The sequence below is a fragment of the Myodes glareolus genome, chromosome 14 (assembly GCF_982192425.1).
Source record: "Myodes glareolus chromosome 14, mMyoGla1.1, whole genome shotgun sequence".
NCBI lineage: Eukaryota > Metazoa > Chordata > Mammalia > Rodentia > Cricetidae > Myodes > Myodes glareolus.
This window is the reverse complement of record NC_142039.1, coordinates 71,587,339-71,730,402: the sequence shown is the minus strand read 5'-3', so window position 1 is coordinate 71,730,402 and position 143,064 is coordinate 71,587,339. Positions and strand designations below refer to the sequence as shown.

At 48.6% G+C, this 143,064-nt stretch overlaps 2 protein-coding genes across 5 annotated transcripts; both read left to right on the top strand.

The window, feature by feature from the left end:
* Nucleotides 1-31,797: 31,797 nt before the first annotated feature.
* Nucleotides 31,798-38,759, top strand: Tifab (TIFA inhibitor). The gene is made up of 2 exons (XM_048447723.3): nt 31,798-31,955; nt 33,824-38,759. Exon 2 carries the CDS (start codon nt 33,834-33,836, stop codon nt 34,407-34,409), a length of 576 nt encoding a protein of 191 aa, XP_048303680.1. The 5' UTR covers nt 31,798-31,955; nt 33,824-33,833; the 3' UTR covers nt 34,410-38,759.
* Nucleotides 38,760-72,609: 33,850 nt separating this feature from the next.
* Nucleotides 72,610-138,854, top strand: Macroh2a1 (macroH2A.1 histone). 4 transcript variants are annotated; one of them, XM_087896626.1, is made up of 9 exons: nt 72,610-72,767; nt 82,875-83,079; nt 109,833-109,939; nt 110,273-110,470; nt 117,093-117,203; nt 123,317-123,407; nt 127,413-127,502; nt 129,554-129,728; nt 138,096-138,854. In XM_087896626.1, the coding sequence occupies exons 2-9, from the start codon at nt 82,908-82,910 to the stop codon at nt 138,259-138,261; spliced, it is 1,110 nt and encodes a 369-aa protein (XP_087752752.1). In that variant the 5' UTR covers nt 72,610-72,767; nt 82,875-82,907; the 3' UTR covers nt 138,262-138,854. The 4 variants fall into 4 exon arrangements, with proteins under 4 accessions (XP_087752752.1, XP_087752749.1, XP_087752753.1 ...); XM_087896623.1 differs by lacking the exon at nt 123,317-123,407 and adding an exon at nt 121,670-121,769; XM_087896627.1 differs by having other exon boundaries at nt 72,611-72,767; nt 117,096-117,203.
* The last annotated feature ends 4,210 nt before the right edge of the window (nt 138,855-143,064 follow it).

Here is a 143,064-nt window from a genome sequence, read left to right as displayed (position 1 = left end):
TTGTCCAGTGAAGAACTAGGGAGGCCATCGGCCATCATGGGAAGCATGTGGGACAGGGCCTGCCACATAGCAAGGGACTTTGTGCCCATGCTGCTCAGCCCTCAGCACAGGCAGGGTGGGCAGGCTTATCACAGAGGCCTCTGGGTAGCCACTGAATGCAAAGCCGGCTGTTGGTGGTCTTTTATGGATAGGTGCCTAACTAGACTGCCTCCTTTGATTAGTCAATATTGGGGTTCTCCACCTGAGTCACAGCCCCAAAATTACAGCTTGTTGGAGGCCTTGGCCCGACCCCTCGTGTCTCTCTTCCACTTGTCACAGGTCCTTCTGTGAGTAGGCTTCCCTGTGCTTCAGTCTCATCTGTCAAATGGACATAGCAGCCTTTCTCATGATGGTTACATATACACCATTGGGAAGCTTAACCCAGGGCCAGGTCCCACGGTAAAGGCTCGGTCAATGCCAGCTATCACCTGCACGGCCATTCTTCTCTGCTGCTGTTTGTCCAACCTGCTGAGAACCCTGGTGCGAAGTGACCCTCCTGGTGCAGACCCCAAACAAGAACTGGAGAATTAGAACCTCTCTGGCATCCTCCTAGAAGACGAAGACAAGAGCATCAGAAACCTGTTGCTTTCCTCTAGTATTTTCCCCACCTCATCTCCACCCTCCCACCCCAACCCCACCATTGTCTTCTCACAGGAGTATGGGGTGATAATGGTGCCTCTCCTAATAACTCTACTCAATGAGAAAGCTGGTGTTCACCTGTGGCCCCACTCCCACCCCTTACCTTTGGGGCTACCCAGGGCCAGGATGCTCACACAGAGCAAAGAGATGGCTGTTGCCTTGGGGAAGGGAAAGCTCTCAAGAGCAGGCCACTGATCTCAAAGGGAAATAATGGGATTTTCTGGGATTCACACTGATCCCCACAGGAGAAAGGCCTCTGTTTGCCTCTTCTAAGCCGCCAAACAAGGAACTAAAGCCTCTTTCAGGCTGGAGTCCTTTCTGAATCCTTATTATCCCCGGGGGCACCGGAGAGCAGCCCCAGTGCCTGGCCCACTGTGCAGAGAGCTTTCCTCTGGCACTGGCCTCCCTGGTTTTCTAGGGACCCACAAGCCAGGGGACCACAGGCACTGGCAACTGACCCACAGTTCTTCACTGTAGTCTAAGAGGCCTGTGCTCTCCACCTGCCGGGAGATGTGCTTCCCACCCAGGGACTAGACCAGGGATGACTGTGAGGGTGACAGCAGCCACGGTAGTCAGCACAGACAGGCACGGACCACAATGGTCTGTTCTGGAGCAGCACAGCGAAGCAGACCCAGCTTTCCTCTCCATCTGGAGATCTGGGGATCTGCTGGCAAAACCAGGCCAGTACCTGAAGAGCTGACCACCCCTCCAGGCTCCAAGTGACTGCACCTCACCTGTCACTCACTACCTCCAGCTGTCCTGCTCAGAGCCACACTCCAGATCCAGCTGTCATCCACTAAGGCCCCACTTCCAGAACCTCACAGACACACCAATACTTATACGTGCATCTAAGCTTGCCTTATGCTATAAGGCCCAGTTCTTCAGTCCCCTCTCATTCCCATTGCTCTCTCCACCCCTGATCAACTCCCCCAAATCAAGAGACTGATCCCATCCTCCCCTCACCCCTACCTCTCTCCCCACATGTGTCCTCAGCCCAGCAATCCAAGAGGTTTCCTTCCCTTCCCCACTGTAATTCAGCTTTAACTTCCTAACAAACCAAGGGCTCCCCACCGCCCCCTCCCAGGGGATAAAGCAGAATTCTTTCTGGAGATGTACCAGGCTAAGAGCTGCGACTTATCCCTCCTCCATGAGTCAGTTCTCAGCAGTACCCCACACTCATAACTTGCTCACACGCATGCATATGCATGCAGGCATGCTTCTGTACTGCAGCCCTTTGTTCTGCTAACAGCCCCTCAGTCCAGTTTTTCCCTCCTCTATGAATTTTAAAAATATTTTTACATTTATTTAATCTATTTTATGTGTATGAATGTTTTGCCTACATGTATGTATGTGTACCGTGTGTGTATATGATACCCCCAAGAAGGCCAGAAAAGGATATCAAATACCCTGGAACTGGAGTCACGGATAATTGTGAGCCACCCTGTGGGTGCTGGGAATTGAACCTGGGTCCTCTGCAAGAGCAACAAGTACTTTTAACTTCTGAGTGATCCCTCAAGGCCCCTATCTATCCTCTTATTGTTTTGCTTTTTTTGATAATTATTAGTTTTGTTTTATGTGTGAGTGTTTTGCCTGCCGATATGTATGTCTGTATACATACAACACGTAGGGTGGTGCCTTTGGGAGTCAGACACTGGAATCCTTGGAACTGGAGTTAAGTATGTCTGTGAACCACTGTGTGGGTGATGGGAGTCAAACCCAAGTTCTCTGCAAGAACAGCAAGGGCTCTTGAACAAGTGAATCATCTGTCCAGCCCCACCCATCCATCTTAAAAGAGATCTAGGGTAGCTGGATGTTGTGGCACACGCCTTTAATCTCAGCACTCAGGAGGCAAATGTATGCAGATCTTTGTGAGTTTGAGTACAGTCTGGTTTGAGTCCCAAGGCCAGCCAGGTCTACACAGTGAGACCCTGCCTCAAAATAAACAACAACAACAACAAAATCTCCATAAAACCACCACCACCACTTCTACCATCACCACCTTCACCACCACCTCCACCAATACCACCACCCCCATCACCCCAACTCCCACCAATACCACGACTCTCACCCCCCCCCACCACCTCCACCAATACTACTACTCCCCGCCCCCCACCACATCACCACAACCACCACCACCACCACCATCACCACCACCAACCACCTTGTGAGTCCCACGGCCAGCCATAGGTAGCCAGATCATCCAGGAAACCTCCCCAGTTACCACCCCCACCTGTGTTAGTGTGCTGGGTGTCTGTGGGAGGGGCTGCTGACAGTCTCTGCTCTCAAGGAGACAGAATTGCCCATTGGGCAAATGGCCAAGAGAAGAACTACCCTGCTGGGTCTCGATTGTGGCTCCTCTCTGACCAATGCAGTACAAATAAAAGGATCTACTTGCGGTAGCTTCCAGGAAGTTCCTGCAGAGGACCACATCATGTCTGCTGTCTCGTCCCAACCCCTCTTTCACCCTGCCATGTGCAACAGTGCTGCCAGTTTAGATGATGAGGAAAAAGCCACAGATTCGGAACGGATGAGACCTGGCTCCTATGGGTCTCATGGAAAAGAGAGGCTATGTTTCGTATGTTAAGAAATTCTGCAGAAAACAATCAAACTGTACCCCAAACCAGGCTTGTTTGGGGGGGTTGTTGCCGTTGTTGCTCCAAATAGTGTCATTCCCTCGTTCTCTCTCTGTACCCTAGGTATAATTTTTAACTGAGCCTATCACACTGTGTCATGTTACTTTTAGTGGGTCCGCTTCTCTGGGTGACTGAGAGCTACCCAAGGGACTGTCTAAGTCATCCCTGTGTCCAAAGAGCCTGGCATTTCATAATGGGTGGAGGAATGATTAAATATATGGTAATTTTAATTTTTATTTAATGAAAAATATATGGCACATAGAAGATTGATGTATGGATGGGAATTTTGCATACAGTTCTTAGACATTGATAGACCAGCCAGGTCCTACACACTGGTCTTGCTTTCTGGCATGCAGACACTATGTCTGGTACCTTCAGACACAAATATCATTCCCTGCCCAAGACCATCCCACACATGCCTACGACCTCACTCACTCTGTCAGGACTGTGAGGTCTGGGACACTCTCAGGGTACATTGATTCTCCCAGGATACCATGCATTGGCTGCAGATGCTGCTAATGAAAGCTTGGGAACTGCTTCCTGGTGACATCTGAAGGCCAAGCGGAACTACTAAGAAAAAGAAGAAAATCGAAGCCCTGTGGGGATGACCTTCAACCAAGGGAAGACAGAGTCGGACAATGCATTCTTCTCCCTTCCTCCTCTGGACTGCAACGCTCTCGCAGCCTCTGCCGAAATCTTGCAGAGTTAGCATCCAGCTGAGCTGGTGACCACGCAGGACACGTCTAATGCTCTCCCCACCTCCATCTCCCTCCTCACCTGTCTCCACCCTTTTCCCCTTGCTCCTGCCTTCCTGGGATTAAACACTCAGTGCAATCTTAGTTAGTACTTGCGCGTCTGTACCTCTCTTTTCTAAGGCAACACCAAGTTTATCTTGCTTGGTAGGTGAGCAGTCTCCTGTGGTCAGGGCACAGGGGAGAGATGTGATGCAAGACTGGTCACGGCAGGGTGCAGGAGGCAGATCATGCGTGTGTTTTGAAAAGCCATCCCCATTCCACACCCGCACAGGCCCTTGCATTTGAATGCTGGAGGAAGTGTGTCACTTGGGTAGACTTTGAGGGTTTGCAGCCTGACCTCATGTCCTCCTCTCTCATTGCTTCCTGTGTTCAGATGAAACCTCTCTGCTTTTCCACTCCAGGGCAGCCTCACTGTAGTGAAGGAGCAGCGGGCTGTCGTACTTTCTCCTGCATGATAGATAGGCTAGCTCCCCTGAAAAACTGTAAACTCAGATAAACACCTTCCTCCTCCAGCTGCCTTTGGTCATGGTGGTTCATCAGAGCAACGGAAAGGACACTAACACAGTACGCCTCCCTTTGACGTTATTTGGATACAAGAGGAACATAAAAGCCACGCAACCAAATCCCGAGTATTTTGAAATGGTGCAAGTTTTCACACCAACTCAGAAGCCAGAAACAGCTGGAGCTGCACAACTACTGTGGCTGTTGTTTCCATTTGACATAGTATGGCGACCTCACACTGAGAACTGGGAGTCAATTCTCGTGGCTCTTCAGACGGGTGAGCCAGGTGAGTGGCTTGGTCTCGTTCCTATTCCTGCCCTGTGGCTCACATGTGCTAGGTGGTTACCTCGAGCAACGCACAGTGCAGGGTCAATCAGCATTCATCATTGCTGCCACTGTGTGCAAGCATCCGGGGAGGAAAGCCAGCGCACCTTTTGCTGAATGCTCTCTGTGCCAGCTCTGAACTCCCTGCGGTCAGCAAGTCAATTGTTAACTCCCTTGCCCATCAATAAACCAAGAAAGAACAGTTGCATAAACTGTCACAAGGACACAAGACCAGTTGCACACCTCTGGCAACCCCAGTGGGGAGGTGGTCCCAGAGTTACTCTAACCACCCAGGGAATGTGCTTGACAGGGGGCAGAAGAACCCCACAGGCTTCCATGGTACACAGGTGTTGGTAGATAACTGAATATGCTAAAAAATGAGCAGTCCTTTAGTCCACCATATAGCTTCTGAGAAAATATCCTAAGATGTGCCCTCCTGTGAACACACACACACACTCACTGCCTTTGATTCCGGTCCATCTTTGGGGTAATCTATACTTTCTCTTTGCTGAGTTGTTTAGTAGCTAGGCTGTGAACGGGGGTGTGTGAGCAGAAGGGTCACAGGAAGTAGGTGGCTCTTGATCGTCAGGATGAAGCAGAAGGGTCCAGAGACTGGGTCAGTATCTTGCAAACCCACTGGAGCAGGTGTTGCCTGGTGGCTGGTGGGCAGGAGGAGGCAATTGGAGAAGCTTGGGCCCTGGCCCACCTGCCTGTCACAAGGGGCAGCACTCTGCCGATGACACCCTCACCCTCAATTCAGTGCTAATCAGCTTAGGAAGACTCCAGAAGGGCAAGGCTCTCACTCTCTGCAGCAGCAAATTCACACTTCAATTAAAAGACAGGCAACCCAGACCTGACATCCACACCCCTCCACCCAGAGAGTTAATTAAGACTGGAGGAAATGGAAGGGGAGAAGGTGACCTTGGGAGGTCCCACCTTGAACTGACCACTGTGGTCAACCTAGTGTTTCCAGCTCAGTCTGGAACTCAAGACCACAGAATCTTATGTAGCCTAGGTTGGTCTCAAGCTCACTATGTAGCTAAGGCTGGCCTTAGACTCCGGATTCCCCTGCCTCTACCATCAAGTGCTGGGATTATAGGTGTGCAGCATCACCATGCCTGGCTCAGGCTCAGACTCTGCCCTTTGACACATTCTGAGGCTGGGTCTGTTGCCGAAGAGTGTTGAGCACAACTGCTTGGTAGGCTATGAAAACAATGCAGGGGTGAAACCAGCAAATGCAGGGATGAAACTGACCAGTGGTCAAACAATGATGTCAAGATAGGAATTATGGGAGGGCATCCCAGGGGATAAAGGGAGTAGGACTTTGAATCTTTTGCTTTAATTATGTGTGTGCATGCTGGGTTGAAGTTGAAATGTGTGTGTGTGTGTGCAAGTGCACACACATTTATGTGTTGGTTTGTTTATTTACCGAAGGACTCAATTAAAACAAAAAAGTTTAAGATAAGCCCTTCCCCTCCCCACTGACCACTCTTCAGAACAAAGAGGTGTCGCTGTCTGCCACAGAGCTGCATAGGCAGATGTGCCCAGTCAGGGCCATGTAGCTGTTACTCCCAGTCACGGCTCTAAAGCCCCCCAAACTGGAAGCCTGTGTCCCCCAAGCCCATCACAGACAGGTTAAAGGGTGTTGGGTGAGGCTTGTAGAGTGACAGGAATGGCCTAGCTGGGGTACATTGGGAAGAGGGAATGCGAGAGACCAGTTGTGACTTCTGCACAGGTCAAGCCTCCAAGCTAGTCCCCAACCGGCGTCAGAGCCTGGGAGCAAAAAGTACTCGATACCACACACCTTCCTAGGACTCAGGGCCTGCTGAGAAGAAAGGGGAGTGCGTCCAGGACGGGCCTTAGCCAGCAGGAGGTAGAGCAGAGGGGCATTCAGGGCAGGGCGGGGCAGCCAGAGGGCTGCCTTCTTCAGTGCCAAATTCCCTAAGCCCTGCAAGCCCAGCCATTCCTGCCCTCTGTGTCTTGGAAATCCCTTTGAGCTGGAGAGGGCACATGGGGGTCAGAGAGTGATGAGCTCTGGCCCCAGCACCGTTTGAAATCTTGGGCCAGGGGCGAGGCCTTCGAGGTGGGGTCGCCACCTCCAGGGCAGCGGCGTCCTCCGGCCGGTTGCTAGGGCCCCTCTTCGGAGGCATCAGGTTATAGGGCCGCGTGGAGCAGCCCATCTGCCGGCTCACTTCTCACTTTCCCCCCTAAGGCTGCCTGTGACCCGGCTCCCCAGGCTCTGGCCCGGGTGTAAAAGTGGCGGGGGGCCTTTATTCCCACTGAGCCCCTTCTCAGCAGCTCGGCCGGCCAAACTGCTCTTGGATTACATTTTGATGAGTTTTCAATTTAGGCTCCACAGACAAGGGAGGGGAGGGGCGGGGGCGAGGGCGGGGGCGGGGCGGGCGGAATAAATGCAACAGATGGGCCCAATTGTACTGCCTAGGCAAATGAAGGAAGACATCTGTAGCTCCCGAATACTGGTGGTCTGAAACGCAATTAGCCCTCTGTGAAAGGGGCCCCTCGCAGCCCCCTCGGCCAATCCCCTCCGAGGCACTGCTCACGTTACAATGGCCTTGACCACAATCCATTGAGCAGAAAAAGGAAAAAAGAAAAGAAAAGAAAAGAAAGAAAGATTAATCCAGGAGTTGCTGGGCGGTGGGGCTGCGAGTGGGTTGCTAGGTGGTAAGGGAAGGGGACTTGATTTCTGCGTTTTCACGGTTTCCTTCTGCGAGTACTCACCCTAAGTTCTTTGGGAAGGCAAGGAGAGCGGGAGTATCTGATTTTTTCTTTTCCTCTTAATGAGGCGCTGTGGCCCCACCTCTCCAGGAGTTCTTAATCTGCAAATGGTTCAGAAACCTCCATTTTCTACTGTCCTGTTTGGAAAATAATGGATGAAGACACCAGCCTCCCACAGTTGGAACTGGGAGACCTGCCCCATGTCTTCAAGGACCTGGGTCCAAAGTTCTGCTGTCGTGACCCCAGAAGAGAAGGGTTTGGGTCTTCCTGTAGACAGACGTACTTAGGACTAGATCTAGCAGATCTAGGAGGCAACCCTGCAGAATAGCACGGACTGTCCACCGGAGACCAGCGCACCTTTAAATTGCCACCTGGCTTTGTGTATCTCCCCCCCCCCACCCCCAGGCTGACCGTCTGATTTGGGAGATAAACGAAGCCCACGTCCTGGCCACCCTTCTGGAGTTTCAGCTGCTCATGTCCTGTCAGGGCCATCAGATGACCCAAAGCTCCCCGGCCTGTGTCACAGAGGTCACTCCAAGGATGTGATTCTCTGGCCCAGGGCCTTCTTCGGGAAGAATCTCTGTCAGTTAAGAACCAAGGGGGCACTGGCCCATTGTTTATTTTAGCAGGAAAGAAACATATACAGCATAACATTTACCATGTTAACTTTTAAATATAATTTTTTTTAAAAAAAAAACTTACTCATTTTTATCTTATGTGTATGAGTGTTTTTCCTGCCCGGGTATAAGTGCAATCTGTGCATGAAGCCAACAGAGAACACTGGAGCTGGAGATGGAGTCACACATATCTGTGAGTGGCTTTTAGTTTTATTTTCAATCATTAAATTCTGTGACTGGTTTGTTTTGCTTAGTACAATGTCCTCAAGACACATCCATGTTGTAGCAGAAACCAGAAGTTTCCTCCCTTGTAAGGCCAAATAATGTTTATTTGTATGTGTGAGCCACATTTTGTATCCATTTACCGGTCGATGGACAATTGAGTTGTGTCTCCCTTGAAGAAGGCTGCTGTGTCGTGAACATGGGTACACATATACCTCTTCCGGCTTCTGCTTTTAGGTTTTTGTTTTGTTTTAATATACTCAAAAATGACTTGCTAGATAGTATGGTAATTCTGTACTTACTTTTGATATATTTAAATGTATTTATTTGTATGTGTATATGAGTGTTTTGCCTGCATCTAAATATGTTACATGAGTACAGTTCCTGCAGAGGCCAATAGAGACCCTTGTATCCCCTGGAGCTAGAGTTACAGATGGTTGTGAGCCACCGAGCAGCCTAATTACTAAGGATCTTTCCTGCCCTCCATCCCTTCGTTCCTTCGTTCCTTCCTTTCTTCTTTTTTTCTTTTCTGAATGAAGCATCAGTTCAGTTCCAGGCAGGTGGCTTTTAAACACAATATTGATGATACTGTCTACCAGCCCTAGAAAATGGATGCTTTTTTTTCCTCTTGGACTCAGCTGGTGTTTTTTTAAAAAAATATTTATTTATTTGTTATGTATACAATATTCTGTGTGTATGCCTGCAGGCCAGAAGAGGGCACCAGACCCCATTACAGATGGTTGTGAGCCACCATGTGGTTGCTGGGAATTGAACTCAGGACCTTTGGAAGAGCAGGCAATGCTCTTAACCTCTGAGCCATCTCTCCAGCGCTCAGCTGGTGTTTTGATTGCTACTGATTTAACATGTTCTGAGCCCTGGGCCTTCCATGAACCTGGGTAGTTACTGAGCTGATTTGTGGTTCACATGCCATGTGACTGGGTTATATCTGCCTTGAGCCTTGCTCACTCCACACTTTCCCTCCCACAGTCTAAGAGGGCTCTGACGTTTCTCTGTAGCTTTGGAGTCTGTCCTGGAACTTGCTCTGTAGACCAGGCTGGCCTTGAACTCACAGAGATCCACCGGTCTCTGCCTCCTGAGTGCTGGGATTAAAGGTGTGCACCACCACTGTCAGGCCCAAACCGCTTTTCTTATTGCTAGTGTTTTCATGATTATTAATTTGTGTTTAGACAAAGCAGCAGACACTTGGACTTAAGTTTTTCAAGTTTCGTTGGTCAAATGTTCCAAGGTTTGGGAGTGTCTGAATTAGTGAGCACCTGGTGCCACTTTATCAATCAAAGTCAAAATGGATTGTTTGTGCTTGGAACCTGTGATGACAGAGGCCCTTTCTAAAGTGGCAGCTACCTCTGTTGTGATCTTTTTGTATACTATGAAGATGTGCCGTTTGAGTTGGTTTGATAACGAGCTGATTAACCAATAGCTAGGCAGGATTTCCAGGCACAGGGGATGCTGGGAATAGGAAGGGCAGAGTTACTGGTCAGACATGGAGGAAACAGGAAAGCAGGATAGGCAGTACGTAGATAAGGTAAACAAGCCGCAGGGCAGCACATAGATTGATAGAAATGGGTTAATTTAAATTATAAGAGCTAGCTAAAAACAAGCCTAAACGATCAGCTGAGCATAATTAATAAGTCTCCCGGTTGTGATTTAGGAGTTAGCTGGCACAACAGAGAAAGACTTGCTACAACCTCCCCACCCCAGATCCTGACCTGATCTGATTCCCAGCAATGCATGAGGCTGTGTCATCTCTCTGAGACTCCATTGCCTCATCCCAACTGCCTTTCTGGCCCTGGGAATGGAATAAAACTTTGGAGTCAGGAACAGGCATTGGGGTAGAGAAGAGAAAGCTGTAGGCACCTCATGAGCTAAGGAATATTGGGAGCCCAAAGGAGGCAAAAGCATTGCTTCATTGCTTCCTCTTTGCATCTTCCTAGGTCTAAGCCAGTGCCTTGGAGGAAGATCGTGAAAACCCCACAGATGAATGCTACCTCTGAGCATCTTGGCATAGGTTGAGAAAGCCACATCTAGGCCTCTGCTGTGAGCAGACATGCCATCTTCTACTTACCAACCTCACCCACTCCCCAACCAGGCTAAGTTCTCTCTGAGCAGTGATGTGCCCAACCTGACCATTATCAGACGTCCTGATCCAATGGTGTTGGCTGATGAGACTAACATGCTAGAGGCCAGTAGGCCTTACCCAAGGCCATGCGTGTGAGTCCAATGCTACAAAAACCTCTAGGATTTGTTCTAATTAAACCACACAGAAGCAGCAGCCAGTCTTTGCTAACATCTGGGACTGGCTAAGGAAAATGAACTGTAACCTGCCCATTGCATCCCATCCTCCACAAATGGATGCAGCCATTGCAGTTCCCATCCCCCAACTTGGGTCCTGCCACCCAGCTCCCAAATAAATACATGGAGACTTATTCTTACTGATGAATGCCTGGCCTTAGCTTGACTTGTTACTAGATAGCTTTTCTAACTTAAATTATCCTGTTTCTCTTTAATTGTGTTTTGCCTCTGGGCTTTTTACTTTCCTTTGTTCTATATATCTTTCTTTATTCTTGCTCTGTGACTGGCTTTGTGGCTGGGTGGCTGGCCCTAGCATTCTCCTCCTCTTCTCCTTCTCTTCTCACTCCTCACTTTTCTCATCTCAAGCATAGATTTCTCCTCCTATTTATTCTCTCTGCCCGCCAGCCCTGCCTATCCCTCTCCTGCCTGGCTATTGACCGTTTGGCTCTTTATTAGACCAATCAGGAGTTTTAGGCAGGCAAAGTAACACAGCCTCACAGAGTTAAACAAATGCAACATAAAAGAATGTTACACAGGTTTGCATCATTAAATGAATAATCCACAGCATAAACGAATGTAACATATCTTAAACTAATATTCCACAACATCTTGTGTTCTCATTGTGGGAGTCCTTTCCCACCTGGTTAGACCCAGGGTCCACCCCTAGCTACAGGCGGCATGGCAGACTCACGGTTGCCCATCACCAACCTTTGGGAATGGTTCCGCAGTACTTGGAGAGAATAACCCCATAAGCAGGTTTAGCCAATGTATAATCTGTACCTCGGGGCTTGGGGACCACTTTAAAGTATAGCCCTTAATTTGAAAATTTAGCCACCTAGACAGACCAGAAGGACAGTCAGCACCCTTGTGTGCACCCATGCTTCCTCCACACCCAGACTCTCTATGTCCCTGGCTATCCGACAGCTTTTATTTACTGTGTAGACCAGCCTGCCCTTGATCACAGAGAGTCACCTGCCTCTGCCTTCACGGTGCTGGGCTTAAAGGAGTGCAGCACCATGCCTGGCAAACATATTTATATTACTGAGTCCATGCTGTGAGCCGTGCTTGGTTCTAGGTAAGAATGGAGGCCAGACAAGGCCAGACAAGGCCAGACAAGGCCAGGCCACTTGCTTTCATAGCATGCTCAGTCAGCAAACAAATACCTCATGTGGCTCAGGCACTGATGCCAAGAAAGGAGGAAATACAAAGCAGTGAGCGGGAGACTCCTGGTTGTCAGTGGAACCATCATGTGGATGCCAAGAAAGGAAGAAGCAGAAGGCAGTGAGCGGCAGAGACTCCTGGTTCTCCCTGTCCGTGTGAATAGACCCAGGAACCTGAGAGTCATGTTTCTCGACTCCCTGAGTTAGGCACAGCGCTGGGACCAATAGAGGCCAATGGGCTGTGAGTTGAAGCGGTCTACTCATCTTGTCCATCTCTTTGCTGGTCTGAGCCCCGCTAGCCACCCCCTCTCTTCTTTCATGGTGACCTACAATGCTCAGAAGATTGGCTCATCATTCAGCCCAGCTCCTGGGGGTGGGGAGCAGGGGCAGCAAGCTCAGCTCTCCGCTAACCACAGTGGACATGCCCCAGGAGCAAGAAAATGGCACCAGCAGTTGGGGTTCTTACAGCTGCTCAGCCCGCCCATCTCGGTTACTATGTGTTAAAAGCCAGCACACAAAGTAACTGATTTTATTACAGCATTTTCGCTCCCATTCGTCATCCTACCGTGTCTTTACTTCTCTCCCTTTCTGTCCTCTTACTTCCCTTTGGATGGCTTCTCTCTTCCCTCAAGGGATCCTCCCCTTCGCTCTTATGGCACGTGTATTTCATGACTCCCTCCCTGCCCTTGAGATCTCTCTCTCAGCTCTCATGCTCAGGGGGACTCCTCTCTGCTTCCATGACCTCATATATAGACAGAGATGAACAGGTACAGACAGACAGACAGACAGATAGAATTTAAACTTTACATGTGAGATTCTTTCTGAGTCTGGCTTATTTCACATAACATACCCTGCCAACATCAAGATTTCATTTTTCTTTGAAGCTAAAATACTTCTACTGTACTAGATATAGTGGTACACACCTTTAATCCCAGCACTCTGAAGGCCGAGGCAGATCTCTGTGAGTTTAAGGCCAGCTTGGTTTACACAGTGAGTTCTAGGATGCTTAACGAGACTAACATAGTGAGAATTTGTCTTTAAAAATATTATCCCCCATCATGTGGACAGCTCATGTGTATGAAAGCATGCTAAGGGGCTCGTCAAAGGCTTTCAAATGTTTTGGTCTCTTACAAGTTATTGAGAACCTGGAAAGTTCTGTATGTGGCTTAGGTTGATCAATATTTGCCTTTTTAAAAGTCAAAAGAAAAATATTCCTATCTTTTAAACAATAGTAATGATGAGTTTGGAGAGTTGGCTTAGTGACTAAGAGCACTGGTTGCTCTTCCAGAGGACCTGGCTTCAATTCCCAGCACATGCAGGGCCCTTCACAGCTGCCAGTAAGTCTGGTCTCAGAGGCTCTGATGCCCTCTTTTGACCTCCTTGAACACCATGTGAATACGATGCAAACATACACACTCGCAAAACACCTAGACACATAAAATAATTAAAAAAAAAAACAGGGCTGAAAAGATGACTCAGGGGTTAAGGATCCAGGCTGCTCTTCCAGAAAACCTGGATTTAATTCCCAGCACCCACTGGGCAGCTTACAATTGTCTGTAGCTCTGGCTCTAGGTTGCCTAGTGTCCTTTTCTGGCCTCTGTGGGCATCGGGTATGGACTTGACACATATACATACATGCAGGCCAAACACTCATATGCATGGGATCGTACAAATTAATTTAAACTCCCTGAAATAAAACAAAAACAGACAAACAAAAATAATGACTTTTCTGTGATACTTCGTAAGCAGTTGGCTGTATCAAGATGAAACTAATTATCTCCTGATTGATAGATAGTTCTGTGTGTTGGTGGTTGGGGCTCAAAAGAACTAGCAGAATCTGAGAGTATTTCAATCTCTCTAAAGAAGATGATGTTTACCAATGTATTATGAGAAAGCCCCTAACAAAGAAGGTAAGCAGCCCAGGACCAAAGCTCCCAAGATTCATGGACATGTTACTCCATGTGTTCTTGCAACACAAAAGCCGACATATTGCTCTGAAGAAAGAACACACTAAGAAAAATGAGGAGGAGGCTGCAGAATATGTTAAACTTTGTTGTCCAAGAGATTGAAGAAAGTCAAAGAAAATGCTAGGAACAGATTGCCAAGGGATGTAGGTCTTCCTATATCTCCAGAATCTGGTCAAACATAAGTCTTTAAGAGTGACAGGTGTCAGCTAGGCGGTGGTGGTGCATGCCTTTAATTCCAGCACTCATAAGGTAGAAACAGGCAGATCCCAGTGAGTTTGGGGCCAGCCTAGTCTACAAAGTGAGTTCCAGGACAGCCAGGACTACTACACAGAGAAACCCTATCTTGGAGAGGGGGAAGAGTGACAGGTGTCAGGGCTGTGGTGGCCTTTAATCCCAGCACTCAGGAGGTAAAGGTAGGCCATTCTCTGTGAGTTCAAGGCCACCCTGGTCTACAGAGACAGTTCCAGGACAGCCAAGGCTACACAAAGAAATCTTGTCTCAAAAGACAAAGAAACAAAACAAAATGAGAGGTAATGATCAAACCTTGGCGGGGGGGGGACAATAATAACCACATTGTATATGAACATCTAGCATTTTTGCTTGTTTGTTTTTTGTTTTTGTTTTTTCAAGATAGAGTTTCTCTGTGTTGCTTATCTTGGAACTCACTTTGTAGACCAGGCTGGTGTCAAACTCACAGAGATCTGCCTGCCTTTGCCTCCCCAGTGCTAGGATTACAAGTGTGTGCCACCACCATGCCCTGCAAAATCTAGCATTTTTGTAAGACATAACCATGATTTTCAAAGCAGTAAATGAGTAAGGAATGACGCTGCATTGTATTTTCGCAAGTCTCTTTAGCCTAATGTTTACAGTTGTTTGATAAAGCGAAGCATGAAGTCCACATCTTTAAATTCAGGCTGCTCTGGGGGAGATGAAACACATGCAAATGCAGTGCCACACAGAGGTGTAGACAGAAAAGGGGAGTCTACAGATATCAGAAGGGAGTCTCTGGGTCGACCAGTTGTCCTTGGAGGATACTTTGAGAACCACAGGGTTAGGGAGTACCAAGAGTCTTGAGATTGCTCTGCTCAGAAGCAGAGTGAACTGTGAACTGTGAACTGGATGGATCAAAGCAGCTGGGCTGGCAAGTTGAAGTCACCGTCCTTGTTGAGTTAGGGCCTGGCTCGGAGAGTCTGCTAAGGCAGACAAAGACTCTGAGGGGCCAGCGCTGGCTTGTTCCTACAGCTAATATGAGGTGAAGCTGAACTCAAGGCTAGTCAGACTTTTGACACCAGTTGTCTGCCCTGTTCACTTAGGCATGTAGGGTAACTGTCACCTTAATCCCATTATACCATACACCTATTGGTTTCTGAGGCCTGGATCTAAAGGTGGCCACCCTCTGATCAGTCCAGAGTGTCTGCAGAGAGGAAAGCATGGATGGAGACTGAAGCCTGTGCAAAGACATCCGAGCTTCAGGTCTGAGGTCTTTGGAAGGAGCTAAGCTGTGTGCATTGGGCCTGGTACCCTTCATAGTCACCAAGGGCCCTTGGTGCCAAAAGCAGGGAAAAGAGAGAATTGTCCCTTCCTTGTAAGTAGCTAAAAGTCAGAATAGACATAATAAATCAGAATCCATTCCCCTTACCAACATGTAACAAAATGCCAGGCATTTTCTCCCAACCTGCTTCACTTAGGCACCATCTTTATTTAACGTGCTCGGCATTGGCGAGTAAGTTGCAGATTGCCTGATCCTCAGCCTTAAATACTCTAGTGTGCATCCCTAGGAGGACAGTCTCTAGTATAACTCAAGCACAGAGATCAAAATGGGGAAATTTAACACTCATTGGTGTCCGGTATATAGCTGGATTTCTCTAGCTGGCCCAATCTTGTCCTTGGCAGTATTTCCCCCACCCCCAACCAGCATCTCTGAACTTCTGCGACTGTGGGTGTCTTCATTTCTGTTTAAGGGGAGACCTAGAGCCCAGTGGATCTTATGGACCCTGCATGGAGCTGACTTTTAGGCAAGTAACTGCTGAGAGACAAGACTCAGAAGATTCTTGGGGTCTTGGTAAAGATCTACCAACCTCAGTTTGCCACAAGGGTGAAAGGCAGTGGACATTAAAATGTGGGAATTGGAAGACTGGGGTTTGGGGTAATCCCCTCAGGTCCAGAAACTTTTGCTGCCAGAAATGAATAGTCCCCATCCAAGACACATCTGATTCCCCTCAGCTGGACTCCACATGGAAAATGCTATTCAAAGGTTGGTTTTGTTTGTTTGTTTTTAAAAGAGGGTCTAACGTAGCCCAGGCTCACCCCCAAACTCATCATATAGCTAAGGATAACCTTGGACTCCTGATTCTCCTATCTCCCACTTCCAAGTTTTGTAATTATAGGTGTACATGCCTGGCTCTAGTGGGGGAATTTTAAAGTTAGGTGTCATGTATCATTGCCTTAGAATTCAAAGAACAGCCCATCACAGGGCTTGATGGAGCACCTTGCTTTTATTTCTTTATTTATTGCACTGTCCTGGCTCCCAGGACTTTGGATAAACTCTGTAGAATACCAACTCTCCCTTAGTCTGGACTAGAAGGTAAGCAGTCTCTTAGGTTGCTAACTGCTTTCAACGTCTCAGGAGGGGCAAGGCCAGCATGTGCTGAATGCCTTTTGGCCAGTCCTTGTAGCCTCCCTCTCTGAGTATTCGCCGGGATCTCCCCTCTTGGGATCCAGGGTCCACAGAGCAGAGCCCTGACTTCCCTGCCAGCCCCCATCACAACCCTGCCCCAGTTTGCCCCTCCCTCCTGCCACATTTCCAGGGACAAGCAGATGCCGTGGAGTCTTGATGGACAGTTTGGCGTTCAGGGCAGGCTGTGTTCAGCTTGGGAACAGTGTGTGCAAGTGTAGCTCTTGTTTCCAGGGCACACCTCACTCTTCACGCACTTCTAATGAGGCGGCGAGGACACCACACACACAAGCTGCCGCACTGCGAACTGCTGCGGCCTTCCAACAAGAACGGACTTGAAGGCTGTATTTTTATAAGGAAGAAATGACATAAGCGTCCTTCTTTGTTATTTAAATTTCATGAAAATCAACTATAGAAGGTGTGTAATTGAGCACAGAATAGGGCCCAGAATATATTCTGAAATAATGGGAACCCTTTATAGGTTATATAGGGAAAAAAGTCAAAGAAAGGCAAGGTCTCTGTAGCAAATAATGAACTATTTGAAGGAAGGGAGAGGGAAGAAGGGAGGGGAGGAAAGGGGGGATATGGTCAGGCATGGCTAGAAGAGTTTTTGAGGGGATGATTGTTTTTGTTTTGCTTTGATTTGTGTGTTTTTCGTTTGTTTGTTTGTTTAAAACATTTAAGACAGTGTCTCACTCTGTAACCCAGCCTGACCTGGACCGCAATATGTGTAGCCCAAGATAGCCCTGAACTTGTGAAATTCCTCCTGTCTCAAGTTCCCAAATGCAGGAATGACAGACACGAGGCACCGCATCCTACTAGGAGCTAGTTTTATGAGGGATTGCCTTGGAGTAGGTTGCAGGCCCTACAGGGTGATTTAAATTCAAACTCGAGCTGCATATAGTTCTTTATCTGGAAGCCAAGGCCAAGTCAATGGACCTGGTAACCCTTCCACTCTGACAAATAGACAGTCTGTGAATGAGGACAGAAAAAGCTACAGGCCTAGGTGCCTCTCCACCCACCCTAACATCTGTACTCTAAGCCCCGTGATCCGAAAGGCCATGAGCCTTAGCAACTAGGCTTCGGAGCTGGTCTGGAGGCCTGACCCAAGTGGCCTTGGGGATGGGAGGGCCTGCAACCAGGAAGGATTCACTATAGAAGCCTTCTCTGATTAAACGTTCCCAACAAAACCACAGCATGTTCCTTCTACAACACGGGGTGTGGCCCTGGCCTCCCTTAAGTTCCGAAGCTCTTGTGCCAACAGCACAGCTTCTCTGAGCCTGTCACTCCGTCATGATTGAATCCTCATCTCTTCTCTTTCCAGTGGGGAAAATACCATCTCCTGAAAGAGCTGAGGTGAGAGTGATCTAGACACACTCACAGTGCCTGCCCAATAAAGTGCCAGTCGGCTGACGGGTACTGCAGCCAAGGATACCTTTCCTTTGCATCTGTCAGTCCAAGTTCCACCAGTACCTGCCTGGGACCCTAACAATGACCAGTGGCATCTGCTCTCCAGGAAGCCCCCATTCACTTCTTTGTTGTTGGTTTTTGATAAAGTATAACTGGATCTCGATATGTAGGCTAGGCCGACCTGGAACTCAATATGCAGACCAGGCTGGCCCCGAACTCATAGAGCCTGCTTCTGCCTCCTGAGTGTAGGATCATAAGTGTGGACACCACACCCGGCCCTCACTAGCTTCCTGAGCACCACCTGAGCACTTGGTGATGATTGGTTCCTAATCCTCTTCTAGACCCTTCTCTAGGGAGGCCACTTGACTAGGGCTCCTCCAGCCCCAATCCTTGGTCCTTCTGTCCTACTAACTCTGACATTGAACACCAATGGCCCTGCCTGTCTTCTGCACTGGCCTGGGAATGCTGAAGAGACACTCACACCTCGCCCTGGCACTCAGCACTGAGTCAGAGCTGAGAGCAGAGGGGAAGGAGCATCAGTCCGGGGGATGAGGCCAGCTCGCCATCTACTGGCAGTTTTGTGGATCAGCAGGAAAGAACTTGCTGCTGGAAGTCATCAAACATCAATCCCTTAGACCAGTGCTTCTCAAAGTGTGGGTCGCGATCCCAAGAAAGAGTATATCAGATACTAACATTATGATTCTTAGCAGTAGCACAATTACAGCTACAAAGTAGCAATGCAAATAATTTCATGGTTTGGGTTCACAACAAGAGGAACTGTATTAAAAGGTCACAGCATTAGTAAGCTTGAAAACCACTGAGTTAGATTCTTCACGGAACTCCACATCCCAGTCACCCCACTGCCTAGAAACTACCAACAAATGTTGCTGACCCCTTGGGAAAAGAGATACGATGTATCGATGTATTGAGGATATGCAGGAAAAGGATTCTTTTGCTCTTGAGAGAGTTGAGGCGGGATTCCATACTTGTCATACTGCAGCACTATGACAAGCAGGCATTGGCGGCAGACAGACCTGGTGCCAATCACAGTCCTGCCACTCACTGCTGTGTGACCCAGGACACACGTTTCCCTTTTAGCTTTGGCTTCCCCAATCCGTAAAGCAAGCCCATAATAGTACCTAACCTACAAAACTGAAAATACAATCACTGTTTTTTGGTGCCCACACAGCATGGGAGCCAGCTTCCTTCTACCCACTCGGGCTCAGCTCCTTTTATCCAGCCCCACTCCAGAATGTTCCCGCTCTGCCAGCTGTTACCCCAGCTCTCCAATCCTGCTGTCCTCTCCTGCTGACTCTTGGCTCATGATTCTCTTACCTTTTCTCAACTGACCCCTCTCGTCACCTCTAACAAGATTCCTCAGGTCCCCTGCTTCCAGACCTGTTCACTTCAAATGTGGGCAACATTAACACCCCAAACACACACAGAGGACCATACCTGATTGAAATAAGAGGGGGGAGGACAGAGCCTTTTGGGCCCCCAGATCAACTTCTGGGCACAACCAGAGTTCACGGTCCTAGGATGCCCATTATCTGCTGAGCAATGCAGGGAGAAGCTTCTCTGACCACGTTTCAAGGCAGCAATAATCTATATGCATAAACAAATATTTCGAAGGAAGTTTGTCAAGTCCATTTGGCAAGACAAGAGTAATAAGTTCCCACCTAGAGCCCATGACACCCTGAGCCATTGCATTTGACCAAGATTACAGGATTAGACATGACATCTCTACTGTGGAGTAGGCCTTGAACCAAACTACAAAGTGCTTGGTTAACCCCGTATCTGCATTGCTACTCTTGCCCAAGTGGGCACATCTGGTCAGAGGTCAGTATTGTAGCATGCAGGCTACCACAGCAGCCTGCACAGCAGCCTCTGGCACTATGGTAGATAGCCGCCACTTTCCGGAGCAGTCACAGTTACTTTCTCTTTATTCTGACTCTGGAGTGAGTGACGTTTTCAGCTATGGTGCCCTGCCAACCAGGTGTGATGGGAAACCAGACAGCTTGGCTTTTTCCAGGTAAAGTCAAACTGCCCCTCCAGTTATTTCCCCCTTTTCAAAGACCAGAGACCAGTCCTGCTCTCAAAGATGTCTCCAACAGAAGCTACAATCAAATGACAGTATTTTCGTTGTTTCTTGTCTGGGATCTTTCTCTAAGCCCTTTGCCCATTTGAAACCTATGGCTGTTCACAATAACAGCACTGTCTAGAAAAGGGAAAAATTAGGAAAGTCACAGGACCTCCCCCACCCTACATAGCAGACGTCTGCATATAGATTCGAACCCAGGTACCTGGCTCCTTAAAACTCAGAGCAGGAGCACTGTCCCAGAATCTTCTTGCTACCTAAGATCCAAAGGCCATCGCCTTCAAATCTCTCCTGCATCTTCACATGGCCTTTTCCATGCATGTGAAATGTCTTTCCAAATTCTTATCTTAATAATAACTGTGAATGCCCTCAGCGGGAGATCATTTCTCTAACTATGCCTAACTGTATGTAAGATTTAGAGATTAGAGGAAAACTTGATTCTCTGAGATAGGTTTGTCCATAATGTGTATGGCTGTGTTGGGGTGAGAGGCACACAGGCTACAAGAAGGAAGGTCAAATCAAGGGTAACGTTTGTCAGGTCTTGGTGTTGGTGTCTTAGCTAGGATCTCCACATTTCCAGGCAGGCCAATGGCTTACACTAAACGCATGGAGAGGCCCACCAAGAACAGACAGCCCAGGAACTGCATTTAAAGGTGTTGGAAGTATTCCATGGTCTGGGCAAACATGCCAACAGGAAGGCTTCCTCCAGGAGGCGGAGCCCCCCAATGCTCTGAGCCATGCCTAGAGCCACTGGCGCTCTCCAAGATGAGTCTGCACAGCAGAGAGACCCCCGGTGGAGCTTGTGCTTACTACACTCTGGCCCCGGTGGCCATCAGCAGGTGAGAGGCAGGCAGCAAAAGGCCAGCAGCTGTAGATGGTTTTGAAGTAAGCCTTCAGTACTGAGGCAGTAGTGGTGCTTGGGGTCAATAGCAACCTAAAGAAATCAGCCATGTCCCTGAGTGAGCCACCGGGGTACAGCTTCGCCGGGCTGGTTGGGTGATTTATAGCTCAGGAGGTCTGTGGTCCCCGGGAGCTTCTGGAAAAGCGCTTGGAGAGTTAGCTCGGCGGGCAGGATTTCTCATTTTCTCCTCAGGTCCTCGCTTCAGTGATCTAGCTCCCCTCTGGGGCCGAGGGAGGAGGAAAACACTTTTTATATTATGTTCGTGGCCATGTGGAAAAGACATATTTGCCATAACACTGGGTTCAGAGCGAAGATACACATTCGTAAAGCACACGTGAAGAGCATCATACCGAAGGCCAGGAGGCATTTGCTGTCATGGCGTGGGCTAGTCTTCTGAAATATACAGGCGAAAGAAAGCAAAGCATTATGGATGAGAGCCCAGTTGGGAAATAAGAACCGCTGCTCTTAAGGACACTGACACCACATTGAGAGCCAGACAATGCCCAGGGCTGAGGAGGGGGCACCAGAACAGGGAGCCAGGTCTGCTTGGCTGTGACTGAGTCCCCGGATGGCTGCACATGACAGAGTGCCCGCAGCTAGAGCCGGGATGAGGGAGGCTAGTCTCTCTTGGTTTGGGTCTCAGACACTGTGAACTATGTGGTGCTGAAGAGGTGTCTTCCAGAGGACCTGGGTTCAGTTCCCAACATCCACATAGCAGCTCACAGTCATATTTAGCTCCAGTTTCAGAGGATCAGATGCCCTCTATGGTTTCCCCTGGTAATGCATACATGTAGTACACAGACATGTATGCCGGCAAAACACCCATACACACAAAAGAAAGATCTTTTTAAAAAAGAACTGAATGTATATATGCCAGCACACTCTTGCTAGTGGGTCCTGGCTACACCTTAAGATGTAAGATTCCTAGCAAGACAGCAGGGGAAGGAAATGCAACTGAGTGATGAAGGTGAACATCTGTGCCAACCAGTTCAGTGAGAGACCCTGTCTCAAAAAACACAGTGGAGAGTGATCAAGAAAAACACTTAACACCAATCTCTGACTTCTAACCACACAAATAGATGTACGCCCACAGGCACATATATGCACACCCACCAGAACACAGACACACTTACCACTCACATGGAAATTAAAACTCATTTTTCATGAAGACGAATGGATGAGCAAAATTGGTAACTGCACACAAGGGAAGGCCATAACAATACATTCATATTTGGTATACGAAGGACATAACATTGAGAAAGCAAACTGCAGAACAGAGAACATATTTGCAAAGTACAGCTCTGACAAAGGGCCAGGACCCAAGAGAGGTGTTAAGAGCCAAGAACCATGATAGAGGCAAAAACTACAAAGCGCCAACGGACTTTGAGTTGCTGTTTCCCCAGAGATGTTCACGGAAGCGGCTAACACACGCGAAAGGATGTAGAGCATCACTCATCACTAGAGAATCGCAAACCAAAGACACAATCACCCCTTAGCTATCAAAAATAGAAAGTGCCAGTTTTCTCTGAGGATGTAGAGGGACCACAGTCTAATGACACAGTCTGGGGATGAGAATGTGAATTAGTTCCATGACTGTGGAGAACAGCATGACAATTCTTAAGAAATTGAAGAACAAAATGTAAGCCACAGATTCTGCTTCTTAATATGCATGTGTCACTTCTATTGTTATGGTGACCAACCGACCTGCGAGAACAACTTGGAGCTTAGGATATGTGTTGGTGTGGTCCATGGCGGCTTGACCTGTGAGCTCCAGTGGAGCTTTGTACTAGTGGAAACATGTGGCGGAGAGTATGACAGCAAAGAGCCAGGTCAAGACGCTTCGGTGACCTACTTCCTCCTAACCACCTGGAGACTGGGTGGCGGGGGGTAGGGACACTTCATTGTCAAGCACTAACAGATGCATACCCAAATCATTAAAGGCAAGAACTCAGACATATATGCATTTCCCTGCCCCACCATGTACATATCAACATGGAACCACAATATCCAAGATGGGAGCAACCCAAGCATTCACTGGCAGATAAATGGATGAGCAAAATCGGTAACCGCATACAAGGGAATGCTATTCAACCGTAAAAGGAATGAAATTCTGATACAGGCTACAGAACAGGTATACATTAAGGACACTATGCCAAGTGAAATAAGCCAATCACAGAAAGATGAATTTGTATGATTCCGATTCTTTGAAGTTCATCTAGAGTAGTCAAACTTGTGGAGATAGAAAGCAAGAAGGTGTTACCAAAGGATGGAGGAGAAGGAAATGGGAAGCTGTGTTTAATGAGTTTGGAAAACATTCTGGAGATGGTAAATGCACCAGTTTAAACATACTTAGTAAACTGGTTGGTTTTAATTGTCATCTTGACACAATATAGGATCACAGAAGAGCTGGTCTCGGTGAGGGATTGTCTAGCTTATGTTCATTGCTGTGAGAAGATCTGGCCCACTGTGTGTGACACCATTCCCTGAGCTCGGGTCCTGAACTGCATAGGTGTGGGCAAAAATGTATTGTGCATGTATGCATTTTTTCTCTCTTCTGGTCTCTAGACGTGCTGTGACTGGTTGCTTTGAGTTGCTGCCTTGACTTCCCTTTTGTGAAGGATGACACTTTGACACTGTGAGCCAAAAAAACCCCGCCCCCCCAAGCCGCTTTTGTAGGGGTTTATCCCACAACTGAAACAAAAGTAGGACAGTACCACAAATGGTTAAAATAACCTAAAATGACCATGTGTGGATAATTACAATATTTACAAGAGGCTGTCTCTTCCGTCTTCCTGCTTTTAGATCAATACAATGCTTTAAGGAACATTAAACTACATTTCCATAGAATGGATATTTTTTATGGCACATTTAAAATTTGCCTTCGAAGTTTCACAATTTTTAGATACTCTTTATTCTCACATAAATATGGTTTATCATAAATTATGATATTTGTGCTGGGCTTTCATCTCGTCTGAAAACAGAAAGCTCATGTGTGATCACGTATCACATTGTGAGGTCAGAGATGCACGCTTTTAAGAGAGGTGTATGTGTGTGTGTGTGCACACACGTGCAACCTCGGTTCTCACTCCTCAGGTGCAGCTCTCTTTTCTGTTTTTTTGTTTTTGAGACAGGTTCTCTCATTGGCCTGAATCTTACCAAGTAGGTTGCCACCGTTGGCAAGTGAGCCCCAGGAATCCAACTGTCTCAGCCTCTCCAGTACTACAATTATAAGTATGTACCACTAGGCCCAGCTTACTTTGTGTGGCTGCTGGGGGTTGAACTCCGGACCATAGACTTTTGCAGCAAGCACTTTGTCAACTGAGCTATCTCCCTTACATTCTGATATGGAATTATTAACCAAAAAAGAAGGAGACCCCTTCCTACTCCTTTACGCCAACAGAACTAACGAAGATGTTGGGGATGAGGTGAGGAAGGCTGTGCAGAAGCAATTTATTTCTATTCTAAAGTTGAGGAAACTAAGACTGGGTGGGGGGCAATGTCGTGGCATTTCAAGTGTATTTTAATAAATAAAGACTGCCTGAAGATCTGAGAGTAAAACAGTCCCACTGGTCAGCCTTACAGACCAGATTATGGTAACACACACCTTTAATCCCAGTAGCCACCCTAGTTGCTATAGAAATCAGGTGGTGCATGCCTTTAATCCCGGCCCTAGAGAGGAAAATAGATAGCGGGGAGACAGCTCTCGGACAGTCTCATTCTAATATTCCGGGAGGCAGGATCTCTATTTCAGACTGAGGTAGAGGTAAGAGCCAGTGACTGGCTGTTTTGCTTTTCGGATCTTCAGGTCGAACCCCATTTTCTGACCCTGAGTTTTTATTAATCGTGCATCAGGCCAAGTCCATGGTGGTTGTGGCACTCTGTCCTCCAGGCTTGGTCCTCACCATCCTGAAAGCAGAGCAGATGTACTTACCCACAAGAGATCCTCACAGGATGGGGCCTGTCAAGCTTTCCTTGTGTCTGAGATTGCGGTCCCTCTCCCTCCGCTACACCTCCAACCCCCTCAGTCTAACCCAGCGGACCCAGCTGCAAGGTTTTGGAGGCACTAAGAGTATATAGGAATGGAAAGTTAGTCAGAGGGGAACACTTCTGCACAGATTTTGGGATGTCATCACCCATAGTGGGTGGGAAATTTGGGGATCATCCCCACTCCTGTAAGTAAGTAGATCTAATAAGTCCATTGGCCAACCAACCTGGATTTAGCTGGAGCTGTTCTTTGGTCTGTCATGGGTGCCCTATCCAGGATGAGGAGCTGCTCATTCACACCTTGACAGGGAAGGCCATGCAGCGATGGCAGAGCAGAGCCTAGCTTCCCAGGCAGCAGTGTGTGAAATGCAACCACCACTGCGATGGTGTTAGGGGCCCGTGGGAGGTGACGAGAGGCTGAGTAGATGGCTTGGTGAGGAAGGCGCTTGTGGTGCAGGTGTCAGGAACTGAAGACCCGGGGTTGAATTCTTAGCATCTGTGTCAATCCTGGGTGGGCGAGGTGGACCACCTGCAATTTCAGTCCTTAGAAGCAGAGATGAAGGGTGCCAAGGGAAGTGACTAGTTAGATTAGATCATTTGGCAAGTTCTGTGTTCAAGTGACAGGCCTGACTCAGTATTCAAGGTAGAGGATAATTAAGGAAGGCATCTCACATCAACCTTTGACCCCCCAAAGCATGTGCATGGAGACACGCACGTGTATCTATGCGCATGAATGTGCAAACACACATGTGTGCACACCCTACACATGTACACATGTAAAAAAGAGAAATAAGATTATGAGGGGCCTGTCGTCCTGAATGGACTAATGGTTACCAGAGCATGGGACAGATACCTCAGGAGTCGTTTTTGATAAAAGGATGATGAAGTGTGGCCCTCATCCTGGGTCTGGCATGCTCACCTGCCCACCCATGTGAGGACAGAGCGTAAATAGCCTACCAGATTCACCATCAGACTACTAGACTTCAAGTCTTCTGAACCGTGAGCCAAATACTTTCCCATTCATTATACATTGCTTAGCACACAATACCCCTGTGTAGGTTCCCTTTTTGCTCTATGGTCCTTTGGTCATCAGGGTGCTGTAGGTAAAGGAAGAGGAGATGGCATGGAACCCAGGGCATTGGGAAGCCTCCTCCTCCATGTCCCTGTTCTCAGGCAGCCTGAGAGACGACCAGTGCATCCTATGGACACGGGGAGTCAAAACATGTGAATTAATGGTGCCTTAAGGGAACCAGCTCTGTATGATCTGGTCTCTCCCCCAGGTCGTGGTTCCAGTCATTGTTGAATTTATCATTAAGTAGAATTTTGTAAATTAAAAATAGGAAGGGCAATGAAATTGTTTTAATAATGAATCCTGGAATAGGGGAAGAAGTGTGGACCAGAATAGCAGCAGCTTCCTCTTCCTACTAGCTCTGATCCTCAGGTGAAGACCAGCCAGTCTCTGCAAGGAGGCCCAGTGTTTGCATCTGGAAGTGGGAAGGGCCACCCTGCTCGTGCTCCACTTCCCATCAGGATTTAGGCCAAGGGACAGCAGAGCTGTTCCAACCTGTGTGAGCCCCACCCAGTCCATGAGAGCTTGCCCCTTGGGTTGACACGGAGTCCAGGAGTTAGGGGTAAAGATTTGGAGATCAGATCTGGGTTTGAGAGACAGTATGTATAGACGATCCAGAGTAAGAGGCCTCCTTAGCTCTGCCTCAGTTTCTCATTCATAACAAAGATAAATGAATAGTGGGCCTTGTCTCTACTGGGAGGATTGAGCCAAGACATAGTATTTAGGAAGGAATCAGATGTTTTAGTATTTTGAAATTCAAATATTCCATGATTTCTGTTCAGGGCAAGGCAGAGTCAGCTACAGAACAGGAACCCACCCCCACAACCGCCTTCCCACCAGGCCTCACCCCACATCCAGCAATGCACCAACTCCTCATTATCACACAGACCCAGGCACATACATCTCCTCCAGGAGGTCTTCCTGGCGGCTGCTTGTTTGAATGATGAGTCTCCCACAGCTCATCATCTTAATCCCTACAGCAATGACAGGCATTGACCCCTGAGGGTGTGACCTCATCAATGGGTCAGTCTAGGGATGAGCTCATATCCAACTGGGTTATCAGGCGGTGGGGTCCAGTTGGAGGAAGCAGTAGAAGGTGGACATGTCTTTGAAGAGAATACCTTACCCTTAGCTCTTCCTCCCTCCCCCCACCTCCTTCCTTCTACCACACCCTTCCATCGTGGTCCTGGCCATTCTGCCTTGCCCCAGACCCAAAGCAATGGAGGCAGGCTACCACAGGTTGAAATGTAACGAAACTACCAAAACAGGCCTTCCTATTTTTTTCTTTCATGTATTTGATGACAGAAGCAGAAGGCTCCCCCGCCTTGGGGGTCACAGTCACAGTGAGTCACAAACACTCACCCTTCCTGAGAGTTGGCAGGGGCAGGAAGTGTTGTCTCAACCATAGAGAACCATGCTCAGCTCCAGGAGGGTGTGGTCAGGGCCAAGCTTGGCTATATCTTCTCCCAGGCTCCCCTCAATGGGAAGATCATCTCACTCCATCTTACAAGACAACTGTTCCCTATGTCCTCCCTTCTGCGTCTCTGACCACTGCCCCATGTAGCCTGTCATATCTCTACACTCTCTGCAGTCTGAGTGGGGCCCCCCTTGACACCTGGCGTCAAACAAACCAGGCTCTCTCACTGTATTGATTATTTTTTGTCAATGCAACACTGAACTAGAGTCACCCGGAAAGAAGGGCCCTTCAATGAAGAATTGCCTCTGATTAGATTGGCCTGTAGGCAGGCCTGTGGGTGTAATTTAACTTTCTTTTCGGATCACCAGCTCATGGATAATGACACGGGCTTATTATTAATTATGAACGCTTGGCCTTAGCTGAGGCTTTTTTCTAACTATTTCTTATAACTTAAATTAACTCATATTTTTAAAATCTATATTCTGTGACGTAGCTTGTTACCTCACCCCAGTACTGCGTGTCCTATTCTCCCTCTGTGTCTCTCTGGTGACTCTGCCTTTCTTCTCAGAGTTTTCTCTCTGCCTGGAAATCCCACCTATATCTCCTGCCTAGCTATTGGTCGTTCAGCTTTTTATTACACCAATCACAACAGTGCATCTTCACACAGTGTACACATATTCCAGAATGTGTGGGAGCATTTTCTTGGCTAATGATTGATGTGGGAGGGCTTGCCCAGCCTAATTCTGCAGTGCCATCCCTGGGCAGGTGGTCCTAGGTTGTAGCTGAGTAAGCCTTGGAGAGCAAGCCAGGCTGTGGCGTTCCTCATTGCCCATGCTTCAATTCCTGCCTTGAGTTCCCACCCCGACTTCCCTTGGCGACGGACTGCCACTTGGAAAAGTAAGCTGAAACAAACCATTCCCTTCCCCAATCTAGTTTTGTCGGGGTCTCATTACAGCAAACAAAGCCAGATTAGGGCATTCACCATCAGAAGGGTGGCTCTCCTAGGAATTTTGTCTCTTCTCCTTCTTCAGCTTTGAAAAGCGGGTCAAGGGTACTGTCACAGATTCTCAAGGCAAGACACATCAAAGCATCCAAGTCGGTTGGGGAGCCCGAAGCAGGCATCCTTAGCTGAGTGGCTAGCTGGCCAGGCAGATAAATTCTAGAGAATACCTGGATGCAAGATACAGTCCAGGAGCCTCACAGACTAAGCTCTAGCATGGCCTGCTGCTGTCCATGCATATGACCTTGAGCAAGCCACCTGACTGCTTCAGCCTCAGTTTCCGCATCTATAAGATGGGTAGCAGGGACCCATTCTGCCTCAAAGGGTCAGAGACTTTCTAGCATGCTGTATTTAGCTCATTTTGATTAAAATGGAACTCAGGTGATGCTCCTACATGGTGGATATTTCACTCCTAAACTATCCTGTTTTGATCTCAAACTGGAGCTTTTTGGGAATGTAAGCTTTATGTATGTCAGGCTCTCCTGAGAGCCCCTCCTCTGGGGTACATTCCGGGTCTTCAGCTAAGGGCTCTGCTAAGGCTGAGTTAGCAGATCTCGCCGTGCCTGGCACTTCCCACACATTTAGCCCTCCCAGCTGCAGCCAATTACAGAGCAGAAAACTGAGGTCCAGACAGGATGCCTGACTTGAGGTCATGCAACTGTTGCTTGAATGAGCAAGCCTCAGACAAGCGTGACTGGGCATGGGAGCCTGAGGGGGAGATCTGAGGAAGTGGTTGTTTTGTTTCTGGGCTTTCTGGCTGGCTTGTGATGGGGGCACATCTCCCTGAAACAACACCCCATAGAGTCCAACAGTCAGTCAGTGGTGGTGTGGATAACGCAAAGCCAGTCAGAGGAAACCTTCCTAGTGAGGCCGAGAGGCTATGCCTCCGTTTCCTGGCTTTATTTTCCCGCTCACTTTGCCTCCCACCTTCCACATAAAAAGCTGGCATGAAGTATAGTCTCCACACACCAGCCCCAAAAATCCAGAGAGTTCCTATTACGTTCAGAAAATAGAACCTGGGACAGAACTTCCTCTCACCAGTGTTTGACTTCCCTTTCTTGATGGGAAGTGTTCTTAGCCGCAACTTCTACCCCGCAGAGACTGTAAACTGTCTCATACTCACACCCTTGTGGAGGCGTGACTGTTGCCGGGAGGGGTGTCCCTTCTCTAGAGGGGAAACTCAGGAGTGGGCGAAGGCCCATGCCAGGCTCTGGTCTGCAGATAGAGAGGCATAACATCTGAGTATCATTGAGGTATCATGTAAACTAGAAGACCGGGGAACACTGAGGAGGATCTTTCATGCAGAAAGGGGGGCTTAGTTGTCTTCAAACTTGAGAGGCCTATGTAGGCAAAGACTGCAGCATCCAAGCCCCAAGGTGCAGCAGGCTCGTCCGTCTGTGTGTATGCAGTCCTTGAGACACCTTCTTGTGGCTACTGGGCTTCTGGTCATCCATCCATCTGTGAGAGATTGTGGTGTTTTCACAGAATGGGACACAGCCTTGGCAATATAGCTGAGGTCCAGTCTAGCTTTCCAATCTATATATGGCTTCACACCCTCCCCAGGCAATTAGCATGCCTGCCACATCCTCCAGGCCACTCCTTGGGTTACTATTGCCCCGCTAAGTTCCCTGAAGAGACAGCCAGCTGGTCACCAAGAATCGTCAGGAGAGAATTTCCACAGTGACATGAGTGTTCCACTCCTTCTTTTTCTATGCCAGGGGGACTAGGGCACGAGGAGTTGGGGAAAACTGAAGAAAGGGCTGTCGAAGGCACTAAAACCACATTCACATTAACACCGGTCAAAGCTCCCTGCTTCCTGCCATTGGTGACTCCCAGTGGCAGCCTGGCTCCTTCCCACCTGTCCTGAATCACCAATGGCAGAGCCATACTTTTTCCAGACCCCAAAGACTGTCCCCAAAACATGGCCTAGAGGGATTCTGTGGCCCAGCAAGCAAGGTATTGCACTACGGCGAGGCCATGGAGCCTGGGGATCAGTTCTTCTGGGCCCTCATCTGGCTGTGCTGCAGATTCACTATGTGACCCTGGCAAGTCGCCTCTGAGCCTTGGAGTCGGTTATTTCAGCACCAGCTCTGGGGTAGAAAGGAAAGGAAAGACCCAGGAATAGCCATGGCTACCCAGAGCTCCCTTGAGCAAGCACAGCCTCTAAGACATTGTATCAGAGGGTCCAAACCACGCCTTCTTATAAGAAAGCAGCAGAAGCCTCTGGAATGAGTGAGTCTCTGCTCAGGGAAAGTATTGCATGCCAGGCTCTCTCCCATTCTACCCAACCCAACTGCAAGCCAGGATTGAACTATCCTTGTCCCACCTCCTTAGATGTCCGCTTTTCCTGCTGCCCTTTGTAAGCGCATGAAGCCCTTACTGTAATTTTTATTCCATTCTCCAGCTATTAGCTTGTCTCGGAGACATTATTTCCTGATTACATAGAAAATTAGACCATGTGCCTTTAGATTATTAAGTCTACCTTTAGTTCATGTCTCTGCATCCTGGACAATTGAGAAGAATTTGGAACACTATATCTATATGTAACCCTCCCACCTACCTGGACTTTAGTAATACATACATAAATATGTAGATATTTGAAACATATCTAACATCTATATTGAACCCCATTTTAGAATGTCATCCTTGTTGTTTCATTGATCTGAACCAGCAGGTCACTCTTCAGGGACAGGTCCTGAGAGAAAGGACCAGGGGATCAGAAAACAAAGAAGACAGGAAAGTGGACTCAGGCGGTCTTGTCCAAGCTGGGTCTCAGGCCAAGCAAGTTTCTGAAGAACTACGGTGTCTTCTGTATGATTAAGGGGAGAAACGGGACAAAATTAGCAGAAGGCCTTCTCTGTGTGCCAAAAGGGGCCTATTTCTACGAGTGGTCATGCTTTCCCTCCCCTGGGTATCCTGAGATACCTTGGAGAGCTGCCATTACCTATGACTTCCTTAACCAACCCCCGACAGCTGAAAGGAACCCCGTAATCTAGGAGCTCTCTGCCCAGCAGCCCTCTGCCTTCAGACGGGAGAGGAAGGGTGTCAAGGGGCTGGAATAGTAAAGGCTGGGAGCTCTGAGGCCCAGGACACCCCAATATCAAGAGGAGGGAATAGTAAAGGCTGGGAGCACTGAGGCCCAGGACACCCCAATATCAAGTGGAGGGAATAGTAAAGGCTGGGTGTACTGAGGCCCAGGACACCCCAATATCAAGAGGAAGGAATAGTAAAGGCTGGGTGTACTGAGGCCCAGGACACCCCACTGTCAAGAGGACCCTCCTAGAGGGTACCAGTTTCGCAAGTCTGGCAGTGGGTTCCTCTTCTGTCATGGAAAATGACACTTTCATTTCTTTCCTAGAGGGAAAACGGAAGAGCCATAGGACAGATGCTCTGACAACGCATTCCTGAACTGTAGAAGAGCCCGCCCAGGCCTTGCCACAGCCCAGTCCCTTCCCTGCAGAGAGAGCACACAGCTGCAGAGACTTACCCCAGCAGTAAGGTAGGTGGAGGTCAGAGGAACTGGGACTACCAGGGAGGCCTTGTGGGGCTAAGGGGAGGACTCCCGGCCAGAACCAGCATTCCTGTTTGTCAGTCATGGTGGGCAGTAGAGGTCTGAGTTTCTGTTCTCCCAGATCCACTGGGATCCAAGACAAACAGGTCAGCCTCTGCAGATGTGTTGCTGGGCAGAGAGCAGGCTCCCACTAGCTCTGACTGCTCAGTAATGCAGAGAGAGATCTCACAGGGCCTTGCTTATTAACAGTACCCATGGGTCACAGTGTTGGTTTCTAAAGGATGAACGCTATACTCCCAGCAGGCCTGAGAGCTCTGGTACACAGCCCTCAATCCTGGGCCCTGCCTCAGGAAGAAGTGTTCTTCGGGGCCAGAAGGCAGTGGCCAGAGGTGTGTGTCTGCCTGCTAGGGAATGAATATCCTCAGGGGACTTGGTTCTACTGCCGGTTAGGTCCCCACTGACATACTACATTCATAAAGCAACAGAGCAAAGGGTGGCAATCTAGCATAGGCTCCCTATTCCACAGACTTTAGGAAGCAAGCTGCCATCTATAGTTGATTGAATATCATCCATTATATGTGATGTTGCCTTACCTTGTTCCTGGCAGATGTGCCCCCAGACATTTGCTGTGGCCAAGTGCTCTCTGGACTACATGGCGAGTCACACTCTGCCACTGGGAGACCTTAGGGAGACAAGAGAGGAGATTGAGGAAGACAAGAGCCTTCAGAACTCTGGGGGTGGGAATGCAGATGTGTGTGAGGGGGTAGGGGTTGGCTGAGTACCCTTGTGACCGATGTTAGAGGACACAGATAAGGTCATCTTCTCTAGAGAAGAAAGTATTTGAATTGGGCCTTGGGAAATGAGCAATGTTTTCACACACAGTCTAGGATGGTACAATCATTCTTAGCAGAAAAAAAAAAAAAACAGTACTGCAGACCAAAGCCAAGCACTAGAGAAGGTATATAATTGTTATTGAGCCCCGCTCAGCCCTTGGTTCCTGTTGAAATTAGTGGCAAATCTGGGGTTTTGTGAGGTGTGTAGATGTGACAGAGTCTGTCCTTCAAAACCAGGCAGGAACAAAGCCGAGCATAGGATGGTCCCTCCCATGTGTGCCCATCCGACACTGAAGGACAAGTTCCTGGAGGTGGAGTTGTGGGACCTTATGTGCATTTCTCGGAGGCCCTGAGGGGTCTCCACTGAGCCAGCTTCCCTCTGCCCAGTCTCCACCAGGATCTGCCTTCTGCCCGGATGTTCAGGAGACATGGTGTCTGGCCCATTGGTAGCACCAAGCAGGTGCTTGCTATGTTCAGGACCCCTTTATGTTGCTCTGTACCTCCTTATCTGGAAGCACCATATCTTCCCCCTCAAGAGCGGTGCCTCCAAGAGTGAAGGCTGTCTCCTTTTGCTTCACCACAGCACCCGGGCTGACACCTGGTTCAAAAAGGGCTCTGCGAGGCTTTGTTTGTTTGTGCCTGCCAGACACAAGGAAGCCGCACGTCTGCTTCCCTGTTCCTCAGACACAGAGACAAACTGTCTCCGGTGATGTGCAGACTCTCAGATTCCAACCTGTAAGCTAGTAAGGTTTATCCCATGCCATGCCTAGAAGGATAGGCATGCCTTTATTACAAAATAGTACAACCCAGAGAGGACGGGCGATGTGTCCTGTCCTGCTGTGAAGAAGCAGAGTTCTGACACTAATGTCAACCTCCACTCCGTCCTGGCTTGGGCAGAATGACTGTTTCCATTTAGCCGTGGTCCTCATTGGCAAGATGTGGTCCCAGGACCCCCAAGGTGAGCAGTTTATCTGGGCTCAGAAAGCCACAGAGGTGAGTGTGTCTTTGTCATATTCTCCCCAGGATCTCATCCATGGAGAGGACCCTCACCGTCCTGCAAGTGAGCCTGTACCACTCCACGCCAGGCCAAGGTGCTTTTGCCAAAGTCCCACTACAGCTGCTGCATGATACCAGTCGGTTGTTGGTGGGACGAGGGAAGGACACCCACATCCAGCTGCAGCTGCCCCAGCTGTCCCGACACCATTTGTCCTTGGAGCCCTACCTGGAGAAAGGCAGCACTCTGCTAGCCTTCTGCCTCAAGGTACTGTCCCGCAAGAGCTGTGTGTGGGTCAACGGGCTGCCACTGAGGTACCTGGAGCAGGTCCCCCTCAGCACAGTCAACAGAATCTCCTTCTCCGGCATCCAGATGGTAGTCCGCAGAGAGGGGGGCAACTCCCTTGAGGCCTTTGTCTGCTACTTCCGGTTCAGCTCCTCACCCCTGATTTACAGACCCCAGGCCCAGGAGACTGACGAATGGGAAAACGTTGTGAAGAAAGAGACTCCTCCTGTTTGTGGGGAGGCAACTCATGGTCTCTTGGGGTCTCCCCATGGCTCTTCCTGGACTCAGACAGCGGTTTCCAGCCAAGCCCCGGAGGAAGAACAGAAATAAAACTCCAGAGGGAGCCCCCAGACACTGCACCCTGCCTGTCCTGCTAGCTGAGAGCAAGCCTTGCTAAAACAGGGTTTGAAATATTTGAGCTACAGCATGCGAGGTTGATGCACAAAGTTGACATACAAGGCCTGATGGTCGCCCCACTCATAGAGAACTGATTCTGTAAACTTTGAGCAGCCCATGGGTGGAGAAGTACCCTTCACGGCTCTGGGTAATGGGAACTTCATATACTTTTAGAGGCCCTGAGGGATTCTGGGAGTCTCCCCTACCCCCCACCCCACCCCACACACACCATTTCCTCCCTTGTCTGGCTAGGAGTTACTTTATGTTGCTCATTTTACATGCTGCTGAAGAACAGAAGCATAGGGTCACAACAGGAATGCAAGGACACGTGGAGAGATGACATTTGGGGTAGCTCGGGGTTGCCTTCAGCTTTCAAATACCCACAGGCACTCGGGGCTTAGGAAAGCCTGTGTTTAATAAACTGAAAGTATTTCATTAAGCTGGCATACTCAGTAGGATTCCCTGATGGGCCACATGTATGCCATGTTGTAGTGTGGAGCTGGGAGGGGGGGACCTGGAAGAGGTGTGAGAGGAAATTGGGAAGGTAGGTAGGAGTTTCTGGGAAGGCTGTAAGCAGAGCTCAGAGCTTCCAGGAGGGGAGCTAGAAGCCACAGGACTGTTTGACTATTTCTTCCCCTCGTCCTCCTCGTCCTCCTCCTCCTCCTCTGTCACGTATGAAGACGGTGCTCTTCTTAACTGTGATTTATTCAGGACCTTAGAATAATCTTCTCACCCTTTTGTTATCTCTCGTAACCTCTCGCAACCTCTCGCCCCGGGGAAAAGCCAGTCTACAGCTTAAATAACCTCTGGGTAGCCAACCCCAGCAAGCCACGTGGGAAACGCAGATAGGTCCAGAAACGCAGAAGCAAGCTAGATCTTAGCATTAGTCATATATGGAATTGTTACACATCTGAGAGCATTCACCGTTGGAAAGGTGGAAGGTGGGAATCAGCGCTACCTGTAAGGCATGACATCACGCAGCTCTCTATACTCCTCCTCCTTCTCCTCCTCCTCCTCTTCTTCTTCTTCCTTCTCTTCTCCCATTCTCTGTCATTTTTGGACCAAGGCCTTTGCTCACCAGAGGGCAAAGATCTTCAGGGAAAGACGGTTTCCTGGAGAAGTAGGCTCTTTCAGAACTAATTCCATGATTGGAAGGCAAGGCTGTGTCTGAAGTCCACCAAGTTATCCACTTAGAGTAAACCAGACGCCTGCTGGGCTTATCTTCCCTGTGGGGTTAGGGGTGGGGTAGTTCAGGAGCCCAGCAGGCAAGGGTTGGAGAATTTTCTCAGTGAGAAGGGAGCAGAGGGCTAGCAGCTGCTTGTCACTTAGAAACACATTGACTTTTGGGAGGGCAGGAGAGTCCTTCAGACTCGGGTAACCGCCATAAGCCCACACTTTGCCAGAGAGCACCCAAAACACTGAAGGCACAGTGCTCCCCACAACCAGACTCACAGCCCCAGCATCTGTGACACCTCTGTCACGCCCCATTCATTCCCTACATCTCTGTGCCCAAGGCAGACACAGGAAGGCTCATCGCTGCTCTCTGGCCCCCAGCTTCTTCCCCATAGGGAAAATACCACGAGACAAGACCTACTCGCATCAAGGCTTGGGAAGTTCCTTCTCCAACAAATTATGAATTGAGTACCCTCAGACCACAGACATAAGATGGAGGAGAGCATGGTCTACCTGGGAGGATGCTGGCTAGGCTGTGAATGGCCCCCAAGACTCCCAAAGCAGTTCCTTCCCTCATTTTGATGAACTTGCGCCAAACACCCACCTCATACCAAACATGTTTCAAGTCTCAGGATCCAGGAATAAACAAAGCCAAATAAAATCTGCCTTCCTGCAGCTTGCTCTTCCTCGGGAGAGATAAGCAATGGGAACAAATGACTTAATTATTTTATCTCAGTTCATAGATACCACACTGAAAAGTGGCTAAAGGAGGACAGGCCAGGCACAGGGAGGGGAAATGCCAGGAAACATCTGGCTCATTTCACAAAGTCTCCTCGGAAATGTTCCTTCCTCCTCCTCTTTCTCGTTTTCTTACTCTTTTTTCTCTTGAGTTTTATTATTTTTGTAGACGAAGTCTCACTGTGAGTCTCAGAGTAGCCTTGAGCTCGCTACCCCGCATCTGTCTCCCGAGGCATCAGCCACAAGCGTACACCTGGCTTGTGCTAAGTGTTCAAGACAGCAAACTCTGTTAGACCTCCCTCCTCTGGCAAAACACAAACTCAAACCATCAGATTCAGGCCCCCATTCCCCCCACCACTTGAGATTTCAAGGTTGACTTCAAGACCCTGGTCTGTGGATTTGACAACACTGCCACTTCTCTTGCCTACACAGGCTCCTTCTAACCATCTCTTATGAATGCTCTAAACCTCCCCGCTTCCAGCAGGGCAACCTGTGTGGCCACGGGTGTAAGCACATGGAGGCATATGAACATGCAGACATGCAAACACCTATATGCACAAAACACAGGTCGTTTCGAGCTCTCTGGGCGATTCACGCTGCTCACTTGGACCTGTGACTCCTACAAAAGAGTCACCGTAGAAGGAAAATGGGGCACTGGCTGTACAGTTGTCTGTGGCACACAGTAAGCGTTCAGGAGGGTCGGTTCGCAATGGCCAGTGCAATGGAACAAACTAAGCGTGTGTGGTCCTGTGGGCTCAGTTGTGTGTACACATATGCTGCAAATGCACCTGCCATATGTAGAGGATCGCTTATGATCAGATGGATGTCAGATCACTGCAGTCCCACAGATGACGTCTGGAAATTCCAAGGTCATTCCCTGCCCTGCCTGTTGAAGCTGTTTAATCCTCACGGGTACTGCTAATGCACATCTTTCCCAAGCCGACACTATCTGCTCAGGACTGTGGGATGTTGCTCTCCCAGGGGCTGGGATGGGGCTGGACAGAGGATGTGAGGCCAACAGCGATAAAGGTCCGAGGTAAACCTGCAGACACCAGCACTCAGAGGCCCACAGTGGAAGAAGCTAAGCAGCCAGCGAGGTCAAGAAGACCAGAGAGCCTGGGAGGATGAGACAGAGTTGTCAGTCCTTTCCCTGCCTCAAACAGAACACGGCAGTGTTTCCTTTCTCTTCCTCCTTAAGCCTTTGGACCTCAACTCAACTGGAATCTGAGCTTTGGGATTTTGTATGGTGACTGGTGGCTGTCGTGGTGAAGAAGAGACGGTGTCCTGTCGCCAGCACTGGTGGCTGTCATGGCAAAGGAGAGATGATGCCCTCTTGCCAGCACTTCTAGTCTCTGATAGAGGTGCAAGAGGGCAGGCTCCTCCAGAAGACCCTGAGAACAGCTCTGAGCAATGCCAGTCATGGATCAGCTGACTAGACTGAGTCCAGGCCAGTCACCTACCAAATCTCCTCTCTCTGCTTCCTGTCCCAGGCACACACCAGCAATACCCACCTTGCTATGCCAGCCTGTCATCTACACACACCAGTCCTGCTTGAAGTCATAGTGTACCAAGAGGCCACCCTGTTAGAGGTCTGGACAGGACAGTTCTTAACCTGAAAGAATACTTGTTGGTAGACGAAGGAGCAGCAGTCAGTTCTGCCAATGGGACACTGAGGGAGCACCAGCGGGGCACCGAGGGAGCATCAGTGGGTCACCAAGGGAGCACCAGCAGGACACCCAGGGAGCACCAACGGGCCACTGAGGAAGCATCAGCAGGGCACTGAGAGAACATCAGTGGGGCACCAAGCGAGCCCTAGCAGGGCACCAAGCAAGTATCAGCAGGGCACTGAGGGAGCACCAGCGGGACACCAAGGGAGCATCAGCAGGGCACTGAGGGAGCACCAGCGGGACACCAAGGGAACAGCAGTAAGACATCAAGGGAACAGTTGCTCCATAAATGTGGAAAGGAAGCTTTAGTTGAGGGGTCTGGTTTCAGGCCTCCCAGTGACTGACTGACCAGTAGAGCTGAGGACCTGGACAGAGAATCATTTCTACAATGACCCACCGCACCACCAGGCCGCCATCAACCACGAGATGTCAGAAACAAGCAAGCTTCACTGAGTGTGGCCGGTTCCTCACTACCTCTGCTGCCCAGAAACCAGCGCGAGCTGGGACACCTGCCTCCTACTCCATCCATTGGCCTCTGGGTCACAGTCAGCTGCCCCAGCCCTTCCATCTAGCCAAGATCTGGGGGAGGGGCTAAACCAATGATTTCAATGAACTTGGTTTACGTTGCGGGACTCTGATTCCTCTTACCTTTAACGTGAACTCACAGGTGGATTAAAGTGAAATAAAACCTACCATTTGAGCTACATTTTCAGCTTATTGGAAACATGCACTGCCTCCTTGTGACTGGGCCGTGAGAAGGAAAGTTATTATCCTCCTCTAGAGTTTGTAAATGCTTTATGGCCGAGGCATTAATCCTGCTGGGGTGGGTGATGGAGGAAAAGATTGTTCCCACTTACCTTTGCTTCCCAATCACATGCTCCGGCGGGAACGGAGCATCCCAAGTGAGCAATGGAGCGCCAGGTGAGCCCCGGCAGCGGAGTGCAATTACGTTCTTCTTTAGGCATGGGAACTGCAAGGGCATTAAAGTGCCATTTGGCGAGGGAGCTTGTTCCATCCTCTGGAGAGCACACAACTCACCCGTCCTCACCCCAGCCTCGCCCTGGATCTTCTAGTATTTATTTCCAGGAGAAAAATGGCCTCCATCCCCATGACTGCATCGTAGAAGGGGCGCTTGCTGAGAAGGGCACAGCTCTAGTCATTTGGGAGCAAGAAGGAGCCAGAGAAAGGGCAGCGTGGAGTCACGATCACATCCATGCAGGAATGAAGGAGTCACCATGTGGACCTGGCCCTAGAGAAACGGAATTCTTCTCCCCCATCATTTCCCTAATCCCTCTGTATACTATCAACACAGAGAAGCCCCCAGCCCCAGGCTTGGAGTCCGGCTTCCTAACTCCTGGAAGGAAGCCTGGCTAAGGTGTCTGCTTTCTTTTAAAGCTATGGAGTCAAGGGCTGGAGGAGTCTTCAGGGAAACAGAGGCTGACCTGAGAAACCAGGACGCAGCCAGGCAGAGACCTGACATTTCTGGGGTTGCTTCTCTGCAGGGTCAGACGTCATGATGCTCTTCTTCCAGAGAGCCTGTCTCAGATGGGTTAGGTACAGGAACACTATCAAGTATCCCTGATTAGAGAGTTTTAGTCATCCAGGATCGATTCAGGCAAACAAAGACAATCACAAGTATTGAAACATAAAAAATGTCATTTGGGGAACTGGAGACACAAGTGACAGAATTGCTGAGCAGCTAAAGAGGAAGTAGAACTCAGAGATCAGCAGGCGAAGACATTATAACCACTGCTGGCTGCACCCCTGTAACTGGGGGTGGTGTAAGAGACACTAGGGTGGGCCCGATCCTGAACTGCCATGGCCAGCTGGGACCACAGTGCCTCGTGAGTTGGTGGGAAGAGGCAGAGACGGCGGGGTGGTTCTCCTCTTCATGAACCACCGTCTCCCAATAGATCTCCCATAGGCAGCAACAGCTGACAAAGGGTACTGAGACTGACTGTTGGCCTGAAGGGCCTGGATCCCCGCGAGACAGAATGGAGGCGGGAAGAGTGTGGTGGACCAAACTCCAAAACAAGTTCCATGTGCTCCCTGTCAGTGTCCCTTAACCTTGCCTGGGTCCTAGGGTAGCCACCAAGTACAATGCAGTGCGGGGAGGGGGAGCCATAGTACAGAGGACACCACTGCCCAGGGGCTCTGTTGCCAATCTCCCTAACCTAAGCATCTGTAGAAAAGAGGATGGGGGGCTGGAGAGATGGCTCAGCGGTTAAGAGCCCTGACTGCTCTTCCAGAGGTCCTGAGTTCAATTCCCAGTAACCACGTGGTAGCTCGCAACCACGTATAATGGGATCTAGTGCCCTCTTCTGGCCTACAGGCAGGATACTGCATAAATAAATCACTTAAAAAAAAAAAAAGAAAGAAAAGAGGATGGGCACAGCATAGAGACACACAGACGTAGCCTTTTTTGGCTTGCCTAAGTCCTTACCAGGATGCCATGATGCCCTGCTTTTCTCCCCCTTCTCAGGAGTCAGGGCATAGAGCAGAGGTGTCCAGAGAAGACCAACCCCCCAATCCTCACTGTTCCCCACTGATTCTAACAACTTCATTATCACACATACCGCCACTTCCTCGTCTAAAATGAGAATACTGTTAGCACCTTCCTCCCCTCTGTGAAGGTAGGAAACCCAACGTGTGAAAACAACTTACTACAGGGACCATGCACCAAGTGCCAGCCTACGCATTAGCCACTGGATCCTTCCAGAAAGATCCCTGGCTGCTTCCGCTGAGAAGATCCCTCTACCGTCCAGCTCCACATCAGTGCTGGGGCACTCAAGGGGAGCTATAAGCAGTTATGTGTGGCACAAAAGTCCTCATCTCCACAGGGGTTCATTTTAGATGTCTACTTGCTGGAACTTCCCACCAGAAAAGTTATGTTGCAGAAGCTCTCTCAGACATGCCTGTAAACTGTCAGCAACCCTGTATGTAGCAGAAACTCTCAGACATGCCTAAACACTGTCTGCTGCCTGGCTCCCGGTGGGCAGGAGGGTGAGCTATGAGCAAGAATTTGGGTGGGGCAGGAGCAGTCTTCTAAGGACAAGGCTGAGCAGACCCTTGACGAAGCCTTGGTAAAGCCATTGCGGGAGCCGTCCAGACGGACTTTGAACAGCCAGGTACTCAGCTGAGAAGATGAAAAGGTTTCGCTCTGGATGGAAGCAGTCCCTGAGTCCAGGAGCCAGAAGCAGCCCCCAGCAGAGCCTCACACCCAGTCCCTTGGCCTGCAGGCAGGGCTGTTTCCAGACAGGCCTCGCCTCCCACTCATCACACTCAGGAACAGTCACACAGCTCTGAACTTGGAGATCTGCTCCAGGAAACTGGCAGCTGAATGGAGGCTGGAGGTTCAGAACCAGCATTGGGCCTCATTGCCTAGGCTCACACGCCCCCCAAGGACACACCCTGGAGGTTTAGGCGGGAAGCTAATAAGGAAGGCTGCCTTTCAGTTTTATATTCTGCTTCTCCCGGGCCTGTAGGTTCTGTAGCTTTTGGGTGGAAACGTCTCAAGGCCTCACGTGTTCAGACTTCTTCCCCACTCTGGCCCTACCCCTGCCTAAAGGCCTGGGTAACACAAAAACACAGGGCAGTTATGAACTGTGAGGTTCTCTCCTCAGCGAAACAAAGAAAGTATTTCCACCAGAGAATCTCAGCACGCCTTCCAAGCCAGAGCTGAAGGAGAGAAGATGAGCGGAGAAGCTGTGAGAGGAGTGGGTTGGGGTGGGTGAGCTTTCTGAGGAGTCAGCGCTGCGCTGCGGTAAGGCAAAGGCTGGGCCACAGGTTCCTTCTGCTGGCAGATCCACTTGCTTCTGAGGGAGGGGCGCCCAGACTTCACGCACTTCACTTTGTCAACCTCTCCAGTCAGGGGCAGTGCCGGCGAATCTGCTCTCTGGTACAGGAGCTCCCATGGTAGCATTCACTGGATTCTATTGTGTAATTCTTCTCACTGTGCTCAGTTTTGAACGGGAGGAAGGAGATGCACAGATGTAGTGAGTTTTGCCACACAGCAGCTGGACTCCCAAACGTCAAGAACAGGGCAGCACCTAGTTGGCCACCCATGCTGTCTGTGTAGAATTATCCAGCAGCCCTTGTGTATTCTGCCCCCTTCTCCCACCTCCTCCTCTCTCAGTGACACTACTGCTTCAGCTTCCGGGCAGCAGACACCCGTTGCCCAGGCTCCATCCCTTCCAGACTCTCAGGAATACAGACACTAGGGATGGAGAGGTGACTCAAAAGCCCTTGCTATTCTCGCAAAGGACCCAGTTCGATCCTTAGCACCAACGTCGACTATCTCACAAGTGCCTGTTCCTACAGTTCCAGGGGATCTGCTGTCCCCTTCTAGCCTGGATACACAGAGTGCACACACAAACAAGCAAGCACACATATACATACAAATAAAAGTAAGTTTAAAGAATACAGATATGGCCAGTGGGTGGTGGCACCTTTAATCCCAGCACTCAGGAGGCAGAGATGGGCAGATCTCTGAGTTGGAGGATAGCCTGATTTACAGAGTGAGTTCCAGGACAGCCAAGGCTACACAAGAAACTGTCTTGAAAAACAAAACAAACAAATAAAAAAAGAACATTGATACATCAAAATGCTTAGGAAAAAAATGAGTTTTGAGCGTTTGCTCTGATTAAATACAGCTTATTTAAGCTGTAAGGTCTTGTAACTTAATTTTAATAGTTCAACTAAAAATTTAGTAATTCTTATGACTAAATATAATTTATTTATTTATTTAACTTTTTTTTCTAGGCAGGGTTTCTCTGTGTAACAGTTCTGAATGTCCTGGAACTTGCTCTGGAGAACAGGGTGGCCTCAAGCTCACTGAGATCCTCCTGCCTCTGCCTCCCAAGTGCTGGGATTAAAAGCATGTGCCATCATCAAACGGCTTAATTAACATTTTTAAGACTTATTTTCTTATGGATGCATGTATGCCTGCACGCCAGAAGAGGGCGCCAGATCTCACTACATTTGGTTGTGAGCCACCATGTGGTTGCTGGCAATGGAACTCAGGACCTCTGGAAGAGCAACCAGTGCTCTTAACCACTGAGCAATCTCTCCACGCCCCAAATATATCTTATTATTAAATTAAATGGTTTGATTCTTCTTAGATGTCTCACGATCTTTTTTTAAAGTGTGTGTGTGTGTGTGTGTGTGTGTGTGTGTGTGTGTGTGTGATTTGCATGTGTGTTTGTGCATGAAGTACATGCCTTGTGTTCCCCTGAAACTGACATTGTGAATGGTTGTGAGCCACTATGTGGATGCTAAGAACTGAACTTCGGTTCTCTGTGAGGTTAGCAAGTGCTTCTAATGACCGAGCCATCTCTCTAATCTGACATCTCATAATCTTTAACAACCAACGCTTATGACAAAGCCTCAGCCCCCTGCTGCGTGGGGAGCATTCTGGTCCCCAGTACTCAGGTGCTGGCTGGAACAAGAAAGCGAGCAGAATAAAAAATGCTTTTTAAAAAATGAAATGATTTTACCATGCAGGAGCAAGTTTTTTTTTTCTTTTTTAATCACCGCAGAGGTCAGAAGTAACTTCAGGAGAAGGCTTAGCTGTTGCATGTTCTAGATGAGGAAACGCAGGGTCAGAGAGCAGAAGCGAGCCTGACCTTTGCAGCTGGTCAGGGGTGGCACCAGTTGCTGTCTTGCCCTCGGACTTTGCTTGCCTCCCATTCCTCCATCCATGGCTAAAGGGCAGCCCATGGCTAGCTCTGAGCTTGCCTGCTGGAGCCTCATTGCTGAGGCCGGCCTAACAAGGGTGATCTGTCATATTTTATAGTTGGAGAGCTTATGCAAGAACTGGAATCAGTCAGTCCTTAAAATGCAGCCTGGTAGGGAGTAGCAGATAAACGGCCATAATCTCGTCTTTCCTAGGGCCTTTTCCTCTCAGAACTTAGAGTCAGTGACAGGGTGAGGGTCACACAACCTGTGCAGTGTAAAGACCTAGAGACACACATAGGCACCTAGAGACCCCCTTCCTTCTCACAAGGTTGGAGGAACATAGTTCTCCGAACTTCATCTTCTGCTCTCTGGGATACAGGATGCTAATGCATCTGAAAAATGGATCAGCAGGAAGCAGGTGCAAAGGGTTTTAACCTAGGTTCTCTGAGTTGGTCTCCTGGACGCTAAGAACAGGACAGTACATGGTAGGTCGCCCATGCTGTCTGTGTAGAGCTACCCAGCATCCCTTGCAGGGCCCCATGACGCCGCCACCCTGCAGCTGCCAGCACTGGGCTCCTGGACCCTGCTGGGTGGGGAAAGCAGCCCCGCACAGCCTCCAGTGTACACTGCCCCCTTCTCCCACCTCCTCCTCTCTCAGTGCCACTGCTGCTCCAGCTTCCGGACAGGAGACACCCATTGCCCAGGCTCCAGCCCTTCTGTCTTTGTATCTCTCTGTTTTCTGTAGGTTTAGCATGCTTGGCTCTCTTAAAAATCACGCTTTATGGTCGTTTGCAGTGCAATTTTGTTCCTATCCTGCCATTCAATTTGAATTAAATATCAAACAGATGTGAGTCATTTTTTTGTGCTCTTTTTAAAGAAAAAAAGTTTAATATTGGGGAGCATGCCCTGCTAAGGTCAGGAAAGCCATTCAGAGAAATAAGCCCCCTCAAATTAAAAAAGAATCACATTGGTTAGCTTGAGATGCTTTCAAGTGGTACCTTCCGAAGTGCTAGGGAACCGTGTTTCCAGCAAGCTATAAAGCATCAGGAGAAAGCAAGGCAAGATATATGGCCTGGGGCTGATGGGGAAATTGAGCTCTCAGAAGGAGCAGCCCCACCTGGGAGGAAGCGCTGAGCCTAGAGATGAGGTTTGCAGACGATGTTGGGGGAGGCCATCTTCCCTCGAGGCCCCAGGGAGGGCCTGCGCTTTGCAGCCTGTGTGGTCAGGCTGAGTAGGGACGCAGGATGGGTCATCTGTGTGCTCAAAGAGCCAGCTGAACTTGTGCAGAATGTCCCACCTTCACAGGCTGGTACCCCATGGCTTCTCCCGCGGTCAGCTGTTACAGCCTGAATTGTCTTTCTAGACACGCCAACTGACTTTGGGTCTCTGTTACAATCTCCTGAATGGGGGATCTCTGGCCATTGGCTGGTCATTGGAGGATGAAGAAAAAGTCACACCTCCTTTTTGCAGACAAGATCAGAAGTAGACTCGTCCATGACCTCGGTGGCTATGCTTACCACTCAGCATAGAACAGCTCGCTCACAACCTCGGTGGCTAAGTTCACTGCCCAGCAGAGCCTTACAGCATAGAGTGGCTTGTCCTGAAGTGCTCCACTCACAGGGCTGGGGCCCATCTCCTGATGGCTTTCCCCATGAGCAGGAATGGCTGGTCAGGCTCCAAACAACTCCCCTCAGTTCTTGGCACAGCCGTACCTGCCTCTCCAAATTATTGGACCTGCCGCCGTTCATGGCTTCCAGCCAGGACCTCTCCAGGGCCAGCAAGGCTAAAGTGTTTCCATGTGGTCCCTTGACTCAATACACCAAAGACACCACTCCAACCGCTATGCCGACTGCAAACGGCATTTCCATGTCCAGGGCGTGGGGCCAGCTTGTTCTAGACATTTTGGATATTAATATAATGTTCTGCACACCCAAGGTTTGCCTCAGGGACAACAAGGGAAGACCCAGGGTCCTTGCATCAGGCCCTGCTGATGAAACAGAGCCAGAATTTCCTAGAATTCTGCAGAAAACCGACCAGGCAAATGGAGGTATTCAAAGAAAGAAAAACCTAGATGTTGGCTTCGGGTAGCCAAAATCAAGACCCAGGTTCTACCCCTTCCTAGTTCTGTGATCTTAGCAACGATCAACCTCACCCAGTCTTCCTTGTTTTTTGTTTTGGTTTGGTTTGGTTTGGTTTGTGTGTGTGTGTGTGTGTGTGTGTGTGTGTGTGTGTGTGTGTGTGTGTGTATAATTTTATGTGTGAGTGTTTGGCCTGCATGTATGTCTCTATGCTGTGTGCTTGTGGTGTTCACAGAGGCCAGAAGTCACAGAATGTTGTGAGCCACCACGTGGGTGCTCGGAATCAAACCCTGGGGTCCTCCACAAGAGCAGTCAGTGCTCTTAATTGCTGAGACATTTCTCTAGCTCCCCCCACCCGCGTTTGTTTTGTGTATGTAACACAAGCATCTCTCACCTCTTGGATGCCAACGAAGATGGGGCGACATGTGGAGGCGTGCTCAGCACAAAGGAAGACCAGTACTTTAGCACTAGTGGTAGGTAGTTATTCACCCCACCTTCAGGTCACAGGCACCCCCAATTTGATAGAACTTGCTAGGGTCTGGGAAGCTGGAAGTTGGGTCAGAGCCAAGTTTCTCCCTGAAGGAACTGCACTGGTGACCTCAGGAGGAATGGCAGACACAAAGAGAGGGTGATGAACTAGCTTTATAGTTATGTCCCAGGGAAGGAAGAGGCAGGGTGGGGTGGGTGGGGTGGGTGGGGTGGGTGGGGGTGGGTGGAAAACCTGAAGAAATATCAAGAAGCTACAGATGAGGAACTGAGAGTAGTGAACTCCTGTCCTGTTGTTCCAAAGGTCCTGTGTCCACATGTTCAGTAAGAATGACCCAAGGCCGGCCTCTGAGAGCCTGTGGTGGCAGAGTGAGATGGTGAGCAGTTGAGAGTGCGGAAAACAAGGCTCCCGCCCTACAGGGAGGAACAACCCTATTTGGTTTCTAGCAGGACTCTCAGCTCAGACTAAGGCTGGTGAGAAAAGGTTTCTAGAAGAAGCTGTACTTGGATGATGGGCAGTAGACTGAGATGGGTGTGTGTGGGGGGGTGTTCTCTCTTGCTGCTCACCAGGACTGGCAGCCAGCTCTTGGAGATCTGTCACCTCCCAACTGCACAGCCCTGCCCGCAGCTGCTCGCCCGGACTTCACTGAGGGCGACAGGTCCTCAGAAGGAGCGGCTTAAGGCCCAGCCATGGAGCAGCTCACCGCTGAAGGACTCTGCACACAGAATGACCCGGGGCCCTCTTCTCGCAGAATGCAGGGGACTTCAGGGGATCTGAAGTCCCTCTGGATCTTAGCAGCAGGCATGCCTACAGCTCAGCACAAATCCTCTGCCCCTAGAGCTAAAGAGGTCAGATATCCTGAGGTGCAGTCACAGAGAAAGGGGCTCTTCTCTCTTACACCCAGTATTAGGTAGGGCTCTCCCTGCCTCCTCCACCCCTACAGAGTATAGGGGTGTGAGACCCTAAGTTATGAAAGATCAACCATGGGATGGGGAGATGGTTCAGTAGTCAAAGTACTTGCCACTCAAGCATGAGGACACAACTTTGGATCCCCAGTGTTCATGTAAAAAGTTGACATGGCAGCTATACCTATACCCAATGCTGGAGGTGTAGAGATAGGCAGGCCCCAGAGCTCTCAGGCTGGCCAGTCTAACTGAAATGGCAAGATCCACGTTCAGTGAGAAAGCCTGTCTCAAACAGAGAATGGAATGGAATGGGATGGAATGGCATGGAATGGGATGGAATGGCATGGAATGGAATGGGATGGAATGGCATGAAATGGAATGGACCGGACTGGACTGGACTGGACTGGACTAGACTAGACTAGACTAGACTAGAATAGAATAGAATAAGAATAGGAGATGAAGAGTGGTAGAGAAAGACACATATCAACCTGCACAAGCACAGGCGAGCACACCTACACACACACACACACACACACACACACAAAGACACACACAGACACACATGGGCACACACGGACACACACACAGGCACACAGAGACATACACACACAAACACACACAGAGACACACAGAGACATACACATACACAAACACACACAGACATACAGACACACACACACAGAACACACACACAGACACACAGAGACATACACACACAAACACACATAGAGACACACAGAGACATACACAAAGACACACAGACATACAGACACACACAGAACACACACACAGACACACAGACACACAGACATACACACAAACACACATAGAGACACACAGAGACATACACAAAGACACACAGACACAGACATACAGACACACACAGAACACACAAACACACACACAGACACACAGACATACACACACAAAGATACACACAGACACAAAGACACACATACACACACACACACACACACAGCTGACTATGGTGCTGACTCAGTCTCACACCCCCCAGCATAGGCCTCATGCTGAAAAACCTCAATCTGAAGTCACCCATATTCACGCTGACGGCCTGCTTCCGCATCCCCGGCAGGACAAGTGCCTTCTCAGTCCCTGCCACATCTGAGCTCACACTAGTCTCGTCCTCTGCTGATGCCATGGGGCTTAGGCTGATTGGAATTCAGCATCTTGTACACATTCATATCATCTCTGTTGCTGGGCGCGTTAACCTATTAGGTGGCTTACGACCAGCAAATAAGCAATTACTACAGTGTCGTTCAGTGCTCCTCAAGGCAGACAGGCTTTTGTTTCCTGGGCTCTGGGTCTGGGTCCCTGCTTGTCATATCTGTCTAACCGGTTACTTTGTCTAACCATCTGATAGACCTTTGAGATGTTTGCCATATCTCGGGCTGTGTTTGAAGTTATAATCCAGTGCATCCATAAAATGTGTGTTTGGAGCAATTCCCTTGGGGCTGTTCCAGGACTACATGACCAAGTGAGAGTTCTGTATCGGATTTTCTCAGCTCTAAACCCAGGCATGTACCTGAGAGTTGACAAAAGTTATTTCATTAGCCCACATGCCAGTCTACCTCGGAGTGTTCTTATGATGCCCTTTTTACAGATGGGAAAACAGCGAGGTGGGGTGGAGGTGGGGTGCTGGCTCAGTGGTACCCCATGTCTGTGTGTATCGTTTCTTAGGTTCCTCTGCTCTTGAGGTGTAGTCTGGATTGCACTGGAGCCGTGAGTGCCATTGTTCATGGTAGCAAAAGACTAATAGTGGAAATAATCCCACGGCGGTACAGAGGCACGAGGGGAGGAGAAAGCTGTTGCTTTGGCCTCTGAAGCCACCTCTGCAGATGGCCGTCTCATACCAAGCCCAAGGCTGCCCTTCCTGACCCCTCTGAAGATGCCCTTTTAAGTGAGTGGGGTGCATTAGGATTTCTAAGCCCCTTGGAAGATGTGAAAATGGGGGCAGGTCAGTCACATGAAGAGCGGGCTACAATGTGTAAACACACCTTGGGGATGCTAATCTCCCAGGTCAGCCTCTGGGGCCTGGCTGCTCACTGCAGGAGCAAAGGCTGTGTGATCGTGTACCAATGACAGGTGGTCTCTGGGTTCTTAGGGTCAGGCAGGACACCATTAGTTGGCACCTATGCCCGCAGCAGCCCATATGTCCTGCCCAGCCTTCCCCAAATACAAAGCAGCCAGAGTTGCCAGGCTAGAGCGGAGCTCCAGGTTCACAGGAAGATCCCTGGCCCCTGGTTGTGCCCGTGGCTGAGGTGCACAGGGCTAATCAGAAACACCTGTGTACATGGAATTTCCTGCCCTGGTTCAGCCTTCATTTCCGCTGCCAGTAAAACCCCAAGGCAAGCAAAGGTGAAAGAAACCAGCCAGTCAATCACCCAGACGACGGCCACCAGGGCTGCAGGGAAAGGACTTTCTAAATTAAAATTTAATTCTCACCTGATGGCCCAGCCAGGACAACCATGTTTCCAATCTTGCAGCCAGTGGTCATAGCCGGGGAACTCTCCACCCCGTCCTTGCTGGAAACAACCTCACCGCCTGGGCGGACTTGGTCATCAGGCTATAGGGAAAGCCCCTCAGAATGACGCCCTTTCTTGTCAGCTCTATCCTGCAGCTGTAAGGGCTGCTGCCTGATTAGCTGCTCTTGATTTCAGGCTGTTTGAATTATTAGGTGCTGCAGAGATCAGAGCTCCAGGGTGACCTGGGGACATTTAGTAGACAACATCAAAGCGGGGGTCCAAACTGGAGGGTAATGGTCAGAGCCTGAGGGTCTGCGCTCTGTCCCAGCCCAGCAGGTTTAGGTGAGGAGAGAGCCATAAAAATGCCTCTGTCTTTTCCAGACCATTTTCCCAGAGATCCCTGCAGGCTAGTGGGGGTGGGGCTTGGAACGAGAAGGAAGAAGTGTGGTGCTGCCCACTTTATGATCAAACAAACTGTGTGTGAAGAACGACCTGGTTGATTACACAGATGGAGAGAAAGGCACCAGGCTGAGGAAATCACAGGGGACGCAGTCCTGGGATGGACAAGGCTCTGAGAGGCCACAACCAGGCTAAGGACCCAGGCCTAAGGTTGATTGTGAGCTTGCTCTCTCTCTCTCTCTCTCTCTCTCTCTCTCTCTCTCTCTCTCTCTCTCCCTCCCTCCCTCCCTCCCCCCCTTCCTCCCTCCTTCCTTCCTTCCCTTTCTCCCTTCCCTCTTCCCGATTTGGCTAGACTGGCTGACCAATGAGGCCCCAGGATCCTACTGTTCCCACCTTTCAGAGCAGGGAACCATCCGAATGAACCCCAGGGAAAGCTCAGCAGCTTTGCCCCTGAGCCATCTTCTCCCCACACGCACTCCCACCACAGACAGTGCTGAGCCATCTTCTCCCCACACGTACTCCCACCACAGACAGTGGTAATGCAGGTGGCTTCCACAGGAAGTACCAAGCACAAGTTTGCAGACAAAACAGTTCCTATGAAGAGTAAAATGGGACAAACCGAGTTTGTTACATTTAATCAGAAGAAGGGGGACTGGAGAGATGGCTCAGTGGTGCAGAACCGCTCTTGCAGAAAAAAAAAAAAAACCCTGGTTTTGGTTCTCAGCACCTGAATAGTGCTCATTACTGCCTGGAGCACCTGGTCCAGGAGACCCAACATCCTCTTCTAGCCTCTGGGAGTTCCTACAAGCATGTGGGGCAATATTTTCATGAAGGCTCGCACACACATAAAAGTCAACAAAGCATTTAAAAGTAAGAAAGCACAATAAATCAGCAAAGGGTCCTCCTTGCCACAGGTATCAAGTCGGGGATGCTATTGGAAATGGAGGTGCAGTAATGACTGACTTATTTTGACCTCAATGCTGGCTATGTTCACTTAATGGAAAATCCACTGAGCCCTACACTCAACTTGTTTGCTTTTCCTATGCATGCCATATTAAATACCATTTTCATTAAAAGGTTGTCAGGTCCAAAACATTGTATATACAAATAAATAAGTATGTAACAGTCATCTTAGTTGAGAAAATGTCTTGCTTGGTTTTAAAGTAGAAACCTAGAAATACGTCACTCATCTCACCATCTGGAGTTAATTCCTTAAATGTCTTAGTGGATTTCCTTCTCGTTTTTAAAAATCTTTTTTTAATATTTATGTGCATGTTTGTGCACGGGTACATGTATGCAGGTACTGGGTAGCCTGGATCTGAGATTAGAGGTGGTTGTAAGCTGCCTGCTGTGTGCGCCAAGAACTGAACTCAGGTCCTCTGCGGGAGCAGTAAGGGGTCTGAGCCCCTGAGCCATCTCCCCAGCCCATCCTTCTCACTTTTTTCTAGTGCATGATGCAGTGTGTGTGTCTAGCTTTAGTAATAGTCTCATATGTAAGCATTACATGCACTTTAGAAAACATTCCATGGCTAGAACATGTCTACTCCTGCTGTTGCTAATGACAGGGCTCAGGATTCCATTCCTCTTTCTGGTCCGTAACACTCCATTGTATAGACACAGGCCTCACATTCGCTTCCCTATCCATCGGCTTCTGGTAGGCTGCATCCGCATCTTGGCTATCGATGGGGCCCATGTATGCACAGGCATGCGGATTCTATTTCCTTGGACCGTAAGCTGGTGTGTCCCTGTGTCACGTAGCGGAAACCTCCGCACTTGCTCGCCATCGTGACTCCCCTGATTGATTCTCACTGAACGTATTCACAAGTTTCTTTTCTTCTACATCCTCTCTGGGATTTTATTATTGTTTGTTCTTTCTTTTTGTAATAGCCATTTTAACTGGAGAAAGTTGATACCCTGTCTTAATAATGATGATGATGATGATGATGATGATGATGATGATGATAATAATAATAATAAATAGAGTTCTTCATGTATTATGAGTGTCTGTAATCTGTCAGCTGAGGAGCTGGCAGCTACCTCCTCCATTCTGTAGTCATCTCACGACTCTGTCCTTTGTCTTCTTGGGATCCCACTTAGCAATGGCAGCCTTTGTTTCCTGTGTTATTTGGATCCTCTCCAGAGAATCCTGCCTGGGCCAAAGTCTCGCAGTGCATCCCTTCTTCTTGAAATGTCGGTTTCAGATCCTCGGGTCTTTGATCCATTTGGGGTTGATTTTTGTGCTGAGTCAAAAGGATTGGATTTCTGTTTAGGGGAGGGGATTTTTGATAGCCCACAAATAATGAGTTTTCTACTCTTAAATGAAACAAAATGCTGGTTTCTGGTGCTGAGCCCAGTGGTGCTTCAAGAACGCATGACACTTAAGACTGACAGGAGCCATCTGCACAGGCAAGCTTGCATCTTACGTGAGCTGGCAGTGCTCGGTGATGGAGCCACAGCAGCCTGCACCAGGGATCCCCTCATTATGCTTTTGTCTGTGGAAAGGAACGGCTCTGAACCTCTCCAGCAGCTAAGAGTTTATAAGTTGGCTTCTGTAGCATAACTTCTTGGGGCGGGGGGAGAGGTTGAGATATGAAAACAGAGAAGAAAGTGCCAGGCCGCGTCTGAATGAAAAAAATAAATGGATAAAAATAAAAAGTAAAACAAAAACCTCATAAACTAATATACAGAGAGGGTTTCTCTGCTTTCCAACCACTGGAGTCTACAGGCCAGGTCGCAGTGACCCAAGTACCAGGCTTTGGGTCCATGTTGGCAGACACCACATTGGGAGACCTTTCTTGTAGCGCAGGACATCTGGAAGCATAGGGAGGCTGCTTAGGAATTTCCATCAGCCTAGCCAAGAAGTTCCTGCCCAGTTGTTGTCTGACAAAGTTTAGTGGCATCCAGAGCTAATCCTGGAGTCCCCATGGAGGCTGCCCTCTGTCAACTGCCAAACACAGCCAGAGAAACCCTCCTGGATCTGGCATAATTGCTGGTGTTTGGCTGCACTGGGACAAGTAGCCCAGCAGAGCTCTATGGGTAAGAACTCTCTCCATGAGACTTGTAAGAGCCGCAGTCGAGAGATCAAATAACCCGCTTGCTCTCGGCCCTACAGCAGGCCTGGTCTCCATCAAGCAGGACGTGCCAAGCCAGTCAGGACATAACTTCCCCGCAGACAGCGGGGCAATGAGGCAAGCCATAAAAAGGCCTAATCTCTTAAAGCAACACGAATTGTTGGCAAGAACATAAGGAAAAAACAGCATTAGCCAAAGGCTAATTTTCATCTTGTTTTAGATACCTGTTGACTGCCTGCAGAAACCAAAAAGGGAAAAGTCCTGCAGATACTAGTGTGCAGCGAGATGCAAAAATAGCCTTATTGTAGCTCCTAGTGACAGCCACTGACTGAGTGCTCTTCTGCAAAAGAGAGTTTTATATTTAACTGCTTGACAAAGCTTTGTGCTCCTAAGGTACTGGTAGTATCATCATCCTTTGCCATTCATATCCTGTGCAAAAACCCAGAAGACACTTGAATATTTCCTACAAAAGGTTTTCATCTAGGGAATCAAAGGCTAATAAGTTGTAGTCTAGCGAAGACTATGAATAGAGGTGACATCTTTGGAATATGAGGAAATGTCACAATCCTTACATTCGAGGACATTGGACTATATATCTCAACTGAGGACAGCAGGCAGCTGCTGTAGCTGGCACCGTAACCATTGGCACAACCAACCCTGCCACTCTTGAAGCTGGTGGCCCTCTTGGTTTGGCTTCACTACAGTCAAACTCTTGAGAAGAAAGAAGCCTTACTAACGGTGCCCTACCTTCCAAAAATCTCCCAAGAAAGATCACTAAGAGGAATTTATTTCTACCTGAGAACCCTAGCTGCAAGGGAGTCTAGGAAACTTTCAGGAAAGCAGCATGGATTGAGATAAGACTCTTTTGTAGGCTTCTCAGTTGAGGTTAAATCAAGTAGGCAAAAGCCTAGCAGTAGTGGTGCATGCCTTTAATCCTAGCACTTGGGAGGCAAAGGCAGGCAGATCTCTGTGAGTTCAGGCACAAAGCAAGTTCTAGGACAACCAGAGATACACAGAGAAACCCTGTCTTGGAGGAAAAAAAAAAGATCAAGTAGGCAAGCCAGTACTTGAGCCTAAATTAAGGGATTCTGAAGTCTGACCTTATCCTCTGCTTTCTGAGGAATTAAGAAAACAAGCATTCTGTATTCTAAGCATTCAATTATCTACAATTACATCAATTAGGTTCTTATTAGAACTCAAATTAAACTGCTGTTGGAGGCTGTGGACCCCCAGACCCTGAATCTCCTGTGCTGAAGTAAACAGCATGTTTTTCCTATGCTTGCAGCTGCTCTGAGCACAAGGCCCTCGTCAGTTCCTAATGGCAGGGGAGTGGTTTCTGATGGGTTGCAGCTGCAAATCCAGAGAGCTAGGGCGTGACCTTTGGTCAAGGACACCCTGCATAAGCTGCCCTGGAACACAATAAAGTGGGGGTTCTTGATTCAAGCTGGCATTCTTGGGAAATCCGAGGATGACCCACGTCTCTGTCTCTGTGTGTGTATGTGTGTGTGTCAATCTCCAGGCCCTTGCCTGGCTTGTGAACCATCCGTGGTACCTACAGATGTAGTACCATAGTAAGCATAGTACAAGCGCTACAGGACCTTAGTGCAGAGCAGGTGTTGCTTTACAAACTGCCACAGGATCACCCTGAATTTCACACAGACAATGCATCTTGGTTGTGAGAAATTGGTTCCATATTAGTAGAGATGGGATGAAGACAGACACAGTGAAAGGCATAAAAATCAATGTGATTGGCATGGATCAAGCTTCAGATCAAATCTGTTTTCACCTAGGTGCCCCCAAGCCATTCTCCGGGGGTGACCATGGTGTGATACATATAGCTTAGCCTCACTGACACTTGGGAGCTAGGTCCTGTGCCTAGTGCGTCACACAGATGAGTTCATTTCATCTACTCAATGTATTAAAGAGGCAGAGCTCTCCTTTGAATTTCATAAGCAATGATATCAAAGGAGATGCCCAAGGCCACACTGCTTGCCCGTGGTAAAGTCAGAGCTGGTATCCAAGTCTATCTCAGATTACATTCTGAACTTTTTAACCCCAGGCCATGTGCATACCTTCCTGACCACTTAAGTTCTAGAAGCATCTCACAGCACCTGAGGAGTTAGATCTGCAGAGAGGTGACAATGACTGCAGCAGGACAGTGGTGATGGCTCTGGAGCACTTGAGCAAGCTGGTGCCAGGAAATCCGGGAGCCGCATGAGACCAAGGCATCTTGCTTAGCCAGCGATTCCTGCCAGGCCTGTCACGAAACCCTACCCTTCAAACCCATCCTGCTAGGCCCAGGACAATTCCTAGAACCACACTGCTCCAGATAAAGAATCTTTGCTAGTCCATCCCTGCACAGACAACTGTAGCAGGAGGGCCGATCCCAGGCCTTTGTCAGCCTTGTCAGCTTTGTCACTAACATGGACAAACCCAGTCTTGCCGAAGAAGCTGCTTCTTGGTGTGAATGGGCGTTAACACAGACCCACATCTGGATAAGGCACTGAGCACGAGGGACTTCTGGACACTCGGAAACGGGATGTTGAACTCACAGGGACAGTGGCAGCACACACGTGATCTGCACAGGTTCCAGCACTGAGAGTGGCCGGTGAGCAAGAAGCCCCACCCCTTCCCAAGAAGCTCCACCCCTTCCCAAGAAGCTCTCTGTGGTTGACCCCCAGCAGCAAAGGGAAAACTGGCTTTCCCCAGTGGGACTCTCAGTGTGTGTATCAGCCACACTCCAGAGCAGGTCCACGCCCAGGAGTAGTTAGCCAACACAAAATGAACTCCACGGTTTTTGTGTGCTGTTTGTTTTATTTTGGTCTATTGGTTTTGTTTGTTTTATTTTTACTTTTTTTTTTGAGAGGAGAAATCATAAAGTTGGGTATATAGGAAGGTGGGAAAGGTCAGAGAGGAGTTGGGGAGGGGAAACATGACAAAAATGTTGCATGAAAATTTTTAGTGAGAGACAGAGAGAGGTCCCATAGCCCAAATGATGTGCCAACAGTTCTGCCACCACACACACACACAGGAATTGCTCCACATCTGTGGGCAGCTTGTGAAACTGCATAATGGTCTATTTCTTGAGCTGGGCAGTGTTGATCTGGACATATTGACACAATGAAAATTCTCTGAACTCAATACTTCCATTTCTACATTTTTATATTATCTCAAGTTTCCAGTTGAAAATTTACTTAGAAGCCATATTGTCTGCTGGACTAATCCCAGGACCAGGAAGCTCGTCCACATTGTGTTTAAAAACTCTCTTCTTTCTAGATGAAGAAGTTGAAAACCAGTCCTACCCAATGTAACTATGAGCTCAGCCTGAGTAAGCACAGTGAAAGGCAAGGCCGTCTGGGAAACCGTGGCAGAAGCCATGACATTACTTCTCATGCTTTTAGGATGTAGGCTTTCCCGCTCTGTCTCTGTCCCTCTCTGTTCCTCTCTGTCTCTCTCTCTGTGTGCATATGTGTGTGTGAGAGAAAGACAGAGAGAAAGAGAAAGAGAGAGAGAGAGAGAGATCCACACAAACCGTTCACCTCTCTTCCAGAGCAATCAATTAAATACATGTCTCACCCTCCCTTACAGGCAGGCGCAGCCATGCAATGGCTTCTGGCCAATAGAACACTCAAAGTGGGCACAAGTAGTGAACGTGAATTCCAAGTCTGGCTCATGTCATTGTCTTGTACAGCCTCAGTTACTGTCTCTAACCTGCTGGGAAAGTTCTCTGAGGTGCTGGAGGAGCATAGGACATAAAATGGAAAAGACCTGGGCTCCCAAGAGACCATAAGGAGCAGAGCCACACAGGAAATTAATCTGACCCGGTGAACCTGCAGTGGGGCACTTGAACAAACAAGAAATAAAGTGTGAGGCGCACAGTGGTAAAGCCTCTTGACTCACGCGAGGGCTACTTCCTTACGGGGCACATCTATTCTCTGAGCCATTTGCATCGCTTCTATTTAGAGGCAACCCCAAAAACATTTTTAAGTTTCAAGAAAACATGGCGACCTCTTAACCTGTGACTTTTAGAAACAATTTATTTATCTTGATTTCCAATGGACATGCAGGTTTTGCCTGTAGGTGTGTACTTGCGCTGCATGCGAGCCTGGTGTCCTCAGAGGCTAGAGGGTGGCTTTATATAGACTGGGACTGGGGCTGTGGAAGGTATGAGCTGCCACTGGGGTTGGTGGGAGCCGAACCCAGGCCTTCTTCAAGAGCAGCACATGCTCTTAACTGAGCCATTTCTCTGCCCCAGACTTTTAAAGCAAAACCAAACCAAACAACAAGAACAACAACGACAAAAAAAATAAATAAATAAATAAAAAATTAAAAAAAAATCTAACAAGAGCGAGTCACCGTCTGGCTTCCAGGTCACCAGAGCGCGAATCCAGAGGGAGAGATTCACTGTCGTACATGGTAAGAGCTGGATATTCTGTCCTTTCTTTGTATCTTTAAAAAAAATTTCTCCTGTCTTCCCCACCGCTGATGGAGAACTCAGACCAGCAGCATTCTGGAGTCACTTAATACAGGGCCTGATAGTCCTGCACCACCAGGGGGCAATACTATATAACAGCAGAAGCAGATGGTCACAGTTGTCAGAGAGAAATGAAGGGAATCCTTTGGCAAGGATTCCAGCAACGTGGTCCTTGGGAAATGGGAAGGGGATAGCTAAGAAGGCATCCTCGACCTCCAGCTCCTACTTCTACCTCCTCTGTCATTCTTCCCAGAGCTACCCCTGCCTGCATTTTTTCTGCACATATGAAAACTCAGCAGCTGGAGGGTTTAGCTGCAGGAGGTAAGGAACAACCACGCTAAAGCCACCTGCCGCTGAGACATCTAAACACATAGCTGTTGGAAAACGAAAACACGGAGGGGAAGAGAACATGCATGCAGGGCAGAGCTTGGGGCCTGCGAGACAACAGTTTCTTCCACATTGCCCTGTGGTTTCCTAGTAAAACCGAGGGCTGTGAGTTCTGCTTCCTGGAATGGGAGCTTACTTCCCCTAACCCCCATAACGAGCCCTCGCTAAAAATACTTGAGAAAGCTCAGCCTGTTTAACAGTAGCCAAGAGCCGCTGACGGTTTGTAGAGCAAGACGGAGGTGAGACGGTGAAGAGGCTCTAGCTGGTCCCGGTGCTGGCAAACATGGCTCCGGAAGGCCTTGCCTTTCCCTCATCTTTGCTAAAGCGAGCCACCAAGTCTATTCCCTTATTTGGCCACTTCTGGCTGGCCACCAAGGTGTAGCTATCAAAGTATTAAAGTCCAGAAATCAAAGCCCCGTTTTGGCCGCCCTAACTAACAATCAAAATTGAACCCCTCATTTTAACACGGGCTTCCCCTTTTTTTATCTTTATAAACCAGCATTTGCCTATGGGCCGCACCTGTTTCTTCTCTATTCAGAGGCAGCAAATATTTCCCCCACCCCTTGTTCCTTTCCCCATCTTCCTGGTCCTCTATCTCCTGTCTCTGTTTTTTATCCCTTCCCTCTGTCCCTATGGGGCAAATTAATCTCCTTTGTGCTGAGTGGTCTGGAGGTGCCTTGTGCCAATACTGGTCTTTTCAGATGGGGAATTCAGAGTTCAGGGTTAAGCAGAGCCTTTGACAAACCCTCACTGGATCAGGGTCCAAGATACTCCAAACAGAAGAGCATCCAATAAGCAGCTCGGGTTTTCAGTTGGGATCTCTGAGTATGGCTCCAGATCAAGGGGATTTGGGGGCAGGTTTCCCAAAGGTAGCCCAAGACAAAGGGTTTTGACATACATGCAGGAGACAGGATCTTAGGGGAACTTCACAGAAAATGGAGACAAGGAAGAGAAGAGGCCACAGAGTTTAGACAAGGAAGTTGTAAAAATTCTAATATTAGACCAAATAGATTTCAAGATGCGTTATCGAGAAGAAGGGTGAAGGTTTCTAAAGGTGTGGCACAGTTCATTATGATATCACAGTCCTGACCTGTCCATAGCTAACACATATATAGCTTTAACACATTCATGAGCAAAGCATGTTTTATATATATATATGCATATATGTACATATATATTATGCTAATGTATCTAAAGCCATAATCATAACTGACAGAACTAAGAGAGACTGACGAATCAACAGACAGAATGGAAGACTCTCACATACCCCACTCAATACCTGATTTTAAAAAAGGCAAGAAATCAGGACATTGAAAATCTGAAAAATATAATTAATAAACCTGACTTAATTGATATATAAAATATATCCCCAGTGATAGTAAAATGTAAACTATTGCCAAGTGCATATGAAATTTTTAATAGAAGAAAACCATATGCTGAACCAAAAAGACTCTCAACAATTTCCAATGCTCATGGGATCTGTTGAATAGTGTCTGCATATAATCGAAGTAAGCCAGGAGTAAGCATCAGAATCCTGATGAGCCTAAATGTCAACTATATATTTTCCAAGTAACCTAGACTTGGGAGCTGGAGAGCAATCAAAAGCACTCGTTGCTCTTGCAGAAGACCCAGGTTCGATTTCCAGCGCCCACATGGCTGCTCACAATCAACTGTAACTCCAGTTCGAGGGTAGCCTAGGCTACAGAAAATCTGTTTCCAGAAAGAAAAAAGAAAAAGAAAACAGAACTGGAAAAGACACTAGAATAAAATAGGAAAGCATGCAGTCTTAGCAATTCAATTGGGGTAACTGAAAATTCAATTGAAATGAATTAATTCTGGGACAAGCAAGTGATCAAACTGACATAAGAACAGATAATTTAAATAATACTTAAGAAATAAATGCTGTAATTCAAACCTTCCCACCAACTGAAACTCCAGACGGCTCTACTAATTTCCAACAAGTTTATATATAGGAAATGAATCCAGTACTACTGATCCAATATAAAATCTTCCAGAAAACTTAAAAAGGAAGGAGAACAGTCATTCAAATTCTATTTTTGGCAAGTAATCTCAAGGGTGTCGATAAGCTGATTCTAAAGCTTGTGAGGGGAAGCAAGAGACCCAGAATGACCAGCACAGGGTGAGGGAAAACAGAGGTGGAGCCCTGATGCAAGTTCAAGACTTCCTGCAAAGCTGACACCCTGAGACAGCTGGTGTGAGAGACAGAGGGGCCTCCCACATGGCTGGGAGGAACAGACAGCCCAGGGATAGGGCCACATGAATGCAGATTTCTTTAGTGGTCTTTGGTACAGGCCTACAGTATTCAATACAGAGAAGGTTTTCAACATAGTGTTGGAGCACCTGGACACACATATAGAATACTAGGTATAATAATCTAGTGATGCACACACAGACCTTGGACCCTTTACACTAAATGAACTGGGTCACAGAATTGAAATGTAAAACACAAAGCTATAACATCCCTTCATGATACTATAGAAGAAAACTTTGGTGACCTGGGCTTGGTGACAATCCTAAAACCAACACCAGAGGCATGATCTACGGAAGAAATAATTTACAAGATATACTTCATTAGGGGTTGGAGAAATGGCTCAGCAGTTAAGAGCACTGACTGATCTTCCAGAGGACCCAGGTTCAATTGCCAAACCACATGGCAGCTCACAACTGTCTGAAAATCCAGTTCCAGGGGACCTGACACCTTCACACCAATGCACATAAAAAAAAAGATAAATCATAAAAAATTTTAAAAAATATATACTTATTAAAATAAATTTATCTGGGGGCTGGAGAGATGGCTCAGGGGTTGTGAGCACTTGCTAGACGACCCAGGTTCAGTTCCCAGCACCCACACAGTGGCTCACAAGCATCTGCAACTCCAGCTCCAGGGGGTCCAATGCTCTCTTTAGTCATTGCTCGCACATGGTGTACATACATCCTTGCAGGCAAAACACTCGTGCCCAAAGCATTTTAAAATCTTAAAAAGTTAAAAAGGTTATATTTTTCTGAATTCAGTAGACAACGTTCCAGAAAAGTGAACCCCTCACACAGAGAGTTAAAAACAAAATCAGTGATTGCCAGTTATTGGGGAGTCGAAGTGGGAAGGGTAAATAGGTAGAGGGATAGACTTCCAGGCAGTAAAATCACTTGCATGAAGCAACAGTGGAAGCCACACACCCTCCACGAGACCTTTGAACAAATTCTTGCGCTATGTAACACCGACTGTAAATTATTGTAAACCATGGTCTGTGTGACCATGGCATGTCAGAATGACTTTTCATTTGTAGCTCACGATGGCTTTGGTGAGGGTTGAGAGTGGGGAAGCTGTAATAGGAACATCACCATACGGTTGTCTGAGTTACAGGAATACAAGGTATCAATTAAAGCACTAATTAATAACCACAAAACTCCAAACCGCAGAACTGATCTAGAAGAGCCTAGAAAGTTAACGTAAGCTAAGTGTGGAAACAGCCAACAAATGGTGCAACAGGGAAAGGAGAGAGAGAGAGAGAGAGAGAGAGAGAGAGAGAGAGGGAGAGGGAGAGAGAGAGGAAAGAGACTAAGGGAAGAAGTAATGGAGAGGGAGAGAAAAGAGCAAGAGATAAAAAGACACAAATATAAAAGGAAAGAAAGGAGAAGTTAAAGATAATTTACTGATTATCTGAGAAAAGTACCAGACAAACCCAGTGGCTGAGGGGATGGCTCTGTCAGTAAAGTACTTGCAGCAAAAGTATGAGGACCTAAGTTCAAATCCCCGGCACTCATGTAAAAGCCAGGAGGGACAACACACATCTAACCCAGCACTGAGGTATGTGAGGAAGGGCAGGTCCTTGGAGCTCACTGGGGAGCCAATCTAGCTGAATCAGTGAGAGACCCTGTCTAAAAAACCAAGGCAGACACTGACTGAGGAAGACAGCTTGCACTGACCTCTGGCCTCCACACGCGCACACACACATCTACACGCATGTTGATGCACATGCAAATTGGTTAAGTGTAAGATTGGGCTAAAAATTCAAAACATAATAATTAAAAAATAAAGTAAGTTAAAATATTACTAAAAGTACAGTAAATAGAAAAGCAGGCAGGAACACAGGAGGGGACAAAGCCAAGAGGGCTAACAAGATGGCTCAGTGGACAAAGCTCTTGCACAAGCTGGACAGCCGGACAACCAACATGCCCAGGATCCATGTGGAAGTAGAAGTAGAGGGCTGATTTCACAAAGTTGACCTCTGACCTCCACATGTGTGCCACTGCACGTGTGCTCGCCTGCCCACAGAACGAAATGAAAACTCCTACAGAAAAAGAGAAAGAAGAAGAGAAAGGAGAAGGAAGGTATTTCCCAGTAATGAAAATTTTATATAAGTAAAAAAAATTATGTGAGTATATGGAGAATTAAAAAATAAAAAACATAATTAAAAACATGATAAAGTTAAAAATACAGTAAAAGTGTAAGGGAAAGGGGGTAGGGGAGAGCAAGAGCTTAGAAAGAAACAGTGAATGTGTCTGATTTCTAGAAAGTTAGAGCCTGCCCGCTGTGTGCTATGAAGAAGGAAGAGCTGCCCTGGTGGAGTCTTGCCTTTCTTCACACTAGTGGCTTCCCTTCTTTGTGTACCAGGGGCCTCTGCTGGCCACGCTTAGCTTTGCAGTCTGTGGACTTGGCTCTTTCACCCTCCTAAGGCTCCACTCCACACCTCCTGGAGTAGCTAAAGTCCCAAGTGTATCCAGAGTGTTGGCAGCAAATGGCACTGAGATCTGAGCCAGTGGAGGACTGGCCTTCATACTCAAGTCCTCCTAAGTATAAACTACCCTGGTAGAAGGTTGCATTGGGCATGGGTTAGTCTTTACTAAATGTGTCTTGGCCTGAGCCAAACCTCCTGCCAGTTGAGCCCTTTGGTTTTCAAGCATCTGTCTGTCCTGCCTCCTCTCCATGGCTGCCCCAAAATGCTGTCTCTTGTCTTGGGGGTATGGCAGGTTAAGTTCAGGCTCCCTGATTTGCAGTGGCTCCTTATTCTCATGCCCTTAGGCTACCTCAGTTGGAACCAGCAGATTCACTCCAGAGGTGGCTTCTGGCCACCACACTCTCTGAACAATGAAAGGGGACTCTCTCTCTGACAGGTTCCTATGGGGACCACTGTCTCACTGAACCCTGAACTTGCATTTGAAGCCTGTGAGACTGGAGACATGGCCTCGGGCCAGGACCGCTAGTCTGTTTTCACCAGGGTATCTGGCTAACCTTCTGGATTAGGCTTCTGTTTCCTTTTCCAGACCAGGGTATAAGGGGCTGTGACTGAGTTCCTCTAGGCTTGCTTTTCTGTGTGTTCTCTTTTGTTGCATCTTTCTGGTGAACTGTCATTGTTCATTCAGTGAATTCCAGAAAACCCTTTCCCCTCCTTTGGAAGAGTTGGCATTTTGTAGTTTTAATTTTTCTTGTACCAGGTCACTTGAAGGCAGTTTCTCATTCACTTCCTCACCCAGAAGTCCACTTGCTTGATTTTTGACTTTGCTTTTTCATTTAAAGTCTTTGGTTTTGTTAATATGATCAAGGCGGGGGCATTAGAATAATCTTTTCAGATAACTGTGCACATTGTCTGATTCTGTACCCAAATTTGACAAGTGGTCAGTTTTTAACACTGGAAAAGTTGAATTCTTAGATCCCACAGAATCTAAAGCCAGGTCACTAGCTTCACATACTGACATGAAACCCACTGGAGTATCTTGCACTTTGAATGGATCTTCTCATCTACATATAATCTTGTAACATCATACATTCATAATTTGGAAAAGTTATTATGATACTTAAAATGTTAGTTGACCTTACTGTACACTATACAATGTATGCCATCAAGAAGTCATACTGTTTTGTGACACTATTTTGGGGAAACAAACAAATGTCTACTCACTCCCAAACAGGGAACCAATGACAGACCAAAGTCCAACTTGGTGAACCAATGAGTTTTGTTCAGGTTACTTACAGGAGTCTGGGCAAGGGATTACTTAGAGGAGCAGAAATGATTCCAAGGCAGCATCACCAAAGCCCCCTTCCCCAATGCCTACCATGGGTAGTTTGTGAAAGCTAGACACTTGAATCTTATTGTAAAACTTACAGGAAGCTCAACAGGTTGGAGAGTGTCTCTTACAGCAGTTCAGCTTGTCTGAAAGCATCTCTGAGTAGGCCTTACTGCTTATACATGCTTGGAGAGGGAGGGACCTAGTACATCTGGTTCATTTGAGGGACTTTCTAAACATTTTGAGTTGTTTACTTGTTGAGTGGAAGTGTTGAAGGGTATTTGTTTATACTGTATGAAGATGTGTCTTTGTGATTGGTTTAATAAAATGCTAAATGACCAATAGTTAGGCAAGAGAGAATGGGGGGACTTCCTGGGAGAGAGATGAGAGACAGAAACAAGTCAGGCATACAGAGTGGAGAGAAAAGTAAAAGCCACAAGGCAGAACGTTGATTAATAGAATCAGGTTAATTGAAGTTATAAGAGCTAGTTGGAAACAAGCCTAAGCTAAAAGCCAAACTTTCTTAATTAATAATAAGTCTCCGTGTCATTATTTGGGAGCTGGTAGTCCAAGGAAGTCCAACAACAACAACAAAAAAATCCAACTACATGGAAGAGCTAACCTGCAGGATGGAAATGTTTCACCTTTCTTTAGGACTGACCACCTGTGGGGTGTGACCCCTTTGGGGGTTGAAAGACTCTTTCACAGGGCTCACCTCAGAGGTATTTACTTTATGATCCATAAGACAGCAAAATTATGGTTATGAAGTAGCAATGAAAATAATCTCATGGTTGCAGGGGTCACCACAACATGAGGAACTTTATTAAAGGGTCTCAGCATTAGGAGGCTGAGAACCACTGCTTTAGAACATCCTGTGTCTTAATGGACTGTCCTCCAAGGGGGAAGGCTTTATCTAGGAGGAAACAGATATACAGCACACACCAGCTGTCGTGTCTGAACAATTTTACACTTTGGGAAGACACATAGAGCTTATGTTAGAAAGCAGAAGTTTTAAACTTTTCTAAATTTGTATGAGTACAAACTTTTTGACTCTACGTAAAAGTGTGCGTGTAAAAGGCAGAGAGAAAAGGAGGATAGGAAGTGAGAAAGTCCGGGCATTAGCTCAATCTGCTGTGTGCTGGGCGCCAGGTTTATTCACCGAAGCCTTTGTATCTCACCGCAAACAGCAAAGCAGGCTTTTTAAAAATTGGCAAATGATGCTTTCTTATCAATATAAAAACAATTTTGAGGAACAAACTTCATGAAAGGATCCCAGAGTCCTCGGAGGACCACATTCTAAGTACAGCTGCTGTGCTGCGGAATCTCTCAAACTGTTTACAGACCTGCTTTAACCTGGGGGCAAATTCCCACTTCAGTCTAGAAAGGTCTGTAAGCAACAAAAGAGTTGGTAACACAGTTCCTCCTCCTTCCCATAACCACCCCAGGCGGGCTGGCTTCTTTGTTATTCTTCAGGAAGGGTAAGCGGTCAGTCTCTTTCCCCCTAAAGCTGGGCATTCATTGCTTAACAAACTTAGGCGTAGAGTCTTAGAAAACCAGGGACGGTGTTGGGTGGAAAAGGAAATTGTTAGTGGGTCAAAGTTTGAGACCAAAGGAGGAGCTAAATGCTCCCCTGGTGGAATGGAACACTATCTTGTTAGTAGGAGGGGAAGAGCAGACAGAACAAAGTGGAGAGGTGTGTCACCCGCTCCTGCTTGCCCCACCCACTTTCTCTGAGCACACACCTTTCTGGTACCCTGGAGACCCACTCTATCTTGCCTTCTGCACAGCACCCAGGAGAAATAGGTTGTTTACTGCAAAGACACGGGAGATAGTCTCAAAGATTTGTTTGGCGCACATCTGAGTATTGGGGATGCAGTCTTACAGGCAGTGCCAAAAGGTCAGAGATCCCTCATATAAAGGACTTCTAGTCAAAGTGGTCAGATGGCTCAGGAGAGACGTCAAGGTGTGTAGCCAGTGGGTGGGGTTAAGTGCCCTCCGTGTCCTCAACACTTCTTGCCCCCTCAAAGTGGTGCAACCTTTGTGGATCTGAGGGTCAAACTGAGGCAGACCTGGAGGAGGAAGAGGGGGAAGAGCACAGTCATCATCTGTTAAGTACACAATAGCTCCCACCTCTGGATGTCCCCGGTTCCTTCCTGAGCTCTGGAGAATCAACACAGCTCTCGCAAGAGCACTGAGATTTGACTTGATTTTTCACTGTCGATTTTTGCACAAAGTAGCACAACCATGGTGTAAACACAAGTTGGCAGTATAGTGAGCAAATATGATTCACTGCTTCCCAGTCCTCACTAGGGAAACAGCCAGCGTTGATGTGCTATTGATGTCACAGCAAACAGTTTACTAATTGTTGACCATTCGGAACAAATTTTTAAAAATATTCTGTGACTGAATGAGAAACATGCATGAGGTGCTTTGCTGCCTGACAAACCTGGACGCTCACCCCGAGGAAAAGAGCTCACTACCCATTCCTTTTCTAAGGGACATGGTTCAAACTGGCACCGTGAAGCAGTGCTCTGCCATGCTTTCATGGGTCACAGACACTCGTGCTTTGGGAGCCCCATCCTTTGGGAAAAGAAAGGGAAAACTGCATTTTGCAATCTTGTTGTCATGAAGACAATGCATTACTATTTTATGTTGTTTTCTTCAATTAAGAAAGAACCTAACCTTCATTTTCTTCTAATTTTGAAAGAAATGATGCTTTTGTAGACCAGCAAAGACCCACAGGCTTCGCTGTAACTCTTCAGGGGGTGCTGAGCAACACTGGGACACTGCACTCAACAGGCCGATTCCTATGAGGAAGTGTTCATAGCCTGTAACAATGTATCCGTCTTTTTACCAATGCAGGTTGTTTTTGTTTTGAGACGGGATCTCACCATGAACCCCTAGCTAGCTTGGAACTTCCTGTGTAGACCAGGCTGGCCTTGAACTAACAGAGATCTACCTGTTTCTGCCTCCTGAGTAGAATTGGGGCGGGGTGGGGGATAAACAAAGCAGTTATTTCAAGGAAGACCTATGTGACATTACTGTTTCCAACAATCTGGTTGAGCTTTCAAGCAAAAAAATACAAATTTGAAACATTTGTTTGCCACCATGAACCTGACAACTTCCAGGACTGAAGAAACCCTCACAGAAGAGGTTTGCTGCTTAGTTTCTGTCAACTTAATCGGAGGGGTCCCCTGGGAAGAAGGAACCTCAGTTGAGGAATTGCCTCTATTAGTTTGGGGCACAGCACGTCTGTGGGGTGCTTTCTTAACTGTTAAATGACAAGGAGGGCCCAGTGGCACCTTGGGCAAGGTGGTTGGGGGTTGTATAAAAAGATTACTAAGTGGGAGCCTGGGAGCCTGCTTCAATTCCTGCCATGACTTCTGACTGTAGCATAGATGTGTATGCCTTTAAATAAACCCTTCCCTTCCCAACTTGCTCTGGTTATGGTATTTAGCAAAGTGACAGAAATAAAACAAGCTATGGTGAGTAGGCCATGAATAGGTACAGTACCGGTGTGTGCCATGAACTATTTACCAGAAGTCCATCCTGCGTAATTCGGGGAGTTTGCTTTGTCCAAATGACCCAATCCTGTGTGTGTGTGACCCAATCCAATAAATTGTCCCTTCCAGACACAAGACCAATGCCTTGTAATGTACGTGCCGTCAAAAGCTGACTCACTGGTTTCAGATACTATATTGCAATAATCTTTTGAGAAATGATTACTTTTTTAGGGCTAGAGATGGCTCACTAGTTAAGAGCACTTGCTCTCTTACAAAGAACCCAAGGTTTGAGTCCCAGCACCCACATTAGATAGTTAACAACTACCTGTAACTCCAGTTCCAGCGGCCAATGCCCGGTTCTGACTCCATGGGAACTTATGTATGTACACATACACTCGGGCACATGCATACACATAAAATAATAAAGAACTCCTCAAAATATTATTGAACTTGAATACAGTATCAAAAAAGTATCTGCAAAGACTTTTTAAACCCTCTATTCCAAATACACATCTATATACACAAAGCTGATTCATCAAAAGCGCATATAGTAACTGACTGAACATAGAAGATGCCAGAATCTAGCTCTATTAAACCAGGCATTCAAGAGGAGTTCAAAATCATGGCACAATGTCATTCTTGCTAGCTTTTTAGTTAATACAAGTATTTTTATAACAGTTTCATTATTGTGTTATACATACACTAACATTTTTAAATGAACATTTTGCTGAATATTTTTCCTCAGTTTTAGTTTAATTTTTAATGGTACCTTTTTTTGCCAGAAAGGACTTTAATGTAGGGCCATGTATTTGCTAAGTAAGGTCTCTATCACTGGGCTACATCCTTAGATCTTAGCAGAGACTTCTCTCTCTCTCTCTCTCTCTCTCTCTCTCTCTCTCTCACACACACACACACACACACACACATAAGCAGGTCTCTTCAGGGTCTTCAGCAATTTTTAAGAGTGTTAAGGGGTTCTGAATGCACACAGTTTGAGAGCTGTAGCTATAGGAAAACTCTCTGGCAAAATACTCATGCAGAAGCATTAAGTTTAAAAGCAGGTGCTGAGCACCGGAGTGGAAACCGTACACATTTAATATGAAGCAGATTTAGGGAACCCGTGTAACTCAGCGGACTTAAAGGGGAACATTCTTTCCCAGTGAGCGCGTACAGTGATACTTATCTTTGCAGCGTTTTTATTTTTGTAGTTTCCATGATGAACACACATTTATCTTGCAGTTGGCGGGGTGGGGGGGAAGCCCAAAGTCTTTAAAAATTAAGAGGAGCAGCTGTGTGTCTCCCTGAGCCAGACTGGGAAGAGGGCAGGTCACTGAAGAGGCAGCATGTAACTTGTCCAGCTGAGAAAGGTACGGAGCCATTATGGCTAACATAGATGAGAATAATGGGTTAATATAAGTTATAAGAGTTAACAAGAAGCCTGACCTAATGAGCAATCAGTTTATAACCTTATGGAGTCCTGTGTGTGATTTTCTCTTTGGGATTTGCCGGCTGCGGCGTACTGGGCGGGACAGAAACCCCAACACGCCAGCCCCTCATGTTACACACAGTGGAGGGAGAGAGGCAGGTAAGGTTTGCTGCACTGGACAGTACAAGAGTCTTACTGGATTCTTATGTAGTCTGTGTCAATAGCACACTGGGGTTCCAGGGGTGGAGGTGGCACAAGATGGCCTCTTGAGGGCTCTGACTTTACCTGGTGGCCACTGCAGAACTGAGGGTGCTTGCCCAAGGATTCAGAGGGGGATAGAGTGACAAAGAAGGTCAGCCCTCTGGCTTCCCTTATGTCTGCTCCCTAGGCACCCTGAATGCTTTGTTTGGGATTCGAAGTGTCTTCATTTCCTCAGTTTTTCTGTTGCTTTCTATGACGGAGAATCTTGATTATATCTTAATTGCCAATTGGAACAGATTAAGAAGTATCTAAATTAGTAGTGTATCTCTGGGAGGAATAAGAAAGAAGGAAGATCTGGGTGGCATGGTACCATGGGCTGGGAGCCCAGACGGAATAGAAGCAGGGAGGAGAGTGCCAGGGAGGCAGGTGGTCTCTCTGCATCCTAGGTATACAAGGTGAGGAGTGGTTCCAGCAAGCACTTACTGCCTTGATGTTCTGAAACTGTGAGTTGGGATAAATCTTCCCAAATTTGCTTCTTTTAATTCAGTCACAATATTACCAATATGGAAATATGATATATGAGAAGTAATCTGACTGCGAAGCACAGATACCTTTAGAACTGGATCATGGGAGGAGTTATACAGAGATTGAAGATGTGGGCTTAGTTAAGCCCTAGATTTCTGTAAGCAGCATTTAATAGACGAATTCTGGTAGAAGCTCACAAGACCAGAATGGATATTAATGTACTAATGTGGATAAGAAAAACAGTGTTTGTGAGCTTTCAAATGACAAGGACTTCATCAGAAACTGAACCTGTGTTTATCACATTTTGGCACATAGTTGTGTCTACATTGTGTCTGTGTCCTGAGACATAGAAGACTGAGTTTGAACGATCATCTAACCTGATGGAGGAGGACTCAAGGCAGCACTGAAGCGTGGCATGGATGTTGTTTGATGCTTTTAGCCAGGTTTACAGTGAGAATTGGGAGAAAATCCCAAACAGGAAAGATTTGAGAAACTTGCGCCTCGGCTAGAAAAGTCAATGTCAAAGGCTTAGTAACCTCGGCTAAGGAGGTTACTAAGGATGGTTACTAAGTAAACCAGGGCTACCAAGGAGAAGCCAAGAGTCTTGTATTAGGACAATGGAAAGGATAACTTGAAGGCATCTCCGGGATTGTCCATACCCCAGGCTTTGAAGGCATAGGGTATAAGATTTATAAACTCATTTGGAAGACTTCCCCTTGACAGGAGTGTGCTTAGCAGTTCCCGGCTCACTCAAGGGCACCTGGAGATGTGTTAGGTTGTTTTCAGCTGCCTGGGCACTCAGAAAGTTGAGAAACACTGCCATAGGGACTCAGTTAAAGAGTATGCCTCAAGTTTCAAGATTTTGGACTTGAACTTTTGAACAACATTGGGATATTAAGACCATGGCAACTCGTGTCCTCTGCATTATGAGATGACCCTGGCCCTTTAGCACCCAGAGGCAGACAATATGGCTTGAACATGATGCCCACCCTGACACGCCCACTGCTGAAAGCACAGTCTGTAGTGGGTGATGCTGCCTGAGGAAGTCTGAGAAGCTGTAGGGTGTGAGTCCTTGTGGGAGGAACTAGGTCACAGAGGGCTCATGACTGTCCTGGCTCCCTCCCTCTCCTTGCTTCCTGTTTGCCATGGGATGAGTAGCCTCTACCATGTGCTCTGCCACTTTGATGTTCTATTTCACAATATGCCCTAATCATTACGTCCGTGGACAATGGGTTGAAACTTTTGAAATTTAGTAAAAACAAAACAAAACAAAATAAAAACCAAAAACCCTTTCTTCTTTAAAGCGTTCCTCTCAAATATCTGTTACAGTGACAGAAAGTCTGACTAATGTGTTTTCCCTTCGTTTTCTGGACTCCGTTTCCATACTCTGCTCCATAATAGTTTTAGATATGCTCCTGCCTCAGAGCCTCATGCTTGGAACACTCCCCTCCAACAATCACATGGTTTGTTTGCTTCCTTTATTCCTTCAGGCCTTTCCTTGAATGTTTCTTTCTTACTGAGCCTTTTGTTTTGTTTTGTTTTTTCGATACAGGGTTTCTTTATGTTGCTTTGGAACCTGTCCTGGAACTAGCTCTTGTAGACCAGGCTGACCCCAAACTCACAGAGATCCACCTGCCGCTGTCTCCTGAGTGCTGGATGAAAAGCGTGCCCCACCACTGCCTGGCTGGGCCATCTCTTTAAAACAGATCTATTTATTTTATTCTCTGTGCATGAGTGTTTTGTCTGCACGTGTGTATGTGCACCACAACGTGCCTGGTACCCATGGATGTCAGAAGAGAACATTGTATCCCCCAGACTGCAGTTATCAGGACCACATAAGTGCTGGGAACAGAACCCGGGGTCCTCCGAAAGAGCACCCGGCCCTCTTTTCAGCCCCAAGACCGCCTCTTAAACACACCCTGTCTCACCTTTCCAATTAATTTCCCACCCCTTTCCTCCCAGGATTTATATTCTGTAATACATGATTTCTTTGTCTCTTGCTTTTCTTTTCCCACCAGACTGCAACTCTAGCCGTCAGGGATTTTTGCCTGCTTGTTCATCACTTCATATCTAATACCCAAATTTATGCATGGTGCGAAGTATTGAAATAATGAAAGCCTGGATGACAGGTATCAGTGCTTTGCATCGCTTGAAAATTATGCGTAAGGGGTGGAGAGCTGGCTCAACTGTTGAAGACTAAGGGTCACAATCCAAATACCTGCTGCTGTTCTAGCGCTGCCTGAGCTTGGGGGGGGGGAGTCTTTAGTTCTGTAGATGGACTTGGATGTCTTTTTGACTGTCTGCTCTCCCCTCCTTGATAAACGTGTAAGAAAAGTGTCATTGCTTACACCAGTAAATCCCCACTTAGAGCTAACAGCCAACAAACGTTTGCTTAGTGGAGGTAGCTGACCGATGCCACGAACAAAGCAAGTCGGACTTTGAGGTCATCTGTGAAGAAACCCCACTGATCCAGGGAGTTGAGATGTAGCGGCGGATCCGGGAGCACGCACCGGGTCGGCTTGCGGTGCTAGGGATTTGCACTGACTGGGGAGAAAAAGATCCCTGGTAACAGCAAATACACGTCTTTGTGGACGACGCTCCTGGGCTTGGGGCGGCGCAAGGCACACAGTAGGTGCTCACTGAAGACACAGGCTGTGATGCGCCCCAGACTAGCATCTTCCTGAGGCCTGACTCCCGGAGCAGCTCCAGCGCGCGGACTCATGCCTGGGGACTGGGCGGGCCGCCAGGCCTGGGTGCAGCCTAGGCTAGAACCGTTGACGTCCGGGACCCCGGCGCAGGCCCGGGGTCAAGGCCGGGGCGCTGGGCAGCGTGGGGAGGGGTGGCCGGACGCGCGAGGCCGGGAAGGGATGTGACGAGCGGCGCGCTGTGCATTGTGGGAATCCCGGGGCGGCCGCGAGTGGTTCCAGTTCACTGGTTCCAGCGGAGCCGGGCGGAGGGCGCGAGCGCGGGACGCGCGGGCGGGAAGCGAGGAGGCGTGGGCGGGCCGGCAGGAGTGCGGAGCGGAGTGGCGCGAGCGGCCGACAGGGCTCGGGCCCCACACCTTGCAGCCGCCCGGTAAGTGCCGCGCGGGCCTTGGAGCCGCAGGCTGCCGGTCCGCACCGTCTGGGCCCCGCGCGCCCTCCCGCCGCCGCCGTGCGCAGCGGCCCTGCCTGGCGTCCGGGAGAGCTCGGGCGGGTGCTCTCGGTCATCGGGCAGCACGGAGCCCGCCAAGGCCCTGCCCGAGCAGTGCGCGGGTCTGGCTGGTTTTGTTCGGAAAGCAAACCCGGAAACCAACTTCTCTTGGAGACGCACCCCTGCCCCCGCCGGGGCGCTTTGTGGGAAAGGGACCGTTCGGGTCCCCTCCCCGGGCGGCAGTTCCAGCGCTGATGCGGGGCCGAGGACACCAAGGCCCGGAGGCCCTGACCGGCCCGTCCGCCCGGGCCCGGAGCTGCTTTGCTCGGAGTTGTACTTGGTCGCGCGCCGCCGGCCCGCGCGTGTCCTCCAGGGCACAATAAGTGGGGTGCGAGCCTTGGGCCGTTGTGTGACCGGCTGGAGGGGACTCGCCGCGAGGCCTGAGCAGGGGAGGCCTGGGGCCACTCGGGGACCGAATCCCAGGCCAGGGCGGTCCGGAGAGGAGCCATGGAAGCCCCGCTGCTCTCGCTCGCCTTTTGTTTGCTTTGTGGTGGGGAGGTGTTATTTTAAGGTGACTCCTGAAGGCCGTAGGCTCCCCGCACGCAGAGGGACAGCTGAGAAGAGTCTCTGGGGGTGGGGCGGGTGGAGATGGAAGGCGCGGGATGCTGCTGGCGTGGTCACCTGACAACAGGTGTGCAAGATGATGAGCCCTCGCCCCCCACACCCGCAGAGACCGCTGATAACTCACGTTGCTGGGCAGAAGATCGCTTGAAAGAGTCTTTTAGAAGCAATGTAAGGGACGTGTTTTCAGAGTTTGAAAGTGACTTTCAAACGAGAGCAGTTGAAACAGACTTTGGCTGCAACAATTACAATCATAACGAAGTCTTTGTAAGATTTTAATGATCCAATAAACTGCTTAGAAGAATAGACAATTAGAAGGGTTCTCCTGCTCGCTTTCCTTCTTGCTGACACCTCTGTGGTTTGAGGTTTTACTGTTAAAAGAGAGGAAGTGTTTTGTTTCTAGACTCTGCTGCAGGGAGTCCCAGTTTGGGGCAGTTTTATGCTGGAGTGCAAGACTCAGCCGCAAACTCGGGCAACTCTACTAATCCTCCTGCCACCTTTAGTTCCTGCTGTGCAGGCACAATTGCCATTAGCACCGAAATGGACACTTGGTGCCTGCTACTGGAATTAATGCCCCCTGTTCGCAGTCGGGCAGCAGCAACTCGGCTCACACACATCCTCTGACTAGATCATTTTTTTCGATTTGTGGGGGTTTCCCCCTGAGGATAACGAAACTCCTGGACTTTAGACTTTCTCCCTTCCTCGTTTTGCTGTGAATGAGGGCCATAGTTTCATGTGTTGCTGTTAGTGTTGATCCCTAGGTAAGGCGTGGGGGAGGGGCAGGTGGACACTGATAGCAGTTTACAGATGATGAGGCAGGGAGAGCTCACATTGTAGTAACTGAGAACTGTCTGGACAGTCATGCGTCATGCCTCCGCACTGGCTTAATTTTTATCAAATGGGCCAGCATCAGTGGTACCATGTGCCATGTGCTTGACTCCTAGGAAGAGCCAGTTTTTTCCTCCCCCAGTGACAGGCTTGGAGCTGATGATACCCCAAGTTGATTGAAGACTTACTTGAAAGAATAAACTGGAAAACCCAGGTAGTCTCTCTGTGATGTTCAGCGATGTGCAGTAGCATTTGGTTCTTGATAGGCTCTGAGCCTGTTCTTGGAACATAGGATGGGAAGGGGTGGTGGGAGTAGGAGGGAAGCCTACCTATCCTGAGCCCCTCCCCCAGCCAGTATACTTAGGGTCAGTGGCTCATGCCTCAGGTCTTCTGAGTGTATCTGAGTAGGTCAGCTCTTCATTCCAGAGAGGCCTGTGGCTTGTTTGCTGAGAGCAACCCCACCTGGTTGGTCTTGCAGTCTCTAGGATGTCCTAAGAATCTGTTCTGGGTTAGGTAATGGGGACAGAGTCATGAGCAACAAATGTCCAGGCCTTGTCCCGGAGAACTGACTGTAGGAGATGCAAACAGGCGGGTGGCTCTGAGGAGACCAGTGCGGGAGGGACAGTTGTGTTAGTGGGACTGAGCTCTAGTGGCCTGGAAAGTTCAAGGGGAAGTTTGCTGCACAAAGGAGGACAGATGGGTACCAGTGTCTGAGGGCTGAGGAACCACGTGTGCCGATTGTAGAAGATTACAGTAGAGGACCTGTGAGGTACAGCCAGAGGTGCAGGATGGCAGTCTAGGGATAGCGGACAGGCAGGCAAAATCACAAGGAATCCTCATCAGAACCACAGTTGATCCTAAGAGCAGTCCGGAGCCACCAAGGAGCGCTGACCAAGGGAGGAGAGCAGTGGTCAGATAGTCTTGTTTAGTTGGGACACCTGTTTAGCAAATAGGCAGAAGCTTCCAGACATCCGGTGACTGGGTTCCTGCCCTCTTAAGGTCACATTTTCTTCTAATGGCTTTTTGGAGGAGCTGTCTTGAAATTTAGCACAACCTTTAGCAGGGAGAGGAAGCAAGTGGCAGTGTTGCCCTCACAATGCAGGACTGGCCCTGCCGTGCCACTCAAGAGCACACTGTAGGGCATATTCAAGGGTGAAGTTTCAGGCTCCAGCTACAAACCATCTCCTGCTTGTGGATGACCCTTGGGTTCGGGGTTTGCTTTTTCCCCACCTCTGGAAGCTGGACACGGAGCAGCACACGTGTACCGGGACTGCTTCTGCCTGTAGTCCCGCCTTTGGTTGCCAGTGATTCATTTTGTGACTTAGTGTTTGATGAACGGAGAGAGATTTTTCCTGATTGACTAGAGTACAAAGACCAGTCTCTGTTCTGAACCAATCAGAATGCAGCTTGGGTCGTGTAGCAGCCACGTGCCTCTGGGGACAGGACAACAGTGCCACTGTTAATAGTCTGGCAGGAAAGGAATATGCAGGAGAGCGTTGCAGACAGGATTGCCATCAGAGTGGAGCCCCTCTGCTTTGCCTTTGTGATCAACATTGACAGGTGATCTGTAATGATACAAGCATCTGCTCAGCTGCAGGGAATGGAGCAGGTGGCCCTCATTGAAAGTTCAGAGTCCTCCATGCCTGGGGCTGGGACTCAGGTTCTCTGACACAACTCCCCAGTGATTCTAACCAATAACTTCATTTGCAGCCAATACACATATATTTGTAGCTTAGAAAATACAGACTTCAAAGTGGATCATTCCCACAATTTGGGTGCCCTGATTGGTTACATGTACAGCCTATAACCTGCAAGCTTTATCCATCTTAGGGTAGCATGAATGTGGTCCAGCACTTTGCAGATGCCAACTTCATGTTGTACTGGTAAAAGCATTGGTCACCCCTGCTAAAGGCTATAGTTGCTGCTATAGCATCAGTGGGTCAGTGTCTGGTAGGTGTGAAGATTAACATTTCCTCTGGCCAGTATTTATCAGAATAGTGCTGGGAAGAAAGGCAGACAGGGTCAAAGATTGTCACGGCCATAACCCTTTGTGGGACTTGTGTCTCCTCCATCAGGACATATTTCCTTCCTGGGAACTCCCAAGATGGCACAAACTCTCTGACTTTTGAAGTTCTCAACTTTCACAGCTACTTGACAGACGTGTCTTGACAAATCGGTATATGAGATAATCCAAAGAAGATTCCTGATGTCCCATTAGCCGTGGCTGAGTCCATAGCCTTGGACATGCTGCCCTGTTCTCTTTGGTGGGAACCCATTCACTGTAACTAAACAGCCAGACAAGGTAGCAAGCAGGGCTACAGTGGCAACCAGAGGAAATTGGTTTGGAGTACCAAGACAGCTAAGAACACAGGTGCTGATGATACAGTGTAGCGAGTGTTGAGGTCGGATCAGAATGGTGAACAGGGTAGAAGGGAGGATTGAAAAAGCATTTGAAGAGAACATGAAATTGAAAAGAATCACTGAATATATTAGAAGGAACTGGCAGAGGGAAATTATATAAGATTTACTTATTTATTGCTGGGTCCCCGGAACTGTAGCAAGAATAACAGTAAGTCAGGTTGGGGGTGCTTTAGTTGCTGGAAATAAGAAAAGATTGGGGAAAGAAAAGATGCCCAAAACTTTGTGCCTCAGAACTGACCTCGCCAGGATGTCAGCAGGGACAGAAAGCGTGGCCACAATAGCATGGGGAGCCCCTTGATGGACTTGCATCAGCTGTAGAAGATCAGGTCCCTCTAGGGAGGACAGCAGGTGTGGGGAGGGTGGAGTGGGAGTGAAGGAGATTGCTGTAAGAAGGAGTGCCAGGCAGGTGGCAGATCTCTACGGCACTTCCCCTCCTGTCCCTCCTGGAGAAAGAGGGCTTCTTGTCTTGCCCACCCCTCCCATGGAGTCCTCACACCAGCTTTCTGCTCCATCTGTGCTCTGGGGACAGACTGTACTATCCCAGTACAGTCCTTGTCAAGCGGCTTGCGAGTGGAAATTGCCTTTTCACTCATGTCCTGTTTCTCCACAAGTTTTTCTTTGGGTAAGTTGATGCAAACAAGGTGCATGCTTTCTGTGATTAGCTTGTAGATGAAGGAGCTACAGAGTGAGCTCCTCTGTCTTGGTACTGTGAGGAGCTATCAGAGGTGGGCTATTTTATGAAAGAAAGGGGTTTTGGAGGTAAAAGGTTAAGGGGCCACATCTCGTGGTAGCCTTCATCCTGTTACAGTCCCAAGGTTGTGTAGAGTATCACATGGTGTGGGACAGGGATTGTGTCTGTGTGTCTGTGTCTGTCTGTCTGTCTGAGTCTTAAACTCTCTTCCTCCTTTAAAGACACCAAGATTCATTCATGCAGATTCGTCTATTGACCTTACTCAATCCTAATCATTTCCTGAAGGCACCACCTCTAAACATACTGCTAGATTAAATGTCTATCCTCTGACTACCCAAAGCTTCAGGAAGCCTCAGAGACACTGAAACCACAAATAACCCAGAGTATAGGGGTGTGACCCGGAGATCCCCTAGGATGAGTGGCAGGAGCTTCATATCCTAGACTGGTGACAGCCGAGGGATGGCTAGCATGCAGTTTAACCGGGTGCATTTTCAGTGTCTTCTGAGTGCTTGGGACCCTCTGGATCCTTCTGGATGGATCCTCCTGATGGTTAGCACAGCAAGGAGAGATTTCTTCAGTGCCCAGAAGAATAGCAGTGGTGTCCTGGGAAGAGACTGAATGCTTGGAAAGTCATCTTGTCCACGATGTCGAACTGTCCTTCCCTCAGATTAGGCTGCAGTAGGACACAGGTTATACTGGACTTGCCACATAGACCATGGCTTCAAAACCAGCTTTCAGACTGGCTTGTCATGGCCCATCACAGCTACTCTTGTGGTTCCATAGAGATGTATAACTAGGTTCTGTCTGACAGATCACAGTCAGTAGTGGTGTACCCATTTTTAGGCATGGCCCCTAAATCTGTGTGTTATCCTCCATGGCAACAATGGGAGACAGGCATGAAAGATGGCAGAACCACAGATGGGAGGGATCGGGATCTATGTGTCATGGAGATGCGACTACCAGTCATTGAAACCATTTCTGAACCTTTTTGTATTTGCTTTTTGCTGCCTCATGAACCATCTGAGGCTGGGCAACTTCACAAAGAAATTGAGTTAGCTAACAGTTTTGAAGGTTCGTGGGTATGGTGCCAGCCTCAGCCTAGCTCAGATGAGACCCTCCTGACACATATTACAGTGCTTTGGGGAAGGGGTCAGTGAGCATGATCCTCTGGTAAGAGAGGAAGGCAGAGGAGTCTGGAGGAGCCAGTACTAGCATCCCACTAACCCCACAACATAAAGTCAATGTCCCTTATCACCAAAATGGAGACTGCTCTTAACACTTGAGTCTTTGGGCGGTGTCATGTCTAAACCATAGCAGGAATTTTTATGAGTGAGGAATAAGTTGTAGGGAATTACCTAATGGTAGTTTAGCAGTGGTGCCCTGTCCAGGACAAGCGTCTCACTAAAGAGTTGCCTTTTCTTAGGTGTCCTGTGTCTTGGCTCACAGTTGAGCAGTGACTCAGAGTGTCAGCCCCCTTCCTCACTCAGTCAACCAGTTTTCCTACCAGTTCTTTACGGTCCTTTTTACCATCACCTCTAACAGACAGATGAATCAAAAAGTTCAGAGGGTGAAGTCACTTGGCCAAGGCCATATGCCTGCTGGTAGTTGGGCCATATCAGAAGCAGGTCAGGTTGGTGGAATGTCTCACTGTAGATCATGCTGCCCAGTAGCCCCTTCTCCATGGCCACTCTCCTCACATTGGAGCTAAGCTGGAGCTGCTCTTACCCAGAGGTCTCGGAGCAGGCAGGATCTGGCACATGCCCAGGCTTCTCTGGAGGCTGCAGGTAGGAAGTGATTGAGCAGAGGATGCTTAAAAGCCAACACGTGCTGCTTGAGGTGAGGAGGCTCAGGGCACACAGCGTTCTTTCATGACTTGGGGAACTGTAGGGGAAGTGCAGAGAGCACAGGCGTGTGACACGACTGCAGCACAGCTGGGGAAGTGCAGAGAGCACAGGCGTGTGACACGACTGCAGCACAGCTGGGGAAGTGCAGAGAGAGCACAGGCGTGTGACACGACTGCAGCACAGCTGGGAAAGTGCAGAGAGCACAGGTGTGTGACACGACTGCAGCACAGCAGAGGACGTGCAGAGAGAGCACAGGCGTGTGACACGACTGCAGCACAGCTGGGGAAGTGCAGAGAGCACAGGCGTGTGACACGACTGCAGCACAGCTGGGAAAGTGCAGAGAAAGCACAGGTGTGTAACATGACTGCAGCACAGCTCCCATGTGAGTGAAGATGCTGACACGGGGAGGAGCTATGGGGATGCTTCTCGCCAGCATAGTGGCTTTGGGGATCCATGATGAGCCACCTGCAGTAGTTGGCCTGCAGTTGCTTGCACTGCAGTTGCATTGGGTAGGCACATACATGTGCTGACATGCATGTACTGACAGGCTTTGGAAATATGGAACAGTGGTCATTCTGGCTATGGCCAGGGCCAAGAGGGTGTGTGTGAATCTTCGTTCAGCGGGTTGACAGGACAAAGGGCATTCCAGGTGGGAGAAACAGCATAGTGAAAGATACTCTTGACACAGCATGGTGGGCTTGGGATGTCAGAGGGGGCCTGGGGCTCGAGAGCCAGCAAGGACACTAGGAAATGGTGCTGTGGAAATGGTAGAGATGCTTTCTCAGAGCTCACAGAGATGGGGAGGAGGCAGGGGCCACTCTGGTCTGGAGAGAGCCTGGGTTCAGCTACTGTGAGAGGTAAAATATGAAGCAGGTCAGGAAGGGCACAGGTGAGGGGGTAGGCAGAGCCCTTTATTTGGGGACTGTGGAGATAGCAGGAAATAGGGGCCACACTTATCCTGCCTGGGTTGTGTGGTGTACAGTATTGCCACAGATGGGTCTAGAGACACAAAGAACTTTAAGGTGCCTCTAGAACTGATTGTGGGCCTTTGTCATAGAGATCTGGTAGCTGGATAGACACTGACATAGGGACCGAGTGTCACTACTTTATGGCATAAAGACTCTTGGCTACTGTCAGAAGGAAACAGAAGGAATATCACTCCTGAAGAGTGAATATGTGTGACACTTATCTGGTCCTGGTACTTATGGCCTCTGCTGAACACAACTGTTCATAGAGGCAGTACAGACACACCTGTAGGTTTTCTGGGGGAGCTGCTGGTCTGTGCATGTATCATGAAGGGGCTGAGCTGCTGGCACTCATCCCTGACCACAGGCTGCTCCTGCAGACAGAGAAGAGAGACCTGGACAGTAAAAGCTCTAAAAGTCTTGAGTTGTTGGCAAAGATTGTAGGAACCAGTGCCAACTCCCCTGAAAACAGGTACAAGTGTGTTACCCCCACTTCGTGCTCAGCGAGCCTGGGTGCCTGTGCACGTGGTGACCCTAGGACGCTATGGCCACAGAGAGCGCATTGCTTCAGAAAACCTCTGTCTCCCAGCATCCCAAGACCTTAACACTTTGTGCCTTGGATGTGGCGCAGTGCAGGGCTCCTGGCAGGACTGGTGTGGTTGCCCCGGCACACCCAGGAATTTTGTTGTCTGTGGCCCTCACAGCTGTGCCTCTGGCAGGCAGGTCGATGTTAGTGTGGCCCACGGACCCCAGGTAAAGCTGAGTGTCAGAATAACACGAACTCCTAGCCTTGGGGTCTCCATGCTCACAGGCATAGCCTTTAGCACTGGAAGGCCCAAATATAGAGCCTGACCTCAGTGTCTTAGCACATGGGAGACCTCATTTGGTTCAGTGAGCGATAAGATTGCATCAGGGAGACCCAGAATCACCCAGCATCCTTCAGAACCCATCTTCATCAGCACCCACCCCACACTGACTTCACACACAAATTTTACATTTGTTACCATTATAATTTAAGTGAATATAGGGTTCTTTTTTTTCCATTTTGTTTTTTTGTTTCATTTTATTTTTTTGAGACAGGGATCTTCTATGTATTTTGGTGCCTGTCTTGGAACTCACTCTATAGACTAGGCTGGCCTTGAACTCACAGAGATCCGCCTGTCTCTGCTTCTCAAGCCGCGCTGGGATTAAAGGCATGTGCCACCACTGCCTGGCTGACTATAGGATTCTTAATCACCACTCCCTGCCACCTTGGGAGGGCAGGGAGCTTTGCTGGGTAGTCTAAGCTCCTGTAGTGCACACTTTGTGTGAGTGTGAGCGTTCGCCACCCTACGAGTGCAGTCAGTTCAGCCCTCCTCCCACTTGCAGTCTGTAGGAGAAGCTGGAAGCAGGGCCCATCATTGGTGTGGCCTGAAACTGGTGGAGCTGAGATCATGCTAGATCATGGATGATTAGAGCACAGAGAACGCGGCTAAAGGAGGCCCTGACAAGGGAAGAGTCAGCGCAGTGGCGTGAAGAAGCCAAGCCAGAGGACCTTCGTGGGGTGCTCGTGGATCTCTGTCAGAGTTGAGCTCACAGTGATGTGATGCCAAATTAGACTTCAGTGGCAGGCTCAGATTTCTAGGGCCTCGCATAGTGGTGCCCAAGGATCATGATTTCTATCTTGGCATTTGTGGTGGTCCTGGTAAGCTTAAATCAGGCGAGGACACATTCAGGTGTGTGTGTGACAAGACTGACCAGCCTGCAGGGTAGAGTAGGAGAGCCGGCGAGTGAAGGGCTTTGCAGATCCCTGGGACCGCGTGGTTAGCATTGGGTGAGCTGGGTCCATTCATGGCAGGTGACCACGTGGTTAGCATTGGGTGAGCTGGGTCCAGTCGTGGCAGGTGACTACGTGGTTAGCATTGGGTGAGCTGGGTCCATTCATGGCAGGTGACCACGTGGTTAGCATTGGGTGAGCTGGGTCCATTCATGGCAGGTGACTATGTGGTTAGCATTGGGTGAGCTGGGTCCAGTCACGGCAGGTGACCATGTGATTAACATGAGGAACATCCTCTGGGCTAAGGGCAGTGTGGGTGGGAGTAGAGAGTCAGCGAAAGCAGGGCCGGAGATGCCTCTTTTCCAAGGCAGCCCCAGTGGACTGCATATGCTCGGAAGGCCTTGTTCAGCTGCCATCTCTGGCATCTGGCCTTTCCTCACTGCTTCTGCCTGTCATAGATCCGGGTCCTAGGGGAGAGAACACAACTCTCATTACAGAATTCCAGCCTCTTGGCTTTACGTCCTTATTCTAGGTGAAGACTGTGGACTTTCCTTTATGCTGCAGATTTATTATTCCAGTCTCAAGTGTGTAAAAATACAATTATTGAAGAGGTGTAGAACATAATAGGAAATCCCATTATTTTTATTATTTTTACACCACGAGCCATAAAGGCAAGACACTTAGGAGCAGTTGTTGCCAGTATAGCATTTAAATGGAAGTGACCGGTAAGACCGATGTCACAGGAAGAAGTGCACAGAACTGCGATTCTTTGTGCAAGGCTCAGACAAGGCCTTTCAAGCACATAAATGCCTCGGCAGACTGCCTGCTGTGCCTGTCCTCTGTTCCCGTTGAGACCACAGCAGCCCTGGAAAATGGGTAGTGAGCTGTCCCCAGTGGCCCTGACTGTGCTTCTTGTCTTCACAGTGAACTTTCTGATCTACTTCTGGGGCCACCGCCATGTCGAGCCGTGGTGGGAAGAAGAAATCGACCAAGACCTCCCGGTCAGCCAAGGCAGGAGTCATCTTCCCCGTGGGACGGATGCTGCGGTACATCAAGAAAGGCCACCCTAAGTATCGGATCGGCGTGGGGGCACCTGTGTACATGGCTGCCGTCCTGGAGTACCTGACAGGTGGGTGTGCCCAAGCCAGCTGTGGCACGGTGGGGTGGATGTGCTGGGTCTGTGAGCTTTCTAGGGACTTAGGGAAGCTTCTTCCAATTTCTGAAAAAGTCACAGAATAGAATAAGATTTGTTTTTACCTAGATCTGCCAGTCACTAACATTTTACCTCCGTTATCTGCCCCCTCCTTTACGGTTTTGTGCACAGATTCTTCTGTATTTATTTTTAGATGTTAGGTACCTCATTTTTAAGTTTTCAGAGTTACCCTAATTTCTACCGTTACCTTTGGATTTCTTTCTCGATTCAGGATTCGTTTCAGTATGTTGGATTGCGCGTGTCCCTCAGGTTGAGTGGTCATCTTGACTGACTCCAGGCTTTGGTTGTTTCCGAGCCTGCCATTGCCTCGGCCTCTAGGGCTCCCATGCCACTCACCTTGCCGGATGCCCTTTGCTCTGAGCTGCTCTCAGGATCGGAGACTGAGGCCTTGACTTGCAGGCGAAGCAGGGTGTTCACTCTTACTCGGCAGTGGGTGTGGGCTTGTCCTGTTCCTCGTTCAGCTGGAGTGGCAGCTACCAGCTCAGCACACCTCTCACTCAGCAGTCTGTCATCCTTGGTCTTTAGTCTCCCAGGATGATCATGCTGTGGTTGAGCAAGGATTTGGGGCTTGGGCTATTTATTTATTTAGAGATTAAAGTCTTATGTAGCCCAGGTCATCTCCCAACTCTACAGAGATAAGAATGACCTCGAAGTATGGTAGTTATAAAATAGAGATTTTTTTCATCTCTTTAGTTCTGTGTATCCGAGGTGGCTTTCTTCCATCAGTGGGATGTTCTCCTCCCCCGCCGCCCTCCCTTCTTACTTTTGTGCTGTCAGTATTGGCTGATGATCACTCATGTCATGGCTCGTTTTAATGCTCAAGCTGGCCCAAGGTAGAAGGAAAGGCTGGTTCTCCTGCTCCTCTTCCATGTCCCCATTGCTTTCTGTGTGTTTTCTTGCTGCAGAGCTCAGTGCCTTAGTCTCACCTTGAACATCTCTGGTCCTGGTCTTGGAGTCATACACTTCTCAGCGGCCTGTGTTCCTTTGCACAGGGCTAGGCTTTAATTGTGGCCCCATTGTGGGAGGCCAGCTGGGCAGGGAAAGATACTGTTCCTGTTTTCAGTGAGGAGAAAATGAGGCCTCAGAGCGTTAAAGGACCTGCCTGGTCTGCACATGCCCATTAAGGGGCTCCGCAGGCCCCAGATGCTGCTTGGTCTGCACATGCCCATTAAGGGGCTCTGCAGGCCCCAGATGCTGCTTGGTCTGCACATGCCCATTAAGGGGCTCCGCAGGTCCCAGATGCTGCCTAGTCTGTCTGTACACACCCTTTAAGGGGCTCCATAGGCTCCAGATGCTGCCTGGTCTGCATGCACCCTTTAAGGGGCTCTGAAGGCCCCAGATGCTGCTATCTTTTGGAATGGCACTTATTAATTGGGTGAGCTTCCTGGGTGCTAAAAAGTAGCTCTCTAATGCTTGTGGCTGCCTCTCCTGTAAGAGAAAGAAGAGGTTTAACGAGACAGGGCACCTCGTCTAAACTGGCACAGCTGGTAGCAGAGTTGTTGGACTGCTCCCGGATTATCCACACCTTCCTGCATGGCAAGTCTCAGGCCTCCCTGGAGCAGACACAGCCATGGGGGAGGTGACATTCTCATGATCATCAAGCCTCGAAAAGTAGTCATTTTGTTTGAGTCATGAGGTGTTTGCACATATTTTGGGGCTTTTGATTTTCTGCTTGGGAAGTGTGCACATAGGTGACAGACCTGGTGATGTGAACTGGGCATGAGTCTCACTCTATAGATGAGGAAACAGAGTACCCAGTGTTCTGGTGTGTTTCTCTGTCCTGTGGAAAAACATTGACTAAAAAAGGCAGCTTGGTGGAAGGAGAGAGTTTATTTAGCTTACAGGTTATAATCCTTCATCGGGTAAAGCCAAGGCAGAAATTGGGGCAGGAACTGAAAATAGAGCCCATGGGGGAGTACTGCCTGCTGTCTTGCTTCCAGATTTGTATTCAGCTATGTTTCTTACACAGCCCAGGCCCACCTGCCCAGGGATAGCACTGCCCGCGGTAGACTAGGTCCTCCTCCATCAGTTAGCAATCAAAAAAATGCCCCCAGACGTACCCACAGGCCTGTCTGCTGGCTCAGTTCCCTAGCTGAGGCTCCCTCTTCCCAGGTCTGTCAGGTAGTAACTGAGGACTGACAGGGAAATGATACACAGCATTGGCGTCAGCCGGAGAAGGGACGGGTGACAGGGTAGAGAGCAGAGGACTGTAGTTTTACATAGGCTGTTTATAGACATGATCACCTACGGTGAGTCACTTTATCCAGGCTTTTTGAGAGCCAGAACAACTTCTTTGGAATAAGATGGAAAACTTTTGTCTTGGGAGTTTTATTTCTTCCCTATAGCTGCTTCTGTTTTGTTAGTTAAGTGTGAGGGGACAATACCGTTGTCATCTCAGGCCACTGCTACCTGTTGCCCCACACGTATCTATGAGTCTCTTGCCTTTCTGTCTCCTTTTGACTCTAAGCCCACTACTTAGGAGACCTAGGTGAAGATCCTTTTGCTTGGGTCTGGAGACTTTGACCATGTTGCCCTGCCCTGGTCCCTCCTGCTATGGGCATGATGGTGGTGCTTACAGTGGAGAGGGTATTGCTGGGGAAGCAGTTCTTCAGATAGGGCTGCTGCCGACTGAATACACACTGTGTCTGCCTGCAGGCATCTTTAATCCTTGGCGTGAACAACCCCGACACTGCCCATCACATGCCTAGCCCGTGTAACTCAGGAGAACGTCCAGAGTAGTTGGTGCTGCACTGTCACCTGTGAGGTCACGGTATCCTGTGTCCTGATGGAGACAAGTCAGATGAGCACAGGGGCTGTGTCCAGCGAGACTCCTCAGAGCAGCGCTGTGTGCACAGGGACTGCTCTCAGAAGGTTGTGGGATCAGAATGTGACGTGCAGGGACACCTGGAAGTTTTAGGTACCTCCCTGTTCTCAGTCTGTTGACAGAGGTTTCTGTCCTGCCCAGTCCTACAGCTGTTCAGCCACAGAGAAACACACAGAGACCTACATAAAATATAAACTAGTTGGCCTATTAGCTCAGGCTTTCTTATTAACTAATTCTTACGCCTTACAGTAACCCATAATTCTTGTCTGTGTTAGCCACATGGCTTGATACCTTTATCAGTGAGGTATTCTCATCTTGCTTCCTCTGTGTCCTGGTGATGACTCCCAGAATTCTGTTCTGGTCGCCCCGCCTGTACTTCCTGCCTGACTGCTGGCCAGTCAGCATTTTATTAAACCAGTACAGTGACAAAACTTCACAGAGTGCAAGACTACTGTCCCACAGCATCAGTCCTGTTTTGAGGTCATTAGTGAAAGGAGAGGTAGACCAAATCCCCTCTCTGTTCTGCTCTTTGCCTTTGTTTTACCAAAGACCTGTTCTTGTTCATCTTGCGTATTTATTGAGTATCTACTATTTGCCAGATGCTGTGCTATGCTCTGCATGAGATCACAGAGTGAGTGGGGCAGAATGGAATTTGCTCTGTGCAGCTCTATCCAACTAAGTACCATGTGCAGAGTGGGCAAAAACAAAGCAAAGGGGTGCCTGCCTGACCACCCCTGTGCCTGGAGAATCACTGTCAGGAAAAGTGTGTGTGTGTTTTTTTTTAAAATTTATTTATTTATTATGTATACAGTGTTCTGTCTGTCTGTATGCTTACTGGCCAGAAGAGGGCACCAGATCTCATTACAGATGACTGTGAGCCACCATGTGGTTGCTGGTCAGTGCTCTTAACCTCTAAGCTATCTCTCCAGCCCCTCAGGAAAAGTTTTAAGGGGTCAGAAGGAGATACCAGCATTGGCCTGGGGAGGCCTTGGTGTCAGGTTATACTGCAAAAGCTAGAGGAAAGCTTTCTACAGTCAGCTCCCCCGTGCTCCACACCTGCTGGATGCTCGCCCCACACTCAAGCACGAGAAAGGTGTAGAAGGAGGAGGGAGCAGAGATCAGCCTGGAGATCCTTCAGCTTGGAGTCTAGTCAAGATGAACATTCAGTACTGTGCTGTGACACCAGGCGAGTGTTGGAGGGAAGGCTCATTCATCTAGCTGGTCCTCACAGTGGGCTGTGATAAATCTGGTACAAACACCAGACCCATCCCACTCCAGAAAACTTTGTTCCAAAACAGGTACAGGTAAGTGCCAGGCAGTGAGGAGGCAGGATCACCCATATTGTGAGGGAGAAGTGGGACTGTGAACAGGTATCAGAAACTCTCCTGGAGGATGTTGTTAAAAACATCTCTGTATATTTTGTTCCCTGCACCCTGCAGAGAGATTGCTTTCTTCTCTGCATGGCCCAGAATCAGAGGCAGGCATGGCATTGGGGATGTCCATTTGAAAGATGAACTGGCCTCTTACCTTTGAAAAGGCTGCTGGAGACACAAGAGGAGCCTGTGGAAATGCTGAGCCTTCTGGAGAAGAGAGGATGTCCATGGGTGGACAGCTCTGTTAGTTTTGTTGTCTCTGGGACAAGAACCCTGACAGAATGACCGAGGAAGGAAGCACTTGTTCTGGCTCACAGTGGAAAGGCAGAGTCACCCACCCATTGCAGGAGGTGGTGGCAGGAGATGGCGGCTGCTTACGCTGTGTCCAGGCAGGAAACATGGACGCTGATGTTCAGCTTGCTTTCTCCTTTCCACTCCGTCTGGGATACCAGTCTACAGGATGTTACTGCCCGTATTTAGGGTAGGCTTTCCTACCTTAATTAACCCAATTTAGAAACTCTCTTATACACATGCCCAGAGGTGTGCGTGCCTCCTGGGAGTTTCTAGATCCTGCCGAGCTGACAGTATTGATGTCACTCTGACCTAGGGCTGCCTTACTGTTTGTAAGGTGGGCATCCCAGTCCTTGCCCCAGTGAGCTCTGAAGTGGAGGCAGAGGCAGCTGCAGAGTCTTCTTGACTGTGTACTCTGTGTGCCAAAAGATAACATAACAGAGGTAGGAAGTCTCCACAAGTTCTATTCTGAGGTGTCCGGGTTGCCACTTCCATTGAGGATGATAAGGGGAGCTGTTCTTGCCCACTGTGCTTGTCTCTCCAACTGACCCCCTGATCTGGTCTCTCCGGTACCCACAGGATGTCTTAGAGTTGCTGGACTCTGTTCCAAAATCTCAGGAGCAGAAATAATGACCCATGTCTTTTCTAATTTTTTTAGATTTATTTGTTGTATTTCATGTTACACAATCAGCAACAAAACAAAGCAAGTGTTAATCTGGGGACAGTGAGGCAGTCAGGGACAGACTACCCAGCCATCATCTTTGACCCTGTGGTATTGGGGACCTTTAAAAATGATTTATTTTCTTTTGAATAATGTATATATGTATGTGTGTAGGGTGTGGGGAGAGTATGTATATGTGAGTGCAGGTACCTGCAGAGGCCAGAAGGAGGCATAGTATTCCCTCAGTTTGAAGTTATAGGCAATTGTGAGCTGCCTGACATGGGTGCTGGGAACCAAACTGGTCCTCTGCAAGAGCAGCAACCACTCCTAACTACACCGTCTTTCTAGTTCCCCAAAGAACTTTGTGATGAATGATATATTAAGGAAATTTGGCTCTTGCTACAACCACAGAAAACCACAGACACCCCCCCCCCCCCACAAGCTCAGCACAGTACCAACAGTGGGAATGTGATATAAGAAATGGACTTGGGGCTGGAGAGATGGCTCAGAGGTCAATGAGCACAAACTTCTTTTCCAGAGGCACTAGATTCAATTTCCAACACCCACATTGCGGCTCCCAACTGTCTGTAGCTCCAGTATTAGGGATCTGATGTCTTCAAGGGCACCAGGAATACATGGTGTCTCCTTAACTCTACCTTCTCTCTCTCTAGATCTCTTCCAGCCTGTCTATATCCTGTCCTGCTGTCGATTGAGGTTTCCTGTCCTGTCAGGTCCCACAGCCGTTAAGTCCCAAAGAATCACACAGAGGGTCTACATTAGTTTTAAACTGATTGGCCCATTAGCTCAGACTTCTTATTACTCTTACAACTTATATTAGCCCGTTATACTTGTCTATATTAGCCACGTGGCTCGGAACCTTCTCTGCCGAGGCAGTCACATCTTGCTTCTTCTGTGGCTGGGTCACGATTGCAGATTATAATTTCCTCTTCCCAGCATTCTCGTTGTTCCGCCTCTACTTCCTGCCTGGTTGTCCTGCCTATACTTCCTGCCTGGCTACTGGCCAATCAGTATTTTATTAAAATAAAATTGACAGGGTACAAACCATTGTCCCACAGACAGCTTTATTCATTAACAAGTAAGAGCAACACATATACAAAAGGACATCCCACATCATCTCCCCTTTTCTGTCTAAGTAAAAGGGAAGATTTTTAACTTTAACATAGCAAAATTACATAAGTAAAACAGGTATCAAGTAAGAATTATACTTACAATATCTAGTCTATTTGTATCTGGAAAGTTTCATATCTAATTTATCTTTTATCATTAGTAAGCCAAACTCTTCAACTCTTCAGAGACTAGAAAGATACAGTATTACCCAAGTAAACAGGAAATGCATTGCAAGCAGTGTCTAAAACTCTAGAATTGACAGATTCATATTACTACCTGGACAGTCACTCAAAGTTTCTCTGCAATGCTGGGACATCCATCTTCAGCCTACAGACCATAGTATCCATCAGACTTTTCTATGAAGCAGGAAATTTGAAGATCTATTTTGTCTTGTAATGGAAAAGTTCATCAGTTGCTTTCTTCTGTGTCCTGCATAATTTCTGGCAGTTTCTTCTGTGAAGCAGGAACCCTGAAGGACCATCCCATCTTTTGGAAAGTTCAGCAGCCACTTTTCTGTGGGTCCTGCATGTCCAATTTATACAGCACACAGTCAAGCAGTCCAGGCAAGAACAATTTCTTGCCCAAATGGCTAGCCTTGTCATATTGAAGGCAAATGCCATAATGAGTTTCTTCAATGCCCATCAGGTTCTCTGAAGTAATTGATACTGCCAGAAGCAGACATGTCTCACTGTTGAACATGTCTAAGTTCTTAAAGCATTTTAAATGCCATATTCTGTAGGTCTTTGAAAGATTTGAAGAATACCTATGCATCTGAAATATATCTCTGTACATCTAGAAAATCTAACTAACATGACTACAAGTTTGAATATTATAAATGACTTAATCTGTAATTTTTACTTATACATTGCATTTTAAATGAGTTGTATAAACATAATACCTCAAACAAAAGCAGAAAAGCATATACACAGTATAACATCAACCTTAAATATGTATCAACAGACCTAGATCCTTACCGATGCAAAGTATTCATCTCTGTATTATATCTTTTTTTTTTTTTTTTAAGAAATTGACTTTGACCATTAGTCATTTATCATCAACCTTTTAAAAATAAAAGCAAACATTTATAAACAATCACTTTGGGAATGTGAATGTAGTTTTCTCCAAACTCTTTTCTGCTGTTTGTCGGGTGAATTATTTTTAGGGTATACAGACACCTTTCGGGGACTCTTGGTTCATCAAACCACAGCAGCCTGGAAGGAATCCACAGATTCTTATCTTCTATGGAAACAAAAGCAGAACCTTTTTTTCAAAGTAACATATCCTTAGTCTCAAATTTTGAAGTCAAAATACCATTAAAATATATATGTTGGTTTAGCTCAGCAGCCTCCAGAATCAAATGTTTGTCTTTAATCAAAAAAAATTTAAACACAATAATATACATAATCCAGACTCTCTGTGTATGTCCCATCTTTATGTGACTTATTTTTTTACTCTTACTTTTTAATACTTAATTGTCCTTACTCCTTTAATTTATGACTTTCTCTACTCTTTCTTCTCTCTCGTAAGCCCTTATATATTTTCCAACACTGTGACACATTCAGAGGTCTTTTTTGTTTGAATCTGTCTTTATTGCATATCTGTAATCATTTTCTGACTAGGAGCACCTTTTTCTTTCTAAATGCTAAGTGGATGTGGCTAGGACCAACTTCATGGCCCTGCCTGTTGGCTCCACCCCATCCAACATGACCGAGGCATATTCACTGTCTCTGCTAGCCATGCTCATGGCCCCAGCTCCAGGAATGCAGTGGGTCTTTGTCGCCATTAAGGAACTAGTAGCATGCTGCTCACAATTCCCATTTAAGCACAGGACCTCTCAAATAGCCAGAGTTTGTGCTGCCAGCACAATCCTGAAAAATGCCAGTTTTTTGTTGTTGTTGTTGAGTTTTGTTGTTGTTGTTGTTGAGTTTTTTTGTTGTTGTTGTTGTTGCTAATGGTGAGCCAGGAAGCCTTCTCTTAAAGAAGCCACACCTCTGCTTGCCACCAGCAAACAGAGCCTATCTGGAGAAAAAATGCACCAAGAAGCTATGTTTGGCGCTCTCTCGCGCTCTCTCTCTCTCTCTCTCTCTCTCTCTCTCTCTCTCTCCCCCTCTCCCCCTCTCCCTCTCCCTCTCCCTCTCCCTCTCCCTCTCCCTCTCCCTCTCCCTCTCCCTCTCCCCCTCCCTCCCTCCCTCCCTCCCTCTCTCTCTCTCTCTCTCTCTCTCTCTCTCTCTCTCTCTCTCTCTTGTGGGTCTAGAAGCCTTCCTTTTTTTTTTTTTTAAGCCTTTTTAGGTCTTATGTGGATCCGTGCCTCATGCCCCAGATGGTGGGTGTCTTTTTGTAACTGGAGACTGCTCTTTGGTTTCCTAACCACCCAGATCAGAATAATCACAAAGAAACTATTAATTACAACATGGGTTGGCTTGTTTGCTCAGGCTTCTTATTGGCTATCTCTTACATCTTAAATTAAACCATTTCTATTCATCTGTGTATCACCTTGAGGCTGTGGCCTACCGGTAAGTTCTAATATGTCCTTCTCCTTCAGCAGCATCATGGTGTCTCCTTGAGTCCACCCACTCTTTCTAGAGCTCTTCCAGCCTGTCTGTAGTCTACCCTGCCATAGGCCAAAGCAACTTTATTCATTAACCAGTAAGAGCAACATATGTACAGAAGGACATCTCACACAAGAGAAAAAAAGAAGAAATACCTATATGAAGACTTTGCTATGACATGGTTAGGAACACTGGACCCAGAGCCGTGGCATCTGAGGAGGGCTAAATTAGGAGACAGAAAGCGTCACCTTAAAGAATAAACTGTGGTCTGGCTTGGCATTGACTCTCCAAGCTGGACCTAGGAATACCCAGGTCTCCTCCATAGAGAACCTGTAATGTAGACAGGGCTGAAATTCCTAAGTTAGACAGTCACCTTGGGAAGTTTTATGTTCATACTATGTATGCTTGCACTAAGCTACTGAGGGACCTAGTGCTAGACACTGGGGCTGGAAATGAGCTCAGCCTTCAGGAAGCCTGCCCTGGAAGGAAGAGCCTTCACGGCCTCTCAACCAAAGCCCTGCAAGAACAGGCCTGGTTCTTCCATGATCAGATCATTTTCCTGTTTTTGTCCCATCACCTTGTTATGTAACCTTGCCACATACCTTATTCTGCATTTAACATTCTAGTGACTGAAGCCTGTGTGCCCAAATGAAATCCACCAGCAAAGGGTGTCATGCAGATAAGTAGAATGGGAAATTTTGGCTACCAGCCCCCAGGATAGGATATCCCTAGAGGACCATTGATTTGAGTCGAAGCTGGGATGTTTAAAAACCCAGTGTCATATTGGTATATGGATCTTGTAGAATGAGGTGGTGGCCTGTGGCTTTTCTGCCTTGCTCAGGTCAAATCTATAAAATTTATAATATAATAAAGACATCAGCATTTGCATATTGCTCATCCCTACTCTTCCATTCCATTTCCAAAGCCCCACCCCAGTCCCCCATGTTTCTAATCTTGGTCTTCCCTCTCGTGTCTTGTCCCTGGCCAGAGCCTTTTCATGTCCTCTTGTGGTCAGTGCTACAGGTCCGATACTTGACTGATGGTTGTGAAGTTTCAGGGCTAACTCCTGACTTGGAGAAGCAGATGTCCCCACCCCTCCACCCCCAGGGTGACCTGATGGTCACTATTCAGCCTGAATGAGGTTCAGGTCTTGGGCCTGCCTGCACTAAACCCCAAGAACAAGGCATGACTGCTCGACATTTTCCTGCCAACTGGGTTTGGCTGACAAAATGGTTGTCCTCACCTATGCACCATGGGACTTCTGGTCTCTGACTCGGGCTAAATGTTGTATGTGCCACAGCCCATTCCCATCACATCTCTTAGGGAAAGGGAAGAGAGCACTCTCCTGGCAACAACATGCCTTGCTACACAGATGTGCCTTGCAACTAGCAGTTGTCATACTTGCCTTGTTTGTTTGTTTGTTTGTTTTTGAGACAGGGTTTCTCTGTGTCTTTGGAACCTGACCTGGATCTTGCTCTGTAGACCAGGCTAACCTCGAACCCACAGAGGTCCACCTGCCTCTGCCTCCCAAGTGCTGGGATTAAAGACATGTGCCACCACCGCCTGGCCCACACTTGCCACTTCTGTGGAGAAAATGACAGAATTTGGCAGGACCTGCAGTTAATCTGTCACTTTACTTGAAAATGGGTCCCAAATCTCTTTGCTGCTTTCCTTTCTGGGACACCCCAGTGTGTCCTGAACTAACACAGCTAAAAATAGAGCAGAAAGTGGAGTACATTCAGGCTGAGCTCCGTGGTGCTGCACAGCCTTGGAATGCCTGCGTGCCCTGTCTGCATGACCGCTTTGACACTATGACAGCACCAGCCTCATTTTCCTTAAATTAAAATAAAACACAGAACCGAGAAGTCCAAAATTTTAAGAAGACAGGATTGCAACAAGAGGAAAGGTGGCTACTGAAATTTAAAGTTCACTGTGCAGAGGCCATTTTGGATCTGTTTCCTTTTCTGGCTTTGTGAGTACTTTGTGTTGGAAAGTTTAAGAAACTGAAACATACTTACAACCCCACCAACCAGAGGGAGCAGCTGGCTCTGCAGCTCTGTGTGCAGGATGAACAGTATTAGTCTGGCTGTCACTAACATGAACTATCAGTGTTCTTTGTTGGTAACAGACTATGGAGTTAATGCCGAGTCTTGCACTAAACTGTCGAGTGACTAAGGAGATTCAGGAGCTGTGTCCACCTGCAACCTCAGTCTTTCATCTCCTGAGGGGACAGATGACGCCAGGGAGCCCTTGAACAAGAATCAGTTCAGCACTACTTCCCTAACTGAATGGTGTCAGCAGTAATGGCTTCCCTTGGGGTATACTTTAGGGCTAAAGGGAAGAGCCTGGAAGCCAAGGGTCTCCTTCCCGCAGATGTGGAGGAGCAGTGGTGCTGGAGGACTGACTTCCTCTGCTGCACTGCTGCACTGCTGCACTGCTGCACTGCTGCACTGCTGCACTGCTGCACAGGCTCTGTAGAGCTCCAGGCTGAGTTCTTAAAGAGTCCGTGATCTGGATTTAGTTTGTTTCTTTCTTATTTCTTCCTTTCTTTTTTACTTTTGATTTTTGAGGTGATATGTTTCTCCCTTCCCTTTCCACCTCGCCAAACCTTCCCCACATTGCTTCAAATTCATGGCCTCTTCTTTCATTGTTACTACATGCATATATGTATATGTTATTTACATATATATTCCTAAATATAACCTGCTCAGTCCATATGTTACTTGTATGTATTTTTTCAGAACTGACCATTTGGCATTGGGCAAACATTTGGTGTGTTCTTCCCTGAAGAAGACTACCTCTCCTGCCCCCAGGCCTTGTGGGTTTTCCCACTCCACCTTGGCATGTCCATTGATCCCGTTCCTATTTAGCTCACGTTTGGGCAGTCATGGTAAGACTTTATGGGTGTAGCTTCTGACATTACTAGTAAATTCCCTGAGCCTCTGGCTCTTACGATTTTTTTTCCCCACTTTCTGCAGTGTTCCCTGAGCCTTAGGTGCAGGAGTACTTTGAAGGTGTAGCTTTTCAGACTGGGATCCACAGCTCTGCATCCTCATTGGTTGTGATTTCTCTGTTGCAAAGCGAAATTTCTTTGGTTAGGAGTGAAGATTACACTTACCTGTGGGTGTAAAGACGTGTATAGATTGTTGTTAGGGATTACACTGACTAATCTGGCTTTCCTAAAAAGTCCATGGAGCAGATGGGACCTGGATACTCTGAAATAGTTGTCCCGGATCCCCATTCTCTCCCAGGGCTGGATCACACATTTATATCAGACTTTATTTATATTATCATTTAGTGCTTAGGCTTCTTTGTATGTCTATTTTGTTGTTTTGAGACAGGGTCTTATTGTGTAGGCCTGGCTTGCCTGGAACTCATTGTGTAAATGAGTCTGGCCTCGAACTCACAGAAATCTGTCTTTCAGGTGCTGGGATTGAAGGCCTGTGTCACCATGTCATGCCCCCATTTTGAAGCTTGTAGTCCAGGCTGACCTAGAAATCACTGTGTATCTATGTTGGCGAGGACTAGGGTGACCTTAAGCTCAGAATCCTCCTGCCTCAACATCCCCAGTTCTGAAGTTGTAGGTGATACCACCACACTCAACTCATTGTTTTTCTTCCTTTCTTCCTTTCTCTCTCTCTCTCTCTCTCTCTCTCTCTCTCTCTCTCTCTCTCTCTCTCCTCCTTCTTTCTTTTTTTCTTTCTTTTTTTTTGGGGGGGGTTTGTTGTTAATGTGGTGCTGGGTATTGACCCTAGGACTTCACAAGTGCTGGGAAGTGCTTTGTCATTGAATTTCATCTCCAGCCCTTGACGGTGTCTTTCATAGAACAGAACAAATTAACTTCGACAAAGGCTAACCTGTCAGTTCTTTCCCTCACAGATGGGCCTGTAGTGTATTCATCAAACCCAAAGACAGCAAGGTTTTTTCCCTTTCCCTTCTGTGAATTTTGTGGTTCTTGTTCTCTATAGTTAGATCTGTGGTCTATTTTGACTTAATTTTTTTTGTTGTTGCCAAGTATAACATCTATGTTGAGACTGTTTACATACCTGTTCACACATTATAGTATACTTATTGAAAATCTCTGCCATAGTGCAGATAAACCACAGCACCTAAGAACTGTGGAGAGTGTGGAGGCTCACTGTGGTTTCATGGTCTCTTTCTCTCTCTCTCTAAAAAAAAATGCATTTATTTTACATCCCAACCAGAGTTTCCCCTCCCTCCTCTCCTACCAATCCCTCTTCCCACCTCCCCTCTATTCCCCATCTCCATTCACTCCTCTTCCATTTCTATTCAGATAAAGTCAGGCCTTCCATGGCTAGCAACAACATATCAAGTTGTAGTAAAAGTAAGCACCTGGCCTTGAATTGACACTGGGCAGGGAAACCCAGTATGAGGAATCCAGCCTAGTGTGAGGGTCTCCAAAACCAATAAAAGAGACAGCCCCTGCTTCCACTGTTAGGAGCCCCACAAGAAGACTAAGCTCTACAATTGTCACAAGTATATGCAGTGGGCCTAGGTCCTTCCCATGCAGGCTCCCTGGGTGTCAGTTAAGCCTGTGAGCTTCTGTGAGCTCAGATTAGTGGATTCTGTGATGTCCTCTGGCTCCCACAATTCTTCCTCCCTCTCTTCAAGGATTCACTGAACTAGGCCCAATGTTTGACTGTGGATCTCTGCAGCTGTCTGTCTACCCCAGTTGCTGTATGAAGCCTCTCTGTTGACAATTGGGGTAGTCACCAATCTTACGAGAATAGCAGAATATCATTAGGCATCATTTCTGGTTCTATCCTAGGTCTCTGACATTCCAGGGTTGGGCTCACTCTCCTGGCACAGGTCTCAGGCTGAACCAGGCATTGGTTGGCCACTCCCACAATCTCTGTGGCACGCTTATCCCAGCACATCTTGTAGGCAGGGCAGGCTGTAGATCAAGGATTCTGAGGCTGGTTTGGTGTCCACTGGAGATCTTGCCTGGTCACAGGAGATGGCCAGCCAGTTCAGGCCGTGTATCCACTATTTCTAGGAGTCTTAGCTGGGGTCATCCATTGAGATTCCTGAACTTTCCCCTGCACCAGGTTTCCCCCTGACCCTGAAATGATCCTCCTCCCACTCATTTCTTTCAGCCCCCCATGGTGTCTCCTGATGAAGCAGTCTGCCCCCCCCCCCCCCATGGTGTCTCCTGATGAAGCAGTCTGGCATTCTTACTTTTGCCACCAGTTATCTGCAGAAGAACAGACAAGTTCTACATTAAGGGTCTGCTTTTCTTGGGCCAAGAGAAGCTTCTAGCACCTTGAAATGCAGGCTTCACGTGCCACAACTTTAATGTGCTTTCTTCCTTCTGGGATGTATGTCTGTTCATGATAAATACTCTCGGGTTGTTTCTGAACTTGACGGTATCTCAGTCTTTCTTTATACATGACAGATTTAACATGTGTTAGTGTTTCATTCCACCTTCCTCTGTTAATCTTATTTTTCCCCCATCTCTTTCTGAACGTTCTAGATAAGCTCTTCTGATCTGGGTAAGAGCCCTCTGGGTCTTCCCAGTTTATTGAATCTCTCTTCAATGATATATAATCTGTGGTTCAGTCAGAAAATTTTATGTTGTAGAAAGGGTGTTTGTGTGCTGGTGTGCAAGTGCCACGGGCACATGGAGTCAGAGGACAACATCTGTGGCTGGTGTGCAGTGCCACGGGCACATAGAGGTCAGAGGACAGTTTCTGGGAGTCTATCTTCACCATCTCTTTTTGAGGCAGGGTCTGTCATGTCTGCTGTTGCACTGTGGACTCCAGGCTAGCTGGCCCGTGAGCTTCTGGATGGTTCTTGGGTCTCTGCTCCCATCTTTCCTTAGGAGTGCACATCACTTTGGGCTCTCTGTGGTTTCTGGATTGAACATGGGTCATCAGACTGGAAAGTGATTTTGCCACTTGAATCATCCCCAGGCCAGGCTGCAGCGTTTACATTTCATATGCGATACCCCAAATTCTCTTAAGTTCTGCTGGAGCTCTTAAAAAAATGTCAGCTAGTCTTTATTTATTATTATTTAATATAATTTCTTGCTTTTATGTAATTTTCTGTTATTTAAATAAATTTACAATTGTATGTTCTTTAAATAATGGTATAAAATCTTTAAAAAAGATTTATTTTAATTTTATGTGTATGGGTGTTTTGCCTGTATGTATGTAAGCATACTATGTGGTACAGTGGAGGTCCGATCTGTTAGAATTGAAATTACACATGGTTGTGAGCTGGCCCTCTACAAGAGCAGGCAGTACTCTTTAACTGCTGAGCCATCTCCCCACCCCAATGTGATGTCTTCATTAGTTCGTTTCTGTTGGATTTTGAATCACTGTTCAGAAGGGGACACATACAGACACACTCAAACTTTATGCTTATTTATTTTGTATGTGTATATGTGTGTTCATGAGATTGCTTCCATGGCACGTGTGTGGTGGTCAGAAGACAACTTTTGGGAGCTAGGTTCCTGAGATTGAGCTCAGATTTTATCAGGTCTGGTGGCAAGAGCCTTTCCTGCTGAGCCATTCCCCAGCCGTGTACTGTCTGACAGTTTGTGTACATATGCATTCTTACTTCTGTTGCCCGTTCTCACTGCCCTCCCTCTTCTGCTCGACTCCAGCAGGTTTCCCTCCTCCTCTCAAGCCTTTTGTCTTTGTGCAGCACTGATTTAACGAGAGTGACCTGGCGAGAAGGGCAGAGAGTAGGTATTGACACCACTGGAAAAAATGCTCTGTTTGTAGTGGTTTATTTTTTATATTCTTACTTCGAAGCATTTGGAATTTATCCTGATGTATGGTGTAAGGTAAAGATCAGCCTTAATTTTGTTTCATTTGGTAAGCTGGTTACTCCAACACGGTTAACTGAAGACCCCATCTTTCCCCTGATCTGAGGTGCTGCCTGGTCCACACATAGACGTCCTAGGATAATGGGGATTCCTTCTGGACCCCTTTTCTGTTTTATTGGTCTGAATTGTTGCATACTACCCCCTCATAGCGGTTTCTTATACCCAGTGGTATGCATTGCCTTGCCTTTTGTCCAATTTATTTTCTTTAGTAAGTAAAAGTTCCCCTGGTAAAATTCACCCGACAAAGGATATTCAGTGAGGCCTAGGATCTCTCTCTATGCTTTGACTACCTGTTTCTCCCTTGTTTTTTATATGTGTACTTTGTGAAAATAGTCTTTTCCTTTGAATAAATTTTCTAGAATAAGTCTAGAAAATGAAATTAAAACAACAACAACAACAATAACTCAGTGCACCAAGAGGGTACTGGGCTCACATGGCATGCACAGGTTGATTTAGTGGGGTGGATCTGGGGATCTTGTAATCAGTCCCTAGCCTGCCTCTACCCCTTTCCCCAGCTCAGTCTTCACTTGGGGCTGTGAGACAGGGCTTGCCACACCCCGAGCCCAGCCTGGCCTGCTTTCCTCTGGGATGGCAGTTTGTCCCCATGGTTCTCGCCCGCACTGTATCCAGAGCCTGTGTTCTGATAGATGAAACCAGGCCAGGGCCTTGGAGAACAGCCCATGCATCGCCTTCCACACCTCCCGACCACACCAGTGATCGGGCCTCTCAGTCAGTAATTCATCTGGAATGACCCACTTGTGAAAGATTCACCAAGCCCTGACCAAGTACACAAGCTGGGTGTGGGAGTCAAAGGATTTGTATCCAGTGTCCCATGTGTCAGCCGTACCAGAGGCTGTTGCCTTGGCTCCAGCACAGGGACTGAGCCTTTCTCTCCCATCTCTCTGGTGTAGCTGGGCTCCTCGCATGGGTCCTGAAATCCACAGCATGGCAGGAACACTTCCTTACTGAAGGAGGACACTAGTCAGGATGGTGAGCTTCAGGAGGGAGCAGGGTACTGATGGGTCATGATGCCGGGAAACTGGAGCTGCACTGGACCCTGGAGTTTTAAATGAAGCAGAATTAGGATGAACTTGAGAGCAATGGCCACACCTGTGTAGGGAGGGGCACTTGGTGGGGCAGCTGTTACTGGCAAACAGGAGGGATGTAGAAGACTCACAGAGACTGCCTTTTCCTGTTGCTCCTAAAGGCCCCCGAGGTCTATAATCTATACCCCGAGCAGGTTTGCTTGCCAAGAAGGTGACATAAACCCTCCTTGGATTTACCAGGTGCACCATTTGCCTGCTGTTCCAGTCCTAGTCCCTACCTTCCATCCCTCCTTTTCTACCTTCTCTTCAGACCCCAGCCGCTTCTTTATTAGGTAATTGCTTTTTCCATTTAGCAGCTGGAGCGTGTGTGGTCTCGGGTCCCCAGAACTGCCCCCTGCAGCTTACTGGACTGCTCAGTGTCCTCTCACTGTATGATCTTACACCTGTCTGTCTGAAGGGGGCTGTTTTGCATCTTTTAGAAGCCTACCCCTTTTAGGGTTCCCATTTCAGCTGGCAGGGCTCTGCAGATAACTATGATCGTCCTTCTTACACCCCAACTGATGTTACTTGTAGTGATTAGTAGCTGAGGTAGACTTCAGGGGACGTTTATCTGTTGTCTATAAATCTGAGGGTCAGTGTCTGCATTCATTGAGGACAGCTTGCCTGAAGCAGTACCATTTTCCTTGACCTCCTGTCCCTACCTCAGGCCCCACTGGTCTCCAGGGACTGATTTGTCATATTTTGTTGAGTGTCAGTCAAGGGCTTTTGGGTGGAGCAGTTGATCTTTGTTGAGCACTTAACTGTGTGCCAAGCACCAGTGAAGTATTTTACACTGGGCAGCTCGCTGACTCCACAGCTACCCAAAGCTCCTCCACAGCTCCCCAGTATAGTAACTTGTCTCGCCAAGAGGAGGAGGCTTCTCTGAGCTGAATCCCTCAGAGGTTAAGAGAACTGGGACCCAGGACCACTAGTCCACTTGGTGCTTGCTTGTTTCAAGTAGCCCCTGGTGACCCCAAGAGGACTGATGTGTATCCTGTCTTAGTTCTTAGTGAAGGCTAAGCCTAGGGGGCAGCTCCAGAGCAGACAGGCACATGTCATTACCAGAATGTGCATGGGCTAGAGATCCTTCTGTGGCCTGGTGGACCAGGGAAACAGAGGTCCTACAACAGAGACTAAGGGATGACGGGTACAAGGCCAAGGGTGAGGGGACTCCAGAGCATGAGTGGGAAATGGTAGAAGCCAGGAGGGCATGGTTCTTGGAGTGACCTGGGCTGAGGTTTTGGGAAGGATCTGGCCCATGCTGACAGCCACAGAATAGCAAGTTTCTGGGGAGCATCTGCATAGCCAGGAGCCTCAGGAGAGCCCCACAGGCCTCAAATGGAAGGCCTGTGCAATCAGTGTGCAAGGTTGTGTTGTTCAGGAGTGCTGGGGACGCAGTGGAGGGCAAGAGACTTCTGAACCAATGTCCCTTCTTTGGCCCCTCAAAGGAGGGAGAATGGAGTGCTGGGTGTATAGAGAGCTTATGCACGTGTGCCTAGACAGTGACCCTCAGCCTCAGGAACCCAGAAATAGTACAAGGGTGGGGCTAATGAGGGTGGCCCCCAGAGCTGCAGTCCCTCTTGGGGTCCTTCCTTTTGTGGCACTCTGCTACTTTGGCTGCTCTTTTAGAAACACTCCCATGGAGAGCAAGGGATGTTCCCTGTGCTCGCAGCCTTGCTCTGAGAAGAGTGTGGGCTGGGAGGCAGTGTCTCAGGTCCCAAAGCCCGTGGGACAGCGTGGAGCCGCGCCACTTGGTGGAGCCGCGCCACTTGGCATTCGCTCTTGTTTTGATTTCTTCCTGTTTCCCTGACTTGTCTGTGATTCTGGTCCCCCATGGCCAGGCTGCCCGTGAGTGTGTATCGCAGCCATCGCCTCTACAGCAGTGCAGTCTGCTGCTCTGCGCCTGTGTTTCCCTTTAGAAGCCCATCTGGAAAATGGTACCAAGTAGGAGCTCTTCAAATGAACTTCCTCTTTACATTATGCTTTAAATCATTTCATTTCCGCAACCATCTGATTGTTCACCTCTTCCTGGCTGAACGAAGAACAAATGTCTGTGGTTTTCCATATTAAAACAAGCATACACATTAACCATTTCCTTGTAAATTAATTTAGAGACCTTGAAAGTAAGTGATTGGTGGTGTAGCACCAGCCAGGGCTGGGATAGAGCACCTTTGCTTAGGCCACCTTCCTTTTCCCTCTTTTGCTGCAAGAGTTCCTAGTCTCCACACCTGGCTCTGGTTCTGCCCGGCCATGGCGCCCCCTGCTGGGGTCAGATTAAAAGTCCCTGACCCCATCCTAAGGCAGAGCCCGCCTGCTGCCTGGGGGTCCGCCTGTGCAGCTGCCTGGGGTGCTGTGTTCTATCAAGGCAGGTCTGGCAGGACAGAGGTTAATAGAGTTCAAGTGCATTTTTCAAACATATGTAAACTGTTAAGTGTAACAGCAAAGGGTGAACTGCTGGGGAGGAAACTCCAGGGTTCTGCTGCTCTTCATGCACCCCTGTCCACCCGGGGCTTAGACGGAAGAAACAAGAGAAAGGACGTCTAGTTCCTTGCCCTAGTAATTAAGGCTGGGCTGCTGCTATCACCTCCCCTTACTCCACCCCCACCGCCTTTCCCCTCTGCCCCTTCCTTCCTCTCCTCCCTCTTCTTCCTCTTCTTCATAAGGATAGTATAGTCTTAGTACGTAGTAGCTTATGGTTACTAAGTCTACTAAGCATTTTTGCTTAGTAACTCAGCCCTTAAAAACCTCGGAGCTAACCTCAGTCGTGTTTCATAGAATGGGAAAGGGTGTTGACCATGTCTGACACAGCAAATTACACAAGCTAAGATTCAAATCTCTGTACCTGACAGCCGACCTGACCTCGTGCCACCCATGACTGCTGCCCTTTGCTGCAGGCCCCCTGGAGGTGGTGTAAGTGAAGCTTGTGTCTGCAGAGGTGAAGGACAGGTCCTGGCATTGAAGCTGCTCAAGTACTGGGCTTGGCAGCAGTGTCAAGTGTTTCTTCTGTTAACATGCATGCTTCTTCAAACCCGCATATGACTCTGACATGCGAAAAGCGTGTGTCCAGTGGAACATACTTTAGAGACTCCACATTAGGCTACAGTTCTGCCTTGTTGGTAGTCTTTGTGGGACTGGACCAGATGCCACCTGGTTCCTAGAGCTGACAGCGGGGGTGAGCTTGATGGGCCTCGGGGAAGCAGTGGAGCAGTTCACTCGTAAAAGAGTCTCTCTTGCCGGGCGGTGGTGGCACACGCCTTTAATCCCAGCACTCGGGAGGCAGAGGCAGGCGAATCTCTGTGAGTTCGAGGCCAGCCTGGTCTACAAGAGTTAGTTCCAGGACAGGCACCAAAAACTACAGAGAAACCCTGTCTCAAAAAATCAAAAAAAAAAAAAAAAAAAAAGAGTCTCTGTATTCAGCACAGAAAGACTGTCCACAATGCCTGCGTAGCCTTTACTTTATGGACTATCCGGTTCCTCTGAGAGCCCAGGGTCGGGTGAGGGTGGACTCTGGGACAGGCCAGCAGTAGGGAGCTCCACCAAGGGGACAACTTTGCCAGCCTTAGTCTCTGCAATTCCCCACCTAGAAGGTGGGGTGGATTCTGTGGTGAACATGGCAGCAGACACTCCAGGTCACTGAGGGAATTAGAGAGGACCACGGTGTTGTCAGGACACAGGAAACTCCTAGCGGCCACCCTCCAGTTGGGGTGACTGGGTTAAGGCCTTCTGGAATGGTGTCCCAGTTCTGAACTTCGTGAAGTCCACGGAGGGGTGAGCAATCAAAAGAAATACAATGAACAGATCCTTGTCATGCTGTTGGCTCTGCAGCAGATATCTGTATTCTCCTTGGGATTACGTGAGTATTTGCTTTCTTTGATTTCTGATTGTTACTTTCGATCTTTCTTTTGTTAGACGAGATGCTTCAAACAGCTCTTTAAAAGCTCCAGATTCTTTCCTATTGCAAGGTTTGTGTTTGGACTTTGGCTCAGCCTCACCACATCACCTGTTAGCTGTTAGAGTCTAATTCTGCAAGCCATGACTTCATCTCCCCGAAGGAAGGTAGACGGAACACTTCCATACAGCAGAGCACTATAGTTGGAGACGTTGTGTTGGGGAGGGGGTGGGGGAGATTCTAAACCTTTGGGCTTGGGGTAAAATTGAGAAGCAGGGCTGTCAGAAGTATTCTTGCTCAGCCAGCTGTCCCAGAGATGAAAGGGCTGCTAAATCATGGCCTTGTCCAGGGCCGTGGGAATCTTGTCATGTTGCCCTAAAACCATCATGTTCAATGAGGCTTGAGAGCTGCAGACTCTGAGGAGACAAGACCACATCACCAGTCCTGGCCACCACAAGCCAGGAGACCTGGCCAAGAGTGGGGTGCTTGGGTGTCTTTCCAGTCAGATCTTAAAACAATATTAAAAGAACAGCTACCAAAGTACCCATTAGTGCGCCTCATGCAGCCTTTCTGCCTGGGGAGCTTTTACCATATTTACAATCCCTTCTGGAGCTGACCTCATGTGCTCTGGGCCCCAAACCAGGCCAGTGTTGGTCATTAGCCATAACAGTTAGCCTGTCTCTGGCCAGGAAGAATGTTCCACCAGTGAAGGGCCTGGCGAGGGCTTCTGGTTCTTCTCTCCTAATGCTCCCATCCCAGCCTTCCCTGGCTTGTCACCGCCTCCTAAATAGCCCTCTGAGGAAGGGTCTAGGCACTGAGCCCCGGAAGCCATGGAGATGCGGTCACAGGAATTAATTGCCCTACAGCTCAGAGCCCCCATGGTCTTGCCCTCCGTGTAACTCACCAAGGAGAGGGTCACATTCAGAAGAGCAGAGCTCAGGCCCTCCTCCCTGTGATGTTCACACTCAGCCACAGTCTCACAGCAACTATCCTCTCCCTTTGTGTAAAGGCCAGTGTCCCCTGAAGAGCAAGCAGGAACCACCCTGTTTTGTTGAATGCCTGGCAGTTTGTATCTCGCCTTCTCCATGCAGCAGGCGGCCCTCTCCTGGCCGGGAAAGCTGTTACTTTATTGCTGTTTCTAAAAGGGCAGAGGGTACCTGCTGCTCAGCAAGGGGCAAGCGCTCGCCCGCTGCAGTCAGGATGTGCCCTTCATCTTTCTAAACTGCTGTAAAATGCAGTGTAGAGGCAGCTTGGGTGTGGAGCACATTTCTTGTAAAAGGTGTGCCTTTGAGGTGCTCTGTCTTGTGTGTCCCCTCGTGATAGTGTTACTGTGGTTACTATCCATCTGGAAAAACATGCGAGTAAACAAACCATACTACTGGCTCAGCTGGAGTCTGTCCAAGCCGCACCTTACTGTGTAATGTGGACAGCTCCTGCTTCCTCCCTGCAGAGTCCAGGGCCCACTCTTTGGTGCTAGGTACCTAGGGCTGGACATTATCTTGGCCTGTGCACATTGCTGGGTTTTCAGCTCTTTGGTACAGAAAGTGAGGGGGTGACATCCTTCCCATGCTCTTTCCCAGGGGCCCCCATTCCCACACCTGTCCACCCACCTGTCTTCTCATCACCATTCCCAGGGGACTCCAGCTGGCCTCTCTGAATCCAAGCTAAACTGGCAACACGCAAGGGGTCCTCGAAGTTTTCCAAGGGAAAACTAATCCATTGAAGCTGAGCCACAAATCAGGGGCAGGCTAATGAAAGCTGGGTGTCCTCAGGTCTGTGGGGGTCAGTGTGCCCCTTGACCTCTAGTGCTGCTTCTAGAGCATTCAGTTGTTTTCTGTCCATTTCTCACAGTCTACCCACCCCCCCCCAAGTCAGCGGCCCGCACCCTCAGGGTCCATCTTCATCTCTGCCTCCCCCCCCCAAATCAGTGGCCCACACCACTTAGGGTCTTCTGTCTTCATATCTGCTATTTCCCTGCACAGAGAATCGAGGACAGTTTTGGAAACAAAACAAAACACAAAAAAATCAGAGACCCCCACCTCTCCTTCACCCCACCTTTGCCTGGGGAAGCCTTCTGCAGGCACTCCTGCGAGAAGAGGAAACAGGCTACTTCTCCAAGAAACTGCTCTCATGTTTGCTAGTCATGCGGTGGGCTCAGAGATTCTGTGAAACTGTGTGCCACTGTAGGCTGCTGTATGCTCCCTGGGTTCCGAAAGGAGCTGGCAAGGCATTCTCAGCAGGAGGGTCTGCAGACAGTAACCTACCAGGCACCCACTGAGCACTCTGGCTCCTCCTTCCCTATAGCCTCTGGGAAGGAGGAAAGGCTTAAGAGGGGAGTATGCTAGAGGCTTGGTGTTGGTGTTCTGGCATCTGCACTGGCCTGCCCTTGGGGTCCTGACAGGATGTGTCCTCAGCTGGCAGCCACTAAGAGCGCCTCCTGTGCACATTCACTAAGTTTCTTTTTAAAAGTGCCCTGCCCACCTCACCTCTCTTTTTCTCTGTCCCCCCACCCCGCTCCTGCTTCTCTGCCTATCTCTCTCGCCACCCCCCCCCCGTCTGTCTTTCTCTTTTCTCCTGCTGCTCCAGTCCCCAGAGGCCAGTGTCCCCCCTCCTTTCTCCCTTTTTACGTTATCGTTCCCTAATAAACATGCCCTCCACATGAGCTCTGTCGCATGGTGTCTTTCTAGCACCTCTTTTTAATTTACAACACTAGGAAACTTCTAAAAGTGGGCTCCAGAGCTCCATGATGCCAGAGGCCACCCTAAGCCTTCCTAACTGCTGAGTTCTAGCCCTGGAACTGCTCTGGTGGGCTCTTCTCTCTGCCCTTTACTGCCAGAATCTGCTCTTGTTTAGCCTCAGGTATTTACTTTGCTAACTTTTGAGCTGAAGGTAGAACAGTAGCCTTGTGGATTTCCTCCTCCACGACAAGGCCAGGAACCTGAGGCTCCACTGGACCACATGCAGATGTTTCTGCATCCTGAGGCACTACAGGTAACCTCTGTTTACCATGAGAGCCCACAAGAGAACGGTTCCCCCAGGACTGAGAAACCATGCGTACTAAGGTTGTAGAATCACCTTGTGAGGCTAGGTGGAAAGGTAAACCTGTCTCCAGTTAGTGCCTGCAGTGGTTGGCCAGTCTCCTGCCTCACTGTGACTATTGTACGTGAAGCCAAGTTCGGTACTCCCTAGAGCTCTGGCCTCCTGCACAGTCTTGTTCGCTCTCCCTTCCTGCTGGTAAGACAGGGACCTTAGTGCCTTTGCATCCCTTCTCAGACGCAGGCTATTTGTCTCTGGGTGACAACTGAGCAAAATTATTTCCTGGATTTAGGGTGACCTGCTGTGCCAACTGTGACTGATTCCCCTTCTACCTGCTGTCATTATGACAGTGCTCAGGAGTAACCACACACACTCTCGTCTTTATACAAATGTAACAAGTTTTGGCATGGGGCTTAGTTGCTAATCTCAATAATATACATCCTCTCTCAAGTGTGGTGATGCCTGCACTAACTATCTCTCAGGAGATTGAGGCAGGAGAGTCACAGGTTTGAGGCTAGCCTGGTTACCTAGTAAGTCTAAGACCAAACTAAGACCGTGTCTCAAAGCAAGCACAATAGACAACCTGAGTATTTTAAGTTTGAGGCTTGGTTTTCACACAGCTACCAGTATATCTCTACTTGTCCCAGGATGTGTCCAAGCACGGACTTTGTCCGGGTACTCTAGAACATGCAGCAAAACTGTAATTATTAGGCCTTGTTTAGTGCTAGAAGAAGGCCAGACCTGAGTTGGCACAGAGGGTGGTATAGAAGGGCATCACAGGCAGGATAGTGGTGTGGCTAGACCCACAGTGTGGACAACAGATGATACAGTCAGGAACAGTCTGCACATCCCATGAAGACAGTGAGGAGTCACTGATGAGATGGGCAGGTTACCAAGGGAACTGTATTGCCGAGCAGGGAGCTTGGAAGGATCTCTTGCCAAGCATTCCCCAGTGCCATTGGTAATGGGGAAAATCCTGTTTTTGCCCCATGAGACTGCCTTTAAGGGCAGGAAGATTGACTTCATAAGCATCAGCTACATGTTAGACCCAGCCTCCCAGTCTTGTTTTATTTCCCCTCGTGATTTTTGTTTTGAAGACATTTTAGACATACAAAATGCTGGAAAAATTAAAAATAATACAATTATTTTTTAATCAATAAATAACAATCTGTATACTTGGGGTACAGTGCTGCTTTGTATGTGCATACTTAGATCAATCTGGTTAGCATACTTGTCCTTCATATTCCTGTGGTTAGGTTTGGAGAACATTTAAAATACATGTTAGTGATTAGGAGATACATAGTATGATAAGCTACAGTCACCGTCCTAGACACACCGTTAGAACTCTCCCTAAAATATAACTCAGCCTTTACCCTTTGACCCTCATTTCCCATCAACCGCACCCCAACCCTAGCTCCAACTTCTAAATTAAACTTATGTAGATTTGGTATCTTAGTAGGCTCTTACAGTATTTATCTTTCTGTGCCTGGCTTATTTCATTTAGACATATCACTTGAGGTCTGTAAAGTTCAGTTCTGTACATGTTACAAAGGACAGGATTGGGAAGAGGGACTCTGGCCCTAGCAGGTTAAACAGCAGCTGCCACAGTTTGTTCTCACGACAACGTCAGGACGCTCCATTCCTAAATACTTGAGCGTTAACTTTGTTTTATTTTTTATTTACTTTCATGTTATGTGTGTGAATGTTTTCCTGTGTGTGTATATGTGTGTGCACGCATACGTGCATTCAGTACAAGCAGAGGCCAGAAGATGACATCAGTTTCCAGGAACTGGACTTAGATGTAGTTGTGAGCTGCCTACAAGCATGTGGGTGCTGGGAACTGATCCCAGGTCCTCTGAAAGAACAGTCAGTGCTCTTAACTCCTGAGCTATCTAGCCACAGCATAAATTCCTTTAGAACAGAATGCTCCCTTCAGGTTACTGTCCAATTTAGGAAAGATTGTAGTAGGAGACTGCTCCTTTGCTCCTGGCTGCCCAGACCCAAACAATCACACAGAAGCTATATTAATACAACACTGTTTGGCCAATGACTCTCGCATATTCCTAACTAGCTCTTACATCATAAATTAACCCATTTCTATCAATCTGTGTATGGCCATGAGGCTGTGGCCTGCTGGTAAGGTTCCTAAGGTTCGGGCTTGTCCTCCTTGGCAGCTACATGGCGTCTCCCTGACTCTGTCCACTCTCTCTCTGTTCGTATTTCCTGCGTGCCAACACTCTGCTAAGCCATTGGCCAAAAAAGCTTTTTTCATCAACCAGTAAAGCAGCACATACACGGAAGAACATCCACATCATCAAGACCAATCCTCGGATGTAACTCCCATGTTCAGCCCTCTTCGCTTGTCTCCAGAATGACTCAGGAGGATCCCATCAAAGGAACACGCTGTAGTGGTTCTGTTCCTAGCTCTCCTCAGCCTGTGTTATCCCCACCCCTTGTTTTGTATGACTGTGACATTGACTTCATGAGTCTACTCACAGCTTCCTGACTTCAGATCCAAATGTGCAGGTGTTCTTTCTTGATTCAGGCACCAAAGATTTCTCAAGCACTGTCTGTATCAAGCCCCTCCCCTTGAATTCTACGGGTGGGTGACGCATTACCGGAAGTGCAGGTATTGTGTCCTTCCGGCCACACCCATTCCAAATACCCCTCACAGGCAGCTCTGGGAGATGGAAGCAGAGCTGGATTTCTATCTTAGTCCTACCACATGTTTAGTCAGTGGCCTTCCACTGGTCCCCATTCCTCCCAACTTTCCATTTTCAAAACAAAAGGTGGAATTTTTAATCCCGCCCATCTTTTCTGTTAAACTCTCCCTGGTTTCTCCAGAAGTTCTGCTTTTAAATCATATCTGTAGCTTCCCACTTCTGTTTAGCTCTTTCTTGTACCCCATCCTGCATGAGGTACAGAGGCAAGTGAGTTCTCTAATACCTTGAAATGACCATATGTTCCTCTTTGCCTACAGCTGAGATCCTGGAGCTGGCTGGCAATGCAGCAAGAGACAACAAGAAGGGACGGGTCACTCCCCGGCACATCCTGTTAGCTGTGGCCAATGATGAGGAGCTAAACCAGGTATGGGGCTCTCCAGCCTGTCCCCCCAGCATGCTAGTAATACACTCAGGTGACCCAGGAGAGGCTGTGGTGGCTGCCAAGACCTGGAGCAGCTTCTTTCTTGTTGGGGCTTCACTGGGAGTGGGGTAGGGAGTTGGCAAGGGCCCCTAGCTCTCCTGGGAGAAATGATAGTGTAAACTGAAACCAAGTGATGAATGAAGGACTCCATCCCTGTGTCATCTGAGTCCTGTCTATCCTTGTAGCTGCCGCAGAGGTAGGATATGTATGAACATGAAGGGCACTCTGGGAGCAGGTGGTCTGGCTCACCCCCTGTGACTTTGCTTTTCCTGCAAGCTGCTCAAAGGAGTCACCATAGCCAGCGGGGGAGTGTTGCCTAATATCCATCCTGAGCTGCTAGCGAAGAAGCGAGGATCCAAGGGAAAGTTGGAAGCCATCATCACACCTCCACCGGCCAAAAAGGCTAAGTCTCCATCCCAGAAGAAGCCAGTGGCTAAGAAAACAGGAGGCAAGAAGGGGGCCCGGAAGTCTAAGGTATGGGATCTGACAGGGATGTGTGCGATGGGGTAAAATAAGGTCACAGGGGACCTCCCGAGCCCTCTTGAGAGCTGATCCCATCCCTGTTAGGGAAACTTGCAGAGACAGGAACATGTGGGAGTCCAGCTCCCTGGCTAGTCTAGAGTGCCTCGTGGGACCTGGCCACAGTTGGAGGACTGAGCCCTTGTGACTTGGGGATGAGTAGTGGGTATCCAGGAGCAGTTGGAGGCGGGGGCAGCCCAGCCCCACACTTTCTGTACCTAGTCTTCCACATAGATGTGAGGGCCGATGGAAAGGTTTCCTTCTGCCAGAGCTCGGCTGCCATACTGTCCTCGAGGGACCATCTGCCCACATGCCTTGATGCTGAGTTGTACAGTGTGATTGTGTTGCCATGACAATGTGTCCTCCTTTGGGGGTGCTCGAGCAGGAACACTGCAGACAGCTGTCAGGAAAGAAGAGCAGTACAGGCTTGAGGTAGTTCCTCGGTTCTCCCCTGGTGTGTAATGTCCAGGCCGTGGTCTGCGGGAGGAAAGCCCTCTCAGCAGCGTGGCCTAAGCTATTTTGATGGAAAGGGCAGAAAAATCCCATCTGTTCACATGTTGTGGAGCGCGTGTTAGCTGGGGAGAAGGAGCTGTGAGTGCGGACAACACTGCCTTGAAATTTAAATCTAAAGGAACCCCTTTCCAAGGCCCAGAATCGTTTGCATTCCTGGAAAAAGAACCCTGACCTTGAAGAGCAGCCAGCTGTCCTCTCCAGAGACTGGTGTTCCACCTCTCAGAAGTCTTGGAGGAGGCAGGGCAGGCAGGGAGGGGCTTTACAAAATGTTCCTCTTTCATTCCTAACTATGAAGTGAGCAGATTGGAAGGTTTCTTTCCCCCTTCTTCTGTTTGCAGTTGGGAGGAAGGGACGGGCAGAGGAAGTAGGACAAGTGCCAGGTGGCCTGGCCCTTTGGAATGTTAGAAGAGACACAGAGAAGCCAAACCTCTTCTCCCTTGAAAATGGACCCCTGGGGCCTGGCGGCCTACAGCAAGACCCTGGAACTCGGTGCTGGCACCAACAGGGTAGAACCATGTATTGAACTTGGCCCTTGCTCTCTTTCATGTACTCAAGTAGTGCCATCTGAACGTGTCTTGAGATGCCAGTGCCTACAGCAGACCTGACCGAGTCCTGGTCCTTTTGACCCTAGTCTTCCTGTTGTAGGTTTTGCCCAGTGATTTTCTAAACTTTCCAGCTCACTAAACACCAGGAATTTGTTCTTTGTGGAGCGTGTGAGTGAGTGGACCTGTATGTATGAGTGTGTATATGTGTGTGTGAGTATTTGTGTGGATGTTTGTATTTGTATATGTGTGATGTGTGTGGTATGTGTATTTATGTGTATATGTGGTACGTGTGCGTGTATTTGTGTGGATGTATGTATTTGTATATATGTGTGATGTGTGTGTGGTATGTGTGAGTGTATTTGTGTGGATGTGTGTCTTTGTATGTGTATGTGGTGTGTGGATGTGTGTATTTGCATGTGTAGGTGGTCTGTGGATGTGTGGTGTGTATATATATGTGTAGTATGTGAGTATATTTGTGTGGGGGGTATGTGTGTGTGTTTTCTAGTCCCTAGTAGCTATGTTCCTAATAACCATATGTCAATAATCACTTGAACACTCAACTTTTCCCTTGATTACTAAAGCAGAGAGTCTGTGGTGGTGGTCTGTTTTTCTTCCACACAATAAAACACATTGTCTGCTTACTGTACCAGTATTTGGCTAACATTAAACCCTAGGGGAAACTGAGATTGGAACTGTGAACAGCTAATTTTCAAAACATTTGTTTAATGTAAATTGTATCAGCGCCCAGCAACAGTGTGGAGGACCTGGCATCTCCACGTTGCCATGAAACATCCTGAGAATCCCCTTTCCAGAGCGTCCCCCCCACATGCAAAAACACTTGCACTAAAAAGGTGGTTGGTAGTTTTCAAGTGTCAACACTCGAAGTCCAAATCGTAATTTTCTCCCTCAACTCTGTATAATTTGAAGGTTTTGAAAGTCTCCAGTGTGACAGTTGGGCCAGCTACAGTGGAAACAGAGGGCCCAGAAAACCATGCAGAGCTCTGCTGTGCCCTGGGCTCTTCCTGCTTGGGTGGCCTCGGGCAAGTCTGCTCCCTCTCTGCCTTGGTCTGCCCTAGCCCATAAAACGATAGGGTCTGTTTCAGCCCTGCAAGCCAGTGACTCTGGGGATATTGCATAATATATTTTTGTATAGGTAATGTGTGTAAGTTTGGAGGCAGAAACAAAAAAAAAAAAAAGATCTTGCTCCCGTCACAGTCTGTAATGAATTATTAACAGACTTTTCCGAAAGTCTATATATGTATAAAAAGATTTATGTATGGGAAACCCTTCTATCCTAGATGCTTAAAGTGTTAAGTCACATAACCACTGTTTTGGCAATGTAGCGTAGGGTCAGAAGTGGAAGGCCTAGGGTCTGTGACCTGTGTTTTCATTATACCATGTGTGTGTTCTTGGCGAGTTCCTTATGGTGCTCAGTTTCCCCATCTATGAACTGAAGCTACAACACGGGACCTTGGAAGGCTTAGAATTCACACAAAGCACTTAACCGTGTGTCACTTAACTTGTCCGTATCATGGCGGGAGCTGCGGCTGCCCTGACCTGGGTAGTTCTCTTGTCCTCTTTCATCTCAAATCCACCCTTTTTCTACGTAACCACCCCCGCCACCCCCCACACCCAGTGATGAAGGTGTGCTTACTGCTTGTGCCTGGCAGAAGGCCAGGCTGATTTTGGTGCATGCCTCTTCTCTGAGGACTACAGGGCAAGCTGATGGTTTGCTGCAGCAGTGGTTCTAACGTGTGGGTGGAGACCCCGTGGGGAGCTGCTTATCAGATATTTACCTTACAGTTCATAACTATCAGCATTAGAGTTTGAAGTAGCAACAAAATAAGTTTTATGGTTCAAGGTCACCAGAACGTGAGGCACTGTGTTAAAGGGTCACAGCACTGAGGACCACTGTTAAGGGATGTCAAAGAAAGGAGTTGGTTCTTATGAGTAATTGCTACTGGCAGTCCACTGCCCTTTGACTAATGAAGAGAAGATGAGGCCTAGGTGAAATTGGCTGATGGGTTTATCTCCATCTTTTTCAACAAGGTCTTAAATGTGACTCCAGAAAACAGCCCCGTACATGTTCAGTATACAGCACTTTTGCATTTATATAAAAATGTAAGATTCTGAAAATCTTACAGTCAATTTGAGTTACATGAGATTGCTTAGCTGTTTCTCCTAAGCTTTATCAGGAAAGAGTCTACTACCTTGTAGTTCTACTTTCTGAAAGAAGAGGCGTTTTCCTTCTGTATTGCAGGCAGGCAGTGCCACTTAAACACAGGATTGGGCTGCGGTGACTTTCACGTACAGGACAGCTGGGCTGACCTTAAGTGTCCTGGGGCTTCTGTATTAAAAAGGCTCACATTCTCTGCAGAGCGGATGGTTCTCACAGCACTTGACTGATGGCTCATTCAGGAGTGCTCCAGCCTCAGTTCCATTTTCCCAGTGAGGAGTCTTAAGGGAAGTCAGGCAGTTTCCAGTCTGCCCAGGTCACAGCCTGTGGAGCCAGCATTCAGATGCAGATCTACAGGTTCAAATGGTGTCCCCTGTGCATCCTGCAGTCGGCCCCCTTCTTGGCAGAGTCCTTCTGGTCTGATGGTAGAAGATTGCAAAGCTACCCACTGCAGGATGAGTGGGGACACCACAGTCTTCACAAATCACTGCTGAAAGCCACCAGCGTTGTCACAACCTATGTCTCTGGTTACATTGGTGGCTGCTGGCTTGCATAGCACCTGGGAAGTGGGATGGCTGTCCTCAGAAACGCACTCTGACAGTGGATGCCTGACACCTGTCCATGGGGTCTTCTCACTGCTTACAAGGCAGTGTGCTCTCCCTATCTGCTTAGCCCTTGGGGAGACACCTGCTCCCTGTTCCTGGCCACGGACTTAGCAATCCCCTTACAAGTGACACCGTGCTGACTTAGAATAGTGATGTTCAAGATTTTTGCTTAAATACCTTCTAAGAGAGCTTTCCAAAGCTTTGTAGATATACAATTAAAACCTTAACAGACTCTTCATAAGAAATTTAAGGTTATTTTTGGTATGCTCTTTTTCTCTTGCTGTATGTGTGTGTATATACATATATTTATATACATATATACATATATACATACATACATACATGCATATATATAGTCAATTGTTTGTATGCATTCAGGAGAGTCAGCTGTCTAGTACAAATTCACAACAAAGCAGTTTTACTAGCATTTTTACTTACCTTCCTTTTCCTACAAAATTTAGTTCTAATATAATACTATATTAAAGTGTGTATGTGTGTGCATTGTGCGCGTGTTCTTCTGCTGTGTGTGCGTGTGCCACCATTCAAGTATGGAAGTCAGAAGACAATCTCTTGTATTGTTCTCCTCTCACACCTTTTCATGGGTCCTGGGGATCAGGCTGAGGTCACCAGGCTTATGTGGTTTGTGCCTTTACCTGCTGAGCCATTTCACGACCTCGTGTAATGTATCTTTATGCCTAGTGTTTTAGCTATGTTTGTAGCAGAAAATTGCATATTTCAATTCATTTGAAATTGTTCTTGTGATCTTTTTATACTAAACAATGTACATTTTCCAAGTTAACACACTTAATAGTATACATTTAATCAAACCAACAAATACATGCCAGGTTTTAGAGAAAAAATTAAATTTTATTGGAAAACACCTTATAGTAGAATGATTTTCTCTCCAGTTTGTTCAAGGATCCTAAGTTGTATGAATTGCTAAGATGAGACAAAGGTCAGCATCCTGTTCTTTAGCACGAGCTGCAGATACCTTGAAAACCTTGCCTCCTAGAACAATGAAGTGATAATAGAGAGGTCTGTTAGAGCAGCAGCCTCTGTCCTCCTCTTTCCTGGTGCGAATGGTCAGGTTAGCAGTCTCCCGTCAGCTAGTGGACTTAGATTTACAAGTGAGTTACAGAGACAGCATGGAGATTTCCCTGTTGTTAGTATGCCACGCTCACCACTGATAGCAGTTGACATTGGTACATCACCATTAACCAGATCCCCACAGTGTGCTTTTTGGTGGTCTCCAGCTGTTAACTATGATGTCTCTTCAGTGTTGTCGAAAGCACGGGACTGAAAGCAGCAGCTATGTGAATGGCTTTGCTGGCCTCCGCTTTGCTCACTCTCAGACAGGGTATCTCCAAAGGTTGTGGCTCCCATGTGGTTCTTGATTGCCTGGCTCTCAGATAAATTCGAGGCAGTAGGAAAATGAACCAGTGAGAACCTACACATACATCTGTTGGCTCTCCTCCTTGATAAAGTGTTTTTGAGTGAGAATCTACACATACCTCTGTTGGCTCGCCTTCTTGATAAGCCTTTGTTTGATCCCCAAACCCTGGAGCTGTGAGCCTAGTTTATTTAGTTTATGGAAGGTCAACTATATTATTACCAAAGCAGTTGTCACTGCTAAAGCAATCGGCAAAATTAGATATTTTTCCACTGCAAGGGTGCCTGCTATGATACAGTGCTTATGGATTTGAATCGTAAACAGGTACGTGGCTAGGACACGGGCCTTGTCCTGAGCTCACAGTCCAAGACCACCATTCTGGAAAGCAGAGCCCTCTGTGATGCCCCTCCCCCACCATCTAGGCAGGTGTTTGCCACCCAGCTCTGTCTCAGCCACATCTTCTTGATCTTCTCCTGCTGGACCCTTCTCAGGATCCGTGGACTCTGACAATCTGGGGGAAGGGAAAGGAAAGAAGCTGAACTGTCTAAAGAGAAGTCCTGCCTTTCCCACCATCCTCATCTAGTATCTGAGTGTAGTCAATCCACAAATAAGTGAACTCCATTCCCCTTCGTTTCCATCTGTGTGCCCCCAGAGCCATGTGCGCTCTCAACACTTCCTTGGGCGGTGAGAGGGAGTGCCACGGAGGCTGCTGTGTCCCCTCCTCGATGGGGCCATACTTTAACACACTCCCCAGTATCCTGCAGACTGAAATCAGTGTGCCCTGGAGTTCCTGAGGAACTTTCAAGAGGTGCGGGGCCTCTGTTCTCAGCTCCCCAGTGTCTCCTCTGCCCTGGGTCTCCAGCGAGCTGACTCTAGGGAGGAAATGGAAAAGGGCTTCTGCTACTGTCTGTTCTCCAAAAACTCAGCTGTGTAGCCCAGGTTGCCTTAAACTAGTGGCAGTCCTCCTGCCTCAGCCTTCTGAGCACTGGATTGCAATAAGTCATGTGCAAATATCTAAAAATGGGGAGATCTTTAAAAACCATTAGCAAAGAGATATTCTGAAGTGAATTTATGAAGTGATTCTATTCTAAGTTATTGGAAATTTAGGTTTGCTTTTAAGATTTTTTTCAAGACTGTAAGTAATAAAAATACAATTTAAATTTTTTTTCATAAAACTCTGAGCTCTCAAAATAAGTCATAGCCTCCACTGTGGGACAGGCCAATGTTTTTTGGTTCCTGTGTTCTCTTAATTGGTAATGGGTGAGGCCTGGGGTCATCTCATTAGGAAAGGCAGAGCTGTATGGCCCCTGCCCAGTGGTCCATGTTCTAACTCTGTGCTTTGTACAAGAAGAAGCAGGGAGAAGTCAGCAAGGCAGCCAGCGCAGACAGTACAACGGAGGGCACGCCCGCGGATGGCTTTACTGTCCTCTCCACCAAGAGCCTCTTCCTCGGCCAGAAGGTAGGCAGACACTGCCCAGTCTGCTCCTGGGTTCCACTCAGCACAGAGGGTGGGCAGACCAACTTGGCCGGGTGTGGGGGTTGACTTTGGAAGTAGTCCCAGGGAAGGGGTGAATGCTGACAGAATCACGAAGCTGGGTTGGGATTCTGACAGGTTCCAGGGACGGGAGATGGGGAACAGGACCTGGGGCTCAGCCCAGCGCAGGCGGTACTTCCCTGGAGTAGGCTGGTCATCAGGGGGCATGTGCGGGGGAGAGACCTTGTCCAGCAGTTCTGGTGGGCTCTGATCTGATGCAGGGAGCCGGGTCGATCTTAGACAAACTGTCAGGTGGACAGGGGCCTCTTCACTGACCCACCAGGCGACTCCTCCAGCCAGTCGTTTGTTTTAACCGTGGGCAATATGTTTTCAGCCGTCCCAGTGATGCAGCTTTGCCAGGACGCCATGGTTTTGTAAAAGTTGATTCACTTTTATTGAAAATAAAAATGATGCAAAGGCTTTTAAGACCTGAAAACGAGAGTTGATTAAAAGAAGGGTGGGGATTGTCTCAATTTAAAAAAAAAAGATAAAAAAATCTTTAAGGACTGAATTTGACCTTGCAGGCTGGTTTGCCGAAAGGCGGTATAAACCAGTTTAGAAGCTGCATCATTTTTAGGTCCTCGCTGTCAGTTTTACTTTGCATCACATTGCCACCGTTTTCTTGCTCACCCATTGCCAGTGTCCCAGTCCTTCCCTCTCCGTCACTAATTGCACTCGGGCTCTCATGATGCAATTCCTGCTGTGACTGTTCCGGAATCTAACCATCGCTGTTTACGTTTTATAACCATCATCTGTATTTTGTGTGCATTTTTCTAAGGTAGCAGCTCTAGTTGTCATCTTAAGGTCTGGGACTTTGAAAGTTTAGCTTCTGCTCAGCACTGAAGGCAAACACCTGGGTCTACTTCCACTCCTTTAACAGGTCCAAGCACATTGCCTCAGGTGCCGTTGATGTGTGAAATCCCTGTTGTTTGAGCCACTGATGCTCTCCTTCCCTAAGGGAATGATTAGCCAGGGCCAGGACACCTAGTGAACAGGTAGCCCTGCTCAATCTCTGGGGCACCTACCTTCTTCCTCAGCTACCCTGTCCTCTGTCTCCACCCTGGCCTCTCCCGATTCTACTCCATTCCACTGCCACCTCAGCCAGAATTCACATCTGCCTCACCAGAAAAGACACAGTTGCAGACAGTAGGAAAGCACCGAGCTGTGTCAGGCCAGTGTGCCAACACAGATGTCCTGTTGGCTCTGGCAGTTCAGAAAGACATGGGATCATGTCCACATCTGGGCTGTTGCCTGGAACCCTGCTGAAGATACCTTGCTTATGTCTGCAGAGCTGGGCATGGCAGCTCTCTGCAGGTTCCTCCCCTTTGGGAGCCTCCTGGTCTGAGTGCAGAATGGGTACCTCGGGGAAAATACTGACTGTCCCTCTCGGGCCTGGCAGTGTCCAGAAAGCCAGAGAAAGGTGGTGATGCTCCAATACTTTGCAGACGGTCTGATAAGCAGAATGAAGGCATCAGGCTAGCCCACAAAGCTCGTGTGCCTGTTGGGCCTGACTTCTGATAGAGACTTACTGAACTAGAACCCAGAGTAGAATGGGCAGCCCTGAAAAAGGCACTGCATGCCAGCCCATTTTTCTGGACATTTAAACACTTCAGTCTTTTGGAGGTCATGAAACTGCCCTTCTTGCCAAGTGTGTGTCCATCAGGATGTGCTGACCACCACGATCCCCAGATAAGGTCCCCAGAATCATTCACTGCAAACAGAAGTTGCATTACCTCAGTCCTTTCAAGAACCCTCCCCTCCCATATCCCGAGGCAGAGTAAGTGCCATCCAGGACATTACCCTGCAGCAGCACTTCCAGGCCCTTTGTTGGCTTTGACTGCCAGGCAACAAGTTTAGCATGTAGTCCTGTGGGGCAGGAGTCATAAAACGGACACAGACTGTCACACAAAGCGCCCTGGACATCTGGCTCAGGCATTGGTTTGGGTTTGGTAAAATGTTTCTGAAAGTGTTCCGTAGACACATGGTTGTGATGCCCTGCTCTGTGACAGCGAGAGCAGCACTTGACTGCAGCAAGCAAGCAGGTGGAGGAAGGCGACACTTCCCCTCCAGCCCTGTGAGCCTGGTTGCTAAGCTACCCACAGGAGGAGCCAGTCCGGGGCTTAGGAGCCTGGGCCCTCCGTGTTGGTAATGATGCATTTCACAGGCTGCAGCCTCAGGAGCAGTCGCCCTCATTACTCTGTCATGGCTGTGCTCACACATGGTTGAATTTTTCCCCCTTTTAAAAAAAAAAAACAGTGTTGTGAGCCTAAATCCACAAATATTCACCTAGTGGTCCCATCGAGACTTGGCTTCTCCTTCACCCTTTAAAAACCTCATGGTTTATTTAAAGCAACAACAGCAGCAGCAACAAAACCACTTGCAGTGCATGCATCCGTCTCTGCCGGCCGTGGTGCTTTGTTTTGTGGAGAAGCTGTCTTTGAAGCAGCTGGGAAATCAAGTTAGAGAGGGATAATAGTTCAGGATCGTGGTAGCAGTGCTAGAGGCCCAGGTGTCAGGTACTGGGAATTCCTTTTGTCCCATGCCACTTCTGAGGATGGGAAGTTGGCAGGAGAGAGGGAGCTCTCAATCCTTTCCCCCCCGTTCAGATCACGAACAGCCTCTCAAGTAGGACAGGGCATGATGATGGGGTCGTGCAGCACGGCCCCATCCTGGCCTCTGGCACTTTCTGGGTGTCCATGTCTTCTGGGCACTGCTTGGTCAGAAGCCCACCATATGGCACCCCTAAGGCCCAAGGCTCTGGGAGGGTTTAGGCTAGAAACGTGTGACATAGGGACAGATGTGAAGACAGGAGTGGCCTGATGTGGCTCCCCTTACTTCTTTCACCAGTCTCTTGCCTTTTCACAGTGGGGTGGGTTGTTTGTTTGGTGAGGGCATGGAATATTGGCTTAGTTTGTTTTTTTCCTGAATAGCGTTTCCTTGGAGTCTGTCTCACCCTCCCTTCTTCCCAGCAGGAAGGAACAGCCAGGCCCACAGGGTTGAATGCATCTGTCCCTGGCCCAGAGCTCCTGATAGGCAGCTTCATGAGGAAGCCTGGTGGCTTTCTTCCGCTGCTTTAGGGATGTGACTATCCCCAAATCACCGCCAGGTGCTAGGAAGAGGAAGCCCTAGTGAGGAAACCGGGCCTTTCCTTGGTCTTTGGATATTTCTTTGGCCAAACAACCACATTCGTTTTTACCATTGCTTTCTCCCAAAGGACTTCTAGACTTTAGACTTTGAGAGTCTAGCAGTTTTTAAGGATCAGAAATTTGGGGGAGTATTTCTCTTGCATATAGCTTACTAAAAATTTTTTCTTTAAAAACAAAATGTTTGGCCCTAGAAGTTCAACACCTTGGGGCTCAGTAGCAGGAGCCATACTGGCTTGTACTCCATCTACTCACCTCCATAGTGAACATCAGGACAGGGATTCAGTTTTGCTGCCCCACGCAGGCTCAGGCACTCCCCAAGCCTAGGCCTTGGTGCATGTGTACTGCTTATGCTACAGCTGATGTCACTGAAGAAGGAGCAATTTGATGACAAGACAGAGATTGTGAATGTGCAAGCTTAGCCACACCTGAACCTACAGAAAAGACAAGGCGGCAGAATCCAGCACCCACTGCTCTTAGTTAATGACCAAAGGTTGCCATGACAACAGAGCAACACTGGGAGAAAGGTCAGTGACCCTTCAGAAAGACCCAGTGATGGGGCAGACACCCACCAGTCTCAGTGCTACCTGACCGGTGAGGTGAAATTATTTTTTAAAAAAATAACATTTGTCTTTCTGGAGAATGACTGGGTTTCTTCCCAGGTGTCTCCAGAGCTCCAGCATTGTGTGACTGACTAATGGGCACATAGAATTAAATGTTCCCAAGCAACAAACTAGTCTTGCTCTTAGCTGTCCCTGAGTAAGATGGAAGGAAGGAGAGACAGGCAGCAGCTACAGTGGTGAAGAGAGCCTTAAAGACTTGCAAACACATACAAGACAGTGGCACTTTGTAGGTATATAAACAGCCAGGTAGGGTTTCTCTACCACCTTAGTGCCCAGGGACAAGGACCCTGCCTCCCCCCACACCGAACATCCTGGTTCTGGGTCCTCATGGTTACAAGTTCCTCTACAGGAAAACTACCAGCTTTTTTCCCAGGCCAGTGTGGCTTGTGCTTCCCTTTCACCCTAAGCAACACCTGCAGGTTCTGAATGCCCCGCCTAGCTTGCTTCCCCTAGCAGCCTGTGGCACTGGACTCTTCTGTTTCAAGCAGATCCGCATTACCAGCGGCTCCTGTTTCTCTCTTTGCCCAGTACACTGTGGGCATTGCCGCCTCACCCGTGTCCAGGGTCATCTCTCTGCACCTTGCCGGCTCTCCTGTTATTTCCCACCTCGTGCTTCTCTTTTCAGCTGAACCTTATTCACAGTGAGATCAGTAATTTAGCCGGCTTTGAGGTGGAGGCCATAATCAATCCTACCAATGCTGACATTGACCTTAAAGATGACCTAGGTAATTGGGGATGGGGTTTGGCACCACCAGCTGTCAGATGAGAATTTATGGAACCCAGAATTTAGACTTTTCATTTGCCTAGACTTAAGCATGGTCAAGGCAAATCCCCAATCCTTCATTGGCATTTGGTTGTAGACCCTAAATATTGATTCACTCTGGGCCACTCCGAACAGAGACGGTCTCTTAAGTCTCATCGATTGTGATTGGCTACTTCTCCTGGATTGCAAATACATCACCATCTAAATTCTCTTCCATAATGATCAGACTGACTGCTGGTTTCTTGGGAGGGATTTAAAACGTGTTTTTTTGGTTTGTTGTTCTTTTTCTTTTCTTTTTATTTTTTTTAAGCTGAGAAATCTCAGGTAACAACAAAACAATAGTTTCTCCATTTGAGCTTGGTTAGAATGGCACTCAGGGGGTGTGGCAGAAAGCAAGCTAGGGTTTATGTCGTGGACTATCCTCATTCAGATACCAGCCCTGTCCTCAGCCTTGTGTCTGGATGCCACCTGCAGGCACTGTGGCTGGAGGAGATTAATCAGAAGGGCAGACTCTTTCTGAGTTTGTTCCATTCAAGGAGAACAGACATTCAGCACAGGTATCCCACCTCTGTGGTTTCATTCATGAGAGGAACTGTAGCTCAAAGCGTGATAAGTAAGTACCCGTCTGGGTACAGCCTTGCTGGGGCATACAGGCTTTTCAGATGCCTCTCGGGCAGTGCCACCCAACACCAACCACAGGATAGTCTCTGTGCCTTCTGCTCCCAGCTTCAGCTGCTTTTGTCCTAACCTGATGGGTTTCTCATCAAGGGTCCACTCCCACCCACACAAACTGGCCTTGGCTGCACAGACTGGAGCTCAGAAGTCCCCCAGTCAAGATATGCCTTCCACCTGCTTTATCCAGATGCCATCTGTAAAACAAAAGGGCAGAAGCTATGGTATCGGTTCTGTCCAAAATACATTGAAAAGATTTGCTGGGAAAAGAGAAAGGCCTGGAAAAATATTTCTGCCTGTTCAGGGAAAAACTATGGGCAACTCTGAACATGTATCTGGGCTGGTTCCTGAGCTGTTATCTCAAGGGAGGCAAAAATGGTAAATGCCCGAGAAAAAGCAAAGCCTCCAAGTTGATTGCTGCAGACCAATGGAGAAACTCATTGTTGTGGTTGGCCTGACAGTCCACATTTTTTCAAAGCAGATGCCATGTTTTTGTAGCCTTCTCAGTGGGGTGCCAGCATTGTACAGGCTTCTGCAGGGTGAAGTGGGGCATCGTTGTTTTATTTCTTTTAATCTTTGGAAATGATATCATATGTGTGTTTCTCCTTTTTTTGACTTGTCATTCAAATGTTTAATTTAAACATGTCACATTTGATATTCCTCCTCCTGTCCTCACTCCCATCCACATGTGCGCACACTGCGTGGACTGATTGCCCCTTGGGCTCATATGTTGGAATCGACCAGGTAGGCCAGCCCTGCCATTGGGGCGTTAGTAAATGTGCCTGTGCGTGGGTCTCGGTCCAACACAGTTGATCTACATTTGTTTACCTGTTATAGTTGCAAGTTGTTCAGGCTGACATTGCCTCGATCGACAGTGATGCTGTCGTTCACCCGACAAACACTGACTTCTACATCGGTGGTGAAGTAGGTAATGCCGAGCTGGGTGCTGCCGAGTGTGTGTGTGCATGGTCGGTCGGCCGCGCAGACAGCTTGATCCTCTGACAGCTACGCAGGCTGCATTCATTTCACACTTCCAGCCGTCCCGACCTTCCGGGGCCTTCGTCCCTGGGTTGTGAACTGGAGAAGTCCAGCTGGCCGTCAGCCAGTGCCTCGTGCAGCTGCCCCGTGGGCACTTCTGGTTTGGAAGCTGGCTCAGAGGCAGCATTTCTTTCTCCACCTCACGAGGTACCACTCTGTTGGAGACTGGGTTCCCGCAGGTCTCAGTGACAGGCAGGCAGGGCCACTGTTGTACCCTCATCAGAACAGACATGCAAACTCCCATGCACAGGGCTCTATGCCCATGCCACTGTTATATGTCAGAAGCATGTTTGTTCTTGCAAATGACCTCACAGATTAGACACACAAAGGGGTCAGTCACTCTTTCTAAATGTGTTCCCACATGCAGGGTTTCAGTGAGATTCAAGGTGGATTTAATGAGCTGTCCTTGGACAGCACTTTGAGAAGTGTCCTGCTAGACACAGGAAGCACTTGGCTCCCCCCTGGCAGCTGGCACCTGTGGGTCCAGTGTGCTCATTGCTCAGTGTAGCTGAGGTGACAACTTGAGGGATGTGGGGTCAGGACTCAGCACGGCCCTGAGGGTATGTCGTGAGATCCCCATCTAGGAAGAGCCTGAATCCTAGCTTCACTGTCTACCTATTATAAGACCTGGCCAAGTCATGTGAGCCCCCACGCCTCCTTTTCTCTCCTTGGTAATGAGGGTCTGTGAAGACCAGACAGCACCTATATGGTGGCTCCTGGCTTGTGCTTCCTGGTGGCCTCAGTGTTCGTGCATCTGTGACCTGACATAGGGGTGCTGGGCCTCAGCATTGTTTCGAATGTGGACCCAAAGAGAATGGTGACATTCCAAGTCAGTACCAAGCCCTGTAACCTTGAGGGATGAGACGAGGAGTCCTGGACACTGGGTACAGATAGGCTGGGCCCACACTGCCCAAATTGGCTCAGTGTCACCAGCAGAGCCTACGCTTGCACTTGCTTCAGACGTGCAATTGGGCTGGTGATTCCCCTGGGCATTTTAGACTTCAGACATGGATGGAAAGTGAGCAGATGGCAAGTGTGCAATGCCAAGATGACACCCGGCTGCGGGCAGTTAAATCCCCTCCTAAAAAGGCAGCTAAAACAAAGAGGTTCCTTCTCAAGTCAATAAAAACATGATGGGAAGGAAGTACTTATTTGGATAAAAGTCATAAATGAGTGGCACAGGTCTGGTCTTGTGAGCTGGGGATGCCTAAGGCCTGCCCATCCTGTCCTTCAGGGTGTTAGAGCCCCGGGCAGAGTGTCGCTCATGCACAGGGGATCGCTGGCTCCGTGAACGACTCCTGGTCAGCAGAGCTGAGCAGAGGGGAAGAGGTATAAGCGTGAGACATTAGCGAGTAACGTGAGAAGCAACGGTGGCCTCCCAGGCTGGGACTGGTCCCATCACTGTCACAGCTAGCAAAACCTCAGGAGGAGGAAAGACTCGCAGACAGGAACCCAGTCTTCCAGAGCCCACCTCTGTGCTCTCTGCCTACAGATCCAGTCCAAACTAGTACTGACCTCAGATACCTTGTACAATCCCAAAACAATAATAATCCAGATTCATGCATGGCCTCAATTGGTTCCAGCTCCCACCTTGATGTGAGAGAAGGGAAAGAGGAAGCTAGGAAGAAATGGCTGCACTTTGCATTTTTGGTGTGAATTCCTGAGTCCTGAGACTGCTGGAAGAAGGGATTGGAGTGCAGGAATGCTTAGCCCAGTGATTAACTTTTACCCATCAAAAGTTCTTTCTAACAGTGAAATAGACCACAGGCTGAGCCTGACATTTGTCCAAGCCTAAATTTTTGCCTAGGCTGTTTGAACACTGATACTTATGCCTGCTTTCTAAGCATGAAATAATGTTCTTGTTCTCCTGGGAGTAACACATGTTTATGCTTGGGGGCAAATCAGCCGATTGCTTTATGATTAACCCTGAAGTTGAACCTTAAAAGCAAGAGCCTTACATTAAGAGTGTTGACAATATGGTTGAAAATGGGCCTGTTTCTTGTTAAAAAGTACACGTGTGTCTACATGAACATGTGCATACATGTGTGTGTGTAGGAGTCAAGTCCTGACTGGGTTGATTGCCTGTGACCTCTAGGGTTCAGTTTTTAAGTTTGGGAAATGCATTAAGTGTATTTTTAGCTTGCAGTTTCACTTCTAATTAAAGCAATATTTCTTTGTAAGTAAAAAATTTCAAGTAAACACACTCTTCCTAAGATAAAACACCTTTAATTATAAAGCAGCCTATTTTCTTAGGAAATATTTTATATCATAGAAGGGAATCCGTGATCTTCACAAGTGAAGAACCTGAGTTTTCCAAATTGCTCAGTTCTCAGCTAAGAGTAGATGAGACAGAGCTTTAGACAGTGGCCAACAGAGTGCCCCCCCCCACTTGAGACAGGCTAAAAGGCTAAAACTATGAACTAATTTATTATTTGGACCCCACGCTTTCAGCTGCATGGACATTTCAGCTGGGTGCTATCATGGTCTCACATCTGGGCCAGACCAACTTTTGAGTGTGGGGGCATGAAGCCCAGAGTGGTCCCCTGAGACACATGGCCCATTCAGTTGCCACTCTGGTGCTGAAGTTTGCTATGAACATGGAGTAGCAGCAGGTGAACATCTTCAGGAATGACTTTGAGCCACATAAAGTTCAGGGTGCTTTCAGGGAGATAAAGGCAGAAGCCTTCTGAGCTGTTGCCAGACACAGGATCCCACCACCAGGCTCCCGAGCCCGGTCCTGTCTTAGCTCAGGACTCCTGACCACTCTCATCCACGCACCTGGGGCCGCTGCAGTGACGATGATGGTTCAGTCCCTGCCAGTAGCCTTGCTCTGTCTTCCCTGTGACATGCTCAGGGTCTTCCTCTTGCTTCCAGACACTTCCTGGGTTAGTTCACACCCGAGGAACATGCATGTACAAGAAACAGTAATTCTGGTCTGGCAGGTACTTTCCAGTAGACCTTGGCCAACCCAGGTACACTTAGACTTTCCGAGATAAATGGAGATCTTAGGGGGAGTATTTCATCCTCTCCAAAGAAAAGGACTTTAAAGTGCACAAAACTGAGGAACCAGAGCTTAAGGACGACGGGAACTGCGGGCAGGACAAGCATGAGAAGCTGCTGTCACCACACTGAGATTGAGCTGGGGAGCCCTGAGTTCTCACAGGTGCTGGTCATCTTGGCTTTCATAGCAAACATCCTGGTTTCAGAAAGGCCTTTTAAAAGTTGGGCCCTAAGCAGCCAGCCTTCCTTCCCCGAGCTGTGCAGTACCAGCTTGTCTTTAAGCTCTGCTTCTGACGTTTCCATCCTTTCCCTAAAGCAATTCTGAATCATTAATGTAATTAAGAAAATATTGTCTTGAGACCATTTTTTCTTTCTTTCTTTTCTCTATTTATTTAATTCACATATGACACCACACCAAAGCTGCAACATAGGAACCAAGCCTGCAGTGCTGGCCAGGGGTGGCTATGGGAACACTTTCTTCTTGGCCTTGTTCCAGGAGTGCTGGCTGCTTGATAGGAGGAGCTTGTGCCTCAGCTTCACAGACCTCCTTATTTGGGGCTTCTCCCCGAGATAAGCCCCTCAGCAGACTCATTGGAAGCCAGTGCCACCTGGCTTGTCACGCACTGGAAATCAGGCATGTTTACCAAGAACAGATGCCTCCTCTATATCTCTAGTGCCCCCACCTGTTACCCTGAGAGAGCCTAGTGGCCACTGGCTGAGGGCATATCCTTTCTGGGTTTTCACTCTCTGGCCAGTCAGGGCATAGGTCCTGTTTTGCAGCCTTGTGAAAGTGTAGCTTCTCAGACCACTTAAAGTATGTAATCAAGTGACCTGTTGAGTGTCTGTGTGCCCCAGACAGGGGGTGGCACTCTGACCCTGCCCTGCCCTTGCCTAGGAAACACACTGGAGAAGAAGGGTGGCAAGGAGTTTGTAGAAGCTGTTCTTGAACTTCGGAAAAAGAATGGACCCTTGGAAATAGCTGGAGGTAAGGTGGGCGGACCCCATGCTCATCCAGTGTGGCTTGCACAGTACCCGGGAGGAGCTGAGAGCAGAGGGCATATAGCAGCGCCACATGTCTGTGAGGAAGACGGCCTGTGGGCCTGACCCCTTAGAACGCAGCCTGTGTGTAGTCAGCAGGTGAAGGCTCATGAAAACCACCTTCATGTGCAAAAATTTTTTAGTAGCTCCTGTCTGGTGTGTTATCTCAAATGCAAAGGAATTACAGAAGCCAAGGCTGACAGATCTGAGAGCTGGGAACAATCGAGGGTGAGACTGAGCCACCTGCAAGTCTGCTGGCGAGCCACCTTCTCAGCCAGCTGTGCTTTAATGGGAAACATAAACACCCATTTCTCATGTGCCATAACCACCGTTCCTGGCTGTAGAGGGAAGAAAAAGACTGGGGACGTCCATGGGGGATGGGCTGAAACCCAGAAGTCGGGCTCAAGTTTGGGAACCTTGGGGAGTTAGGTTTGAAGAACAGGGCTTCCTGTGTTCAGTCAAGGAGAGGGGTACCTGCTCTGCATGAAGATAGACTCTCCCCTTCCTCATTTCAAGCTCTTGTTCCTTTTTTATTTATTTATTTTTTTTTTGTTTTTTTGAGACAGGGTTTCTGTATGGAACAGTCCTAGCTGTCCTGGAACTCACCTTGTAGTCCAGGCTGACCTCAAACTCAGAGATCCACCTGTTTCTGCCTCCCACATGCTGGGATTAAAGACGTGCGCCACGACCGCCTGGCTCTTTTTCTGCAGTCCTGGATGTCCGTTTTGTCGAGGCCTTTTTTTTTTTTTTTAAGTAAAAGTCTTGACTAAACGTAGACATTAGTAATTATATATAATGTCTACAGAGGTCCTGTCCGGAGAGACAGCTGGCCTTGCCCAGCAATGAAATGTCATCTGCATCCTGTGGCATTGGAGTATGAACTTTGATCTGTGCCGTGGGGCACGGTGGGCAGAGCACCAATGAAAAAGCTCTTCTAGACCACCCCACCTAAGGCCAACCTTGTACGAGGGTGGGGAGAGAGGGCACAGACAGCTGACCACAGCAGGGGCTACTGGTCACTCCTACCCATGCACCCATTGCAGGCCCACAAGAGAATCTTGGCACATGATATGTTCTGATGGGAGGCAGCCTGGCGCAACCAGAGCTATGACTGTGGGGAGGATGTTAGATTTAGAATGGTTCAGATTATTTTAATAGAATTTTTAGCTATTAGGATTTGATTCTAAGCTATTAGGAATTTGTAGTTACTCAAGCTGTTCTCAAACTTGAGGACTCAGGCAATGTTCTTATCTCAGCCTCTCAAATGCTGAGATTATACCTGACTTAAACTGTTTTGAAAAGTATAGGAGCTAATCTGTTAATGTGTTTTATTCTAGCCCTTTCCCACCCAATTTAGCCCTAGTTTCAAATGCTCCTTAGGGCTCATGTCACCCTATGAAGCACAGCCTTACGACTGTTACTTAACTGTCCTTACGGTGCCCCTGGGGCAATGCTGATTATTCAACAAGAGTGTCTTCCTGTGGGGGCTCCAGCACTGCTCCAGGGGACACAGAGCTTGTTTCAGCTCGCGTGTGGGACAGAACTGAGGCCGTGCCCTTAGATTCCACGTAGGAGAGGAGACAGTCATGGGCGTCAGAAAGGGAAGCGAGGCATCCTAAAGAGCCAGTCTTGTTCTGTTACCGTGGACAGGAGAGCAGGTCACACAACCAGGTTGCCGCTTCTTCAAAGCCTCACGCCCCAAGGCTGCTCGACCTGTGCGTAGGAAGTTAGGCATAGTTACTCTGACATTCAGTGGAACTGATGTGTAAAGCTCCACGCCATGCTTCTGAGACAGGGACCGTGGACATTCCTCAGCAGCTCCCCGGAGCAGTGAGTTGAATGCCTGAAGCGTGGGTCCCAGGTCAGGCTGATGTTGGTGTCATGGCCTGGGCATAGCTGCAGTCTTCCTTGGACACAGACCCACAGAGGCAGCTAAGGGGTCACTCTAGAGCAGGAGAGAGGCCTCCTGTGACATGTACCGCTTTCTGTCCCTTTTAGCTGCTGTTAGTGCAGGCCATGGCCTGCCCGCCAAGTTTGTGATTCACTGTAATAGCCCAGTCTGGGGCACAGACAAGTGTGAAGAGCTTCTGGAAAAGACGGTGAAAAACTGCCTGGCCTTAGCTGATGACAGAAAGCTGAAATCCATCGCCTTCCCGTCCATTGGCAGTGGCAGGTATGGGCACAGGGGCGGGTGTTCTGTCATGGTGGCAGGTACGGGCACAGGGGCGGGTGTTCTGGAATGGTGGCAGGTACGGGCACAGGGGCGGGTGTTCTGGAATGGTGGCAGGTACGGGCACAGGGGCGGGTGTTCTGGAATGGTGGCAGGTACGGGCACAGGGGCGGGTGTTCTGGAATGGTGGCAGGTACGGGCACAGGGGCGGGTGTTCTGGAATGGTGGCCCCTAAAGATACAGCTGTCACTTGATGCAGAGTCTGCAGAGTCTCCAAGCCTTACTTCCTTCAGAAGCACAGTCAAAAGAATGCCAAGGAAGCCTCAAGTGGTGTGGTGTGCTGAGGCTTCCTGCTCTTCCGGGGTCCACCTGGGGTGTCTTCCAACTGCCTGTAACTCAAGCTTCAGAGTAATGTGCTTCTGACCTCTGCAGGCACCTGTATGCAGATAGCATATACAAATATACACACACACATCATTTAAAAAGTCATTTAAAAATACGGTGTGCCGATGAAGAGTTAGAAAGATCTGAAACTCTGTGACAGCAAGTCTCACCACAGAGGAGTCTACAGACAGACAGACCTCCCAGGGTCTCGAGGGGCACTAAGACTCCGGTGGGTTCAAACAGGAGTAGGGAAGCAGGGAGAGAGAAGGAGCTTTCCAGCACACACCTGTAACTGTGTGGTGGTTCACACCTGGACTGCCGTAGAGAGCTGGGGCAAAGCTCTCATCTTAGTGTTCTGCTGCTGTAAAGACAAAGAAAAGCCTTTCCCTGGGGCTGGCTTACAGTTCAGAGATTCAGTCTGTTGTCATGGTGGGAAGCATGGTGGCAGACATGGTGCTGGAGAAGTAGCTCAGAGTTCTACATCTGGATCAGCAGGAAGAGAGCCAGCCACTGGGCCTGGCTTAAACTAATGAAACCTCAAAGGCCATCCCCAGTGTCACACCTCCTCCAGCAAGGCCACACCTAATAGTGCCATTCCTTATGAGCTTATGGGGTTATCCAAACCACCACATCCACTCCCTGGCCCCCATAGGCTTGTAGCCATATTAGAATGCAGAAATGCATTTAGTCCAATTTCAAAGGTTGCTGTAGTCTATGACAGTCTCAGGCATGTTTAAAAGTCCAGAGTCTCTTCTGAGACTCATGGCAATCTCTTAACTGTAACCCCCTATAAAATCAAAAAGCAGATCACATATTTTTAACATGTAATGGCACAGGATACACATTGCCATCCCAAATGGCAGGAAAATGCGCATAGTGAAGAACACTGAACCAACGCGAGACCAGAAATCAGCAGGGCACTCTAAACTCTGCATCTCCATGTCTGACGTCAGAGCGCTCTTAAGAGCTGCAGCTCCTTTCAGCTCGCTTATTGCAGCACACTTCCCTCTCTCGGACTGGTTCCACTCCCGTTAGCGCCTCTCCTTGACAGGTGTTCTGCGACTCTGGTGTCTCCAACACATTGAAGTCTCCACAAGAAATCCAGGTTTCACCTTTACAGCTTCATGCAATGACCTCTAGGCCTCCATTCAGGGACACCCCTGACACATGCCTGGCCTCCTTAGCCATAGAGGGAGGTGGATACAAAGTGGGCAGAATGAAAATATCCAAAGACAAGCACTCGGGGCTGCCCCAGGTCCTGTTCATCATGTACCCAGGTGGACTATGAGACCTACTCTCAAAATCAAAGAGAAGACCAGTGCTGGGACAGTGTACTCCTTCTGCAGCTGAGTGCAGAGGTCGGACTCAGCCATAAACCACTCCTCAGCTCAAGTCCAGGCTTGGCTCCACCATGCCCTGTTGACTAATGGCATAGAAACTCCCGTTGAGCATCTCAAGGCTGTTTGGGGAGATCTGAGAGCTGTGCTGTGGAGAGGGACAGGGTTCCCCAGGACATCAGGCCCTGAATCCTCTCTGCTACCAGCTTGGGCAGGCTGGGGCCAGGCAGGAAGCACAGTGCAGGCTTCAGGGTTTATGCTGGCAGAAACTGAGTCCTCCAGAAGCCTACCTGGTGTCTGTCCTGGCCGAGTGCTGTAGCTTGGATAGAGCCCCTCCCTTGCCTAGGAAAACCATCCCAGTTCTGAGGCTGTGTCCCTCCTCTACCTGAGTAGGCTGGGATAAGGGCAGTGATTGGCTGAGCCCTGTGTTGTGCTGTCTTCCCGGGCAGCCTCTGCCTAGCAGGTTAAAAGCTTTTCTTGCCAAACATTCCCTTCTGCCATCAAAGAACTGTGGAAGGCAGAGGCCCCTGCTTCCCTTTTTGGGCAGCACTGAGATCTCATTACCTAAATGACTCCACGATGGCCAGTCTCTAGCTGTTGCTGACCCTGCTTCTCTGGAGCCTTTGGTACTCTCACTGCGATGGCAGACAGAGCCAGCTGTGGCAGATTCTCTCTGCAGCCTGCACTGTTGACAAGCCCTTCAGTCCCCAGTGTTGTCCACATGAGGAGTCTTTCCTGGACCTCCGGAGGAAGGACCAGAACTAGGCTCTGCAGTGTAGATGAGCTCGAAAGACTCCTGGGCGGGAGAGAAAGAAAGCTCACACCTGTTCCTGCAGCCCGCTCACACCTGGCAGCACGCTGCAGTTGCCATGCCAAAGCAGGAGCTCAGCCCAGCAGAGCTGGGAGCCCCTGGGGAGCCAGTGGGTGGCTGTGTCCTCTGATTGAATATCTCCACTCCAGTCTCTTGTCAACACGTGCGTATACATCATTTCAAGTCAGCACCAGAAAGCCGAGCGACAGCTGACATGTAATACCAGCTCTTGGAAGATGAGGAAGGAGTCTGGCTATAGCGTGAGACCCTACCCTATCTCCTGAACACACAGCAGGGTTGAACCTTCCCTCTGCTGTGCAAGTATCTGCGAAGACAAGTGTCTCATCATACCACAGAACTTGTAGAACTTGTAGGTGTCAGGACCCCTCCCAAAGTAGATTCAAGATCTTTATTTTTATTATTTTTTTATTTTAGCAGAGCTTCTGAATCAGAGCTTAAACAACTATATTTGCTGGGTGGTGGTGGCACATGCCTTTAATCCCAGCACTTGGGAGGCAGAGGCAGGCAGAACTCCGTGAGTTTGAGGCCAGTCTGGTCTACAGAGCTAGTTCCAGGACAAGCTTCAAAGCTACAAAGAAACCCTGTCTCGAAAAACCAAAAAACAAAAATCAAGCCGTACTTATTGCTTCCACCTCCCACAGAAGGTCTGTTGTTTGGCATTATGTTACTGTGCTGTGTGACCTCTGGTAAATGAACCAGTCTCTCTGTTCTTGGCCTTTCTTAATAAGTGAGGCCATGGGGGTCTATCCTTCTTCACAGATGGTTCAGAGGCTCAGTTAATTAATGTTTCGGATGCGCTTTGATCTGCCCTGATGAAAGGTGCTTCTGAAGAGCAAGGCATAGCACCCTTTATCGGAGGTAATAATTTCACGCTCTTTCATATGGCTATTGGGAAATTCTTAATTGAAGCATAAAAGTAATTCCCATAAAAGAACATCTGTTATTACAAACTTATTTGCATTTTTCATGGAGTAAAAGTTTTTAAAAATAATCAATGGGAAGCTTTTAAAGGGCAGAATGCCAAAGGCAGCACATGTGCAGGCTCCCCGGCCACATCTGTCAGGCAGACCTCGTCCCACAACCGTGCAGGCAGCTGCCCCTGCTTTCATGGGGAAAGGATGGGATTATATCTGGCCAGCCAGTAAATCACAGGGGTTATGAGGGGGAATAAAACGACTTGTTTGTGGCATCCAGTGTCTCTGGCATAGAAGTCAAGGGAACACAGTGACACTCTGGGGAACACTTCCCGGAGAGGCTGGTGATGGCCCCCAGAGGTGCTGACCTGCTCCTGTCACCTTCTGGCTTTGACTGGGGCCAGTGGAGACCCCATGTCTATAACCCTGGTCTTGGTTACACCTTGCCATGTTAGACACAAGGAAGGGACCCATCTTGGCAGCACACAGGAACTCTGGGCGGGGCGGGGGGGGGGGACTTGTGCTACCCCTCCTCCTGATTTATGAGCATAGAAGGAAAGCTGGTGTTCTTCAAACCCCATTTATGGGTAACAGAGCCCCAGGCACTGAGAGCTGCTTTCTTTCCACTGTTAAATCCATTCAAAGGTCAAAGAGCGAACTTAGAGGGCAAGGCATGCACCTGAGGTCACACGACTCGTCCTTGACCGAGCTAGAGTTTGCTGTCAGGCAGGCTGGACCCCCGGCGTGCCCGCTGTGTATAGATTTTTCTGGGAAGTGTGGCGAATCTCAGCAGTGCCTGAGCTGCTAGGGCACAGCAGTGTCCTGTAGCCAGGTGGGGCTTTAGAAAGGAGACCAGCACCCACTGTGAAGTCCCGTGGCCTTGCGGGAATCGCACATGTGCTGTTTGAAAGGCTGGAAAGGAGAAGCTGCTCCCCTGCTGGCCTCTAACTGTGGTAATGGAGACCATCCTCAGAACACCTAGGTCCCAGTGCTCTTAGCTGCTCTACAAGATGTAGCCTGGGGCAGCTTCACAGGCAGCCACTCAAAAGCCACAGAGAACGTGGGAAAATGGTAAAGTCTTGAGGACAGCAGCATGGCACAAAAAAAACTCCTAGCAGAAGTGATCATATAGGTGACAGCAACATCCACTCATTACCCAGAGCTCCCCACTTCTCCTTCCAAGACACCTGTCTGGTCTCTGTCTCTGAGATGTGGCTTCTGACAGATTTTCTGGGGTCTCCAGCTGACCTGCTTCTCACAATGGCCCTTAACCCCCTGGAAGTGATAAGGCTTAGCAAGGCCCACCCAGGAGAGGACTCTGCAGACTAGGGGAGCTGGAACATACCCCATATATGTGTCTTCTGAGCTCAGCTTTCTATGGACCCATCTGCTTGGCCTGACAGAGCCCTTGAGATCCCTTTGCACTAGCCCGGGGAGACTGAGGCCAGATGTGGGGAAAGGGTGCTTCAGACACAGCAGGAGTGGCCTGAGGGACACGCACATGGCTCTAGTGGGTGCTGGACAAGGCCCAAGGCAGGTAGAACAGGGGTCAGCCCTGTCTGACTGTGAACACAAGCCACAGACAGGTGAGACCAGGAGAGTCTGGGAGAGGAATCCCTTAGCGGCCTCTCCTCATCCTCCTCACACCTGAGAACACCGGTGCTCACATCCTGCCGCTCCTCCTGCGCAAGAGCAGCTGAAGCCCTGAGTCCTCTCAAGTCTGCAGCTCACCCAAATTACAAAAGAAAGCAGAGACCTGGCAAGACTGGAGTGACCATTCAGATGGGAACTGAGGCGGTACCTGCACCAAAGAGCCCGTGCTATTCGCGCCAACAGCCAGACGCACAGCCCTCCAGTAGAGCTGGGCACCATACCCTGTTTACAGTGCTTACAGTGGCTGTGATACCAACAGCAGCCATCTAGTCACAGCTGTCTGAGGGGCTGGGGTAGTATTCCATCACGGGAACTTATGGATGATCCTGGGACACCAGTTACCTCTAGTGGGAGCCTGGGCCACACCCTGATGCTTAATACACATTATCTTGTCTTGCCCTCTGCCTTCACAGGGCTGGGCAAGTCACAGACAAGGGATCAGTGTACAGCCAAGAAGTCTGCATCTCTCAGCTGCCCTTCCTCTACTATGGGCTAAGGGCATGTAGTCAGGTCTCCTGTGTGCTGCATGAGGAGCTAGCCAAGGCACTGTGGCTACAGCTGCCCTCACCTTTTGCAGGGATGGTGGGTGAAGTGTCAGCATCTCACACATCTGCCAGCAACATGAGGAAAGTGCCTGTTCACTGCTGCTTCCCGCTGTCTCCATGGCCTCAGCAGGCTGCTTTAGGGCCTGGCTTCCCAGGATGAACGGGTTCGCATACATGCAGGGCAGGGCAGCAGGAGGGCATGCTGGGTGTATGAAGAAGGGTGCTGCTGGTGTAAACTTGCAAGTCCAGACTGGCAACCCTGCCCTGCAGCCTGCACGTAGAACATGGTGCCAAAGAATAGCCACAGACCCGAGGGAGGGAAAGCTGCAGGGAGAGCCCAGCCAGGAGTGCCTGACAAGGTGTCCATGATGCCAGCACCAGCTACAGGTTCAGACTTAGGATACAGGAACAGGAAGGAACCTTCCTCCAGCAGTAGTTACATACCCCTTCCAAGGGCCACAGAACTGGAAAGCACTGAGGGTCTGTCAGTAAACACTGAGCAACGAGGAGTGACCAGCAGTGCGCCCAGGCAGTCAGGTAGAGCCTGGGACCACAGGTATGTGCCCCGTGGGGCTAAGGTTAGAGCTAGAAGCCAAGCACAGCAGCTGACTGCGCACACAGGAGGGCACCCTGCAGCCAGCTAGGGAAGTGTTCCTCCAGCTCTGCTCACCTGAGCATACGTGAAGAGACAGGCAGGCCTGTCTCTGGCTGAGCACGGCTCTCGCGGAGCATGGCCTGGATCTTCACATGCAGAGAACAGCTCCCCACACCGAGTTCTCAGGTCCCATCTATCTAGGTTATGCCCATGGACTGAGGTCTGCCTAGTCTAGCAACCGTTAGCTGATCCTGAGTGCAGGCTACAGCAGGACACAGGGACACCCCAAAAGTTAGTTATGGCCTGCACTGTTGGAAAGCTCTTGGCAACTGAAGGGCAAACTCACCTCCTCCGGCAGCCGCACCTGGCATACCCTCTGTTCCTCCATACCGAAGGAAGTCATGGCCCCTGCGCCCAGCTGACCGTAAGACCTGAGACAGTCACCCTAGGTGCCTCACTGTAGCCCGTATTGTCCTGTCCCTGACATCCTCCAGCCTAGCTAGACTACCAGGGTCGCTCTGGTAGCACTGCTGTGTTTAGGGGTCCCTGAGCCTTATCACACCCCACCATTTCCCACAGACTGGGAAAATGCCCTGAGGTGGCAGTTTACCCTCTAAGAATGAAGTATGGGACTGCCCCGGTCTCCTAGATGACAGCAGGTCACAGAAGAGCTTTTTCCTGTGGCCGTGTGACACCTTGAACACTAGCAGCTATGGAGAATGTAACTCCTCAGGTGGTTCGGTGTCACAGGCACACGGTGCAGAAGGCTAGAAAGTGTTGGGAAAAACATTCTCCCTCCAGTGTGCAGACCACCCCACCTAGAAGTAGGTGCCACCCAGGAAGACCAGCCAAACCAGCAGGCCGACTGAGATGGTACACAGTAAGCAGAGGATGTCCACGACAGCAACTCAGGCCAGCACCCGTGCACTGCAACTCCTGGGGGTGCATATGCAGTGTTGGCCAGGACAGCCTGGGCCACACGTGGGTCCATCAGTGCTGAGCTTCAGGACCCGAGTCCATATTCTGTTTAAGTGCCAAACTCCATATGGCATTTTCAGTGGAACCATACATCAGTGGCAGGACACTGATCTGGAGACTTTGATGATATCCTGAAATCAAGACCCAAAGTTTTGCTCTGCAACAGAGTGGCTGCCCTGCCTTGAAGATGGTCTCTGGACCTACAGCCCTTGCTGCTGACACCCAGTTAGAGGGCCGTACAACTGGAGGCCAGAGCTATTCGGAGACACACACACACACACAAACACACACACCCGTGCGCCATGATGGCTCACACTGACAGGACTCTAACGCTGGTTCCAGGAACAACAGAAAAGAGAAGCAGAAGCTTATGCACCCTTGACCATTTCGTGCACATTCAGCATCCCTACTTACTGACCCCCTTCTAGAACATTCCCCGGGCTCTGCCTCCCTTTGAGGATTGTATCATATTCTTCCTGTGCCCATGGTTATTGCCTGTCATCTTGTGAGTGCTGAATGGCTCCGTCTAGATGATGAGTTGCAAAGCCACACTTCTGGTTTTAAATGAGTTGCTTGTTAAGCATGCTGCAGGCAGACAACACCAGACCAGGTGAATCGACTCTAGAAGCCTAACAGAGAGAGCAGGCAAATGGAAATGAGTTCATAGCAAGCAGCCTATCAGATGAGTCGGCTGTGTTCCCCTTTGAGACGGTGCTGAGCAGTGTTCAGGGTGAGCTTCTGGCTTCTTCCTGCCGCAGGCATTTTTTATAGTATGATTAGAAATGGTTTGCCTTCTGGTATGCTCAAGATCTCTCTGTTCTTAATGTCATTGAACTGTTACTCTGTCCTTGGGTCAGAGCCAGTCTTTCTCAGGGCGAGGAGTCTAGGAGGACCCCCAAGATGGCCGTGCTCTGAGACGGGAGAGGTCACATGCAGATCGAGAGGTCACTCCCAAGTACAAACAATACATGACAGTTCCCTAGTCGACTTGTCCCACAAGGACTCTCTTACACTCCTACATGAACACCTCCGGGGCTTGGTAAACTCCAGCCCTAGTGAGGACCCTGCAGGGGAAACCGAAGTGGACTCATTGTGGAGCCCCGAATGCTGACCACTGTGTTCTCTCCTACAGGAATGGGTTCCCGAAGCAGACGGCAGCCCAGCTCATTCTGAAGGCCATCTCCAACTACTTCGTGTCCACTATGTCCTCCTCCATCAAAACCGTGTACTTTGTGCTTTTTGACAGTGAGAGTATCGGCATCTATGTGCAGGAAATGGCCAAGCTGGATGCCAACTAGGCCAGTGGTCCCTAGAGCCAGCACAGACCATGCCCCCTGCCTCCGACTGGAAAGAAAGAAAGAAAACAAAAAAATAACCTTTGCTCTTACTGGGAGGTGGGACTGCTTTTGTTTTCAGTTTTGCTCATCTAGGGAAAATAAGGTTTTGGTTTCCAGTTTGATTGTTTTGGGCCTTCTGAAATGTTTTCTGTTAGCACTGATAGTCAGCATCGTCCTTGTCAAGCACTGTGGTCCAGACCGTGTCTGACTTAGTTAACCTAGGGGATTTTATAGTTTTTCTTTAATGAAGTCCTGATTAACACAGAGCAGTGGGGAGGACGGTCCCTCTCCCGTGTCGCAGCAGCAGGAAGCCCCATTTGTAATGTGTGTTGTGGTGCTTTACTGTACACCCAGTGGCGTTCTTTTTACTATAATGTTCTTTCCCTCAGAAGAAAAATCATAAAATTTGCAAAAGACCTAACTTTTGTTTACTTTTTGTCTTAATGATAGATTTGAAAATGAAAAATGTTAAAGACAGAACTGAATCTGTTGTCCTTAATTATATTTGCAATTTGAAATTTGTGTGAGTTGATTTAGTAAAATGTTGAACTGTTGTGACTGGCATGTTTTGCATTATTGGACCTGTGTGTACCAGGCCAGTCTCCCTAGGACATGGGTCTTCTTATCCTACAACCCAGAAGGCTCCCAGATAGTCCCTCTGCCTTGGCCAGTAGGTTGGACATCTACTGGCCCAAGGGGTGTGTAGAGAGTTCATGTAGCTTCAGATCTCCTGACTATGGTCCGGGTGTCTGCCCCGTTTCACAGAGAAGGCAGGCTGTGTACCCAAAAGCCACGCAGGTGGTAAGTTGCGGGTACAGAGATAGCCTTGGACTCTGGGCCAACCTCCTACCCTCCTGACTCCTGTCTGACTTGTGCCTGGGCTCTACAGATAGAACTGAAGCCTCAAGCCCTCTCCTGGTTTATATTTGGTCATACCCCTGAAGAAGGGTCCCTGGCAAGAGGGTCCCCAAAGACATTGTGCCACTACCAAAGTCCCAGGATGTCCCGCCACTCCAGGGTCCAAATGCCTTAGCGAAACACAAGACACATTTTACTTCATGGGCACTTGTGACTTAATCTTCATTTGCCTAAAAGCACAGGCGCTGCCTCTCATTTCTTTTGTAAGTGTCTGTCTAGAAGATCAGGCAGAACCATAAGGAATATGAAGCACCTGAACGGACGGACGTGAAAGGTCTCTCCTGCCAGGTGTGGTGGCTGGCACATGCCTTCAATCACTGTGGAGGCAGGGGCTGGTGGAGCCCCGTGAAGAAGAGGCTAGTCGGGGCTGTCCAGACTGTCTCAAAAACCAAAAGGGGAGGCTTGCAGACAGTCTCAGCAGTAGACAACCACTTCTAACTCAGACCTCAACAATGCCTTCCCAACCTCACTCTTCAGGATCTTTTCTTCCCCCAGATTGTTTCTAGGTTTAGATCATCTCGGCTACTGATTAGAATGGGGCTCAGTCTGGCACTGATTTCCCAAGGGACATATCTTTAAAAAGGAACGCGGACTTCAGAGGAGCCGCTCCATCCTTGTCCTCCTACATGTAGCCGCTGCAGGCGCATAAGTAGAGACTGCTGTTCGGAGAGCGTTTTAGCATTTGCTGTGTGCCAGGCACTGTAGTGAGTCCTTCCCGGGCAACAGTGCACACACTCCTTGCTCTCACATTGAAAGGTGAGGCCTACTGCCACCACCTCCCGGCTGAGGGTAAATGATTTGCCTGGAGACGGCCGCCTGACAAGATGCCTCCCGTGCACAGGCCCTTATCTCTCTGACAGGCCACCTGGCCTTGGTGGCAGTTCTAACTCAGAGAATGAACCTCTCAGGCACTTACTAGAAGGAGCCAAGGTTTAAATGGCTTCTTTGAGACTTGGGTTTCTCAACCTTTGGAGTCTAGTGAAGCCATGTGGAGTTTTTGAAGACCCTCCACTAGATGTCGCCCAAAGGATTGGGAAGGGAGCAGAGAAAAGGGAAGGCAGTTTCTGTTCTGGCAACAGCACAAAAGAATTCATTGCTTTAGCAGGGTTTGCATGAACTAACAAAATCACCTAAATGATTCTCAGTGTACAGTGAATTCCTGGGGTTGTGTATGCTAAAGAAACTTCAGGGAAACGGAAGGGAAGGTCTAACTGACCGCCTGAGATTCCCATCGTCTGTGAACCAGCTCTAAATGGGTCACAACGTGTTGTCTACCACCAGCCTCCTGTTTGGAGGTGGGAGTCGGGGGAGACTCGCTGCTTTTAAGAAAATTATCTCCTAGGGCTGGGAGAGATGGCTCAAGGCTAGGCTTGCAACCAAAAGTGTAAGAAATGTCCCCACGGGGAGCCTCTTAACACATACGTGTCGTGTGTTAACGCACGTGTGTGTGTGTGTGTGTGTGTGTGTGTAAGAAGTGTACCCACAGAGAGCCTCTTAAAACACACATACATATGTGTATGTGTATGTGTGTGTGTAAGAAATGTACCCACGGGGAGCCTCTTAAACCACACTCCAGCTTCCTCTCAGAAGACCAGGCTCGAGTTAGTAAACCATGCACAGAAACTACTGTGAGGGGCGCGGGCAAGCACTACAGGTGTCCTTCTGCAGCCCAGGACAGCCTCCTGCCAAAGCCACGGGTAAGTGACAGCGAATGCCACAGAGTCCCCACCTCCATCCAGGCTTCAGGGCCATACAAGTGTCCTTCTGCAGCCCAGGGCATCTTCCTGTCAAAGCCACGGGTAAGTGACAGCGAATGTCACAGAGCCCCCCACCTCCATCTAGACTTTAGGGCCATACACCCTTATATTCCAAAGTGACCCCAGAAAACAAACTTGCCTCCTCTCTTGGGAAAGTGTGTGTGTGTGTGTGTGTGTGTGTGTGTGTGTGTGTGTGTGTGTGTGAGAGAGAGAGAGAGAGAGAGAGAGAGAGAGAGAGAGAGAGAGAGGTATATGTGCACCTCTGTGTCCTGCTCTGTCATGTTTACTTAAGACAGGGCCTCTTACTGAACCCAGAGCTGGGCTGTCAGCCAGCAAGCTGGCACAGTCTTCCTCCCTCTGCCCCATCACAGCACCGGCATCAGCCTCATGAAGCCGCACCTGGAATTCTTATTTTTGTGGGTGCTACAGATTTGAACTCAGGTCATAATGTTTCCATGGCAAACACTCTTACCCACTGGGCCATCTTCACCCCCTCCCCTGACTTATTTCTGAAGAGCAACTTTTGCCCTCTGGTGGTGCTTCACCCTGAATAAATCCATGATCTTCTCATCAGACTCTCCCATGAGCCTTCAGTGACCCTTGGGATCTACAGATCCCAGAGCTCCAGCTGGGACTGAACCCACCGCAGCTGCAGGGAGCATCCCTTCCATATGCATGCTCTGCCTGCTCATGCGAGCCTATGAGGACAGTAACAGTCTCCACAGCTACGGGGAGCGGAGGCGAAGCATGTTCCCACAGGACCACATGGCTAGAAACAGGATTTGAACCCAGCTCTGCCTGACCCTACCAGAGCCCCCCCAAGGACACTCCCCTCTGGTACCAGCCCATTATTTGGCTCTGCACTTAGGCAGGGTTTCTTGTCTGTTCACTGGTAGGACCTGGGTGGTCAGCCTTGGGGCCATAAACAACCTACTATGTAAAAGATGAGTCAAAATGTGTACTGAAGGAGCCGGAGAGATGTTCAGGGGTCAAGAACACTGGATTCTCTCCTAGAGGACCCAGGTTTCATCCCCAGCATCTACATGGCAGCTCACAACTGTTCGTGACTCCAGTTCCAGGGGTTCCAACACCCTTCTGGCCTCTGGGTACCAGGCACACATGGTGCACAGACAAGTGTATGCAAAGCACCCATATGTATATATAAAACTTTAAAATGTGTATTTTAGCAAGCTAGTGCTTGACATGGATTTACTGGATGCTTTCTCCGATGGAGGCTTTTGCTCGGTGACCTGTCACAGGCAAGTCAGACAGACAGTGCCTCTGTCCAGCAGTATGCTTAGAGAAGTGAGCTTCGCTCTCTGATGTGGGAGACTCCAGAGAGTTTCTTGGAGCATGTAGCCTAGCCCTAGACTTGGTAGGAAAGATTGGAATCTCTCAACCAAGAGAGCAAAGCGGAACGTGGCAGCTCCCTCCCTTTGCTGAGGACCCAGGCCTGTGCTCTACTCCTTCCTCCCCAACCTCTGCACCCTAGTCTTAGCATTGGGCAAATTCCTTTCTATCCAGGGTCAGGTGGATATTGGGTCGCAGCTGCAACCAGCCCTGACAGACAAACCAGCTTATATACTATGGAGGGGTGGGGAGGTGGGGACATGGGCACCAATCTCCCTGCCTACACCTCCTGGTCCCAGGACTCCGAGGCTATCTGCTCAGCCTTCCCCAGAAGGTTGGGGCCCAGCAAGCTTCTTCATTCCTTGTTTGCCATTCGGGCTGCCTGGCTGTCACCTTGGGGTCCTGGAGGCAACGCCTAGCCCATATTCTCATTAGCAACCGTGATATTTCATTTTTCCTGAGCTACTTTTGGCCAACTTTATCTTAGAAGCTGGCCTTGGGGCCACCTTGCACGGGAAGGGGGGATGGTCTGCCTGAGGGTGCTGGGGCAGGAGGGAGCCTGACACCCACTCCTCAACGAGAAGAAAGGGACATGCTCAATGGCAAGGGGTGGGGCCACCTTTTCTCGGGCTTTTCTTCTATTTATGACTTGACCTGTCATGTTTGCTTGTGGGGCCCCCTCGTATCAAAATCATATCACATGACCCTCCCAACAGGTGAGGCAATACACTGCTCATTA

What these genes read in the sequence shown, in the direction of transcription:
- Macroh2a1 (XM_087896623.1), top strand. Translation starts at nt 82,908, where the DNA reads ATGTCGAGCCGTGGTGGGAAGAAGAAATCGACCAAGACCTCCCGGTCA. An exon ending in CGTCCTGGAGTACCTGACAG is followed by an intron (nt 83,080 to 109,832) that starts GTGGGTGTGCCC and finishes CTTTGCCTACAG; the next exon opens with CTGAGATCCTGGAGCTGGCT. An exon ending in CCGTCCATTGGCAGTGGCAG is followed by an intron (nt 129,729 to 138,095) that starts GTATGGGCACAG and finishes TCTCTCCTACAG; the next exon opens with GAATGGGTTCCCGAAGCAGA.
- Tifab (XM_048447723.3), top strand. Translation starts at nt 33,834, where the DNA reads ATGGAGAGGACCCTCACCGTCCTGCAAGTGAGCCTGTACCACTCCACG.